This window comes from Lampetra planeri, chromosome 76 (genome assembly GCF_965212315.1).
Source record: "Lampetra planeri chromosome 76, kcLamPlan1.2.h2, whole genome shotgun sequence".
Lineage (NCBI taxonomy): Eukaryota > Metazoa > Chordata > Hyperoartia > Petromyzontiformes > Petromyzontidae > Lampetra > Lampetra planeri.
In genome coordinates, this window is record NC_136181.1 from 1,627,562 (window position 1) to 1,744,305 (window position 116,744).

General features: G+C 45.1%; 2 protein-coding genes across 5 annotated transcripts; both read right to left on the bottom strand.

Moving 5' to 3' along the window:
- Window positions 1-6,692: 6,692 nt before the first annotated feature.
- On the bottom strand, window positions 6,693-51,010 carry LOC144737978 (UDP-glucuronosyltransferase 2A2-like). Of its 4 annotated transcripts, none has more exons than XM_078620894.1 (9): window positions 50,863-51,010; window positions 38,779-38,906; window positions 36,500-36,732; window positions 31,579-31,932; window positions 30,703-30,851; window positions 27,450-27,581; window positions 26,908-26,995; window positions 11,602-11,821; window positions 6,693-8,824 (listed from the first exon to the last, which is right to left on the bottom strand). In XM_078620894.1, the coding sequence occupies exons 1-9, from the start codon at window positions 50,875-50,877 to the stop codon at window positions 8,536-8,538; spliced, it is 1,608 nt and encodes a 535-aa protein (XP_078477020.1). In that variant the 5' UTR covers window positions 50,878-51,010; the 3' UTR covers window positions 6,693-8,535. The 4 variants fall into 4 exon arrangements, with proteins under 4 accessions (XP_078477020.1, XP_078477022.1, XP_078477021.1 ...); XM_078620896.1 differs by lacking the exon at window positions 50,863-51,010 and adding an exon at window positions 49,288-49,746; XM_078620895.1 differs by lacking the exon at window positions 50,863-51,010 and adding an exon at window positions 46,163-46,284.
- Window positions 51,011-54,244: 3,234 nt separating this feature from the next.
- Window positions 54,245-99,637, bottom strand: LOC144737971 (UDP-glucuronosyltransferase 2C1-like). The gene is made up of 9 exons (XM_078620886.1): window positions 99,551-99,637; window positions 91,457-91,584; window positions 88,946-89,178; window positions 83,161-83,523; window positions 82,758-82,900; window positions 62,256-62,387; window positions 59,850-59,937; window positions 57,594-57,813; window positions 54,245-55,652 (listed from the first exon to the last, which is right to left on the bottom strand). Exons 1-9 carry the CDS (start codon window positions 99,635-99,637, stop codon window positions 55,364-55,366), a joined length of 1,683 nt encoding a protein of 560 aa, XP_078477012.1. The 3' UTR covers window positions 54,245-55,363.
- Window positions 99,638-116,744: the final 17,107 nt, after the last annotated feature.

Below are 116,744 nucleotides of genomic sequence, written 5' to 3' on the forward strand. Positions count from 1 at the left end.
TCCTTTAACAATGATATAACTCATGAAATTGTCTTTTCCGAGACCAAGGTACTCTGCAAACCTCCTGGCTACCATCAAAGGTTTGTACACGAAGCCATCCAAATATACAAACACAGACATAATTTCAACCGTGATGATGGGTACAAACTTAGTAATCATTGGAAAGATGTTATTAACCATGCAAAAAATATTTAACTACACATATTTGGACCATCTTATTTGACAGGCACTATTCTTCAGTTACCGTATAGTTTATTCTTCTTTTTTCACACACTGGTTTCCTGCTTTAAGTTTTACCACACATATTTGGCAAATCTAGAATTAATCCCAGCAACGTTGCAAAGGGCTGTTTCATCTACATAACAAAGGCTCAGTCCCATTTACAGCAGCCACACCGTTACAGCAGCCGCACCTTATCAACTCTTGGAACCTCCCAGTTCAACCAGTCTACACAGCAAAGGCTCATTCCTAGCAGCGGTTTCAGCCGCACCAACCTTTACATAACAAAGGCTCAGTCCCATTTACAGCAGCTGCACCTTTACATCAGCCGCACCTTAACAACTCTTGGAACCTCCCAGTTCAACCAGTCTACACAACAAAGGCTCATTCCTAGCACCGGCTTTAGCCGCACCAACCTCATAATAATAATAATATCCAGGGGCCTGCCTTGGCTCCTCCCACCCTCAACCAGTATACTGTATATACAGTGGGGGGAAAAAGTATTTGATCCCCTGCTGATTTTGTACGTTTGCCCACTGACAAAGAAATTATCAGTCTATAATTTTAATGGTAGGTTTATTTGAACAGTGAGAGACAGAATAACAACAAAATCCAGAAAAACGCATGTCAAAAATGTTATAAATTGATTTGCATTTTAATGAGGGAAATAAGTATTTGACCCCTCTGCAAAACATGACTTAGTACTTGGTGGCAAAACCCTTGTTGGCAATCACAGAGGTCAGACGTTTCTTGTAGTTGGCCACCAGGTTTGCACACATCTCAGGAGGGATTTTGTCCCACTCCTCTTTGCAGATCTTCTCCAAGTCATTAAGGTTTCGAGGCTGACGTTTGGAAACTCAAACCTTCAGCTCCTTCCACAGATTTTCTATGGGATTAAGGTATGGAGACTGGCTAGGCCACTCCAGGACCTTAATGTGCTTATTCTTGAGCCACTCCTTTGTTGCCTTGGCCGTGTGTTTTGCGTCATTGTCATGCTGGAATACCCATCCACGACCCATTTTCAATGCCCTGGCTGAAGGAAGTAGGTTCTCTCCCAAGATTTGACGGTACATGGCCCCGTCCATCGTCCCTTTGATGCGGTGAAGTTGTCCTGTCCCCTTAGCAGAAAAACACCCCCAAAGCATAATGTTTCCACCTCCATGTTTGACGGTGGGGATGGTGTTCTTGGGGTCATAGGCAGCATTTCTCCTCCTCCAAACACGGCGAGTTGAGTTGATGACAAAGAGCTCCATTTTGGTCTCATCTGACCACAACACTTTCACCCAGTTGTCCTCTGAATCATTCAGATGTTCATTGGCAAACTTCAGACGGGCATGTATATGTGCTTTCTTGAGCAGGGGGACCTTGCGGGCGCTGCAGGATTTAAGTCCTTCACGGCGTAGTGTGTTACCAACTGTTTTCTTGGTGACTATGGTCCCAGCTGCCTTGAGATAATTGACAAGATTCCTCACCGTTCGCATGATCATTGCAACTCCACGAGGCGAGATCTTGCATGGAGCCCCAGGCCGAGGGAGATTGACAGTTCTTTTGTGTTTCTTCCATTGCGAATAATCGCACCAACTGTTGTCACCTTCTCACCAAGCTGCTTGGCGATGGTCTTGTAGCCCATTCCAGCCTGGTGTAGGTCTACAATCTTGTCCCTGACATCCTTGGAGAGCTCTTTGGTCTTGGCCATGGTGGAGAGTTTGTAATCTGATTGATTGATTGCTTCTGTGAACAGGTGTCTTTTATACAGGTAACAAGCTGAGATTAGGAGCACTCCCTTTATGAGTGTGCTCCTTACCTGTATAAAAGACACCTGGGAGCCAAAAATCTTTCTGATTGAGAGGGGATCAAATACTTATTTCCCTCATTAAAATGCAAATCAATTTATAAAAATTTTGACATGCGTTTTTCTGGATTTTGTTGTTGTTATTCTGTCTCTCACTGTTCAAATAAACCTACCATTAAAATTATAGACTGATCATTTCTTTGTCAGTGGGCAAACGTACAAAATCATCAGGGGATCAAATACTTTTTTCCTTCACTATACAAGGACGGTTTTCTTGGAATTTATCTTACTTGATACAGCAATCGTGCTGTGACGGTCCCACCTGAAGACGGAAGCTTGTTTTGCCTCCGAAACGTCGTGATTATTATTTTATTTTTATTTTACTTTTATTAATTTTAATGTTTTACCTACGTGACTTTACCGAAAAAACCTAAGAATATGAATCCTTGCAGTCACGAAAGCTTCAAATCTAGAAATGATCGAACTCGTTGCTGGCTGAGTATGAATACCACAAACACACATGTTACATAATGTTGTACTATAACACTCGGACTCACCGGGAGGGTGGTCTCACATGAAACTCCCCCCTTGAGTGTCCAGGAACTACACAGTTTTGTTCATACTAGAGCAGGGGTCCTAAAACTTTTTAAACAGGGGGCCAGTTCACTGTCCCTCAGACCGTTGGAGGGCAAGACTATAGTTAAAACAAACTATGAACAAATTTTTATGCACACTGCATATATCTTATTTTGAAGTGAAGAAACAAAACGGGAACAAATACAATATTTAAAATGAAAAACAAGTAAAGTAAAATAAACAAACTTGCCAGTATTTCAATGGGAACTATGGGCCTGCTTTTGGCTAATGAGATGGTCAATGTCCGGTTCCATATTTGTCACTGCTAGTCGTAACAAGTGATGCAAGTGTGCATCCGTTAGTCTAGATCTGGTTGGAGATTTGAAATGTTTCATTCTGGAAAAAGTCTGTTCACAGACGTAAGTGCTGCCAAAGATGGTTGCCTTTTTGAGTGCATGGTTCCTGAGATGAGGATATGTCTCAGAGGGGAGAGATGCATAGAAATTATGAAGGCTGCTTGACTTGAATGCATCTTTCAGAGAGTCACAATTCTGCAGTTCAGCCAGTTCCATTTGGTAAATTGTATCCACATTTTCAATGTCAATAGAACATGGGCTACGGAAAAGCTGTATGTCCTGTTCATGGAGATGAAGCTCTTTAAATCTAAATTGGAACTCCTTTTGCCATTTTTTCAGTGAATCCACACATGTTTTGTTTGGGAATGCAACCAATGTTTTTTCCGCTAACAGATTTTGAGTTGTGGGGAGATGGCAGCAGTTTGCCACCTTTACTTGTTTGATGAGGAGGCCTAATTTTACTTCAAATGCTTTGACATGTGATTGCATATCACAGATGAGCTTCCCCTTTCCTTGAAGTCGCACATTGAAACTGTTGAGTAGCTCTGTTACATCTGTCAGAAAGGCAAGGTGCCATTTCCATTCTGCATCATTGAGCTCTGGTACTTCTTTGTTTTTTGAAAGCAGAAAAGCTGTAATCTGTGGAAGTAAGTGATAGAAACGTTTCAAAACTCTCCCTCGACTCAGCCAACGGACTTCTGTGTGGTACAGAACATCTTCATTGTCAACATTTAGCTCAGACAGAATTTCCTGAAATTGTCTGTGGTTTAGTGCATGAGCTCTAATGAAGTTAACACAAGATACCACAATTTTCATAACAGAGTCCCACTTCAGTGATTTACTACACAGCGCTTGTTGGTGGATGAGGCAGTGTATGGCTATTGAATGAGTATGGTTATGTTTGTCCATCTCTTGGTTAATGCGAGCAATTACTCCTTTCTTAGACCCCACCATGCTAGGAGCACCATCAGTTGTCACACTGGCTAGTTTAGCCCAGTTACGCTCCAAACGATTCACAGTTTGGCAAACCTTTTCATAGATATCCTCTCCTGTAGTTGTTCCTTTGATGCTTTGCAGTGCAGCAAGCTCTTCTGTGACTTCGAAATAGTCATTCGTCCCAAGAATAAAAATTAGAAGTTGTGCAGAATCACGAACATCATTGCTTTCGTCGAGTGCCAAGGAAACATAGGAAAGTTTTTTTGTGGAGTTTTGCAAATGCTGATGCAAATTGTCTCACATTTCTTCGATCCTCCGTGTAATTGTAGGTCCTGAAAGACTCACTGTACTAAATAAATCGGCCTTCTCTGGACATATCTCTTTGGCAACAGAAAGAAGGCATTCTTTAACAAATTCTCCCTCCACGAATGGTCTGCCAGTGCACGCTCTTAGCTTGGCAACTTGAAAACTTGCTCGCAGTGATGAAATATTTAGCTGCTTCTGCTTCACAAAAGTATTTTGCTGAGTTGTTAATGCATTTTTCAGTTTGAATATTTTATCTTTTCTCACTTCTCCGACCAAACAATCATATTTATCTTCATGTTGAGTTTCATAGTGTCGACGTAAATTTTATTCTTTGAACACAGACACTATATTCTGGCATATTAGACACACAGCTCTTTCCTTGTACTGCATGAAAAAGTAATCATAAGTCCACTGTTCTTTGAATTTCCTACACTCCGAGTCAATTTTTCTCTTTCTTGACATCATTGTTTCCTAGGGAGTCAAAATTGCTATTAGTAAAATATCAATATATATACAGCGCTACAAAAACAATATACCAGCAATAACTTGCCCGCACAGAGACATACAGACTGCACTGCCCATCAATGCAGTCTGATTGGGGGAACTCCACTTTTACCCCAGGCTCACACTGGTGCGGGTGCCATTAAAAAGTTAATTACACCTGCAGTTTTGTTCACAGATCGCAGTGCGATCTGCGAACTCGCATAGGAATCTGATCGTATGGGGGAGAAGACCCATGCGATCCGAATCCACTGCAGGAAAAAAGAAGGCACATGTGCCTTTTTTCTTCCGAATCTAATGCAAGTTCAACCATACAAGCATATGGCTGAACTCGCACTGCTCAGAGATCATAAACAGTATGAACCGGGGCTTAAACAACATACAACATATAACCTCATACAACTGAATAGCAATCAGAATATAAATGCACTTACTGTCATTTAAATTGGGTTTCCTACTCCTCGGCTGTCTGTCACTGACCAGCACGGGAAGACAGCAGGCAGCCCCTCCAGAGATCAGAGATCACTCTGTTATTACCCCTCTATCATTTACTCAGCGGTGCGTGTGCTGGGGATCTACATCCCCAGCACACAGGAATATCACTGGGAGTGGAGCCGAGGGGCAAGTGAGGGAGCTGAGGGAGGGAGAGCCAGTCAAGCGCAGCCAGGGGAGGGCTGGCAGCCTTAGGCCTGGGGGGCAAGTCCAGTCAATTGGCCCATTGAACCATTCACCAGCGCAGCCCAATGAGTGCCCCACCGCCGCAGCTCAATCAGTGCCCACCGCCGCAGCTCAATCAGTGCTCACCAGCGCAGCCAAATCAGTGCTCGCCACCGCAGCCCAATCAGTGCCCACCACCGCAGCCCAATGAGTACTCACCAGCGCAGCCCAATTAGTGCTCACCAGCGCAACCCAATTAGTGCTCACAAGCGCAGCCCAATTAGTGACCATGGGCCGGATAAATGTCCTCGTTTGGCCGCATGTGGCCCGCGGGCCGTAGTTTGAGGACCCCTGTACTAGAGTATGCCAATTAATCCCCAAATAGGAAACCAATTGCAAGATTTCATGCTTCGATGCTGGGATTAAAACCTCAATGAGGGAGATCTATTGTGAGCGCTGATTCTGTGATGAAAACAAAAACCATGGAATCCCCCTCCTCCGTGTGCTGCGAAAGGTCCTGGAAATGATTATTCAACATCGCCTTGTCAGACATGCTGAGGAAAGGCTTTTGGAACACTAATGTGGTTTCAGACGGGGCGGTCTTGTATGGACACTTTTTTCTGTCCGTCTGCTACAGCAGAGATGTAGTGATCGTCAACAGCACCTACATTTGTGGCAAGCACTTTGTGTGTAATGTGTGCGACATTATCATGTATTCGTTCAGCAATTGGAAGCCAATGCAGCTCAGTGAGCACTGGACGGAGTCGGATCTTGCAGAACGTGTCACGACAAGTGCCGGTAACATTTCAGTGCATGGCCTTGTATGGATTTCTGGTGGGAATGAGACCAGAAAAAGGACAGAAGGCTGCCTCATTTAAACCGAATACTGTTCAGCTGGTAGACTGAATCAACATCTTACCTTCGCTTACACGTGTAGTGACATAGAATCGGTCACGTAGCAGCATAGCGCTGACTGCTCATGGGGAAGAGGATCTGCAGCTTACAGAAGCCCTGACTGACAGCAGGTCACGTGATAGACCAGAGGGGAAAGGTTGTGGAAGGAGCACATCGAGAACCCACGAGTAGGTTCCAGAAGGGGGGCATGGCCGGGGCGGAGCCAGGCCACGCTGACAGTATAAGAGGGGCCCCGGGAGGGGACCTCGGGGCTGTCGTTTGGAGTGGGATCCCCGTCATGCTGCTGGAGTCTTCACCATCGTCACCGTCTTCACCATCTCGGCGTTGCCAGTCAGGCAGTTTACCAGCTGTCCTGACTGGGAACCGTAGTTGCGAAGTGTCGCCGAGTCAGTCACTACACATGTATAGCTTTATTATTGAGTGCTAGACAAACATTATCCCTTTTTTTGTTTAATTTTATTTTAGTTTCATATGTGTACCTCACATTATATTTCTCAGTCTCAGAAATGTAAGGTCAGTTAAATTCCTCGGATTGAAATAATTGAGATCAGAAACGCATTGCTAAGTGGAGTGTGCCTTTTCGTTCACAGGAGCATATTATTCCACAACGCTAAGTGCCTGAAACATTTAATAACTTGCTCTTGATATATGTGTATTTAGAAAAATCATGAACAAATGCAACATTCAGGTTCGATTTAACACAGTACATAAAATTCGTGATCTGATCCCATCTGTGAAGGATGTGAACCCTGACATGCAAAACCCCGGCGTCTACAAACTAAGCTGTTTCTGCGGCAGTAGTTACATTGGGGAAACTAAGCAACATGTCTCGGACTGTGAACATGAGGCAGATCTGAAACACGGAAGGACCAATACCTCAGTCATGGCTGATCATTGTTTTAATGCAGTGGACTCACACGAAATTGATTTCTCCAAGAAGAAGGTACTTTGCAAACCCACTGGCTATCAACAAAGATTCGTTCATGAAGCCATCCATATGTTTAGACACAGACACAATTTCAACCGAGAAGATGGGTACAACTGAGCAATCACTGGAAGGACGTTATTAACCAGTTTAAGTCATAACTGTCTGTGATGTTTCCACCCTACCTTCCGATGTTGGTTGTTATTTTCGGCTCTCTGATTTTACATTTTCATTAACAGGTTAAATTTATCACACTAACACAGCCACCTCACGCGCCGACACAGCAGCGGCTCTGCGATCTTACATTAACATGCTAATCTCTCACATTAACATAGCCACCTTCGCGCCTTCCATCGTAGACGTCGTCCTCCGATCTTACATTAACATGCTAATTTTTCACATTAAAATCACTAGCCCCGCCCATTTTGTTTATGGCCCTTGGGCTAAACCCATTCTAAACCTTTAAAACAGTCTGCCTCAGCAGCTTTACTCTTTTTTCCTCCTGATGACGATCGCTTGTGTTGTGATCGAAACGTCGTAGTGTTTTGTTATTTTCTTTCAACCTATCTACGTGACTTTACCGAAAGACCCAAAGAATATTTAGAAATAGTTGTTTTTATTATTATACATAATAGCCACTACTAGGTAAGTATGCATATGCAATTTTTTAAAACTGGTAGTTAGAATATATAAAACATTTAATTTGTATTAAGCCTATTTTTATCCCCTTTATATCTCTGGCCTCTCTGTGCTATCAAGAAGATCTCTTCCCCAAAACATTGGATTTTATACATGTTCTTTTAAATATTGTTTTCAACAAATGTAGTATGCTTTCAGCAAATCCGAAGTTATCTTCGAAAAGAGCCTGACATTTGTATTACAAGCGGAGATGGTTATGTTAATGTTAGAAATTAACATTAATGTAAAATTGGGGAGTCAAGAAAAGGTTATACTTGAGTCCTGGAGGTCCCATCTTTAGTAAACTAAAACTAACATCGGAAGGTGACAAATTGGAAACATCACAGCCAGTTACGACTTTACGGCACTTGTGCCCCACCCACTTCATTTTGACACTTAGGCTACGCCCATTTTAAACCTTTAAAACAACTTGCCTTGAGTAGCTTTCCTTCATTTTTTCCTCCTCATAACAGTTGCTTGTGTTGCGATCAAAACGTCGTAGTTTTTTTGTTTTATTATTTTGAACATACCTACATGACTTTACTGAAAGACCCAAAGAATACCTATTATTGTGTTTTCATTGACAAAAGCAACAGCTGTGTTGCTTTTGTCAATTCATTCAATTCTGTCCAAGGAAATAACTGATTTTCATATAAGAGTGATCCCAGCTCCCCTCACTCCTTCTTGCTCTTCTTTCCTGCCACTTTGGCCGCCCTCCTGTGGTGGCAGCACAGGCGGCAGAGGAGGACAGGCAGCGTGAGGGCGAACCCTGCAGCAGCACCCAGGAAGGCCACCACGTCCAGGCAGTGCAGCTGATACCAGGCGAGTTGATGAGCCGCTGTGCGCAGGTGGCGCGCGTGGCCGTGATGCATCACGAACTCCAGCGCGTGCACCGCGCGGTCTATCGGTCGCTCGGGCTGGTCGTGGTGGAGGCGCGAGAGGTGCTCAATGCTCTCCTGGTAGCTGTGGACATCATGCATCAGAGCACAGGGCCAACAGGCAGACAATTTACGCAAAACCAAAGTTTTTTTTGTATTTAAAGTTTCTTGTTACATATCTCCCTGCAAGCATGTGTTTTTTCAAGGGTTATTGCAAACAACATTCACATTTATATCGTTTGAAGTAAAACGAATTTAATTGTGATGATACGGCCATTCCCTACTCAATGGTGGCAACATCACCACGGCTCATATTTCAGTCTAGGTGGACTGAGGCCACGTGACACGTTGAAAGCTTGCTGCCCTGAGATCATGCGACAGACCCAGGTGCCATGGATTTACTCACTAAGATAGCTTACAGATGAAACCACCTGTACTTCCTACTACGCAAACTTGCTGCGTTTTAGTCACATGGCACTCACTCATTTTGAATTGTTGTTGCAGTGCAGCTGCATTCAGCTGCCCGGTATCATCCTTCAGAGCTTCCTTTATAGAGGACAATCTTGACACAGCTGGTACCAGCGATTGGTAAGCCCAATTGGCTCCACATCCATATATACCACATCAGTCCATCTCTCTACCCTAGCCCATTATACGCTTATTTAGCTGCCTGTATCCAGCCAAACAGAAGTGGCTTAGGCATGCAGTGGATGAGCATACAGGCTACATGACTGAGGCAATGCAGCCTCACCTGCCAGAGAGGCTCAATGATGGGACTGTGCCCTGATATTTTAATGATCTATGAGCTCACACAATCCAGTCTGGTTAAACCCATGGTAAATCAAAGGAAGGCCAACCTGAATGTTTCAAACCGGCACAGATGTTTTGCAATAAAAAATACTAAACACAGTCTGTTCTCCTATAATGCGTAGTTTTCATAGCGTGAATTGTATGAAACACGATTAATGTATTATGGAACACTTTTTTATAACGCGGATGCGAATGGGAGATTGAGTGAAGAGAACTACATCACGCGAGTTGGAATAAGCGGTCGTACGGCTGCCTTGGCATAGCATTACACAATGCGGTATGCTGTTGAATGCTTCTAGATGCTACCCACGAACCTCAGTTTTTGTTCAGCCTGCGTATGCATCTCGCGTATTATCGCGGACTGTGCTGTACCTAAAATATTATATCATTAATTTATTATAACGCGAATATTCCATAACGCGGTGTTTTTCAGGAACGCAGCTACCACCACATTATAGGAGAATATATTATATGTGCGCGTGCCTGGTGGCCCAGTGAGTGAGTAGATTTGAAAAGGGTAGCCATGTGTGGCCAAGACGTGGCGGGCATAAGCACCACGTCGGTTTAGTTATTCATAGCAGCGACTAGCTAGCACAGCCTAGCGGAGGCTCCATAACTTGAGTATTGCCAACCCCCATAATGGATCACATAGTACTCAGGAAACAGAGGAGGTAGGAGCGTCTATTCTGAATAAAACAAAAACTATAATAGACATTTTGTCGGGACAGTGTGTGGAGCCTCTGAATCGCATTGATATAACATACTTTGCTACGGATTTTATGGGGGACATTTCTGGGGAATAAAGGCATCGTGGGAATAATGTATTAGAGGAAGGTACATGGTACATCGCGTTGGTGGGACGCAATAGTTAATTAATCTTGCCAATGCGTTAAATGATCATTTTGCAGGCGCCACCATCTGCCACTCTTAAACTCGTAGTCAGGGTGATCTGTGGTTTTTCTAAGCTGTATCAGTGTCGAAATACGCGATGAAGGCTTCTGGATAATACCTGGGTAGGATGAGCCTAGTGAGGGAGTAATGGCGAGAGAGGGCATGGTGCGGGTCACCTCAAGGTCATACCGGTATCAATGTTGTTGTCGGGGTGGCTGCATTGAATCACGGGCAAGGGTGCGATGCATTGTGGGTAGACACGTTGTTCTATGTGGGTAAACTGCAGTGCATTATTGGCCAAAGCCTTTGTTATGGTTGCTGGGCAAAGTGTGGTATATTTTTCAAATGCAGAGGACCAATGCCCCAATGCTAACAGCAGGTTAAACCAGTGGTTCTCAGCTGGGGGTACATGGACCACTGGGAGTATATGGCAATGTCCCCGGGTGTATGTGAGGTATTTTATAAATGTGCGAAATATCATACAATGGGGCCATTGGTGAATAATAATATAGGAATTTACCAATGTTAAATAACTACAATAAAATGTAAATCCACATGGTAACCTAGAACAATATAAAGATCTTTCTAAACTAATTGATCGTAAACAATGTGGTTTCCAAGAGTAACCAGTGAGCGTGAATACATTTTGTCACGCATGGTGAGCGTCCGTGTATTTTTTTGTTATTTGCTTGCAATTACTAACTAGTTAGGATGCCTCACAAATTGGGCAATTGGTTATTAATACATTTATTTCTCAGAACCATGTTGGATCAGGCAAAGGGGTACTCGGTTGAAGCGAAATTCAATCATGGGTACAGGTGCAAAAAGAAGTTTGAGAACCACTGGGCTAGACCATTCATGCCCCTGACACTAGTGTCTTGAGCTAATATAACTGCTGCTACTTTAGCATTCGTTCACCACTGCTCAGAGCTGGCAGAACTAGAGTTTCCAGACCCCCAGAGGAACACTCACATCAACCCCGAGCAATGTGAGAACCATCTCTTTACATTCATGTTGCCGTATTTAATGTAGGTTAATTGATATAGGATTGACGTTATATCATCCCACATGTCAACTCCTTTGTGTTAATTAATTGTTGCTGTCTATAATGAACTGGAAAGGATGGTACACGTACAAGTAATGCCGTTGCTGTGCACGCACCTGCTGTTGTTGATGAGCAAGCCGACTGCATCTCGGATCTCCTGGGCAGTGACCGTGTTGATGTCCAGCACGATAGCAACCCCACGCGTCTGCACTCTCAGGAGGTTGTCCTTTTGGTCGCCAAAAAGCGGGAAGCCGAGCATGGGGACGCCATGGTATATTGCCTCGTAGACGCCGTTAGTCCCGCCGTGCGTAATGAAGGCACGGGTCTTCGGGTGGCCTTTAAAAGCAAAAAAAAACATCATTGTTAAAGTCAACACCAGTCGCGGTAATTAATTGGTTTGCTGATTTAGCTTCATCCAGCTTGTGCCACCACAATCATTATACAATATGATACAGTTTAACATGTTTCCCTTGGAACATATATTGCCTGCCTTTAAAGAAGTATATTATCTTATATTCAAACTCGATTTGAAGCTTTCGTGACTGCAGGAATCCATACTCTTTGTTTTTTTCGGTAAAGTCACGTAGGTAGAAAAAAATAATAGATCACGACAGGCTGCTGAAACACGTCCTTATATATAGAGCCGAGAAGGGGGAAGAGGGTGGTTGCCGCATCGGGCAAGAGGGTGGGGCTCGAGATTGTGCCTAAGCGAGTGGGAAATCCAAAGATGGGAACCGATATATGGGGGAAGGGGGGGTTGTGGTTGATGCGAGAGCTGCGAGAGCTGAGGAGGTGGCCATTGTATTGTGAGAGATTAGCATGTCAATGTAAACGAACCAACGGCAACAGTAGCTGTACTAGTAAGACATCCAGGTCGTTGGACAAACAAACGACACCACATCGAGGGAAGGAGAGAGAGACACACCGAGAGGCACACCCACGCAGAGAGAGACACAAACACAGAGAGACATTAACAAAACCACTTCGAATGCACCCCATCTCATAAGATTCTGGATGCTAAACATAGGTGTCCAGATACGAATGTGTTACATCGGGCAGCCACAACTTAAAACAACTAAATTGCAAATAATGTTTACAGCATCAGAAAAAAATGGCTAAATGCTTTCAAGCTATTAATTCCAGTTAAGTGATTATGCTCTATTACTATAGTACTATACTGCCTTCAACTTTTAAATGAACGATTGGGTGTTTAAGGTTAGCTATTTGTCGTATTATCTGGCTGTATAGCAAATAAAAACAATAACTTTACTATGCAAGTAAAAAATCGTGTTAAAAAAAAATCATATTTCCGAGTTTTTATTTTATTTTGGGCCCCTTTATAATACAGGGTGTTTTAAAATTATAGACCAAATTTCAAAGCAGTATATTTCTCGATGGCAACATGTTACAATTACATAAACAGTTACAAACGGTTTAATGAGTAATCAAGTTTTGCTAACCATTTTATAAATGCTCTATGTGCCCTCCACCTGCTGTACGGACAACATCGAGACAATAGTTGAATTCGTCCCAAACGCCTCTCAAAATGTCTTGCACTGAAGTCACCACTGCCGTGATTCTGTTTTTGAGGTCATCCAGATTAGTCGCTAATGGTGGCACAAAAACACGGTCTTTGACGTATCCCCACAAGAAAAGGTTACAGGGTGTGATGTCTGGGGATCTTTGGGGCCAAGAGTTTAGCGCCAAGTCTTGGGTTCCCGTGCGACCTCTCCAACGTTGAGACAGTGTGTCTTGCGAATGACTGAGGCTAGGCGCTGTTTGTGGGCTGGGAGAGGCATCTAGCGATAATCATTTGAAATTCTATGCCCCGCCCTTTCAAGGGGTAAGAGTTTCATTCATGGGCGGTTCGTGGTTGCAGAGATATAGCGATTTCAAATTGGGTTAATCTCTGTTAAACACCCTGTATATACTACAGACCCCGCACTAGCTTAATCCGGCACTGGTTGCAGTGTCGCAGTGAATGGGTGGGAGAGAGATTTGTGACAGCATGGGTAGCCAGGGTGTTGGGGTCAACTTGAGGGTTCCAGTAATACACCACATTGCAGTGTTCACTTGGACATCAACAAGTCGAGTGTGACTACTTCTGGTCAATACTGGTGCAGAGTACATGGCTACAGAGTACACAAGGGCCATCATTGATGTCCGTAGCACTGGGTGCTGTTGATCCCCAGCTTGTGCTTGCCAGTTTATGGACAAGGATAACCCTTGATTTGGACTTGGCGGTTATATTTTTCAAGTGGTCATGGCAGGTCCAGCTTCACTCCAAAAGAAGTTGGAGAGATGTCGTGTTGCACAGAGTTTCTGAAGAAGGTAACTTTCAGAGTGTGTGCTTGACGCTCCTATTGTCAAGATTAAATGCAGTGACTGTTGTTGTGTGGGGATTTAGCTTGAGCTTCCATTTCTAGAAATATTCCCCCATGGCAGTGATCTTCACTGATTTTCAGAGGGGGGCCACTTTCACTAATAAGACATCATCAGTGTGAGGGCTGCCACACACGTGAAACCTTTGCGGTGTGACAGTAGCACGATGATGATGGGGATTGTCTTCACATTTGTGTATTGTCGAGGGATCCCACATCAAGGGCCGCACTAAAGGACAGCAGGGGCTGCCAGTGACCCGCCGGCCTTGCAATAAAGAACCCTGCCCCATAGTGTGTAGGTTTCGCTTCAGAGTGAATTTTACGTCGTTGACAGTGGCTGCTTGGATTGCCAGGGCAAGGTTATATACCAAATGCAGGTCATACTCTTTGGGTTTTTTGGTAAAGTCACATAGATAGAAAAAATACTTAAAAAATCACGACATTTCGATCGCAATGCAAGCAATCGTATTCAGGTGAAAAAATTGTACAGCAGGCGAACTGCTGAGGCAGGAGAAATATAGCGAGAGAACTACTGTAGCAAAAGGTTATATAGGTTTGAGATGGATATAACCCAAGGGTAAGTGGGCGGGGCTAGAGATGGAATTTACAAGTAATATACCTCGGATGTTTTAATCGTAATGAGACCAGATGGCTCATTGGGATACTGTCTACAGGAAAGCCACCCACACGGATGCCTATCTAAAACCTGACTCCCACCACCATCTAGCCCAACTGTCACCCCAACCGTTGGGAGAGAACCACCTGAGGACCCAATCAAAACCATCACATTGCCATACATAGCAGGGGTCACCAAAACATTTCCAAAATCATGAGCAAACACAAGATCCAGGTTCGATTCAACACAGTACATATGTAATGTAGTAACTCGTCGGGAGACGACTTCACGGGTAGCACACTCTTTTATTTGAACCAACTATATTTACACGGGTGACCAACACCCACTTAGCTACACGGGTGACCAACACCCACTTAGCTACTCGGGTGACCAACACCCACTTAGTTACTCGGGTGACCAACACCCACTCAGTTAATCGGGTGGCTAACACCAGCCTAACCCTACACAGTCCTCCTGGCTACACCAACACGGGCTCTTACGCCCCGTAGCCTCTCGGAACACACCCAGCCGGGGTGTCCGTCTCGACTCTGGGTCCCACAGTCCCGACCCACATGGGCGTCGGACCACGGGTCCCACAGTCTCGCCTTCGAGCCACACAGGGCCCCGGTCCCGATAAGGACGGCGGGACTAGGGGTCTCGGGCTCTACTCCTTCAACTCCGTCTTCAATCTTCAACTGGTTAACAACCACGAGTGCTCTCGCGCGTCACCCTTTATACCCCTCCTGCGGACGTCGCTGAGAGAACCTATCCCAATTGACCAATCACCGGGCGCTGGCTACGATCCTCTTTTCCCACCTCGTGTCAGCGCGCCTCACCACCCACGCCGCGCCGCCCGTAATCCCTCACTCCCGGCGGCGGCCCGAACACCTTAGCCATTAGGTGTAGCGCGGCCTGGAGCGTTGAGCGGGACGACCTTGTAGCAGATGTGAAGGCTGCAAGCGCGTCGTCGTCGAGCATCGCTGGCAGCGCGCGCAGGGCAGTGGTGTCGGACCACCCCGACATTTCTTGATGTGCGAGGAACCTTCGTTGGAAGGCTCCCCAGTCGCCCCCATCCGCCTTGAACGCCGACAGCGCGGGCAATCTTTGCTGAAGGACCCGATCGTCATCGATGTCGGAGCGATTTTCCCGCGCGCCGCTGTGGTTGTGGAAAATGTCGGCTCCGTCTGCAGGCGCAAAATGGAGAGCTCCGGCGCGCGCTGATGACGCGGGCTGCGCTGAGTGGAGATCTCCGGCCACGTGGTGTCCGCGCTTCCCGCCAATCGATGGCGGACCCTCAAAAACGGCGCCAACTTCAAAACTTTTGGCGCGAAGCGGCTTCTGGCGGGATCCCTCCAGCCTCGCTCCCTCCTCCAACCCCGCAGCCGTCCCTCCGCCCGCTGGAACGGAGATTTCCGCCAAAATTGCAGCGGCGGCGAGCAGCAACTCCGCCAGGCGGGAGTGTGCGTCCTGTAGGCTGGTGTCGGAGGCGAGCGGAGCGTCGGCCATCGCCGCGAAGTGCTGCATCGGCGGCAACTCCTCGTCCTCTCCTCCCGAGGTTGGTGTCTCCGGCACGCCGTCGTCCTCCCGACCTCGCTCGTGGGTACGGGTAGTCTTCCTAGTGTCCATTCTTCTTGAAGACAGGTTTACTTCTGACGCCAGTTGTAGTGTAGTAACTCGGCGGGAGACGACTTCACGGGTAGCACACTCTTTTATTTGAACCAACTATATTTACACGGGTGACCAACACCCACTTAGCTACACGGGTGACCAACACCCACTTAGCTACTCGGGTGACCAACACCCACTTAGTTACTCGGGTGACCAACACCCACTCAGTTAATCGGGTGGCTAACACCAGCCTAACCCTACACAGTCCTCCTGGCTACACCAACACGGGCTCTTACGCCCCGTAGCCTCTCGGAACACACCCAGCCGGGGTGTCCGTCTCGACTCTGGGTCCCACAGTCCCGACCCACATGGGCGTCGGACCACGGGTCCCACAGTCTCGCCTTCGAGCCACACAGGGCCCCGGTCCCGATAAGGACGGCGGGACTAGGGGTCTCGGGCTCTACTCCTTCAACTCCGTCTTCAATCTTCAACTGGTTAACAACCACGAGTGCTCTCGCGCGTCACCCTTTATACCCCTCCTGCGGACGTCGCTGAGAGAACCTATCCCAATTGACCAATCACCGGGCGCTGGCTACGATCCTCTTTTCCCACCTCGTGTCAGCGCGCCTCACCACCCACGCCGCGCCGCCCGTAATCCCTCACTCCCGGCGGCGGCCCGAACACCTTAGCCATTAGGTGTAGCGCGGCCTGGAGCGTTGAGCGGGACGACCTTGTAGCAGATGTGAAGGCTGCAAGCGCGTCGTCGTCGAGCATCGCTGGCAGCGCGCGCAGGGCAGTGGTGTCGAACCACCCCGACATTTCTTGATGTGCGAGGAACCTTCGTTGGAAGGCTCCCCAGTCGCCCCCATCCGCCTTGAACGCCGACAGCGCGGGCAATCTTTGCTGAAGGACCCGATCGTCGTCGATGTCGGAGCGATTTTCCCGCACGCCGCTGTGGTTGTGGAAAATGTCGGCTCCGTCTGCAGGCGCAAAATGGAGAGCTCCGGCGCGCGCTGATGACGCGGGCTGCGCTGAGTGGAGATCTCCGGCCACGTGGTGTCCGCGCTTCCCGCCAATCGATGGCGGACCCTCAAAAACGGCGCCAACTTCAAAACTTTTGGCGCGAAGCGCCTTCTGGCGGGATCCCTCCAGCCTCGCTCCCTCCTCCAACCCCGCAGCCGTCCCTCCGCCCGCTGGAACGGAGATTTCCGCCAAAATTGCAGCGGCGGCGAGCAGCAACTCCGCCAGGCGGGAGTGTGCGTCCTGTAGGCTGGTGTCGGAGGCGAGCGGAGCGTCGGCCATCGCCGCGAAGTGCTGCATCGGCGGCAACTCCTCGTCCTCTCCTCCCGAGGTTGGTGTCTCCGGCACGCCGTCGTCCTCCCGACCTCGCTCGTGGGTACGGGTAGTCTTCCTAGTGTCCATTCTTCTTGAAGACAGGTTTACTTCTGACGCCAGTTGTAATGTAGTAACTCGGCGGGAGACGACTTCACGGGTAGCACACTCTTTTATTTGAACCACCTATATTTACACGGGTGACCAACACCCACTTAGCTACACGGGTGACCAACACCCACTTAGCTACTCGGGTGACCAACACCCACTTAGTTACTCGGGTGACCAACACCCACTCAGTTACTCGGGTGGCTAACACCAGCCTAACCCTACACAGTCCTCCTGGCTACACCAACACGGGCTCTCGGAACACACCCAGCCGGGGTGTCCGTCTCGACTCTGGGTCCCACAGTCCCGACCCACATGGGCGTCGGACCACGGGTCCCACAGTCTCGCCTTCGAGCCACACAGGGCCCCGGTCCCGATAAGGACGGCGGGACTAAGGGTCTCGGGCTCTACTCCTTCAACTCTGTCTTCAATCTTCAACTGGTTAACAACCACGAGTGCTCTCACGCGTCACCCTTTATACCCCTCCTGCGGACGTCGCTGAGAGCACCTATCCCATTTGACCAATCACCGGGCGCTGGCTACGATCCTCTTTTCCCACCTCGTGTCAGCGCGCCTCACCACCCACGCCGCGCCGCCCGTAATCCCTCACTCCCGGCGCGCGCTTCCACACCACGCCCACATCGCGTGCCCAACCCCGCACCCCGTGCCGCCCCGTGATCCATCACTGTCGGCGCACGTCAACACCACCACTACACATACAATTGGTGATCTGATTCCATCTGTGAGGGATGTGATCCGTAACAGCAATGCCCCGGTGTCTACAAACTCATTTGTTTTAAATTTCGATTTAAAGCTTTCGTGACTGCAGGGGTTCATCTTCTTGATTCTTTAGGTAAAGTCACGTAGAAGGGAAATAATATGTTTTCTTTTTATTATTTTATTATTTCCCTTCTACATGACTTTACCGAAAGAACCAAGAAGATGAAACTAATTTGTGTCTGCGGCAGCAGTTACATTGGAGAAACCAAGCGATATGTCTCAGACCATGCTTGTGAACACAGGGCGGATCTGAAACACGGTAAGACTGATACTTCGGCCATGGCTGATCATTGTTTTAATGCTGTGGTCACACATGATATTGATTTCTCCAAGACGAATGTACTATGCAAACCCACTGGCTATCAACAAAGATTTGTTCATGAATCCATCTAGATATATAAACACATTTCAAACGAAAATATGGGTACAAACTGAGCAATCATTGAAAGGATGTAATTAACCTGGTAAAGTCGTAACTGGCTGTATTGCTTCCATCCTACCTGCCGATGTTCACAGTTATTTCTGACTCTTTGAGTCACATTACCTTGTTAAATTTATTTACATTTACAGACTAAATGTCTCACTAACATAGCCGCTGCTTCCCTTTTTCCTCAATCTGGTGGTGGCTCTCGTTGTTTAATAGACTGAATGTGTCTCATTAACACTGCCGCTGCTTCCCTTTTTCCTCAATCTGGTGGTGGCTCTCGTTGTTTATTAGACTGAATGTGTCTCATTAACACTGCCGCTGCTGCGGGAGCCATCTCACATTGACATGCTAATCTCTAATCTCTGGCAATACAATACAATGGCTTCTTCGGCACCGTAGTCGTGGGATTACAGTAACAGATTGACATGCTAATCTCTAAATTCCATCTCTACCCCCGCCCACTTACCCTTGGGTTGTACCTATCTAAAACCTATATAACCTCTTGCTGCAGTAGTTCTCTCGCTCTATTTCACCTGCCTTAGCAGTTAGACTGCTGTAAAAAAAAATTCACCTGAAGACGATTGCTTGTGTTGCGATCGAAACTTCGATATTTTTTTTTTATATATGCGTGACTTTACCGAAAGACCCAAAGAGTATGAATTCCTGCAGTCACGAAAGCTTTAAGTCAAAATGTAGGTTAGTGAAGATCAAATCAATGCTAATGATCATTTATACTTGTGTAGTGGTGATACGCGCTGGGGTGGGGATCGTGTGCCAGCGCGTAGTGATTGGCTGTGTGTGTTGGTGACGTGCGCTGACGGTGAGGGATCAGGGGTCAGCGCGGGGTCGGGGGTTATGTGGTAGTGATTGGCTGTGTGCCGGTGACGCGCTTGAGAGGGAGTGATCATGTGGAGGTCGTGCGGGTTGCACGCCCCCAGTGCGTTCAAATAAAATGGGGAAAGCGCCGTTGGTACGTCCACCCCTCCCGACTGAAACCGTTCTCGCCTCCATATGGCCTCCCTTTGTGTCGTGAGGGCCGAGCATGTGACGTGACCGACGACCCAAGGGGGGAAATGTCTCTGCCTGATCCTCACATGTCTCCGCCTGATCCGCTCCCAGGTGTCTCGGAACTGACAGCTGCCGACCACCGGCGGCCGGATCTTCGCGGCGCGGCCGGTCCTTCCAGACCCGATCCGCGCCGTCCAGAGCAGCCGGAGCCACCGGACGGTCGTCAGCGTCCCGTCCCATACGACGGACCGGCCAGGCGGACTCGCGCTAGGTCGCGCTACTTTTCATGATCTACCGAATGAGGAGTCGAGGCGGCCGGAGCGCCTCGTCACTGCCTTTGGTCGCAGAGACACTGGACACGTTCATTTTCCGGAATTCGCTTTTATTGTGTTGTTCGTCGGGCTGTACATAGCTTCTTATCTAGGTGTTGTGTGTGTTGTTGTTGACTTTTATTGTGTTGGTTGTCGATTTGTACATAGGTTGTTGTTGTTGTTGTGTTGTTGTTGTTGCGGTACGGGGCACACTGGGGGGGGGGGGGGGGGTTTCTGTTGTGTTGACGTTGTGTTGTGTTGTTGTTTAGCAGCCGGGCCGGCTGCGAGCTATGTGGGAGGGGGTGATGTAGTGGTGATATGCGCTGGGGTGGGGATCGTGTGCCAGCGCGTAGTGATTGGCTGTGTGTGTTGGTGACGCGCGCTGACGGTGAGGGATCAGGGGTCAGCGCGGGGTCGGGGGTTATGTGGTAGTGATTGGCTGTGTGCCGGTGTGTAGTGGAAACACGCGCTGGGGAAAACGGATCGTAGGAACAGCGCGTCGTGATTGGTTAACTAAGGAGCGATGCTCACGTCGAGGTCCGCATACGCTCTGTCTCCCGTGAGCGGGGACTATATAAGGGGATGCGCACAGGCGCACGGGGAGCGAGTAACCAGCGAAGACTGAAGACGGGGGATGAAGAGCTAGAGCCCTGCGGTACCTAGTCCCGCTGTCCTGTAGGGACCGGGACTCTGTGTGACCCAGCGGCGGAACCCTGGGACCCGGGGCCGAACGTCCGTGAGAGGGCCGGCTCGTGGGACTCAGAGGTTGTGGCCCACGCCCAAGCTGGGGTGGGCTGGTAGGCTCCACGGACGTTACGAGTCAAGTACAGTGTGTAGTTGGAGGAATAGAATCTACACGAGTCAAGTACAGTGTGTAGTTGGAGGAATAGAATCTACACGAGTCAAGTACAGTGTGTAGTTGGAGGAATAGAATCTACACGAGTCAAGTGCAGTGTGTGTAGCCAGAGGAATAGAGTCTACACGTGTCGAGTGAAGTGTGTGCGTAGTCTGAGGAATAGAGACCACACGTTGTATAGTGACAAGTCAAGATGTAATAAAAAGTGTGTTACCCGTCAAGGAGTTTCCTGCCGTCATTCCAATACTTCACTTGTAATGTGCATTTTATCTGTAGACCCCAATGCACTCCGTGTATCGAAAGCAGGAAATAAACAGAACCAGGATAAACGCCCAGAAGTAGGGGGTAAATATAGCTTACAATTCTGATTTTCTTATTGGCAAAGGCAAAACATTACAAGACTTTCCAGCGGCAGAGGAAATGAGCTTTGATCTTAGAGTAATTAGAAGAAGAAGGCGATCCGAAGGGCTCAGCCACCACGTTGGTCCATAATGATGGATCAGTTTCTGTATATATTGCGGGGATAATCCAATGGGTGTCTTGTAAGTCAGCAGCAGGATCTTATAGTCCACTCGACTGGTAGCCAATGTAAACCCAAGAAAGCAGGTGTGTGATGCGCTCGCCACTGATGGTTTTCAGGTTTATGGGACAGTGCATTAACCAATGTTCCACTGCTCCATTCGCACATGGATAAACACATCCACTTTATAGCATGCATGCGATAGCTCAGAGAAAAGGAGTTGTGATGAATGTGGAGTGTAGTAGTAGCACAGCACTGAGAGTGAAATAATGATAAAGGTGCAATTTCTTGTTCAGGCCACTGCTCGCGAAAGAAGGTGGGAGTTCTCACACTTTGCCCTAACACATGCAACCTGCTGTTGTACCGAACTGGTGTACCTATTTATGTAGCTTGGAGGACAGAAGCGGGGGGGGGGGGGGGTTCACGTAACAAATTGCTTCAACTGCCTCCCAAGGAGATCAAATCAGACCGGCCATCCCTGGATTGCAAGTGCAGTGTGCTAACTGCTACACTACCGCAGCCAACTGATATTATGTATATACATACAGTAGTCCCGCAGTTAACAGTGACTTCGGTTAACGGTTTTACGGTTAACGTTTTGCCTCCCATGGGACCTCATGGTTTACACCAGGGGTCCTCAAACTACGGCCCGCGGGCCACATGCGGCCCGCCGAGGACATTTATCCGGCCTGCAGGGTGTTTTTTCCGCCACTGCCTGTCTGTTACTTATTTTCTACATGAGAAGGACGGTCATTGGTGGAAGAGGGAGAGGGGCGGCCGCTGCCGATTGGCTGGCCGGCTGAAGCGCTGGATCATGGGAATTGTAGTCCGGCCGCAATCAAGCTTCAGGCGGTGGGAGGAACCGAACAGCGCAGCCGGACTACTACTCCACCTCCCAGGACTCAGAGGAAGCCAGGGCATGTGGGAGGGGCCGGCTGCGCTGTGAACAAAACTGCAAGTGTAATTAAATTTTTAATGGCACCCGCACCAGTGTGAGCCTGGGGTAAAAGCGGAGTTCCCCCAATCAGACTGCATTGATGGGCAGTGCAGTCTGTATGTCTCTGTGTGGGCAAAGTTATTGCTGGTATATTGTTTTTGTGGCGCTGTATATATATTGGTATTTTACTAATAGCAATTTTGACTCCATAGGAAACAATGATGTCAAGAAAGAGAAAAATTGACTCTGAGTGTAAGATATTCAAAGAACAGTGGACTTATGATTACTTTTTCATGCAGTACAAGGAAAGAGCTGTGTGTCTGATATGCCAAAATATAGTGTCTGTGTTCAAAGAATATAATTTACGTCGACACTATGAAACTCAACATAAAGATAAATATGATTGTTTGGTCGGAGAAGTGAGAAAAGATAAAATATTAAAACTGAAAAATACATTAACTCAGCAAAATACTTTTGTGAAGCAGAAGCAGCTAAATATTTCATCACTGCGAGCAAGTTTTCAAGTTGCCAAGCTAATAGCGTGCACTGACAGACCATTCGTGGAGGGAGAATTTGTTAAAGAATGCCTTCTTTCTGTTGCCAAAGAGATGTGTCCAGAGAAGGCCGATTGATTTAGTACAGTGAGTCTTTCAGGACCTACAATTACACGGAGAATTGAAGAAATGGGAGACAATTTGCATCAGCATTTGAAAAACTCCACAAAAAACTTTACTATTTTTCCTTGGCACTCGACAAAAGCAATGATGTTCGTGATTCTGCACAACTTCTAATTTTTATTCGTGGGACGAATGACTATTTCAAAGTCACAGAAGAGCTTGCTGCACTGCAAAGCATCAAAGGGACAACTACAGGAGAGGATATCTATGAAAAGGTTTGCCAAACTATGAATGGTTTGGAGCTGAACTGGGCTAAACTTGCCAGTGTGACAACTGATGGTGCTCCTAGCATGGTGGGGTCTAAGAAAGGAGTAATTGCTCGCATTAACCAAGAGATGGACAAACATAACCATTTTCATCCAATAGCCATACACTGCCTCATCCACCAACAAGCGCTGTGTAGTAAATCACTGAAGTGGGACTCTGTTATGAAAATTGTGGTATCTTGTGCTAACTTTATTAGAGCTACGTAGAAAGAAAGTAATAAAATAATAAAAATAAAACATAATAAAAATAATTCTCACGACGTTTCGGCCACAACGCAAGCAGCCGTCCTCAGGTGAAAACCAGGTCTGTCGACGCGACAGCGTCTGAACGAAACAGCACACGAGCTTGGAGCATATATATAAGCTGGGCGCCTTGACAAAGGAATTTGCATATCAAGAGGAATTTAGCATATTTATGGGAAATGCAGGAATGTGATTAGTACTACATATGCCCGTGCATTATGCAGCACTAGCAGCATGAAAGGGAGGGGATATGGGAAATGAAGGTATGTGAATAGTACTAATTATGCCCGTGCATTATGCAGGATTAGCAGCATCAAAGGGAGGGGTAGCATTAATAAAGGGAAGGAGTATTAATGCTACCCCTCCCTTTGATGCTGCTAATCCTGCATACTAATTACATTCCTGCATTTCCCATAAATATGCTAAATTCCTCTTGATATGCAAATTATTTTGTCAAGGCGCCCTTTCCCCCCTCCCCTTCCAACCCAGCTTGTATATATGCTCCAAGCTCGTGTGCTGTTTCATTCAGACGCTGTCGTCTCGACAGACCTGGTTTTCACCTGAGGACGGCTGCTTGCGTTGTGGCCGAAACGTCGTGAGAATTATTTTATTATGTTTTATTTTTATTATTTTATTACTTCCCTTCTACGTGACTTTACCGAAAGCTTTAAATCGAAATTCATTAGAGCTCATGCACTAAACCACAGACAATTTCAGGAATTTCTGTCTGAGCTAAATTATGACTATGAAGATGTTCTGTACCACACAGAAGTCCGTTGGCTGAGTCGAGGGACAGTTTTGAAACGTTTCTATGACTTACTTCCACAGATTACAGCTTTTCTGCTTTCAAAAAACAAAGAAGTACCAGAGCTCAATGATACAGAATGGAAATGGCACCTTGCCTTTCTGACAGATGTAACAGAGCTACTCAAAAGTTTCAATTTGCAACTTCAAGGAAAGGGGAAGCTCATCTGTGATATGCAATCACATGTCAAAGCATTTGAAGTAAAATTAGGCCTCCTCATCAAACAAGTGAAGGAGGACAACTTCTGCCATCTCCCCACAACTCAAAATCTGTTAGCGTAAAAACCATTGGTTGCATTCCCAAACAAAACATGTGTGGATTCACTGGAAAAATTGCAAAAGGAGTTCCAATTTAGATTGAAAGAGCTTCATCTCCATGAACAGGACATACAGCTTTTCCGTAACCCATTTTCTATTGACATTGAAAATGTGGATACAATTTACCAAATGGAACTGGCTGAACTGCAGAATTGTGACTCTCTGAAAGACGCATTCAAGTCAAGCAGCCTTCATAATTTCTATGCATCTCTCTCCTCTGAGACATATCCTCATCTCAGAAACCATGCACTCAAAATGGCAACCATCTTTGGCAGCACTTATGTCTGTGAACAGACTTTTTCCAGAATGAAACATTTGAAATCTCCAACCAGATCTAGACTAACGGATGCACACTTGCATCACTTGTTACGACAAGCAGTGACAAATATGGAACCGGACATTGACCATCTCATTAGCCAAAAGCAGGCCCATAGTTCCCATTGAAATACTGGCAAGTTTGTTGATTTAACTTTACTTGTTCTTCATATTAAATATTGTATTTGTTCCCGTTTTGTTTTTTTACTTCAAAATAAGATATATGCAGTGTGCCTAGGAATTTGTTCATAGTTTTTTTTAAACTATAGTCCGGCCCTCCAACGGTCTGAGGGACAGTGAACTGGCCCCCTGTTTAAAAAGTTTGAGGACCCCTGGTTTACACTAATGTTAAAGGGTTGATTAACTGTATGTTTGCGTGATGCACACCGGTGCCAAATTCGGTCAATCCGAGTGCTTGTAAGTGTGCTGGGCATGCATCAGCCAATCAGCGATGCGCATTTATGAGAGTTTCGACCTCGAATTTTTTTAATGTTATGTTTTCTGTTTTGGCAGTGGAAACAGCTCTCTTGCAGAGTGGCCCAAAAGTCAACACACATAGGGTTATTATATACGCACAAAACACATGGGGTTATTTCTTTTTTTACTAATTACCAACTGAGTTCCATTCAAATACATTAATTGTCTTTTGAAATTGATTTGAGATTTTTTTTTTTAAGATTCAAGGTGTAATATTTTAACATTCATCAATTGTGTTTTGTCTCAATTAATTAAGGATTCTTGGTTAAGCTTTGTAGCTGACAGATCTGAAGTGAACCCACAAGAAGAAGAAAAACATTTATATTAACAATGATAATAGATAATATATTAACTTAAAGACTATACAATTACAATGTTCAATGCCAGTGTTAAATTAACGCTGGCATGACTTTTGGATAACTCTGTGTATACAAACAAAATATAAAATCAATGGCAAAAGAAATTTAGGAAAATTTACAATAATGATAATATGATGAATGTCGATTAAAAAAAAACACTTAATAATAATAAACACAAGCATCTGTTATTTACAGAGTCAACTGCTCTGATTAATTGCAGCCAACCATATCGGGGCAACTGGGGAATGGCTAACACATGTTGGTCCACCAGCAACACTCTCGCCCCAAAGAACATAGAAAACAAATACATAAACTACAATGCTTGCACTTATATAACATCAAAATTCACCAACACTGCATAAATAATTCGTGCATTTGGGATAGCTGCTATGGAGCATCCATTATTAATTTTACAAACATTTACATTTGTGATTACCAAAAATAGCATCATAAACTTCAATGCTTCTAAATAAGTTTTGACATTGATGACATTCTCAGGTATTGATCCAATATGAAAGTGATCTGTTACTAGATTCCCCTAATTACAGAGCATAAATGGGATTATAGCGCCACCTGGCCAGTTCTGATGTAAGTGTAGGGCAACTATATTCGGTCTATAGATGCTGTCATTTCATATCATTTGAGCAGTGGTTCTCAACCAGGGGTATGCGGATCCCTGGGGTTACGTATCAATGTCCCAAGGGGTACGTGAGCTGATGTATAAATATCGTACATGAGTCATTGGGGAATAATCATGCATGAATCTGGCAATCGAAAATAATTTATCGTAGACAATGCGGGTATTGAAGCGTAACCTGCGAGCGTGAACAATTTACGCCAAGCATGCAGAGCGTCCATTGATTTGTTTTATTCGCTTGCAGTTACTCGCTAGTTATGATGCCTCACAGAATGAACAATTGGTTAACATATTGATATTCATTATTCATACATTTATTTATCAGAATCATGTGAGGTCAGGCAAGGAGGTGCTTGGTTGAAACTAAATTAAACAAAGGGGGGGGGGGGGGACAGTAGTAGCCAAACAAGGTTGACAACCACTGCATGACAGTGCTACGTACCCAGCAAGTCGTTCTGTGGCAGCCAGGGCACCAGCTTAGTGTTGGAGCCCAGGGAAGACGGCTTCTCCCCCTCGTATCTCCACACCACCTACCAGCTCACAAGGCGTCGCGTCACACACTCCGGTTGAAGGGAAGAGGCAACCAGCACTCTTACACAGCTCTTACGTTGTAGACACGTTCCCAGACTGGTTGTCTTGAGCTGACAAAAGCCTGATCCTGACTTTAATGAAGATTACATTGACTTAAAGGTTGTGAACAGTGTGTCATCATAGCACAACGGTGACATTGTGGTGACGTTGATAAAACTATGTTTAACAAGTGGATGGTGGTATTTTAGTATGTTGCCATTGCTATAGCATTTCCTCCAGATAAACTTCATCCAGCTATATATATTGAACTTATTTTGCCCCATAAGTAGCCAACCATGCTCGTCGGAGCATGCAGGGAAAGACAACAAACTAAATACTTAAAGCAGTTATAAACAGCGAGACAATCCCCCTTTTTCCCCCACTGCTGTAGCCATAGATTTGTTTTTGTATTACCTTCTGTGGGAGCTGAGCCAGTGCAGAGGCGATCACTTCAGCCCTCTCGACAGGCATGTATTTGATCATGGATCCCAGAGAGAACACAATAAGGCCGTGCTCACCTGAGCTCTGCGCAAACTCTTCAAAGTCCTGAAATCAACAAAAGTAGAGAAAAAACGTGCACGGTTACATTGATCTGAAACACTATAGAAAGCAGGAAGCGTAGTTATGTATTTGACACGGGACGCTGTTATCCTTTCACTGCACCTCCGACAAGCGCGGTTGGCAACAGAGGTTCAACGTACATGCTTGATATCTGGAGGGCTCAGAGTGACACAGCCACACACAGATGGGATGAGGCAGATGCATGATAAGGATACTAATAACGCAATTATGTAATGCACACGGTGTATTACGAACATGAAAGACGAAAAACCTGAAAGCCAGGCGAAAGAGCCGGGCAAATGTGCAGAGGGTTGGGATTTCAGATTCGGGGCTGCCAGGGAGAAATGTCGCCTGGCAGTAACGATCCTGGTCCTTGGTGTAGAGAGGAAGTTGTACGTTGTGCTGTGGAGAGTTCCACAGTGTATGTGCTCGTATTCATGTGGAACTTCTTTTGCACCGTATGTAGCCAACCGTGCTAATCCGGGGTGAGCTGTTTTGAAGAATAATGTGGAGTCGAGATTGATGCGGACGGCTCTGACAATTGAATATTTGAGCCAGCGATGAACATGATGATCGGCTGTCTGATCACGGTAGCTTTAAATTTGGACGTGATTCAAGAAGAAACCATGGGCCCAGAATCGCTGGTCAAAGGTAGTGGGCACATTCTGATAGCCTTTTGTATCCAGCGACATCTTTGGAATCAATGTAGGTGCTGAGTAGGCTGTCACCTGTGTGGAAATAGACTTTGACAAAACAATTTCGATTTAAAGCTTTCGTGACTGCAGGGATTCATCTTCTTGGTTCTTCCGGTAAAGTCACGTAGAAGGGAAGTAACAAAATAATAAAAATAAAACATTATAAAATAATATAATAACATAATATAATAATATAATATAATTCTCACACATTATGTTTTATTTTTTATTATTTTGTTACTTCCCTTCTACGTGACTTTACCGAAAGAACCAAGAAGAGGTTTGACAAACCAAGTTATTAATTAGGTGGACCAATAGGAGTAGCAGGGCACCGAGGAAGAGAACCCAGAGGGACTCATTGTGGGTGAAGTTGTTTGCATCAAATCAAGTGTAACACTACAGAGGTGTTCTTCGTGTTCATTTATATTTCAGTTTTGCAATTAGTGCTTTTCTTTGAGTTATATATGCATATATGTAGTTGTTTAAATTATAATGAAATATCAGTTTTTTTAATAATTTTATTATAATCTCGATTTAAAGCTTTCGTGACTGCAGGGATTCATATTCTTGGTTCTTTTGGTAAAGTCACGTAGAGTGGAAATAATAAAATAATAAAAATAAAACATCATATAATAAAATTATCATGACGTGAAGAAACCTGAGGACGGCTGCTTGCGTTGTGGCCGAAGCGTCATAAGAATTGTATTATATTGTGTTTTATTTTTATTATTTTATTATTACCCTTCTACGTGACTCTACCGAAAGAACCAAGAATATAGATTATAATCGTTTGATTATTTTCTAGAATGGTATGTTTAAAATATTGTCAATGATCTAATATAATAATACAGAATATATCTTCATAATTGTAATATCGTTAAACTAATCATTGATGAAATATCATGCATATAAAAAAATTATGCAGTTGTTGTTTTTGCCCAATAAATAGTAATTCATGTTTGTGGAAAAAAAGACTGTCATTTTTTTTTATTATGGGATCATTAATGACCCCAATTGGTAACGTTATATGTGAAATATGTCGATCACTGTAAACAAATAAAATAAACTTATGTTATGTAAATGTATTTCACGATTGATTTAGAGGCGTTCGTGGCGTGTTCCCTGTTGTATGTCCGATGTGAGCATCATAGTGCACGTTAATATTTGGTAAGTACAGTGATATATTTTATGCTATTGATGTTTTATATTTGATGTTGCTATCTGATCGGTCATGTCATCAGTGGCATTGATGCTGGTGCTGAGTGCAGTAAACCCTCGCTATGCGTGAGTTCTCGATTCGCGAGTTTAGCATATTCGGGAGGCACTAAATGTACACTAATTCCCTATTCGCGACCCAGCCGGACTTCAGTATTCGCGAGTCTACGTAGTGCCTACGGACCACTGAAATCGTGGAGGTGTGCGCAGAACGTTACTACGTTTGAAACTGTCTGTGAAGATTATGCACGCCACTTCGGCTGTCCGTTAAGTCCTCAGTCTTGCAGTAATCCCGCTCTTAACTCGCTATTGTGCATGTTTTACTTCATGCAATACACACTTGCTAATTAACTGCCCCTAAAGGGCGGAAAAAAGTGATGAGGTTGAGTGAATAGGTATAAGTGTTTGGCTAGATACTGTTGAGAGTGGGTCTGTGGTAGGCCGACATTTTGGTATAAACGAGTCGACTGTGAGGTCCATTAAAAAGAACGCGAATTAAATGAGGGAGTGTGTTGCGGCTAGCACTCCCCCTCAGTAAGCATGACCTCCGAGGAGTCATGCTGCTGAATTGCTCACCTCCCTCGTCGTCAAATCATCAACATCAAAGGTAATACCAAAAAATAAACACATTGTTCTTTATAATTTACTAGCTTTACTACCCGGTTTCGCCCGGGACTTGGATTCTTGTATTTGGATTCTTGTATTTGGCCTACGCGGAGGGTGGGGGGGGATGCGTGACGTTAGCAGGCACACTGCGTAACGTAGCCGCATGCGGGTGACATCGCGGATGTGACGTCACCGCTCACTTGCCGTGCAATATATATGCCTTATTGCGCCCTCCCCCCCCAGAATACAAAGTCTATTTTTATACTTTTTGCATTGTGTACAGTCTGGAAGCTATCCTAATGCCACATTTCAAGTTTGTTGCATGTTTGGAAGTATGCTAAACATTTCGAACAGACACACATATTCACAAATTTCCCTTTTATATATGTAGATTATGCATTGTAGTAATTGTTATTAATAATTTTCCATTTACCCCCTGTAGTCACAAGGTTTCTGCATTCGCGATGGTTTTCAAGAACGTAACCCTCGCGGATTGAGAGGGTTTACCGTACATGTCATTTATGATGGCCATATTATTATTACCGTTGATGATAATTTTGTTGGTTAAGCTATCGCATTGCTTAACTTGCCTCGGGTAAGGGCTTTGCGGGTTTGCAGTGGAGCCCCCCGACGAAGACGAAGTTTGGGGGGAACGGGCGTGGGAAGTCAAGGTCCCAGTTGTTCCGGATGAGCCAGAACTCGGCGCCGCTCATCACTTGGCAGATTGTCGTTTCCTCTCCTGCGATGTCAGAGATGGCAGTGCAAGCAGGATGTATTTTGTATATAGCGTACAATTTCAATTTGTGAGAGAATCACTATAGAGCTCTTTCACATGCAATCACACATATCTAATATTTGTAAAAAAAAACAAGACATTTAGAAGTATTGGCGGTACACCGGTGCAGCATAACAACACAACAGTCCCCACTATTGACCCTTGAGCAGGCTGCAGACTCTCCATCAGCTGCTTCCCAATTCGAACGTGCGGTGATACCATGAGTCATAATCTTTTGATGCCACCATCCGCTCATAAATTATTCGGTAAATAAATCGAGCAACCGTCCGACCAAGTCATGGGGCAGGAGTCAAATATTGCCTTTGGAACACTGAGCCAGCCAATCGTCATCATGGCTGGGTGCTGCTATACAGCAACAGAATGTGAAGCTTCGTGTTCAGCTGCTCATAAACATTCGCCTTCCGACTGCTTCGAGATCACCAGAACTGATTTTGATGTACCAACCTGCAAGATTTTCTGACCTGGCTTGCGAATCGCAGGAAAATAAATTATTATTGTGAAAATTAAGCTTTTTTATTTACACTGCACACCACCAGTGCACCGCCAATACGTCATTTATCCACCACACCTTTCTGAAAAACAATACATTTAAACTCTTTTGCTCTGAAATTGTTTGCTTAAGTTAACTTTTTTTCCACAAAGTTTAAACGCTTGACACATATGCACTTACCTAGCACTTCACTGTATGCTCTGTTCAACTCTCTGGCCATGATGAAAGTCAGTACGTCAGTAAATGCGTACATCACGGTATTTCGCACTCGTTGCCAGAAGTGCATCTGGTCCGTGAGATCAGACATGGGCACAGGCACGTAGGATGGAGGCGCGGGCATCGCCCCGCAGTAGCGCTCAGCCACATAGCCCAGTGATAAGCGCAATGAGTAGACGTAGGGGATGCCCAGTGTTAGAGCCAGCGCATCACCACACACTGCGACTGGGTCGGCTAGGAGCACGTGGAAGTGTCCATCCCGCAGACGAGAGATTAGGTCCTTGTCGCGTGTCAATGCCATGCACATTTCCTTGGCGACTGCGTATGCAGATATGCATGCATGGGTTAGACACACAAAACGATAAGCAAATAAACAAGCAAATGTGATTTACAAGTGGGGAAAAGATAACGGGGTGGTAACATGGCTCAGCGGTCGCATGTTCGCTGCATGGTTAAGAGGTTCTTGGTTAAAATTTGTCCAGGCCACCACGGGTAATACGCGAGTTGTATTAACGGTAAATGTAAATGCCGTATCCGATTTCGAATCACACCATTTCCTTGCGGGTTTACTTGAAAAGTGGAGGCTGCCGTGTGCCAAGTGTCATGGTCCAAATTTTCGAAATAATCAACACAAGCAGGCGCAGAGAGCAGACCCATCATTAACCATACTCTTTCACCCATAACACGCGACCTAAGAATCCAGCCAATTGAGTTTGAATCAAATTAGTACATCAGTGCTCTAAGGTCCCTCAATGTCACACGCCTGCATACACCAGTGTGGTAAAATATGATCAAACAATATCAATGAGAAGGTATTGGGAGGCCTGTATCCAGTATTCATGTATTTATCTACTTAAGGAGCAACACGGTGCCGTGATGTTATCTTCCTCGTCTGGTATGCAAGAGGTCAGGGGTTCGTTTATTTGGAGTCTGCATGTCTCTCTCTCCATGGTCGCATGGATGTTTTTTTTTCTCTGGGTCCTCCTATTTTTCGCTCCACAGTTAGAATCAACATGTGTTTAGATTATTTAGATTATTTGACTGCTATAAATTTCCAAGTGATAAGTCACTTCGCTAAACTATCGTTTGTGGCCAGGTCGCTTACGAATTAATTCAGTGGGCTTTACCTGCTACAATATATATACATACGTTTTTGTGTGATTTGCTTTGCTTTCATATACTTTGCACTCCTATCGTGTTTTCGAATAGTTTGTTGCTGTCACGTTCTGACCCCGTGCATCTATACATACGAGCTTGATAGTTCATCGGATTCCTCCTTTATATAGAAAATATCCTGATTCTGTAAATTATTAGACATCATTGGCAAGAGACATCTCATAGTCCCATCTCATTGGGAGTATATAAATCTGCCCCTTCAACATCCCCTTTTAGATGGCATAATTAGCTTTTGCCATCCACCATCCATATGACATTCACCAGAGGCTATAGAATTATATATTTTTTGTATTTAGTTTGTTGTCCTTCCCTCGCATATCTGATTTTAATGGTTAACTACGTACAGTGTGAAAGGAGTTCATAACAGTGTATCGGGCTCGTCCTATTCCTCTGTTCCCATGACTTAAACAACAACATAATACGAGTTCAGAGGGCATGAGTGGTTACTCTGCGTTGCATTCTTCCCTCCTCTTGAAAATCGAGTGACTCCACCACCGAGGGACATCAGAGGGTTGTGGAATGGCAACTCTTCATTTCAAAGTGTTCTTAGGAGCATTCGTGCATTTGTGACTGACCAGATGAACACCTCACTGCTAAATCGCTGTACAGTGCCCGTCTGAATCTGAATAGGTTCCCTGTACCCTGAATTGATTCCTCCACTGGAGGGGCGTGGCCTAGTGTGCAGTCACGTGAGTCTTTGGGTCCAATACATGGTCATCATTAACTCCATTGAAGACACTGGTCTACATTTTTTTGGACGTTGTCTGCTTCAGAGATGAAGTGTGCTGTTTATTATGGATTTTGATGTGCTGAATTCTAATTTGAAAATTAAAACAAATGATTGGCTACTGTTCCCAAGATATTAAAGTTTTTTACAATTTACGTCTATGCATATTGTGTAGATAGTAGAGTTTTACTCATAAATTATAAACCTAGGTCTTGTGATGTGTTTATGGTTGCTTTACATGATAAAATGTCACCTGTCATGTTAATGTAATAGGTGTTTCCCCTTTTTTCTGACAACATTATGACCACAAGCATTGTGGTTAATGCAGACATGATTCCTTGTAAAAGGTTTCAGTTTGGTGTTTTAACATTTTAATACCTGTTTTGTTGCCAGAAAAAAAGGGAAAACCATATTACATTTTGGTAGTGGCAAAGGAGGTCCCATGATGTAGATGCTCAACCCGAGCTCGCATTACTCTGATAGTGCATTGTCTTTGGGTTGTACGCTGTTTGGCGTCCTCTGGTCTCACACCGTTTGAGACAAGGCTCAAAAGAAAGCTGTCTCTGGTGTGGACCAATCAGTTTCAAGGACAATGCATATATCATCAGAGTATGTTTTTTGTTTGCATTCTGACCACAAAAATTGTGGTTAATGCAGACATGATTCCTCGTAAAAGGTTTCAGTTTTTTAACATCTTACCACCTGTTTTGTTGCCAGAAAAAATGGGAAACCCCTATTATCATATTTTAGTACTGGCAAAGGAGGTCCCATTAACCAGTGTATGCTGAACACTTTCCTTCCGGGCTCCAATGACTGTCGGAGTGGCCAATCTATCTTGATGTAGTGGAATCTCTCACACGACTATCCCATTCACAGAGAAACCAGCAGTACTTTGTGTATCCAGTCTGCAGACCAAGCAAGAGAGCAACAACCTTCAAATCCACACAAAGCTGCCACTGATGTTGGTCATAGTTATGCACCTCAAAAGTTGTTTCATGTTGTCATAAGTTTCCTTCATATGGACTGCATAACCAACTGGAATTGAAGGCAAAACATTGCCATTATACAGCAAAACAGCCTTAAGACTCATCTTCGATTAATCAATGAACAGTATCCACTCATCTGGATCATGAACAATGTTGAGTGCTGCAATCAAACCATCGATGTTGTTGCAGGCTACAAGATCACCTTCAATGAATAAGAATGGGACAAGATCCTTTTGACGGTCAAAAAACATGGAAACCCTAACATCACCTACCAGGAGATTCCACTGCTGCAGTCTGGAGCCCATCAGCTCTGCCTTACTCTTGGGTAGTTTCAAATCCCTGACAAGGCCTTTCAGTTCACCTTTTGTTATGAGGTGTGGTTTAGTGGAGGAGGATGGGAGAAAATCTGGGTCATGTGACCTTGATGGTTCAGGACCAGAAGTTTCATCCTCTTCCTCATCTGCCTCAAGTGAGAATGACTCTGATGCATCAGGATCCAGCAGTCCTTCTCCATGGGGTACTGGGCATATAGCTGATGGAATGTTTGGAAAATGCAGTCCACTTTTTCTTCTTTGACAGACCTTTCCCAACTGGAGGCGCCATGCAGACGTAACAATTGGTGATATACTCTGTTGGCTCTCTGCAAACCATTGGAACTGCAAATGGCATAGATTTCCGTTTACTGTTCAACCACTGGCGAAGATTTGTTGCACAGGTGTTGCAACATATGTGTGGGGCCCACATCTTGTCCTGATTTCCAAATTTTCTGTCAAAATAAAGGTGATATGCCTTCTTAACCATAGCAATTATACTTCGCTTTTGTGATGCAAAAGTCACTTCAACACAAACATAGCAGAAGTTATCTGCTTTATTCACCTAAGTACGAGGCATCTTTGCTCACTTTGGCGGAAAAAAAGTGTCCCTTTGCAAAATCAAACACTGAGAAATAAGAGAGCACGACACAGCATGATTTATATAGCTGAAATAGGGCAATTTGGTCAGCAGAGGGATGTAAGCCTAGTTATGATTGCATCATCCATGACTTCTCGGAATAACATGATGCAATTCTTGACTTAAAGCTTTCGTGACTGCAGGAATTAATTCAGTATTTCTATCTACGTGGCTTTAACGACAGACCAAAATAATATGATGCAATTCATATAATGTATGATGCAATACCAGGTTCAGATTGCATCATTCATTTTTTTGCTCAAAAAACAAGTACTGTCCACACCCAGCCATAGATGTATTCATAGATCCAGTCAAAGATGTGTTTTAGTAATTTATCGTTTAAATTGAGATCCTCCACCATTCCCAAGTCAAGGGTAATATATACTGACTCAGTAGCATATCTTGAAAACTAGAGCCAATCAACAATTTTTTGCATCATTTTCGTTCTCAGTGGCCCAGAATAAGTAAAGTTGGACTACATTTATTTCGAAAGCATTTTGGCTGTAGACCAGTGTCATTATATGTGATGCATTACATTTACCCCATACCAGCTACACAAGCAAGAGATTGGTCATCTCCAAGAGTTTTATTTGGTCCTGATGAGGTTGTTGGTTTAACAGTTATTTCTTGGCAAACGCAATGAACATTGTAATTGATGTCTGTTACAGCAGTGCCATTGAAATAATCCTATCGGTTATGGATTATTATGTTTAATTAACGAAACTGATATTTCTTATTATGTACCCGTGTGAGTGGCACTCGTAAATTGGAACAAAGGTGCAGTTAACGTGTATAATTGTAAAAATGCATTACGAGTCACATTGAACTAATTCAAGACACAACTGAGATTATGAAGAAACGGTACAATTCTTTACATAAGCAGAATTGACCATAAATGTCAGGGCTTGCACACTCGTGAAAAATAACACTTTAGACTGAGTGATGCTTTTCTATATTTGTGAGAAGTTTTGTTTATTATTAATAGAGGCTCCACGGCTCTAAGTGTGGTCACTTTTTGGCAGGGCGACGTAACAAAACGACTTACTCCTTTGGTTTTCCACCATCACCGCAGAGTGCCGCTTGTAGATCTCCCAGTACGAGTGTTTGGAGAATTCGAAAATCCAAAACTGAAAGAACTCGTTCATAATGACCTCCTGCCCTTCCTTTGTGTAGTTGACTTTGAGGAGCTCGTGCTGCACGTGACCCAAGTCCTCGGTTTTCATGAACATTGCCCCAGTGGGGACAATCACGGTGACCTGGTGTCCGCGCTCAATGAGTCTGGCACAAAGAAAGTCAATTATATAGATCAAACAAACAAATACGTGGTGAAGTGGCCAAGTGGCTCAGAGATTGGAGTGGCGAGCCGGCACTGCTGAGATCCGGGCTTGAAATCCAGGTAGCTGCCTTTGACTTAATCACATTCTCAAGTATAGTCAGTTCTCCTATAACGTGGCAGTTACGTTCGCGAAGAACACCGCGTTGTGGAAAATAGCGTTCTAATCAATATAATATAATATAGCAGTGCACGATAACACGTGAGATGTGTACACAAACTGAACAAAGACTTAGGCGCATCCCAACTTGTGCGATGATGCTACGCCGAGGCAGTCGTACAATCACGTATTCCTACTCTTTCGATGTAGTTCCATTTACTCAATTTGCGTTATGAAAACACGTGTTATCAGAGAACAGACTGTATAGTGAGTTTATGGTCTAAGCCCTGTTATCAATTACAGAACGAAATACATCACGTTAAACGTAGTTCTCAATTCTAGCTCTGAAAATTCCAATATGAAAGGTTGAAGGAATTTGTATAAGTCAGAAATAGGTTGCACACAGAAAAAGACCTGATGCATGCAGGCAGTGATGAGAAGGAAACTGGCACCATTTGAACAGTTGTGGGATTGACAACAGCAGGAAAATTTAAAGTGTTGTTTGGAAAACGGAAGGAACCGGAAAGAGAGGAAGACCTAACAGAAAATGGCTTGACGACGACAAAGATGTGGCATTACTTGAGCATATTGGTACAAGCAGAGGAAATGGAAACAAATGACAAAATGTGCAGTGGACACCTATTCGTGACGATGACGATGATGTAAAGGAATTTACTTCCTTCATACAGTCCGTTATTACTAGTCAGTTAGCCAGTCACTCAGTAAATACAATATATTACGTTTACTAATTGATATTTTAGGTCATATTGCATAAGCAAAATTTTGTCGTAAACACTCCTCCTCCTGACACAGCCAATTAATAAATGAGTTACATCGACATATGTGCCAATATACTTCTGCTTCAGCACACCGGTATGCTGGAGAGCAACCCACACTGTTTAACACGTGTGTACAATGTTTCACTGGTAGTTAAAACTAGCATCATCAGGCAGTTACTAAATTGTAAAAATGTCCTCCAGTCTCGTGCCTTAAATAGGTGGTGTGATGTCAATAATGTGCACTCACAATGGAGCAGGAAGCGACTACAAGTGATACCTAGAAGTCATTTAATTCACATCAATTTTTATGTTATATTAGCTGATACTAAATTGATAGATAGGTTAATGTAAATACATAAATACCTACCTGGTGAAAAAGGTTAAATATTATTAAATGCTCTATAAAATACCGGTGTACTGAAGCAGTATCAACATTTGTTCACCTGCCAACTTTATTAATGGGCTGTGTTGGTTGGAGGAGGGTTTACAACAAACATTTTGCTTATTAAATCTGATCCAAAGCTTGTTACGAATTTTAATATTGGGTGCAAAAGACTACATTTTAAATTTGCAGTGCATCACTTAGCATAAAAGCAATCCATCAGAAGGTGCTTTTTTCCATCCGTGTAGATTCCACTCATTCTGTATTCGAAAGATGCCATATTTTTTAGGTGCAGAAACCATGACTTGATAGCATGTGTTACCCTACGTCTCCGATCTGATTAGAGACTGCTGCCATCGTTGCCCACGAAGCGGCAACGATGGACAGTTATGTTGGTTAGTAATGGTTGCCCTGACATATCCCTCGTGGCTCATGGCCTTAGGGAACATAGGCTAAGAATATGTACCGTACGTTCTGTAAAAAATCATTAACAAATCATGATCCGGTGTTCTCTCCACGTAAGTGTTCTTCACTAATTTTCAGAGGGGGGCCACTTTTGCTGATAAGACATCATCAGTGTGTGGGCCACCATACATTTGAAACCAATGGGGGTTGACAGCAGGATTATGATGGGAAATGTTTTCATAGTTGTGTACTGTCGAGGGGTCTGCACATCAGGGGCCCATAAAAAGCAACCAGTGGCGGCCAGTGGCCCCACGGGTCTACCTACTCGTCCATGATGACTCTGATGTTCAACCAGTGACTCGCCTCAGCTGGCCACACGAGAACATTCCCAGCATGTATGACTTGTGGAAAACCAGCGATGAAACAAAGGGATGTCCACACCAACAGCATTTTCTGCAGACAGAAATGTACATCAATACATTGTCATCAAACTTTATTTAAGGCTTTCGTGACTGCAGGAATGACTCTTTGGTTCCTTCGGTAAAGTCACGTAGAAAGAAAATCAATGAAATAATAAAATACGACGTTTCGATTGCAACACAAGCAGTCATCAGGTAGAACTAAATTTGAGAGAGAGACAAAACACAGACACGGAGACTCACATACAGACACATAAGCAGAGAGAGACAACACAGAGACACAGAGAGAGACACACATTTTCTAAAATTTACCAGGCTCTCATCGGTCTATTCGCTCTTTCTCTCCCCTGGCCACTTCGGGGTGGATTTCCACACAACTCTCTTTCTCTCCCCCTGCCGCCGAGTGGTGAATGTCCAAACAGCTCTCTCATTGACATGCAAATTTTTCTCCCCCGGCCGCTTCTGGGTGGATTTCCACACAACTCTCTCAAAAATGTACCAATCTTGCTGGGTCTTTCTCTTCCCCCTGCCGCCGCGGGGTGGATTTCCACACAGCTCTCTCATTGAAATGCTAATTTCTCTGCTCCAGCAGACCCACCTCTCTCTCTGCCCCACCCACCCTCTCTCTATTTAAGGCCACGACACAGAGGCATTGGGTCTCTGTGTGTCTATGTTGTGTGCCTCTCTCAAATTTAGTTCTACCTGATGACGACTGCTTGTGTTGCAATCGAAACATCGTATTCTAATATTCAATTAATTTATTTCTATGTGAGTTTAACACATAGGATTTCGCGACCAATATTATTCATAATCAACGTTTTGGGTTTAGATCGCGTTATTTATAAATGTGTCGTAACCCTCCACCACGGCCAATCAGTAAAACAGTGTCACGTTGATAAAAGACAAATATTTCACTGCTTTAGCCCACCGGTGTGTTGAAGCGTGAAACCACAACATTTACAATTTGAGTAAGCCGTTTAGCTGGTAATTGCATCCAGCATCATCGGGCAATTCGCCAGAATGGTGAGGCTCTCCTCTGTCTCCCATTCTTATATAGAGCAGCAGCAGGGTGACGTCATCATTAACTCATTAACTCATCAGGTGCAACGATTTGAGGGGGGGGGGTTATTGTAATTATATGCTAGATTAGTAATCAGGCAGTTGTTACGATGCGGGTTGTAGATTAGTAATCAGTTGGAATGTGTTTTATTGTGATTATGCTACGTTAGTAATCAGTTAGTGTTTGTTTCCCCTATAAGAAATTGTAATGCATCTTATTTAATAATACGCTTCCAGGCCGCACTAAGCCTGTAGCTGTCTGAGCGATTAAAGTTATTTCTGTTTATCTCAATTTCAATGGATTCTCTAATTAGTCTTTGCCAGTAGTAACTAGTTTTACACAACACTTCAACGTTGTCAAAATCAATTGAGTGTGCCTGTTGGCAAGCATGTTCTGCCACTGCTGACAGTTGTGTTTGCGATAGTTTAATATTTCTCTGGTGTTTTTTTAGTCTTACACTAATGTTACGCCCTGTCTGTCCAATTTAGCATCTGCCACAAACAATTAATCCGATATACACCTTCTGTTGATACTTTAGGTAATTCGTCTTTAGTGCAAGTTACTAGTTGTTGAATTTTATGTACTGTACCAAATCTTACTGTAATGTGTTGCTTTTGCAAAACACGGGCTAATTTGTCAGTTACTCCTGAGATAAATGGTATTTTTATTATTTTAATAATCTGATCGCTTTCAGCAGTGTTGCTTTGCGATCGTGATTTGGCATTTAGTGCTCTGCTAATTTGAGCATTATTGTAGCCATTCTGTCTTAGTGCTTCTTTAACATGTTTAATCTCTCTCACTAGACGTTCACCATCTGACACTGTTTTAGCCCGATGTATGAGCGTCTTGATAAGAGAGGATTTCTGAGCTGGGTGATGATGCGAATCTGCATTCAGATAGGCATCAGTGTGCATTTGCTTTCTGTAAACGCTGTGTGTTATTTTACCATTTAGGCCATGCCCAAGTAAAATATCCAGGAACGGGAGTGTGTTATTCACCTCCATTTCCATGGTGAACTGAATGGCCGGGTTTTGTGCATTGAGATGATTTAGAAAATCGTTAAGTGTATCTTTACCATGTGGCCAGACAACCAAAGTGTCATCCACATATCTAAACCAAAAGGATGCTTTTAATGTGCTCGAGGCAAGTGCTCTGGTTTCAAAGTTTTCCATGTACAAATTTGCTATAGCAGGAGATAAAGGAGAGCCCATTGCTGCTCCCTCCCTTTGTTTAAATAATTCGCCTCTCCATAAGAAGTAAGTGTTATTTCAACAATGGTCAGCGAGTTTCGGAATATCTTTTGGTAAACCTGTATTCTTTGCCAGTGTATCAAGTAATTTAAGCGACTCGCTCACTGGAACCTTAGTGAATAGCGAAATCACATCAAAACTTACCAAAATATCATTAGGGTTAAGTTTAATATCTTTGATCACATTCACAAGATGTTCTGAATTTCTTATGAATGAAGATGTCCTACCGATATAGGGCTTAATTTGTTTAGTTACATATTTTGCTAATTTATATGTGGCAGAGCCAATTGTACTGACTATGGGTCGTAATGGGATGCCGATTTTATGGATCTTTGGTAGCCCATACAGTCGATGTGGTTTTGAAGCCATTGGCTTAATTAGGAATTGATAATTTTTTGGGATTAATGAATTTGCAATGATTGCAGTAGTCTTACGTTCCAAATTATTAGTTGGATCTCGTTTAATTTTAATGTAGGTACTTTCCTCTAATAAATCTTTAATTTTATTATCATAATCGGCTCGTGACATCACTAAAGTAGTGCGGCCCTTATTAGCTACTAGGATTTGAATATCTTTATTTAGACGAAGCTCTCTTAAGGCTTTTGCCTCGTTCGAGCTAATATTTACTTTTGGTGCTTTACTATTCTCAATTATTTTGGCAACCTCGTGTCTAGTCATCCCTGCCTCATTATGTGGAAGGAGTCTTACTGTTGATTCTACCTCAGCAATTATTTCATTCACTGGAATTGTGCGTGGGGTAACGGCAAAGTTAAGGCCTTCGAATCTCTGCACCTTTTGAGGGCCGCACTACTGTAGTGATGTCACGAGCCGATCATGATAATAAAATTAAAGATTTATTAGAGGAAAGTACCTACATTAAAATTAAACGAGATCCAACTAATACTTTGGAACGTAAGACTACTGCAATCATTGCAAATTCATTAATCCCAAAAAATTAGCAATTCCTAATTAAGCCAAGGGCTTCAAAACCACATAGACTGTATGGGCTACCAAAGATCCATAAAATCGGCATCTCATTACGACCCATAGTCAGTACAATTGGCTCTGCCACATATAAATTAGCAAAATATGTAACTAAAAAATACAGCCCTACATCGGTATGACATCTTCATTCATAAGAAATTCAGAACATCTTGTGAATGTGATCAAAGATATTAAACTTAAACATAATGATATTTTGGTAAGTTTTGATGTGATTTCGCTATTCACTAAGGTTCCAGTGAGCGAGTCGCTTAAATTACTTAATACACTGGTAAAGAATACTGGTTTACCAAAAGATATTCCGAAACTCGTTGACCATTGTTTAAATAACTTACTTCTTATGGAGAGGCGAATTCTTTAAACAAAGGGAGGGAACAGTAATGTGCTCTCCCTTATCTCCTGCTATAGCAAATTTGTACATGGAAAATTTGAAATCAGAGCACTTGCCTCGAGCACATTAAAAGCATCCTTTTGGTTTAGATATGTGGATGACACTTTGGTTGTCTGGCCACATGGTAAAGATACACTTAACGATTTTCTAAATCATCTCAATGCACAAAACCCGGCCATTCAGTTCACCATGGAAATGGAGGTGAATAACTCACTCCCGTTCCTGGATATTTTACTTGGGCATGGCCTAAATGGTAAAAAAACACAGCGTTTACAGAAAGCAAACGCACACTGATGCCTATCTGAATGCAGATTCGCATCATCACTCAGCTCAGAAATCCTCTCTTATCAAGACGCTCACACATCGGGATAAAACAGTGTCAGATGGTGAAAGTCTAGTGAGAGAGATTAAACATGTTAAAGAAGCACTAAGACAGAATGGCTAAAATAATGCTCAAATTTACAGAGCACTAAATGCCAAATCACGATCGCAAAGCAACACTGCTGAAAGCGATCAGATTATTAAAACAATAAAAAAACATTTATCTCAGGAGTAACTGACAAATTAGCCCATGTTTTGCAAAAGCAAAACATTACAGTAAGCTTTGGTACAGTACACAAAATTCAACAACCAGTAACTTGCACTAAAGACGAATTACCTAAATTATCAACAGAATGTGTATATCGGATTAATTGTTTATGTGGCAGATGCTATATTGGACAGACAGGGCGTAACATTAGTGTAAGACTAAAAGAACACCAGAGAAATATTAAACCATCTCAAACACAACTGTCGGCAGTGGCAGAACATGCTTGCCAACAGAGACACTCAATTGATTTTGACAACGTTGAAGTGGTGTGTAAAACTAGTTACTACTAGCAAAGACTATTTAGAGAATCCATTGAAATTGAGAGAAACAGAAATAACTTTAATCGCTCAAACAGCTACAGGCTTAGTGCAGCCTGGAAGTGTATTATGAAATAAGATACATTACAATTCCTTATAGGGGAAACAAACACTAACGTAGCATGATCACAATAAAACACATTCCAACTGATTACTAATCAACAACTCGCATCGTAACAACTGCCTGATTACTAATCTAGCATATAATTACAATAACCCCCCCCCCCCTCAAATCGTTGCACCTGATGAGTTAATGAGTTAATGATGACATCACCCTGCTGCTGCTCTATATAAGAATGGGAGACAGAGGAGAGCCTCACCATTGTGGCAAATTGCCCGATGATGCTGGATGCAATTACCAGCGAAACGTCGTACTCAAATTGTAAATGTTGTGGATTCACGCTTCAACACACCGGTGGGCTAAAGCAGTGAACTATTTGTCTTTTGTCAACGTGACACTTTTTTACTGATTGGCCGTGTCGGGTGGTGGAGGGTTACGACACATTTATAAATAACGCGATCTAAACCCAAAAACGTTGATTATGAATATTTCTACGTGACTTTACCGAAAGAACCAACGAGTAATTCCTGCATTCACGAAAGCTTCAAATCAAGTTTGAACCACCTCTACAAGGAGGATTTAAGTTTGTTTTCTCTCTCTCTGTGTCTGTCAAATTTCACACTTAACTTCTAATTTAGCAATCTCTGGAGAACATAATCAACCCGACTATGCGTTAATTGTGTGTTAGCCAACTCTCTGCGATGCATTGCATTACATTTCCAAAAATTTGCTAAGTTTGTTTTCTCAAACTGCCCATTTCTCTCTCTAAAAGTTACCAGGCTCGCATAGGACCATTCAATCTTTCTCTCCAGCCGGCCACCGCGGGGTGGATTTCCACACAGCTCTCTCATTGACATGCTAATTTCTTTCCTCAGCAGACCCACCTCTCTCTCTGCCCCCTCTCCCCCCACGGTCGCATGGATTTGTATCTGGGTCCTCCGGGTTTTCCCTCCACACTTAAAATAAACATCACGCATGCAAAGTATTTGGCTGCTATTAATTCCCAAGTGATGATAATCCACTTCGTCGAGCTCTCATTTGTGATAGCCAGGTCCTTTCTGAAAAAGAGAAATATAGCTTCGTGGGCCTTACCTGGTATTTTTTTGTTATTAAATGTTGTGTGATATCCTTTCTAGGTATTTCCATGCCTGTTGCACAGTCAAACTTCCAGATCATTCACCGTTTAAATCGGGCGACCAATCAGACAGCCGTTGGCCAATCAGGCGTCGTTTGGCTATTCCCGTCAGCCAATTAGAGCAATCCCAGCTCGCCTCTAAACCAATGGGAGTTTCTCCACGTCGTATTCAAACAGAATACTCAGTGAGTTACAAGAGTAGTTCTCAACCTTGTTTGGCTACAACTGTTTCAACCGAGTACCTCCTTGCCTGACCCAACATGGTTCTGAGAAATACATGTGTAGTGACTGAACTCGGAGTCTCTAAGACTTGGAGGCACTTTTTTCTAACCGAGCACCCTTTGCACAATACACACCCTACGCTGATACACACTCTTCTGTCGCTCATTTATACACAACTCTACATGGGTTGTTAGACTATACACAACACTAGCTTTTAAATTTCGATGTAAAGCTTTCGTGACTGCAGGGATTCATCATCTTGGTTATTTCGGCAAAGTCACATAGAAGGGAAATAATAAAATAATAAAAATACAACATAATAAAATAATTCTCACGACGTTTCGGCCACAATGCAAGCAACCGTCCTCAGGTGAAGAACAGGTCTGTAGTGACTAATCCCATATCTGCATTTCCCATAAATATGCTAAATTCATCTTGATATGCAAATTCCTTTGTCAAGGCGCCCCTTCCCCCCTCCAGCCCAGCTTAAATATACGCTGCCAAGCCTGGTGGTGCCCATTCAGACGCTGTCTTTCTGACAGACCTGTTCTTCACCCGAGGACGGCTGCTTGCGTTTGTGGCCGAAATGTCGTGAGAATTATTTTATAACGTTTTATTTTTATTATTTCCCTTCTACATGACTTTACCGAAAGAACCAAGAAGACAACACTAGCAGTGCAATATCGAGTTAAGACAACAGCGATGATGGCGACGAGACGACAGCGACAATCTTCAACAGCACGACGGGGATCCCACTCCATACGACAGCCCCGAGATATTGCTCAGGGCCCCCTTTTATGCTCCCAGCGTGGCCTCGCTCCACCCCGGCCACGCCCCTTCTCTAGAACTTACTAGCGGGTTCCGGGGCTTCCCCCACGTGCCCGTTCTGTAACTTTTCCCCTAGATATCGCTTCTGGTGTATCACCTGGCCTGCTGATCTCAGGAATGCGGTAAGCCGCAGATCCCCTTCCCTGCCAGCAGCCAGCACTATGCTGCTACATAGCTGTCACTACACATGTGTAGTGGTGTATTCATACGGACACTGTCAGCTTTTCTCCTGTGTCACTTTATTATTTCGGATCCCGCGTGGATGCTCCTCACTCTTTACACAACGTACTCCTGCTCCTTACTCTCTCTCTTACTCTGCGAGCCTGTTACTGAATACTCCGCTAGCCTGTTACTAAACACTCCACTAGCCTGTTACTTAATACTCTGCTAGCTTGTTACTGAATACTCTGCTAGCTTGTCAGCCTTCTCACACACCTACAACCTCATCTGTGCCCCCAGCAGGGGATCAGCCAACACTGCTGGGGAGGACGAGGTATGAAGGGCGAGGTCCCAGGCTTCTTGTCTCCAGCTCTTGTTCTCTTCGTTCCTTCCGCTCCAACTTACTCAACCCCATGTTCTCCGCACACCCCTTTATATTCCCCTCCTCATTAACGGTCCTCAGTTGCTCCCTATTAAGCCGGCGCCTCGGCAGGCACCTCCTGCACATACTTTCCCTCCCTTATCATCTCCCATCTCTCCGGCGCCTTCTCTGTGTTTGCATGCTTGCACCTGCCTGTCCCCAAATGCACCCACCTAATTACTGCTTCTCCCCTTAATTGCTGGCGCCTCTCTGGCGGCTGTTGCATGTCCTAATGCTTGCACCTGCTCGCCCTGAAATTCACCCGCTGTTTGCAAACCCCACGTGTGAACGCATTCGCTGTTTGCAACCCTGCACGTGAATGCATCCGCTGTTTGCAACCCTATGTGTGTTACGCCACAAAACTTGTAATGACAGTACGGAGCGATAGAGGGACAGTATGGTTCCCCATGACCATGGTTACTAATGGACGTGCTAATGATGATTGATGGGACAAGCGTTTGACAGGGCAATGTGAGGGGGAGCACGGGATCCAATGGCGGGATAATGTAATAAGGGCGGAGATTGACAGAGCCAGGTGCGGTGAGGAAAATTCGAGAATATGGGCATGGCCGGATCGGGCGAGGCATAAGAGCCAGCGTGAACTGGACCTGGGGGCTATGGCTGTGGGGAATCGCCGTCGTTGCCGTCGCCTTGGAACGGGTCGTCTCCATCGTCTTCGAGTTGTCATGAGACTAGAAGCTATGTTGTCTCAGAATAGAGTCGTCTAACTACCCAAATGTATATAGTCACTCGCAGTTATTCGTTGAGTTGTCAGTGGACTTTATTCATAACAAATATATGGAAAAACAAGACGGTGTCTCTGGGAGCTACATTACACATGTATAAATAATTAACGTCAACATTTTAACCAATTGTCCATTTTGTGATGTATCCTAACACACTAGGAACTGCAAGCGAATAAGAAAATGTCAACGGATGCTCTGCATGCGTGACGTAACTTGTTCCCGCTCGCTGAGTTTAGAAAGGTATTTTATATCGTTTCAGGTTACCATATTATTTTATGTCGGTAGATGCATACGTGATTAGTCACCAATGACTCACGTATGATATAATTTCAAACATTTATAAATACCCCCTGGGAAATTCGCACATACCCCCAGTCGAGAACAACTGAGCTACACTGTGAGCGTCCCAACACTCCATATGCCAGGAGTATAGATACACGGCAGTGTCATTCATATCAATAAAATGCTCACCACCTGCAATAGTTATAGCAATTTGCGCCTTTGTACATATATAAAATACATATACATCGACATGTACTACGTACAGTTTAGAGTTCTTTGTGAAGCCACTGCTGGTTGAGGGCCACACCATACCATTGAAATATTGTGAAAGGCGCCTAATAAGTACAGATTATTATTACCATGTGGATAGTTTGTATATTTGTTTATCCATACTTCACCAGCACTGGTTGGTACGTAATTACCCTCGAGAGATTTATAGAATGTTGGTTTAACCGAGATATAGCATATCCGTTGAGGTAGGGGATTGTTGAGGAAGTGACAATGGATGGTTGGGTATATGTGATTATGTCGTGAGGGTGAGTATACTGTGTATGTGTGTGCACAGTGGAGAGCACAGGCTCGTGAATGACACTACTAAGCAATTGGAGGCAGTCGCCCTCCAACAACAACGGAGGGCAGAACAGCAACACTCACAGCAACGAGCAGAGTGCCGGCCGGCTAAAATGCAGCAAGTTATTATCCGATGAGCTATGAAGCTCTTTTTCACAGATGTCCAGTAGAAATTTAGAGCAACAAAACATTACAAAAACACGATAGGAGTGCAAATTATAGGAAAGGTAAGCAGATCATAGAAACATTTAAATAAACGTTTTTATTTAACCAGGTAAAGCCCACTATGCCATTAGCTTCTTTTTCAGAAGTGACCTGGCCACAAATGATAGCTCAACGAAATTGCTTATCACGTGGAAATATATAGCAGCTAAAGAATCTAAACGCGTGTTTCTATGGCAGAAATACAAAAAAGAGAACGTGGATGCGAGTACTGTGGCGTATTTTTTTTAGCAACTTATTATTAGCATTATTTATGTTTCATCGTGAAATTATATATTTCCCATCAAATACGTGATTTAAAAAGGGTTTCTGCATTGTTTTTGTTGTTATTTTTATTTGTTGTAATTGTTTTAGATATATTAAATAGTTTTAAAGATTTTCTGCATTTTTAAGTGTGATTTTATTGAGGTCTTGGAGCCGATTTTTTTGTTGTCCGTCGGAACGCATCTCCATTTAAATAATATTTAGAAATTCACTTTACGGACAACTTTTCATTAACTATCTGTTCTATATGTGGAACAATACCTGTACTAGCAAATAATTGTTCTTTCTGTGTCTAAGTCGCAGGGCTATTCCTTCCTCAACCTGCTTATCCCTTATCCATTTCGATGACATATGCGTACGTCTACGAAAAGCTAAGCTAAAATAACTTCATCGGTTCCGAGGCTCCCAAAGGGCGTGTGGCACAGTTTGTCATCAGCTAATGTAGAGTCCGGCGGTCGCGTCGCTACGGGGCTCTCGGTGAGTAACAATGTATTTAATAAGTAAAAAAAACATTTAAACACGCTTTCATTAAATGTACCGTACTAGTAATTTAAGAACTCCACGACTCCAGGAAGTGGCCCCGAAGCTTGCCATAACGTAAGGGACCGTGGCCAATTACAGCCAACGTCAGTTTACCGTGGACAATTAGAGCCAAGCCGAAACATAACATAAAAATAATGTTTTAAAATCTATGTTTTTTTATGATAGAATATAGTATTGTCATTAGTTTGACATAAGTATATCAAGTTTGCAGTCGATACCCCATTGGGAAGTGGGTAAAAATTGAGTTACAAGATTTGAGGATACAACAACAACAACAGACAGTGAGTTAATAAAAAGCGTGTAATAATTATTGAACCATGATGGTCCAGTTTCGCTGCTATCACAACACTCACGAGGGGATGGGGTGACCAGCACCACGCCCTGCCGCCTTTGTCTCCCCAGTGGCGATGTTTTTACATGCAACACCAGGTGCTCATTTGAATCTACCTAGGGGAGGCCCAGGACCGGTTTAGATAATCGTCACTGGTGTTGCGCTCAGTACAAACACACACAGACACTGGAGCATGGCTTAACTGCACCCCAATATCTCATTCAGGTTGATAAAATAGTTATCACTCCGTGGATGTCATAAATGGTCATTCTAGATAAGCTGGCCATGGCCATTGGTAGGCCTCAGCAAGGTAAGGTAATTTACCATTTTTACCGGGTAAATGGGTAAAGGTGTCGACATGCCAAGGGGTAAGGTAAAGGGTAGGGTAAAGGTAGCTCGGAAGAATTACCCAGTAGGGTAAAGGTAGCGCAAAATATTACCCGGTAAATACGGTGCCTTGTTTACCGCTAAAAGCTCCGTGGTGCAGTCCGTGGCCTCCATTAAATAAGTAATATTTTTTAAAACTTTTTTTTTAAACACGCTTTTATTAAATGTACTCGTAATGGCAGAACTCCACGACTCCAGGAAGTGGCCCCGAAGCTTGCCACAACGTCAGGGACCGTGGCCAATTACAGCCAACGTCAGTTGAGCGTCGACAATTAGACCCAAGCCGAAACATAACAAATAAAATAATGTTTAAAAAAATATATATATTTTATGATAGAATATAGTATTGTCATCAGTATGCCATAAGCAAACCAAGTGTGCAGTCGATACCACATTAGGAAGTGGGTTAAAATTGAGTTACAAGATTTGAGGATACGACAACGACGATAACAACAACGACAACAACAACGACAACAATGACAACAACGACAACAACAACGATGAAAACAAGCGTGTAAAATTGGAATAATCGAGAGTATTCTATATGAGTAAAGCGCTCTACCTAGCTTTTACCGTTATAAACCTTTGTCATGTGTAGTACCCCAGTAATTACCCTGTAATCGGGTAATTTGTATGGGGTAAGGGTAAAGGGTAGGGTAAAAGGAAGGCTCGTTGCTTTTTACCTTTTACCTTTTACCTTACCTGCTAAAGGGTAAAAGGTAGGGTAGAGTGGTTGTATTGTGGTAAGGTAAAAGGTAGGGTATAGGTAGGCTCGATGTTTTTACCTTTTAACTTTTACCTTACCTTGCGGAGGCCTAGCCATTGGTACGTTAAAACTTTCAACCATGGCTGCGGGGCATCAATGTAGGCATGCGCCAATCTACGCTCAAATTGACAAGGGGATGATTTGCCTTTGATGTTTAAAGTGTTTATCAAGATCGTAAAATTCACATTTGTTGTCCTTCCCTCGCACATCAGATTACCATGGTTGTCTACGTACAGTGCGAAAGAGGTGCAACGGACATACAGTACATACAAAGGTTTGACATTAACAGTTGAAAATTTATTTAATCCAGAAATGCATGTGCATTACTCTGCAAGCCAAAGCTCAAGCTCTCTACTTCCCCGTGCCACATCAGATACTGAACAAACATACAACTCAGAGTTTGCCAACAGTGAAAGTTCATTAAATTAACGTTATTTTCCTTACCAGAATCTTGCGCATGAAGCCAGTCACGCGAATATACAGAACAAATCCTGACCTACAATGTGGTCAGGAAAAAAACACATGTTTTCCGTGATAGGGTGCGGCCAGTGCAAAGTCTATCAGGGTAGGGACAAAGTAAATTTTGACTTTGCTCTCTGCTCGATGTGGACATGTTGACACACGCCTGTGGACTGGCGTCTTGGATGTGGGATTTGGTGGGTTATGCACTGATTATGGCTCATGAGGTTGTATATTTTAAATAGTTGAGCAGAGCAAGTTATCCATTTTTCCGTGCATATTTTTAATTCTCATCTATTTGTACAAATGTTAAATCCAGGAAATGCCAAACACTGGGATTTTGCAGACAGTTTCCTGGTCTGCATGGAGGAAATACTTATACAAAGTCTGGACATCAATCAATATGTTTTAAACTTAATTGAGGAATTTTGCGCCTCTTGTGAAGCGCAAATAATGAAGGCAATGCAGTGGTTGCTCAGATGAATTCCAACCACATAAACAAATTATAATGTAATTACCAACTATCTTAGATTGTGGATCAGGTGAGATTATTACATTGGGACCGATTTAAATTTCAAGGTAAAAACTATTGGTACTTGACAGGATGGTGCCGGAACTATTAAGTTGTTTATAGCAACACGTAACAGGAAATAACTGTTTTCTAGGAAGATCAATGTTTAAACACAATTGCTTCAAATCATCTTGTTTTATGGATGGTGTGAAGGAGAGAGCAGGAGATTTTGTTTTGAAAATAGATTGCAACTCCACCACTTGTTTTCAGCCAGTCCAACTTGAAGGGACCGGCTGAAAATTCGTTTACGAAGTTCAGATCATTCACATTTAATGTCAGAACGGCAGACAATATCGGAATACAAGTTGTTGAGTTTCACCTTGAAGAGCACAAATTTCTGTAAAACACCTCCGATATTGACTTTAACTATGTCAAGCCCTTTTCTATGAGAACGCTCTTGGAAGTTATACTAGTGTAATGAGCGACTTCCACGACATGTCGTATAGAGGGTACTTCTTTTTTATTACTCACACTGAGCACAACACAGGCCAACACTGTTCTTCCTCACACTGAGTATAACTCTAGGTAATAACACGTTCACTGGCTACACGCACAGCTGATCACTCAGCGTGATCCCCTCGCCCTCACTCGGCCATGCCGCTGGCTGGCGGCATGACGATGATGGCGATGGAAACTACGCAGGAGATCTTCCACATGGCCGAACGACGGAGAGAGATGTCGATGAACAGCGACACAGCCAGGACCCAAGACCCCACACACGAGCCCCGAGCTCTGGGTCCGCTCCCCCTTATATCCCCCCATGTGTGGCTAGGCCCCGCCTCCGGCTACACCCTCTCGTGGAACATTCGAGCAGTTTCCCAGAGTATCTCGGCTAACCCCACCTGTTACCTTTGCCCTAGATACACCTCCTTTCCTGATTGGTTGTTACTTCTGTGCCCGTACCCGTGAATGCCTTCCCAGGCCAGCAGGTGTCACCCTGTCATTATACTCGCAAACCATTAGGGAATCGGTGGACAATGCAAAATTACCTTAGTCATATTCGTATCCCTCCGAGGAGAAGAAATATGATTAAAAGCATCCTGTAATATTTTCTGAAAGGTATAAATGGCTTCATTTCCGACTATTTTAGGTCGACAACATCATGGGCAGTTCTGGCAAGGCAAATTTGATTGATAGAGTGATAGTACAGTGGGGTACGTGGACCGCTGGGAGTAAATGGGGGGTACGTGAGATAATTTATACATATGTAATGCGAGCAAGGACAGGGTGGGTGCTGCCTCCGCGCCACTCACACGGGCCGGAGTATTGCGGAGGCGGAGCCGGGTCGACGGGAGCGTGTGAGAGGAGCCACTGCTCACCTCGGCTCCAATGGGAGTCGGGGTCAGTGGGGGCGGAGACAGGGGCAGTACGGGAAGGAGGAGTCAGGGTCACGTGAGAAGGAGGATATAGGGTGAGAGCCGGAAGAGATCTGGGAGTTGGAAGAGAGTGGAAATAGGGGAGAGCCACGCTGGGTGGTGGCGGAGGAGTGGCGCCATTTGCCACGTGGTCGGAGTCACGGCACCATCGGCCAGTGGTGTACGTGGGGTAGCAGTAGCTAGCGGAGTGTGAGGAGCCAGTGGGGTGTGAGGAGTTAGAGGAGTGCGTGGGGCACACGGAGCAGCGGTGTGGCTGCGGAGTGTGCGGGGCACACGGAGTAGCGGTGTGGCTGCGGGGTATGCGGGGCACATGACAGAAGAGGCGCGGGTCCGAACGTGGACGCCGCGGGGTGCAAGACAAGAACCCAATAAAGGACAAACGGAGACCTACATCGCCTAAAGAGTCCTTTATTACACATGTGTGAAATTATATCATGTGAGAGTCATTGGAGAATAATCATGTTGTATGAATCTGCCAATATAAAATAACTATATGATAAAAAAAATATCCACATGGAAAAATAAAACGATGTAAAAGACCTTTCTAAACTAATTTTATTGTAAACAATGCGGGTTTCCAAGACTAATCAATGAGCACGAACAAATTACATCACGCATACAGGGCGTTCGTTGAATTTGTTTTTATTTGCTTGCAGTTATTAGCTAGTTATAGAATACCTCACAAAATTAATAATTGGTTAAAATAATCACGTTCATTGTTAATAAATGTATTTCTCAGAACCACTTTGGGTCAGAAAAGGTGGTACTCGGTTGAAACTAAACTCAACAATGGATGGGGAGGGGGTAGAGCAGGAGCCAAACAAGGTTGACAACCATTGCTCTTGGAGCAGTGCAGACCGCTCACGAGTTTAAAATTCCTGACGCATTTCCAGGGAATCGGATATTGCATCATCGGCAAGGTCCAGTCCGTCTGAGACCATGTCTCTCCCTGCCATATTAGCATTGCCCCCCCTCACCCTTCATCCTGCGGATGGTGGGCCCCCAGGACAGCACCACGTAGCCATTTCGGGCTGGGCCCCACCAGGTTACATGGGTCAACCGGCCACCAGGCGCTTGCCGGTGAACACCACCCCCAGGCTTGGCTCCAGCGGAGTGTCCTGGTATCCCTTGTCTTGGCGAGTCGAGGTGGTTCGGGTACCTGGTAAGGATGACCCTCCTACAGAGTCCCCCCTATAACACTACCAGGCACGTCCCACTGGGTAAAGACCCCTGGGCCAGCGGTGGCTGGCCGCTTGCGCACAATCGCTCCATTGTGTTGGCGTGTGCAGTAATTGGCCGCTTGCGCACAAGCGCTTCCACGTCCATCGCCCACCCTTTTGGCCTCGCCCCCCCTCCCTCCCGATACGTTCCTTTCATTGGCTACCATAGTCTGATGAGCTCCCCCCTCCCTCTCCCTCCCCCCTCAACTCGCTTTTAAGGGATTACATCTTGAATCATTGCCTCACTTGATACAGCTAATCTGGCTGTGACGGTCCCACCTGATGACGGAGACTTGTGTTGCCTCCGAAACGTCGTGATTTTTTGTTTTTATTTTATTTTACTTTCTACGTGACTTTACCGAAAAAACCTAAGAAGATGATTCCTTGCAGTCACGAAAGCTTCAAATCTAGGACTATGTCACCCAGCTGGCCTGGGAACTCGCCAGAAAGAGCTATAGTCTGTCGCCAAGGAAAGGGAGGTCTGGACCACCACTACTCAACATGCTGCCACCGTGACCCTCACCAGGACAAACGAACAGCCATTGCACATACGTTCACCACTGTTATACCAGATCCATTGCAAAAGTCATGATACTGCTACTACTGTTGCTGTGTAATTTTTTTCGAAATGTGGGTGAATATGTTCATATAAAAGCCTTCCCATGGTGCAAGACTGTAGATCTGTCGGGAGATTACAGCAGTAATCCGGTCCCATAACTATTAACCAATTAATGTGGGAAAAGCTAAATCAACTATAATTACGAAGCATAATGGTTATAGACTTATTTCATGTCATTTCTGGACCATATGGTGAGATGAATGTACATTGAAAGGTGAATTAAATTCAGAAACAGCCATTTTATGTCTGTATGTGCTGCATGCACGATATTACCACTTGCGTACCTTTCATGTTCGTGAAAGGTTATTACGAAGGTCTCCTGACCCGTTTATATTATGCATTTCAGGTTAACCTACATTTGCATTACCCCTTTTATCGATCAATATAGCAAGCAATAGTCGCTCAATGCTATTAAGGGACCCTGAGACAATTCAGAATCTGCATTTATACTACAGGAGGAATCCGATTATCTATAAAGCTCATTTTCACAATGTCTATTTGGGGCACGGGCTAAGAACGTTACAACATGATGGAATTACGAGACAATAAAATTTGGATTCAGGTAGCATTTACATGCAATCAAATGTAAAGACGATGTACAGAAACAGCTGTTTCGTAATTGTCAAGTCACACAACGCCGTCAAAAAGGACCGCAATCAATTTAATTTTACAAAAAAATTACACAGTGACCCGGCTCCCGTCACTCCTTCTTGTCCTTCTTGGCTGCCACTTTGGCCGCCCTCCTGCAGTGGCAGCACAGGCGGCAGAGGAGGATGGGCAGCGCGAGGGCAAGCCCTGCAGCAGCGCTCAGGAAGGCCACCACGTCCAGGCAGTGCAGCTGATACCAGGCCAGTCGATGCGCCGCTGGGCGCAGGTGGCGCGCGTGGCCGTGACGCATCACGAACTCCAGCGCGTGAACCGCACGGTCTATCGGTCGCTCGGGCTGGTCGTGGTGGAGGCGCGAGAGGCGCTCCATGCTCTGCTGGTAGCTGTGGACATCACGCGTTGGAGGACATAAGCAATATAAAACTATGAAATTATGAACTAAACACATTTTTATTTTAAGAGGTAAGGCCCCACTGAGCTGTTACATAGCCCTTTTTAGAAGCGACCTTGCCGCAAATAATAGCCCAATGAAGTGACTTATCACGTGGAAATTTGTAGCAGCCAAATACTCTTTAGGCACGTTGATCCATCCACAAGACAATGGGGAGAGAGACATGCAAACTCCAAATATACAGATATCAGGGTTGGGATCAAACCCAACACCTCCTGCATATCGGGCGACGCCACCATGGCAAACAGTTATGCAATAGACCGCGTAGTTATGGCTTTTTGGTTTTTATTTATTTTTTACAAAGTATATTTATATATGTTTACGAAGAATTATTGCAAAACTATTTTGCATTGTGCTTATTTTTTTAATATAATGTGATTATATGCTTTGGCCAAGAATCTGCCCGGAGGAAGGAACCAAAACACACATCTAGATTTAATCCTAACGAATTGCCCCGAACCATTAGACCTGATACCCTAGGGGTTTTTCCCAGGCAGTCTATTGGTAAGCTTCGGTGCGCGAGATGTTAACTACGTCGCCTGGTATGCAGGGGGTCGTGGGTTCGATTCCGACCCTAACGCCTGTATATTTGGAGCTTGTATGTCTCTCTCCCCGTGGTCATCTGGATTTTTCTCCGGGTCCTCCGGTTTTTCCCTCCACATTAAAAAATGCATTTATATTATTTTAATTATTTCCCTGCTATATATTTCCTTGCAATGAGTCACTTTGTTGAGCAATTATTATAAATGTATAATTGTGAGCTTTATCTGGTAAGATGAAAAAAATCTGTTTCATTTGTATATATTTTAAAGTTATTTGTGTACTTTTCCTATACTTTCCACTCCTATTGTGTTTCTTGTTGTAACGTTCTGACCCCGTGCCCCTTACTGGATATCTGTGAAAAATAACTTAATAGCTCATCGGATTCCTCCAGTATAAATACATATCTTGATTCTGATAAAGAAGCAGGGGAGAGGGAAATTGGCCCTTTTAACCCAGAACTCAGGGTCTTTATATCTCTATTATTTTCTCTTGTGCCTGATTTGGGTAAGCTGATGTGTGCTCTCTTACCTATCCATTCATATCCACAGGACCCGGCCGAGAGAAGTTTGCAATTTGAAATGCGATTTGAGCACATACATGCATACATACAGAATCCCGATGAAGTACAGAACAACATCAGGAAATGTCTTGTGTTGGTGGTGAATTGCATCAACATTCAAATTCCCTGAAATTAAGTGGTTGGAATTGTATTACAAAAATGTGTGCCTGGGTGGTGTTTCTGTGTTTTTATGTATTGATCTTGTTTCGCACCATACATAGCCCACCGTGCTAATTGGAGGTGTGTTCAGCAGCCTTGGGGTCGGTTGCTTAGTATGGCCAACGTGCAGCGGGCACATGCAACACGCCAGTTTGGTTCTTAACAGCAGCGAGTAACTAGGAGAACGTAGGGGCGCCTCTTCAAGCCGAGTTATGCTTAACTGTATCATAGGTTAGCGTGGTAATGTGTGTGTATTTTGGACATGTTACAATTCGTGTCTGACGTTTCGCCTATCGCCTGATGAGGCTGGTTGTAATTACCAGCAAAACGTCACGGTACTCGAATTGAAAATGTTGTAGATTTACTCTCCAACACACCGATGTGCTGAACTATAAACTAATTGGCACGTTATGTTTGCGTGACAAACCTTACTAATTGACTGTGTCGGGTGGTGGCGAGTTTAACGACGCATTTATATTTACGTGATCGAACCCAGAAAACCCCCTATAATGGCTAATATTGGTTGCGAAAGCCTCCATGTTAAACATTCAACGTAATGAGTGATACATGTTCTATCTTGATTTGATACATGTTCTGTTCTTGCGTATACACCTGCTGTTATTGATGAGCAAGCCGAGTGCGTCTTGGATCTCCGGGGCAGTGACCATGGTTATGTCCAGTATAATAGCAACCCCACGCGTCTGCACTCTCAGGAGGTTGTCCTTCTGGTCGCCAAAAAGCGGGAAGCCGAGCATGGGGACGCCATGGTAGATGGCCTCGTAGACTCCGTTAGTCCCGCCGTGCGTGATGAAGGCGCGGGTCTTCGGGTGGCCTTTCACAGCAAGGGAGTATCACTGTTAGCATTAATGCACTCGTAAGTGATTAATTGGTTTCGATGTTAGATTTTTGGAGCAACACCCTTCGTAGAGTCAGCCACAATACCTACTATAATCACCAAGGAATGTCTGTCCTTAACGCTCGTGAAGTCACTCCACATAGACCAGCCCCCTCATTAATATTCATCAGTTGGTGACGTCCTCCAAATGGACACCCACCGCCACCCCCCGCCCTCACTAATAATCATGAGTGGGTGACGTCCTCCAAATGGACACCACCCCCTATTATTATTACCTCCTATAATGAGCCAATAATGTCTGTGTGCAATGCTCGTGACGACACTCCACGTCGACCAACCCCCCTCAATAATCATGAGCAGGTGACTTCACTCCACATCAAACAGCCCCCCATTAATAATCATAAGTTGACGTCCTCCAAATGGACACCCCCCCCCCTCATAATAATTAGCGGCTGACGTCACTCCACATGGGGGGCCGAAGCGCCTCCTCCCCCCTCCTCGACGTCAACATACAACCCTTATGTTACGCGATCTCTGTAATGCTATTGAGACATCAAAGTAAAAAGGACGTCATGATGAACAAGGGATTATAACCATAAAATTAAATAGGTCTGTGTCACCGTGCCGTTACAAATTGCACATGCATCAATGCAATTAATATTACGTTGCGTTCTGCTTTTCGCTTGCAAGTTTCAGATTTACTGCAATACACCCTTCCTTGAACGAGCAAAAGGCGTAGTTTAACAAATTCACGTTAGAAGAGATAGTGCTTGCGTAAATAATACCAATTCACAGCCCCCTCCTGAAGAGAGGGGAGAGATGGTGCAAATGTCCTTCATGTTATTTTAAACACGTGGGCTTTCGTGACCACTATTATCCATATTAAAGGTTTTAATTTAGTTTTTAACCGTGTTTTCCTTTATGTTGTCTTTAACTGTGTGTTGCGGTCTGTGGCAAGTGAAGGTTCTGTTGAAATGCATTGTCTGCGTAGGTGTTGAGAACACTAACCCTACTAACCGTTCGTATGTCCCAGATGGTGGTAACCAACGTGTTGACATCAAGATAGTGACAATACACTCTTAAATATTTTGTTGGATTATTTTCATGATAAATAAATGATTCAGATGGCCATCGGGGAATAATATGCTGATTTGATCAGCTCTTATTTATATTAGGGCACATTCAGACTTGATGTAAGTACAATATTCAGTGGTCTTGGTTCCATTGCATTTGCGGGTTTAACTAGAGGTGTGATGCATGTAGCACCGCACCAGAATCTCCCTTAAAGTTGTTGAGAGTGGAAGATAAACCTCTTGAACTTTTAAAGTGTCTCAGTCTCGTGTTGTGTTATTGCCGTTGTGAGTACTTGTCACGACGTCACGCCATAAGTCATTCCCACGAAATAATTTGCAACGCCATTTGAGGACACACTCCGAGGTGTGTGTCCCCTTTCGTAAACATGTCACGTGAAAATTAACAAATGTAATAATTTATAGAGATTAAATATCCCCGCAAAATGTCAATACAGTATTAATTAACGTAATGCACAAAAGCATCTGCAGTTCACGGAATCGACTGCTTTGGTAAGATGCAGCGGACCACCTTCCTCAGGGCAACTAGGGATGGGCAATAAATGCTGGTCCACCTGCGAGACACACCCCAAAGAACAAGCACAAACGTAACATTTATGTCATAAAAACACAATAAGCCATCCGTACTACAATAGGAAGTGCACTATTCGTACATGTGGGATGGCTGATTTTGCATGAATTATGAATCTTCAAAATATGAATGTTCGTGATTTCCAAAGACAGCAACACGAATGGAAAATAACTAAGACTCATGTGCTTCTAAATATGTTTTGACATTGATGATACTGTCAGGCAACTAGAATTCCCGAATAAGGGCATAGATGGCATTACAGCACTACCTGGCCAGTTCTGATAAAAGTGTAGGACAACTATATACGGTCTATAGATGCTGTGATGTAATATCATGAGCGTTCTACGTACCCAGCAAGTCGTTCTGTGGCAGCCAAGGTACCAGTTTAGTGTTGGAGCCCAGGGAAGATGGCTTCTGCCCCTCGTATCTCCACACCACCTACCAGGTCACACGGCGTCACGTCACACACTCCGGTTGAAGAGAAAAGGCTAACAAAAGCCTAATGCTCACTTTAATGAAGATACATTTTCATTCTTGATTTGACTGCAGAAATCCATACTCTTTGGTTCTTTCGATAAAGCCACGTAGGTATAAATAAAATAAATCACGACGTTTCGGACGCTACACAAGCATCTATCATCAGGTGGCTTCCCCACCTGATGATGGACGCTTGTGTTACGCCGGAAACGTCGTGATTTATTTTATACCTACGTGACTTAATAGAAAGAATCAAAGAGTAAAGATACATTTTATTTAAAAGTTACGACCAGTGTGCCATAACAGCAGAACGGTGACATTGTGGTGACGTTGATAAAAACAATGTTTAAAACACGTTGGTGGTGACATTTTAGCATTGTGGCATTGGTTTAGAATTATCTGCAGATAAACGTGATCCAGCTATGTACGTAAGCATGTTAAACTTCTTTCGCAATGTATGTAGCCAACCGTGCTCATCAGAGTGTGCTGGGGGGAAGGTAAAACTAAACACGAAAAGTAGTTCCAAGCAGCTAGAGAATGCACCTTTTTATTACACACTTTCATTGAACTTGTCGTGTGGTCTGTTTGTATCATTTTAAATATTTGACGCTTAATATAAATATGCATATATTATCAAAGCATGCTTGTTTGCATGTTCACCACAAGTATGTGTGTATTGTGTAGACTTGATTCCTTCTAAAAGGTTTCCATTTGGAGTTTGCACATCTTAACACCTTTTTTCAATCAGAGCGAACGGCTGATGCTGGCCAGCGCTGTGCTTCCCTCTTCCTTCGCGTGAGACCAACAAGTACACAACACTAATTACTACGATTGCTATCCTTAACACAATGACATCCTTTGAATTGTTATGAATTGCGTTTCCATTTGCTTAGTAACGCCCCTTCTGACGGGCTGAGGGCAACATGTGTATGCTCAAGTTGCGCACGCAGGTGAGAGCCGTGATCACGATTCTATTTAAACATCGTCATGATATCGCCATTGGAATCGGCAAATTAGGACTGCTGATATAACTACTTTAAATTGAAGTGCCCTCTCTGTGCACGTTGAATACGCTGTCGCAATATATACACTGCAGTATGTATGTACGCATTGTTTTAACATTGCAGTCCATGTGTATTGCCGTCTCTCCTACACTGCAGTACCTAACGATCGCAAAGACGACAATTAAATGCGCTATACGTCTCGCCTTGCTCAAAATGTCATTTAATTCCACTGTCATATGGCAACGTGCACGCTTTCAATTGCTCGATGTTCAACTTCTCGCATAGGCTAGCCATCGTTGCCATCGATACATGTTCATAACAGGTTTCACTTCGTGCGCAATCGCCAGTGGTTGTTAAACATGGCCCCTGTCATTGGAATGTGAAATGCCCGTAAGAGCATATATATATTCTGTCATTCCACTGCTGGATGACGGCCACCACACGCCGCGCTGGTTGCGGAAGCCATTTGACCATACTTCACCCGCCACTGGTCAGTGCGGATCGCTAAAGGCGGGCATCATAGACGTATAGTACAACTGCATATAAAAAGTCTGCATAATACACACAACGTGCCCCCCGCAGCCCAATAACAACCTGCTTGTGCATGGTGGGCACCCCTCCAGCCACTGTCCCTGTTCAGATCTGCTTTACTTTCGAAGTCTCAACAGATCGACCACATTCCAAGTCAGGGTGATTCATTCATAGACCTCGAGGGTTACAGCCTTGCTGTTTTTCACAGTTAACATGCGGTGGCAAAGTATTTACAACCTTGCCTGGTATACAAGAGGTCCTGAGTTCCATCCTAACTTTGACGACTACATATTGGCCATTTGCATGTTCTCCCCCTGTAAATCGCATTTTTTATTTCATAAACTAGAGACGAATACTACTTCCATTTCTTTGCTGCACTTCATTTTTACATAAGCTTAGTGTATGCAAATGACCAGAATTTATGTTCAAGTGTTTACTAAATTCACCACTGTGGGATTAAAAACGTTAAACGAAAATTGGTAAAAAAAAAAGTTTACAATGCACGCACTTTTATTTTCACTCCAAAGTAGAAATTATATTTTTTTGACCTCAGAATTAATCAAATTTGATGTGCTGAATAAAAGTGGGTGGCTTGCATAAATCAAGTTAAACATATCGAAAGCAAGCCACCCATATTAATTCAGCACATCAAAGTTGACTAAATCTAGGGTTTGCGCATTCAAAAACTTGTTTTTGGCAAAAATAAATTCCCACTACTGTGGGTATGGATTATATTTGTATTGCCTTCTGTGGGAGCTGAGCCAGTGCAGAGGCGATCAATTCAGCCCTCTCCATAGGCATGTATTTGATCATGGAGCCCAGCGAGAACACAATGAGGCCGTGCTCACCCGAGCTCTGAGCAAACTCTTCAAGGTCCTGAAATCAGAGCAAAAACATGCAGAGTTACTTGATAGGAACCACTATAGAACGCATAATAAGTTGTTTGAGTTAGATCGCGTAAGTATAAATGTGTCGTAACCCGCGACCACCCGACACAGCCAACCAGTAAGGTTTGTCACGTAAACAAATGTGCCAATTAGTTAAGACTTCAGCCCATCGAGTACTGTGCTATTTCGCTAGTAATTACAATTTGTCAGAATTATGAAGAGAACCACCTGCTTCCGGTCTTGAATAGAGAGCAAGATGACTTCATCACTGTGAGTCAAACAGGCGTGGAGATCAGATGGGGGGATTATTGTAATTATATCACAACAGATTGTTAATCACAGTTAATTAGTACGTGATGCCTTTACAAGGCATGCCATTGTAAGGTGTATTACTTAATAATAATACGCTTCCAGGCCGCACTAAGCCTGTAGCTGTTAGAGCAGTTAAAGTTATTTGTATTTATCTCAATTTCAGTAGATTCTCGAATTAGTTTCAGCCATTAATAATTATCTATATGTAGGACCTGAAATACACGCGCCACGCGCTCTGTGGGTCTGTTGCTAGGCAAACAAGCACGATGTTGTTGTTGCTGAGGCATGAGAGGAGACGCGTTAAGTGGCGTAACAGGTGTTAAGGGCAACCGGGGACACAGGCCGGTGATTGGTTAAGAGGGTGAGTGATTAATGAGTGGCGCCGCTCTGGCGGCAATAACAAAGTCACGTGAGGCTGGGGGCCTGGGGGCCGAGGGGTAATCGGGGGGTGAGATAATTAATAGGGACTAATTGATGCGGGGATAAAAGGCACAGCGCAACAGAGAGACGAGAGCTTTTGGGGGAGTCTTGGTGGAAGTTGGAACCTTGGTGGGAGCTGGAGCGATGGTGCCCGGGGAAGAGAGGAGCAGGAGTAAGTAGGGAGATACGATAGGAGTCTTGGTCGGGGTCTTGGTGGAAGCTGGAGTCTTGGTTAGAGCTGGAGTCTGGAGAGGAGTTGGAGTGATGGTGCCCGGAATAGCGAAGAGCAGGAGTAAGAAGATACGATAATGGTAGCAGCGGATAGAGGAGACAGAGTGAGGGGTAGCAGTGCATCGGAGAGATACAGAGTAGAGTAGCAGCGGAGTGACATACTCTGGGAACGGAGAGACATAGAGCGCCATTGATGTCGTGGCGGCGCGAACGAGTAACCACCGAGCGGTGATGAGGAGAAGATGTGGACTTTAAGGAGCAAATAAACGGAACGAGAAAGACAACCCGAATACGAGTCCTACATATACACAACACTTCAACATCATGATAATCCTTGTTGGCAAGCATGTTCTGCAATTGTCGACAGTTGTGTTTGTGAGTATTTAATATTTATTTTCAGATTTTTTTTTTATTGTAATGTTTCGTCCCATCTGTCCAACATAGCATTTACCACACAAACAATTCATACGATACACACCTTCTGTTGATAACTTTGGCAATTCATCTTTAGGACAAGATACTAGTTTTTGCGTACCATGCCAAATCCCACTTTTTATTTTTTCAAATACTCTAGCTAGTTTGTCAGTTACTCCTGCAATGTATAGTATTTTTTTTTTATAACATTGCTTTAAGCATCATTGCTGTTCGGTCTGGGTTTGGCATTCAATGCTATTAATTTGAGCATGATTATAACCATTTGATTCTAGAGCTTTTTTTACTAACGTGTTTAATTTTGTTCCTCAGACTTTCACCATCTGGCATTGTTTTAGCCCAATGTATGAGCCCCTTGGTGAGAGATGATTTCTGTGTGGGGTGATTATGTGAATCTGCATTCAGATAGGTGTCGGTGTGCATTTCCTTTCGGAAAACATTTGTTATTTTACCGTTTGGGCCACGTCCAAGCAAAATATCCAGGAAAAGAAGAGTGCTATCCACCATGGTGAACTGAATGGCGGGTTATTTCGAATTGAGATGATTGATAAATTCAATACGTGTATATTTACCATGTGGCCAGATAACCAAAGTGTCATCCACATATATAAACCAAACAGAGGGTTTCGGTGTACTTGAAGCAAGTGCTCTTGCTTTAAAGTTTTCCAAATACAATTCTTCACTGGCAGGACACAAAGGGAGAGACCAATACTGCTCATTCCTCTTGTTTATAGAAATGACCTCCATAAGAAATAAGTGTTATTTAGACAATGCTCGGCTAATTGTGGAATATCTTTGGGTAAACTTGTCTTATTTAAACTAGATTCGAAGCTTTCGTGACTGCAGGAATTACTCTTTGCTTCTTTCGGTAAAGTCACGTAAAAAGAAATTAAGTTAAATAATAATAGAATACGACCTTTCGATTGCAACACAAGCAACCATTATCAGGTACAAATTAATGAGAAAACAAACATAGTAAACTTGGAAATATAATGCAATGCAACACAGAGTCGGCCAACAAAACAGTCAACACCCCACCTGGTTGATTACATTCTTCCAAAGATTGCTAAATTTGAGAGATAGATCAAACAGACATGGAGACGCACAGACAGACACACAAGTAGAGAAAGACTCGCACAGAGACAAAAAGAGAGACACACACATGTACCAGCGTATGGAGCAATTGAATCGATATCCGGAACTCTCGTGAACAGAGAAATTGCATGAAAGCTTACTAGAATATCATTAGGGTTAAGTTTAATATATTTAATCACATTCACAACATTTCTTATGAATGAAGAGGTCCTAATGATGTATGGCTGTGTTTGGTTTGTCACATACTGTGCTAATTTATGTGGCAGAGCCTATTGTATATACTATTGGTCTTAATGGGACACCAATTTTGTGAATCTTGATGACCTTTATAGTCCAGGTGTTTTTAGGCCCTGGTTTAATTTGGTATTGCTCAGCCTTGGGAATTAATGAATTTCCACTTATTGCAGTAGTCTTACCTTCCAATGTATTAGTTGAGTTATAAAGTCACAAACCTTATAAGTGCATGCTTTATAAAGGCATCACATACTAATGAACTGATTAACAATCTATTTTTATGTAATTATAATAATCCACCCTTCTGCTCTCCCCACCTGTTTGGCTCACAGTAATGACGCAATTTTACTCTATTTAAGACGTGAAGCAATCCACCTGCTTCTAGTAAATTTCCCAATGATGCTGGATATAATTACCAGCGAAATGTCGTACTCAAATTGTAAATGTTTTGGATTTACACTCCAACACACGGGTGGGCTGAAGTAGTAAATCATTGGCACATTTTGTTCACGTGACAAATCTTTCTGGTTGGCTGTGTCAGGTGGTGGCAGGTTACGACACATTTTTACTTACGCGATTTAACCTAAAAACCTTTAATATATATGATATGGGTCGCGAAAGGCTACGTGTCATACCGACAATAGAAAGCCTATATATTAGCATTTGTGGCTAGATCGCTTCTGAAAAATAGCTAAACAGTTCAGTGAGCCTTACCTGAGAAGTGAAATTCAACATGCTAAAGAAGCGCTCCAAATGAACGGTTACAATGATGCACAAATCAACAGGGCATTGAATTCGAAAACCAAATCAAATAAGTAATGAAAACGATCAAAATACTGTACATTGCGGGAGTAACTGATAAACTAGCCAGATGTTTGGAAAAACAAAACATCCGAATCAGATTTGGCACGGTACATAAAATACAGAAATTAATATCTGGTACAAAATATGTATTACCGAAGCTATCAACAGAAGGTGTGAACAGGATTAAATGCACGTGTGGTAAATGTTATGTTGGGCAAACAAGACGAATGATCAGCACGAGACTAAAAGAACATCAGAGAAATATTAAGTTCTCACAAATACAACTGTCAGCAGCAGCAGAACACGCGTGCCAACAAGGACACGCAATTGATTTTGATAATGTTGAAGTTTTGTGCAAAACTAACTACTACTGACAAAGACTAATTAGATAATTTATCGAAATTGAAAGAAATCAAAGTAACTTTAACCGTTCGGTTAGCTACCGATTTGTTTTGCGTGGAAACGAATAATAAAATAATACATTATTTAAATGCATGCCTACAAAAGGCAGTATACTTCAATAGGGCTATTTTAATAAACATAATAGACAGGGAGGACAAGTTCGAAGGGCTTGCATAATTCACATACATAATGTACGTTGTCGCAGTAATCCCCCCCCCCCCCCCCCAGCATTGTGCAAGAGTGCAGATGGGAAGTCAACACCTCTACGCCTCTACATAAAGAACGAAACAGTAAGACTTCTCCACAAATCTGTCTGTCGCCTGATGAAGCTAGTTGTAATTACTGGCAAAACGTCATACTCAGATTGTAAATGTTGTGGCTTGGCTCTCCAACACACCGGTGTGCTGTACGAGTGACGAATTGGCATGCTCCGTTTACGTGATAACCCTTACTAGTTGGCAGTTTCGGGTGGTGGCGGGTTTTAACGACACATTTATATCTAACTCAAAAACCTCTTATGGGCCTTACCTGGTAAAATAAAAATAGTTAAGTTTATGTCAGAATCAGAAACGGTTTTAATCGCCATGAAAGTTTGCTCATGGAATTTACTATGGCCGCAAGGTGCATACATTCAACATGTAGGAATCTTAACTTAAATAGGTGATGTACAGTCTAACTATACTAATGTCTTGCCTCACGGCATATGTGGAGCGTGTGTTCACAGGAAGTTCCTGTTTTTTTATGCTAATGTTGGTCACGTGACCAGGAAGTGACGATGTTAGATTTCCACTGTACCACGCGGGCGTCGGCCATTACACAGATAAGTCAAGATGGCGGCACGCATCGCATCTCAGTGAGATCACAGCTGCACTTGTCCATTGTGGGAGCTTAAGAAGCATTATCTGTAAGTTGTTTATATTCCTATAATATTGGAAATGCTGTTGTAATGTTGGAATGACCGTTATAGCAATGTAAATGCCTTTATGGTGCCGTTAAGTTGTTGTAGTAAATACGAGGCCTAGTTAGTAACGAAGCCTGTGACGTTCCTTATTGTGGATGTTACTTGTGATTTAGTAGGTCGAGTCAGACTTGTGCCTATGTTGCGATCCTGAGAGTGATGACGAAGTATCTCATCCACAGTTTAGTGTTAAGTGTAATGCTGTACATTTGGGGTGCAGTGGGATGACTACACTATGTGCCTGTATGCAACGCACCAGCTTGTGCCTTTGTCTAGTTGTACAGGGGTAATGTGGGGGCATGGTCCTTCCAGGATCTATTGTTATCTGAGACAATGTTCTGATGCTGTGGTGTTCATTGTGTGGGTGTTTCCGAATTATAACAGATGCTGTATCTGTGTTTTCTCACCAGTTTTACCTCTTACAATCAATAAATGACGATCGGAGTTGGACGGTCATCCTGGCTCCGAGGGTTTATTGAACACATGGTTATCTACTCGACTAGCGGTGCAACGCAGCGCACAGCGAGGCCGAGATAGTAAAAAGATATTATTCTTGAAGCTCCCAACCAGTGCTGCAGCCAGCTCTCTGCAGCCAAGTAAAAAGATATTATTCTTGAAGCTCCCAACAAGTGCTGCAGCCAGCTCTCTGCAGCCAAGTAAAAAGATACTCTTCTTAAAGTTCCCAAGAAGTCCTGCAGCCAGCTCTGTAGTCAGCTCTGCAGCCAGCCCTGCAACCAGCTCTGCAACCAGCTCTGCAGCCAGCTCTGCAGTCAGCCCTGCAGCCAGCCCTGCAGCCAGCGCTGCAGTCAGCTCTGCAGCCAGCTCTGCAGCCAGCCCTGCAGTCAGCCTGCAACAAGCAAGGAACTCTGCAACGAGTCTACATTAAAATCGTACTGCAAGCATCGCAGCATGGAAAGCCACAGTTCAGCAGGGAGAGATGCTGAAGAAGGTGAACCAATCAATCCAGGATCTCCCATCCTGCCTCAAGAGGACCAAGGGAGTTCAAGGCCCCAGAGGGAGGTCAGGTTGACGCAACGGGCCTTGGAAAGCTATGAGGCTGAGAAACAGGACCTTGATGCCAGGATACAACGGGCATGGAACCGGGTTGAAGCAGATTTATCTGAAGCTTCAAATGCCTCGGACACAGTGGCCTCAATTCAGCGGGCCATCCAGCGAGTGAATGTGAGCAGCTCAAGCTACAAGCTCCTGGCAAATAAATACATCTCGCTCCTGATGAAGGTGAAAACAGATGAGGGCATTGAGGGAGTGCGCAGACGAGCACTTCCTCGAACTGCTCGATGATAATGTGCAGGCAGTGATACAAGATGCAATGGACCGTGTGGAGGGCTTAAGAGAGACACGATCTCAGCACTCTGTCTCATCCAGGTCCACCACAAAATCTAAAGCCTCAGCACACTCAAAGACATCATCTACTAGTATGGCAGCAGCTCAGGCACGCGCAGCAGCAGAAGCAGCAAACGCCCGTATTGCCTACATGGCTGAAGAGGAAGCCATGCTAATTGAAAAGGCCCACATACAAGAAAAAGCAAGCATAGCAACTGCTGCCGCACGGAGGAAAGCAGAGCAAGAAAGTATATTAGCAACTGCTGCCGCACGAGAGCAAGAGAGTATATTAGTGGCTACCGCCACGCGGAAGAACATTGAGCTGGATGCTAAGTTAAACACCCTACAACTCGAAAGGGAAGCAGCTGCTGCAATGGCCCAGGCAGAGGTGCTCGAGGCAGCAGCTAACCTGGATAAGGAAGAGAATTGGAGTGAGTTTGGCACTCAGATACCTGTCAAGGACTTCGATCAACTCACCAGAAAAACTATTTTGGACTGGTCTGAACAATGCATCAATGCTCCTCCACCAAACCATACTGAACAAAGGGTGGACGTTCAGGCATTGCCATCTCCACTCCGAATGAACATGAATGCTGTCTACAGGAATGGTGGAAATGCATATCCTGCCCTGGCAGTTAGTCGCCAACTCAGCATCGCGCACGTGGGGTCAGACGTGGATGCACCAAGTCAGACCCACATTCCAGACAGTCATATAAGGGGATCCAGCCAACGTGATCGAAACCCTTTGGGCCCACAGTCCAACGCCATCGCAAATGACAGCATGCAAGGCAATGCAGCAAATAATAGCACCTCACAAGCGCCAATATGGACACACTCTGGATCAGCAGGACTAGGGGACTTTGCTAGGTACCTGGCTCACCGCGAACTAATCAACACAGGACTCGTTAAGTTTGATGACCACTCTGAGAACTATCGAGCCTGGAGATCTACCTTCAGGAATGCAATCCGAAATGCAGACATCTCTGCAAGTGAAGAACTCGACCTGTTGGTGAAATGGTTAGGAAATGAATCTTCAGAATACGCAAAGAGGATCCGGTCAGCAAACATTGACGACCCCGCCTCAAGCCTGCATGTGGTGTGGGAGAGGCTCGAAGAGTGCTATGGTAGCCCAGAAACCATTGAGAAGGCTCTCTTCAAGAAGTTGCAGAACTTTCCAAAATCTCTGGTCGAGACAATAAAAGGTTACGGGAGCTTGGAGATCTTTTGATGGAGCTTGAATCAGCCCAGGCTGATCCCTACTTACCAGGTCTCATTTTCTTGAATACCTACCATGGCGTGAACCCCATCGTAGAGAAATTGCCATTTGACGTGCAGGAAAAATGGAGAACAGCGGGTTCAAGATACAAGTCAGAGCATCAGGTTGCATTCCCCCCATTCTCTTTTTTCTCAAAGTTTATCCGCAACCTGGCTAAGACTAGAAATGACCCGAGTTTCATGTTTGGCACCACGGGGATTTCCAGTCCAGATCTCCCAAAAATGGAAAGGACAACGGCGAAACGAGGAACAGCGAGAGTGCCAATTTCCGTACACAAGACTGAGGTCTCTCCTGCGACATTCGCAAACTCCGTCCAGGCAACCACCACAAAGAAAAAGATAGAGGATCCAGAGAAGCAATGCCTATTGCATGATAAACCTCACTCCCTCCAGAAATGCCGTGAGTTCAGGAGGAAGCCATTGGAAGAGTGGAAGAACATGCTGAAAGAATTTGGAGTGTGCTTCAAATGCTGTGCTTCTACAAACCACCTTGCAAGGAATTGCAAGACAGATATCAAGTGCGAGAAATGTGGCAGCGACAAACACACAACTGCTCTGCACACATTTTACTCGAAACCCAGTAGCACTAAGGCTTCCGATCCCGAAGCAGAGCACGGCGGGGAGCAAGGCGAGACCGCCGCACTCACTTCGTCAATCACAACCAAATGCACAGAAGTCTGTGGAGAAGGCTTCAAAGGAAGGTCTTGCTCAAAGATATGCCTCGTCCGAGTCTATCCCAAAGGACATCCTGAAAGGGCAGTAAGGATGTACGCCATAATGGACGACCAGAGCAACAGGTCTTTGGCAAGGTCAGAGTTCTTTGATCAGCTAAGTGTAGGTGGGAATTCCTTTCCATACACGCTCAGAACATGCTCAGGACTGATGGAGACAGCGGGAAGAAGAGCGAGCGGCCTCATGGTGGAAACCATAGATAGCACCATGAAGCTAGCCCTTCCTACGGTGACAGAGTGCAACGAGATACCGGACGACAGGAGTGAGATTCCCACGCCCGAAGTTGCACGTCACCACCCACACCTGAAATCTATAGCAGAGTTCATCCCGCCATTGGATCACGCGGCACAGATTTTACTTCTGCTTGGCAGGGACATGCTGAGAGTCCACAAGGTTCGTAACCAACGCAATGAACCTCACGACGCTCCCTATGCCCAGAGACTCGACCTAGGATGGGTCATCGTAGGTGACGTTTGTCTGAAGGGAATACACAAACCAGACCACATTAGCACATTCAGAACGAGTGTGCTCACGAATGGACGCACGTCGCTCTTCAAACCGTGCCCCAACCACTTCACGCTGAAAGAGGAACTCGGCGAGAGAAGTCAAGGCTGTACCGTGCAGACTTACAAAGAAACCACCATGACTTCGCTTGTGCATCCACCGTCTTCGTTGGAGTTTGTTCCTCCATGTTTTTCCAAGCCAGTCCTGACTGACGGGAAGAAGACTAAGGTGAAGCCGCTGCTCGTCGCTCTGCTGGTGGCGGTGGTCGCTGTGACTGTGGCCTCTCCGTTCCTCGACTCGGAGCTATCGTCCGAGTGGGAATTCTGGAAGGAGTTCCACCGCAAGGCCCCACAACCGGAACATACCATCTCAAGGCTCGAGCTGTGTGGAGCGGTTCTTGTTACAGAGGTGGCGGAACTGATCTTAGACGAATTTGACGTCAAACTGGACCCGGTCAAGTTCTAAAAGGACAGTAAGGTCGTACTAGGCTACATAAACAACCAAACCAGAAGGTTCTACACCTACATCAGCAACCGGGTGGAGCGCATCAGGAGATCGACGCAGCCGGAGCAATGGAATTACGTTCCAACTGACCAGAATCCAGCAGATCTCGCAACTAGGTCCATCCCTGCATCTCTGCTGAATCAAACCATCTGGCTGACGGGTCCAGCGTTCCTGTTACGACGTGACGCTGGCCCATGTACTACCAAGGAGACCTTTGGACTCTTAGAGCCCGAGTCCGACAAGGAGATTCGTCCTCTAGTGACAACTTTCGTAACAAATGTGCGACCAAGAAGTCCACTGAGTCCACACCATTTTGAACATTTCTCGAAATGGACGACGGTCGTGCGAGCGATAGCACATTTAACGCATATTGCAGACTGCTTCCATCGCCCAATGAGAGGCACCACTGGTAGCTGCAATGGATGGCATCACTGCACAGTGCCACGCACTGAAGATGAGCTTTCCAGAGCAAGGGAATCAATCTTCCGCTGTGTGCAACAGGCAGCTTATGCAAGTGAGATCAAGGCCATCAACAAGGGAGAAGACCTTCCTAGGGTCAGCACCCTCAGGAAGCTAAACCCCGGGATGGACAAAGACGACTTGCTCAGGATCGGTGGTCGGCTAGGGAATGCAAAATTAGATGAGAATGAACGAAACCCCCTCATAATCCCAAGCCAGAGCCACATCGCAATCTTACTCGTGCGCCACTACCACGAGAAGGTCAAGCACCAAGGTCGGCACTTCACAGAAGGAGCAATCCGATCTGCAGGGCTGTGGATCGTTGGAGCAAAGAGGTGCATCGCCAGCACCATCCACAAGTGTATCCGGTGTCGCAAGCTACGTGGAAAACAGGAAGAACAGAAAATGGCAGACCTCCCAGCCGATCGACTCAGTGTGGAACCTCCCTTCACCTTTGTAGGGATTGACGTGTTCAGACCGTGGACAGTCATCTCCCGCCGCACCAGAGGAGGGCTCGCGAACAGCAAACGTTGGGCAGTGCTGTTCACCTGTGTAGTGGTGATACGCGCTGGGGTAGCGATCAGGTGCCAGTGCGTTGTGATTGGATGTGTGGGTGGTGACGCGCGCTGACGGTGAGGGATCAGGGGTCAGCGCGGGATCGTGGGTTGTGTGGTGTTGATTGGCTGGGTGCCGGTGACGTGCTGGTGTGGGAGTGATCGAGTGGCAGCACGGCGTGATTGGTTGGTGAGTGGAAACACGCGTTGGGGAAAAAGGATCGTACAGATAACGCGTTGTGATTGGTTCACTAACAAGCGATGCTCGCATCGAGGTCCGCATCCGCTCCGTCTCCCGGGAGGAACGACTATATAAGGGGATGCGCACAGGCGCACGGGGAGAGTGTAACCAGCGAAGACTGAAGACGGGAAGAAGAGCCAGGGCCCTGCGGTACCTAGTCCCGCTGTCCTGCGAGGACCGGGACTCTGTGTAACCCAGAGGCGGGGGTAGTGTGAGCATGCAGTGTCAGCATGCCGAGTGTGTAGCCGGGGCCTAGAGTCTACACGAGACGAGTGATATGGGTGTAGCCAGAGGCGTAGGGTCTACACGAGACGAGTCTACACAAGAAGAGTCTACCCGAGACGAGTGATGTGTGTGTAGCCAGAGGCATAGGGTCTACATGAGGCGAGTCTACACGAGACGAGTGAGGCGTGTGTAGCTAGAGGCTTGGAGTCTACACGAGTTCAGTACGGTGTGTTATAGGAAGAGAAGAGGTTACGAGTTGTACCGGTGTCTGGTGACCGTACGCGGAAGAATAGAGACTACACGTTGTATCGAGATAAGTGAAGATTTAATAAAAGAAGTGTGTTACCCGTCAAGGAGTTTCCTGCCGTCATTTCCAATACTTCACCTGTATGAGTACACGAGCAGTGCACATCGAAGTCATCGAGCCCATGGACTCTTCGAGCTTTATAAATGCACTCCGGAGATTCTTCGCCATCAGAGGGCCAGCCAAGCAACTCCGTTCTGATTGTGGAACCAATTTCATAGGAGCATGTAAAGAGCTTAAGATCAATACGGAGAATGTCGAAGATTATTCTGTCAGGAAATACCTTGGTGACCAAGGCTGCACATGGATCTTCAATCCTCCCCACTCTTCGCACATGGGTGGAGCCTGGGAACGCATGATCGGGATTGCTCGACGCATTCTCGACTCCATGCTATGTGATGTCGGGTCCACACGGCTCTCTCACGAGGTCTTGACCACTCTCATGGCCGAGGTCTCAGCCATAATTAACTCAAGACACCTGATCCCCGTCTCAACCGACCCGGAGTCACCATTCATCTTGACTCCTGCTACACTTCTTAGCCAGAAGACAGATGTGCTCACAGCACCTACCGAGGAGGCCAGCACTGCAGACCTCTACAGACGTCAATGGAGACAAGTGCAGAGCTTCGCGAACACGTTCTGGCGTCGCTGGAAAAACGAGTACCTTACGACACTCCAAGTGCGCAACAAGTGGCAGTCTAATAGACCAGACATCCAAGAAGGCGACCTCGTCCTACTGAAGGACAACCAAGCCAAACGGAATGAGTGGCCAATGGGCCGCATCCTCAAGTCGATTCCAAGTGCCGATGGAAAAGTTCGAAAGGTCGAGGTTATGATTGCGAAGCAAGGTGTCGCAAGAACTTTCATCAGGCACATAGTCGAGATAGTACTACTTCTCTCTCGCAAAGATATGGACAATAAGTCGACCCGTTGAAGTTGTTATACACTTGTTTATGAGATAGGAAATAAATGGTGGTATCTCCTAGATACCAGACAGGGAGTGTCTTGCCTCACGGCAGATGTGGAGCGTGTGTTCACAGGAAGTTCCTGTTTTTTTATGCTAATGTTGGTCACGTGACCAGGAAGTGACGATGTTAGATTTCCACTGTACCACGCGGGCGTCAGCCATTACACAGATAAGTCAAGATGGCGGCACGCATCGCATCTCAGTGAGATCACAGCTGCACTTGTCCATTGTGGGAGCTTAAGAAGCATTATCTGTAAGTTGTTTATATTCCTATAATATTGGAAATGCTGTTGTAATGTTGGAATGACCGTTATAGCAATGTAAATGCCTTTATGGTGCCGTTAAGTTGTTGTAGTAAATACGAGGCCTAGTTAGTAACGAAGCCTGTGACGTTCCTTATTGTGGATGTTACTTGTGATTTAGTAGGTCGAGTCAGACTTGTGCCTATGTTGCGATCCTGAGAGTGATGACGAAGTATCTCATCCACAGTTTAGTGTTAAGTGTAATGCTGTACATTTGGGGTGCAGTGGGATGACTACACTATGTGCCTGTATGCAACGCACCAGCTTGTGCCTTTGTCTAGTTGTACAGGGGTAATGTGGGGGCCTGGTCCTTCCAGGATCTATTGTTATCTGAGACAATGTTCTGATGCTGTGGTGTTCATTGTGTGGGTGTTTCCGAATTATAACAGATGCTGTATCTGTGTTTTCTCACCAGTTTTACCTGTTACAATCAACAAATGACGATCGGAGTTGGACGGTCATCCTGGCTCCGAGGGTTTATTTAACACATGGTTATCTACTCGACTAGCGGTGCAACGCAGCGCACAGCGAGGCCGAGATAACTAACGTTACAAAGTATAACTAATACTAACGGGCTAAAGTATGTAAAATTATGAATAAGTAGACCATATAAAATGTGAAATGTAAAATGTGAATTAGCCGTAATATACAATCTTAGAATACAAAAATACAAATAAGAAAACACGTAAGTATGACAAGGTGTAATTATGTAGAAAAATGTTATAGTAAGTGTAAAAGTAATTTTAAGTGTAAAAGTCATTTTAAGCCCTTGGCCTTGAGGAGGCCAACAGCGGATGGGAAGAAACTGTTTTTATGACGTGAGGTTTTGGTCCTGATGGACCGCAGCCTTCTGCTGGAGGGGAGTAGCTGGAACAGAGAGTATCCAGGGTGAGAGGAATCGTCCACAATCTTCCTCGCTCGCCTGAGGGTTCTCAAGGTGTGCGAGTCCTCAAGTGTTGGTAGATTACAGCCAATCACCTTCTCAGCAGTGCGGATGATACGCTGCAGTCTGCTCTTGTCCTTGGCAGTGGCATCAGTGTACCAGATGGTGATGGAGGAGGTGAGGATGGACTCAATGATGGCTGTATAGAAGCGCACCATCATTGTCTTTGGCAGATTAAATTTCTTCAGCTGCCGTAGGAAGTACATCCTCTGTTGAGCTCTCTTGATAAGGGAGCTGATGTTCAGTTCCCACTTGAGGTCCTGGGAAAGAATAGTGCCCAGGAAGCGGAAGGACTCCACATTGTTGACTGGGGAGTCGCACAGGGTGATGGGGGTGAGTGGGCCTGTATTCTTCCTGAACTCCACAACTATCTCCACGGTCTTAAGAGCATTAAGCTCCAGGTTGTTCTGGCTACACCAGGTCACCAGGTTGTCAGCTTCCCTCCTATAGTCAGACTCATCCCCATCAGAGATGAGCCCACTTAAAGTTTTCGTGACTGCAGGAATTCATATTTTTGGGTCTTTTGGTAAAGTCACGTAGATAGGTGCAAAGAAAATAACAAAATAACAAAAATCTACGACTTTTCGATTGCAACACAAGCAATCGTCATCAGGAGAAAAAAGTGTGTAGTTTAGTAAGAATAACAGTTTAGTTTATAGTATGACACTATCACTTCTTATTGAATTGTCCTCGGAAAGATAACATGCTCCCGCTATGTGTAGTGGCCTTTTTGACGACAGAGACGGTTGAACTTGAGGCAACACGTATTAATTAACTCTAAATATGTTACAGCTCTATACTTGAAGAGGTAACGGCCTCTTCAACAGTTCTCTCAAGGGAAGTATTCCCGAGCTAACTCCCCAAGCTAGCTCGCTTACTTCCCACCTGTATTTCACACTCTCACGAAGACTACCTGACCTGGCCCAGCCAAGCACAGGTCTCGACCACCAGCCACACGAATCCGGCCCTTACAAGGACATCGGGCTTCGCGGCTCTGGGGCCACACCACTGGCTTGCTCTTCCCGGCCCTTAGAAGGACAGCAGGTCAGAGGAGTCCCAGGGTTATAGCTAGCTGGACTTCGGGCTTCATTGGTTCTTCGTCTTCAGCTCGCTCCAACTCAACTCTCCGGCTCCCGCCATTTATACGATTCCCCACCAAGGGGCGGGGGTTCTGTGGGATCCTAGCACCACATCCCCCTCTCCTCGAGAGGGGCGGGTTTTGTGGGATCGTAGCACCACATCCCCCTCCCCTCGAGAGGGGTCCCGAATAGGGATGTATTACAACCGCCCCCCGCACAGGTAAGTCATGGCGTTAACCGTAGCTGGTGTTCGCGCCTGTTCCAATACCACCACCACATATGCAACACTAAGGGAAGGGGATGTCACCACGGCGCTTGTGCCAGGTTAGGTGCACCTTGAAGTCACTGCTTGTTGGCACTGTCACCCGACAGACCCAGGTTTTATGAGTTGACTGAGATGACTGGTAGATGCACTACCTGTTCTGTACTGTCAACTTGCAGCATTTTAGCCGCATAGCCCTCCGCTCCATGCTGTGGACGTCGTTATTCTGCCCTCCATCGTTGTTGAAGGGCACCCATCTCAAAATGCCCAGAAGGATCTTCCATAAGCCTCACCAACAGAGGCCAATCTTGATGGCACGAGTACCAGTCACTGGAAAATCTGCTCAGCTCCACGTCCTCCTATACTGCATCAGCCCATCCCCTCTCATGCCCGTGCCACACCGATTTAGCCCCCTTTTTGCATCGTAAGTAAAACTGTTTCCCAATGAATTTATCTTAGTTGTTTCCAGTGCATCAACTATTTATCTACCAAACATGTTCGAATGTTGTGGGTCATCTATAAACCTGGTCAAAAGGTCAAAAATTTGTTATTGCAATTAACATAAGCAATTTATTTCATCATACAATGCATTACTTTCCCCAAGTTTCAGTAAATCATAATTAACAGGCAAATAGAAAATATTTCTGAACCATAAGCTCTCAGTGTGGCCTCTTGCGACAGCATTCGCATAAACTGCTCTTGCTCCTATACACCGGGGTCTTGAGTGATTTGTTTGATCGACATCTCACGCGGGAGCCACAGGATGATGTCATTCCTTTGAGGGTCGCAGTCCACTTTGAACGTTAACTGACAACTGAAGCACGCAATTTGCTGCAGGGGTTTATGCATCCAAACAGGTGATGTGTTCAAAAAGTGACAGCTGTCTCCCTCGAACTGAGCTCTCGATTGCTAGGAGACCAGTCCTAGATGCAATGTTGAATTTTATAATGAAGTCTAATCATTGGATGCCAACAATACATATTTGGCATCACATGTGGAAGGACTGCAACTGATACAAATTAGCTTGAAGCAATGTCTAGGCCTCCACACCATGCAACAACACTGACAAAACACAGCACTGGTAGACTCTTAATTTGGTGCCCAGACGTACTTGTTTCTGGGACCAACTGCGGATCAGACCATTATTCTTGAGGCCAGGCCAATCCAGCGCATGACATCAGGTCTAGATTGTCCATCAGTGGTCTCTGCAAATCCCAGGTCGAGATATTCCTCCATTGGTTTGACAGTGTTGCCATTGATTACGCAGGGTACTTCTGAAGGTCCGCAGCCCAAGTTCTGGACTTTGGTTTTTCTTACATGAAACATTTAGTCCCATTGTTTTTCTCATGTTGTTGAAATGTTGATGGACTGCTGTGAACGTTTCAGACTTCTAAACAAACAAAACTGCATCACCGTAGTTGGGGTCAATGAAGTGGTGCCGGCCAATCCTGACTCCAAGGTCGCGGGTCATGTCAAATATCCATTTGATCACCCAACAAAACAGCAACCAGTGCGAGGATGCATCCTTGACACATCCCAGATATGGCTTCGACACAAACTCTTGCGTTTGTGCCTGCATTCTGATCTTTTACAAGGTCCGGCAGGATGCCAGGGATCCCAATGCCTCTCAAGGCAGACCAGAGATCGGATCAATCCACAGAGTAAAAAGCCACCTTCAATGGGCGGTCAGTGCAGTTCTGCAAGTAGGCAGAGTGCCAGCACACCATCCATCGTAGAACAACCAGCTTTGAATCCTGATTGCTGTGGGCGCTGGTGTTTTGTCAGGAGTGGTTGCAACCTGCCCAGAAGTACACGTGTAAAAACCTTTCCTGCTACTGGAGTATCTACGTATGTATGTTAAACTTTTTTTTACCTGGAGCATGCCACTGAGAGATGAGACCTTCACATCAGCCCAGTTTCACCACGACATGGATATTATGCTCATGACGTGCAGCAGCATTTTTTTTATTGGCTAAACAATGCTGTGTGGAAGCTTCCTGGATTATTACTGCATATGAAGTTTGTGGTCTTAGTGGATCCATATAAACCATTTATTTTCTATGCTTGTGAAAAGTAGACCTCCTTTTAAATTAAGAATTGCCCTGCCTATGAATTATCCTGAGTTTAACCAGACTATAATCTGTGAGGACCTCAGAAATCCTTGAAAGATCTGACAAAATCAATGGGCTCCTCTAACAGGTGAACCTGCATAGGCTGAGTCATGTGGCCCACATGCATAGCTACCACATACCCAAGCACGTTTCGTTTTTCCAAATATAGGGAGCCTAAATAGGTATGGTATCAGCTAGAGACGAGGTCGGCTGATATTGTAGAGAAAGCTATGGAGCTGATTAGATTTTCTGATGATTGTTACCAACAGGGTCAAAATGTATATACAGTATGTTGAACTTCTTTCGCATTGTGCATAGCCAACCGTGCTTATCAGAGGTGCTTAGGAAGGACAGAAAACTAAACACAAAAAGCAGTTGTAAAGAAATTAGTTTTCAAATGAGAAATTAGTTTTCAATTTAAAGATAGTGAGGATATATGTATATTATTACTACATGCCGTTACGGGAGCCTTTCCCTTTGTACAGATACATAATTATACTGTCTCTCCAATCAGCAGGTGCCTCTCTGGACATCCAGACCTTGATGAAGAGCTGATGTAAACCTCTGCTAATAAGATGCAGACCACCTTTCAACAGTTCTGGAGAAATACCATCTAGCCGAACTGCTTTATCATCATGAATCTTCATGATGGCATGCTGAACTTCCTCTGATGTAGAAGGGTTTGTGTTGGTTTCACAGTCGGAATCCGCATTGATTGCTGATGCAGTGTCTATGAATGGGGGACAAGCATCTGCTGGTGGGTGATTTAACACTGGTGCATGATGCTCAGTCCATTGTATACGGAATTCCTCCACCGATGACCATGCAGAGCCTTATAATTTGGTGATGGGAGCCATGGCAGTATGTCCACCCTTATGTCATTGTGTAACAGTCCCGACTCAACTCCATAAGCCAGTGAGTTCAGATACTTCTCTTGGTCAGCTTTTGCCCGAGCTCTGAAAAATTCCCTGAAGCCTGCGATGTTCCTTGGTGTTATCAGTCTGCCGTGCAGCTGCCTTTTGTTTTTAAACCTTTAAGGTGGAATCGGAGAACCAGGGTGTATGAATAGGCTTTTGAGGGCCTACCATAATTTAAGCAACCAATGTAATCGAGTCTCGTACATGGCACCAGGCACGTTATATATCAACGTCATCTGGTGAAAAAGTGGAGGCTGCCAAACGAGGCACATCTGCCCTGGAGAATGTATCAGCAGTATCGTGGCTGTCCCTGAGCCTTTGGACATCATTCTGCTTTATGGCTGAAGATTTTCTGGGTATTGATAGGTGGAGGTCAACTCGTATTACAGCCAGGCGGTGGTTGGTGTTAGCAGGTGCCTCCACTCCACAGCAAAACCAGGTACGACTCATAGATGGTTCTGTCCTTGGTCAGGATATTATCTATTTTTGTTTTATTATTTTGAGATATAAGTTTGGCTGTGGATGCTCAGTCTACGATACCATGAGTCGACAGCAGTGAGGTGCTCAGATGAGCAAAAGGACAACATCTGGCCGCGTTTTCATTGGCAATCCTGGAGCCAAAAGGCCCTATGACAGATTCTAAGCCACTGCGGTCATTGCCTGTAGCGACATTTAAATATCCAAGGATCACGATTGTGTCATGCTTTGGAATATAAAATGGCAAACCACTTAATTGATCATAGAAGTGGTTTAATTCATCAGTTGGTGCATATACAACAATGACCAACAGATGTCCATTTCGATGCTGCATTCTGGCCAGTCAAATTTGTGGTGAGACAGGTGTCCATGTTACAAGGGATTTGTTGAGAGGCGGCTCGATGATAAGTGCGACCCCCACAAACGTGATGTTGACTTCCAGAATGCAGGATAGTCGTGCCATTGACGGTGGCTTGATCACTTTCTATGAGTCTGGCCTCAGTGATATCGGCAATTATGATGTTATATTTTTCCAGTTGGTGTTCAATAGTGTACGATGGCCTCCTGGTATCATGTCCCATTCATGGTGAGACACCAATCCGGAATGTTTCTCGCAGGTTTGGCTTGACTTTCTTTGGTGTCCTTGCTGGCAAATCCATTGTGGCATAAACCTTACCCAGCGGTGGCTTTCAGCTCGACCAGTCATCCGAGCATTACCTGCTCGTTGTCTGCAATGGACACAGTTTAAAGTAGGGGCTGAAAACCTGGTACTGTAAGGTTGTTTTTGCATTTTTAAGTTGTTAGGTTACCCACAATGCTTTGTCCCCAATGGGTAAGAGCGCAGTAAAGAAAAAACAGCTTTTCTGTTGACCCAGACAGCAGCAAATTCTGCCCAAGATCATAGAGGCACTGCTGCTGCCCCATGTCCACAGCCATTGAGGATGCAAGTACCCACTTCTGCCTGTTCTTCAGTTGCCGGACATGTTGCAGAGCCCCGTCAACGAGGGTATTATCAGGGTTCCTAACAGGCCTTCACGGAGTCGAGACCTCACCGTACTTCACCCTGTTAGGCTGTCCCTTGGCAAGATGTTAACTACTTCCCCTGGTATGCAGGAGGTGTTGGATTTGATCCTGACCCTGATGCCTGCTGTATATTTGGAGTTTACATGTTCTCCCCGTGGTCGAGTGGATTTTTTCCCTCCATTCAGAATCAACGTGCATTTAATGTGTGTGGCTGCTATAAATATCCCATGTGGTAATAAGCCACTTTGTTGAGCTATCATTTGTGTGGCCAGGTCACTTCTGAAAAATATATTTATAACTCCGTGGGGCCTGGTATATATATATATAAATACGTGTATTGTCAACGATTCAGAGACAGTTTCTAGGAGGCACTTTCGTTATTAGCAACTTCCACGGTCTCGCCTGCACACTTTCCGCAGTAGCTTAGCCTAACCTGTACAGAACACGAGCTGTCTAACACTGACGGCACTGACTAAGATTACCAACTACTATCCTTCGTAACGCAATATCTATCAGACGTTTAGCGACGACGGCGACGAGATTACAGCAACGACGAGACGAGTCCATTCCCAGAACCGACAGCCCTGAGCCCCCACTCTCGGCTCCTTTTATACTACCAGCACAGCCTGACTCAGCCCTGACCGCGCCTCTCTTCTTGAACCTGATAGCGGGTTCCAGGGGCCTCCAGGTGGGGTCCTTCGTGACCCTTGCCCTAGTTTCTCTGCTCTGCCAAAACACCGTGCTCATGCTCACCGGCGTGTGTACTGTCTGTCCACCACAGCTGCCGCTGCTGTCCACCAGCTAGCGCTTTTACACTATACATGCATACCATTGCCCAGGTTCGACGATGTGGACAGGACGATGGACTTTTGGAACCCAACATTGAAAGCTAAGATACAGTTGCTGCCCTTCGCACTACGTCTGTTCGTTTCCTTGACGTCGCCAGCCACTCAACCCACAGCTTATTTCAGGTGCGAATGTCCTTGCTAAATATTCACAAAAGCATTCCACCATAACATGGTGTTGAATATTTCAATTATTTTTTGTGATGTGATTCTCGTGGTGCATCTGAATGTATTGGTATATGTAGTGGTGTTTCTTATTCAATTGGTGTTATGTATATGATTTTTGTTATCTAACTGGTGACATTATTAGTGCTCCCGATGTGGTGCTGAGTATGCTGTTGATAACCGTGGTGTTTTTTTGGTGATGTCGCTGTAGAATAAGCTATTGCTTCGCGTAACTTGCCTCGGGTAAGGGGTTTGCGGGCTTGCAGTGGAGCCCCCCGACAAAGACAAAATTTGGAGGGAATGGGCGTGGAAAGTCGAGGTCCCAGTTGTTCCGGATGAGCCAGAACTCGGCACCGCTCATCACCTCACAGATTGTTGTACCTTCTCCTGTGGGGTCAGAGTTGGCAATTAAAGCGGGTTGTCTTTTATACCATGAAATTCTAATTCAAGAAACAGCCATTTCAGCACTTTCTCACAGGTAATTACACGCAAGTGTCACGATCTCATGTTCGTAAAAACGTATTTACCTAAAATGATTTTCCGTAAAAATTTTAAATATTAACTCCTTCAGTATTTTAATCTTATATATCAATTTGGAAGTGTCCTTTTTCGACAACAATTTAAACGTTGGTTAAATAAACACTTACCAAGCAATTCAGCGTATATTCTGTTTGAATTGTTTCCATCCATCAATATATGCATCAAGTCACTGAGAAAATACATCACAGTGTTTTGCACTCGTTGCCAGAAGTGCATATGGTCCGGGAGATTAGACACTGGCATGGGCACGTAGGATGGAGGCGCGGGCATCGCCCCACAGTAGCGCTCGATAATGTAGCTCGGAGTGAAGCGCAGGGAGTAGACGTAGGGAATGCCCAGCATTAACGCCAGTGCATCACCACAGAAGGCGATGGGGTCAGAGAGGAGAACGTCGAACTGGCCGTCCCGCAGACGAGAGATCAGGCCCTTGTCCCGTTTCAACGCCATGCACGTGTCCTTGGTGTCTGTGTGAACGTGCGTGTGCAGATATGTAGCAGTTCTCGGGCTTGCGCGACGCATCCGGCGACCTGAGTTCGATTCCCGCTGGCGGCCAACAGTGACAATTATCTAAACCAGTCGTGGGCCTCCCCTAGGTTAACTCAGCCTAAAACAAGTACCTGGTGCAGTGGATAAACATCACCACTAGAGAGACAAAGATGGCCGTGCGTGGTGTTGGCCACCTACCCTCACGTGTGCTGTGGCAGCCTTTATAGGTGCTCGCTAGCAGCATTTGACCCAACAGCCTATTAAGGCTACAAGGGAATCCTTGCCTTTTTTTGTCTTTCTGCAGATATGCATACATGGTTTACGCTTAACAAGAGACTAATAATTATTAACTATTAACTTTATATTTTTTGTTGATTTTGAGAGACCCACATTTGCTATGTATTGTTATGCCGGGGAATATTGTTTGGGTCTTTCTCAGGACCCTTCTTATTGTCACTAAAGCTGAAGATTCACAAAAACAAACGTTAAGAATCTTAGCACACAAATCACCAACACCATTTCACCAAAGTGTTGGCAATATTGGTTTATGAAATATACATGTTTTTTATTGTAAATTATAACACAATTATAACACTTATCAAGTCACATTTTACAAAAAATAATCCGTGTCAACATGGGGCAACTGCATTGTGAATCCTATAACTTACCATTCACCATGGAGGTGAGACTGACCAAAAATCCACCAAAAATATTTCTAGCCGATTTCGGGAAAATATTTTATATGGGAAGCACAGCAGGCGAATAGCACCTTCATTGATCCGCGATGAATTCCCTGATTATAAACAAAAAAAATTCTCAGACCAAACTTGAGCCAATCTGCCACATGGGTCTACATTTGAAATATATGTATCAGTATAAAATCAACTAAAATGTGTGCAAATGACATAGGTGTATCTTTATGCAGCCCCACGTATCATTTTTGCTTGTCCTTCTGGAGCTCCGCTTGTCTCTCTAGATATATTTTCACATCTTTGTCAACATGCGTTAATTTTGTGGATCTGCAGCTCCATTTTTCTCCCTGTAGCTGTTTGTCTATCTGAAGCTCTGTGTCTCACTAAAGTGATGCCTCACAAAGCATTGTGGAACCAGAGAGAAAGGCGCAAGTGTGTAAGTATTTAGAACTTCTTTTGCACCGTACATAGCCAACCGTGCTTATCGGAGTTGTGGGTTAAGGACAACAAACTAAATGTAAAAAGCGGTTCTAAAGAAATAGCTCCAGTGGCTTCCTAATATAGGAAGGAAGAGCGTTCCAGACAACCGCAGAAGCGCATCTGAAAGTGCGCAATGCGGTGACCATCTTTGTTCGATGTGAAGACTTCAGCAGGAAAACCTTGAAACAAAGAAAGACGAGTCCGATACTGCCTGTGTGCAAGCCATTTCTGCACAGTACAGATGTCCTTAGCAGACGGTCCTCTTTGTGGTAATTTTAATCGCTATTTTAAACAGAAGAAAAACATATTATTTAACCTGCTTAGGCCCACTGAATTATATAACTCTTTTTCAGAAAAGACTTAGCCACAAGATAGGTTTATCATCATGTGAAAATTTACAGCATCCAAATACTCTTAAACGCATGTTTCTTCTAAATGTGGAGATAAAAGCCAGATGACCCGGAGAAAAATCCACGCGACCACGGGGAGAGAGAGAGACATGCAAACTCCAAATATACAGCAGGCATAATTCGGGTTGGAATCAGACCAATCAATGACCTCCTGCACACCAGGCAAGGTAGTTAACATCTTGCCACCACGGCATCCCAATTCAACGGCACAGGGAGTCTCTGATTGGTCAGTGGTGAGCCATATATCATAAATTCTAGCTGAACAATAGAAACCAATCAGAATTAATTGCCTGATATGGTGAGCCCTCCTGTGACTGGAAAAGGGTATTTGAAAGGGAAAACGTGGAAATATTTTAATTGAGTTGCAAATGGCTGAGTGAACCTTCGAGATGAGGGATCGAGGGTATTCAATGGAAAAGTGCAGCTAACTCCGGACTGATTAAAAAATGGCCTTTCCATTTCCGGAAAGAATACAGGAAGGTTTAAAGATGTTCAAGCATCAAACAGACACTTATAACAAGGAATCAAGTTTGCATTAACCACACGTGCTTGTGATAAAACATGCAAACAAACATGCTTTGATAATGCATGCATTTTCCTTGAAACGTATTGGCCTATGGCAGGAAGAGGGATGGTCTCAAATGGAGTAGACTATGGTGATGGACACAAGCTCTTGGGACGTAGAATGTCACGTCACTGGGGGGGAAGGAGCCAGAGCTGGAAAGATTGCGACTAAATATAGTTAGTATCATCTCAACACACAGTATTGGCACTGGAACTAAATTTCTTGATCGGGGATGGTCTCTCTCCTATTCTGGAGTGACCCCTGATAAGAGGCTCTGGACAGGTGTGGGGATACTCACAAACCGCCACCTGGGTGCTGTTCATTTGTAGTTTGTCCTAATGGATGAGAAAGTCGCCTCATTGAGACTTGAGGTCTCAGAAAGTAAAAACGTGACTGTTGTCTGTGCTTATGTACCAAACAGCAGTTTAGAGTATTCGGCCTTTTTGGAAATGGTGGGTGCAGTGCTCAACAAAATGCTTCCTACCGACTGTATAGTATTACTGGGTGACGTCAATGCTCACGTGGGAAACGATGGAGATACCTGGAGAGGTGTGATTTGGAGGAATGGCCCCTCTGATCTAAACCCGAATGATGAGATGTTATTATAATTCTGTGCTAGTCACGGAATGTCAATAACAAACACCATGTGTGAACACAAGGATGCCCGTAAGTATACTTGGTACCAGAGTAAATTGGGCTGAAGATCAATTATTGACTTGATAGTTGTATTATCGGATCTAAGGCTGTATGTTCTGGACACTCGAGTGTAGAGAGGGGCAGAGCTGTCAACTGATCACCATCTGGTGGTAAGTTGGATCCGACACTTGGGGCACCGACCAGATAGACGTGGAAAGCCCAAACGAATAGTGCGGGTTTTAAAGGAATGTCTGGTGGAAGACCCAGTGCAGAAATATTTCAACTTCCACCTCCGGGGAAACTTCTCCTGCACTCCAGGGCAGGTCGTGGACATTGAGTCTGAGTGAATGATGTTCAGGACCTCGATTGTGGATGCATCTGCGAAAAGCTGTGGCCTGAAGGCAGTTGGTTCTTGTCATGGCGGCAATCCTAGGACCTGCTGGTGGACACTAGTGGTGAGGGATACTGTCAAGTTGAAGAAGGAGGCTTTCTGAGCCATGCTCGGAAAAATAGTTTCCCAACTTGATTAAGAGATACCGGCTTGCCAAGATGGCAGCAGCTGCAGCAATCACTGAAGCCAAAGCCCGGGCGTGGGAGGAGTTTGGAGAGGACATGGAGAGGGACTACCAGGCAAACCTCAAATATGTTATGGCAAACCATCCAACACCTTAGGTGGGTTCGACGGGACGTGGCCCAGGCTCTTTTCAGTAAGGGTGATGTAACATTGACCTCAACTGAGGAGATAGTGGAGAGGTGTAAGTAATACTTTGAGGAGCTCCTCAACTAGGGGAACATGTCCTCGTTTTAGGAGGTAGCCAGATCTAATCACAGTTGCTGAAGTCGCTGTGGGGGTCGAGGGCCTTCATAGCGGCAAAGCTGCTGGGGTGGACGAGATTTGCCTAGAGTTGATGGAAGCGCTGGACAGTGTAGGAGTATTGTGGTTAACACGCCTCTTCAATGTTGCATGGAAGGAGAGTACAGTACCTCTGGACTAGCAAACTGAGGTCGTGGTTTCCAATAAAAAGGGGACCAGAGGATGTACTCCAACTACAGAGTAATTACACTCCTCAGCATCCCAAGTAAAGCTTATGGCAGAGTGCTGGAGAGGAGGCTACGCCCGGTGGTCAAACCGCAGATTTATAAGGATCAATGTGGATTCCGTCATGATCATGGAATAATGGACCAGCTCGTTTGCCTCTCACAGATATTTGAGGGATCATGGGAGTATGTTTTTCCAGTTTACGCCTGCTATCTAGACTTGGAGAAAGCATATGACCGTGTTCCCCGCAATGTCTTGTGGGAGGTGCTGCGGGAATATGCTGTACCGGTGCCGCCTTTGTGTGCTATTCGATCCGTGTATTCCCAGAGTGAGAGCTGTGTCCCTATTCTTGGTATTAAATCAAAGTCATTCACTGTTGGTCTTGGACTCCGCCAAGGGTGCGTCTTGTCTGTATGCCTGTTTGTTATTTTCATGGACATGATTTCAAGGTGCAACCGAGGTATGGAGATCATCCAGTACTGGGGCATGGAGGTGACATTGCTGCTTTTTGCAGATGACTTTGTCCTCTTTGCCTCGTCAGTCTGTGATCTCCAGCATGCACTTTAAAGGTTTGATGCCGAGTGTGAAGCGGCTGGGATGACGATCAGCACCTCCAAATCTGAGGTCATGGTTCACTCGCAGGAGATGGTGAATTGTTCTCTCCAGTTGAGGGGGGAACAGCTGCCCTTAGTGGAGGAGTTTAATTACCTCGAGGTCTCTTTCGCGAGTGATGATAAGTGGGAGCGGGAGATTGGCTGGCAGATTGGTGTGGTATCCGCAGTATTGTGGGCACTGAATCGTTCTGTGGTAGTGAAGTGGGAGCGGAGTTCTCGAACAAAGCTCTAGGTTTACAGGTTGATCTACCTTCCCACCCTCACGTATGGTCATGAGCTTTGGGTAATGACCGAAAGGATGAGATTGCGGGTACAAGGCACCGAAATTAGGTTTCTCCAAAGGTTTGCCAGGCTCACTCTCTGTGAACGAGTAAGGAGCTCGGTAATCCAGGAGAGCCTTAAAGTCAAGCTGCTGCTCCTCCAGATCAAGAGGAGCCAGTTGAGGTGGCACCTTGTAAGGATGCCCCCCGATAGTCCCCCTGGAACTATACCAGGCAACATGTCCCACTGGGCGAAGACTCCAGGGGCCGGTCCGCTCGTGGGAATGCTTGGGAATTTCTCAGGAAGAGCTAGAGTCTGTCGCCAGAAAAATGGAGGACTGGATCGTCCTGCTCAACATGTTGCCGCCGCGACCCTCACCAGAACAAGTGGATTGAGAAACGAACAAATTAACTATTTGGCCTACACCAGAGACAATACAACAAAAACAAAACAATACTCGCCGGCACATTATACTGCAGATTCCTTTGATTTGCATTTTTGGAGCATAGATTATTCGAGTCCAGCTGTAGTTATTTTACACGTGACATTGATTGTGAGGAAATGACGCAAAGTTGTATACCAGGAGGCATGGCTAGAAGAAGAATTGACCATAAATTCCAGAAAAGCACCGTGCTTCAAAAAAAAATGGAGACTCTGTGATGCTTTCCTAAATATGTGGCGTTATTTTTTTATTATGACTTACTTTTTTTAAATTCCACCATTATCGCAGAATGCCGCTTGTAGATCTCCCAGTACGAGTGAGTGGAGAACTCAAAAATCCAAAACTGAAAGAACTCGTTCATAATGACCTCCTGCCCTTCCTTTGTGTAGTTGACTTTGAGTAGCTCGTGCTGCACGTGACCCAAGTCCTCGGTTTTCATGAATATCGCCCCAGTGGGGACAATCACGGTGACCTGGTGTCCACGCTTAATGAGTCTGGCAGAAAGAAAGTAAATTATGTTATTTAAACAACAAAAAAAGACGTGGCGAGGTAGCTTGTATAGCTCGGAGATTACAGTGCCAAGCTGGCATTACTGAGAACTGGGTTCTAATCCAGACAGCCTCCAGTGATTAAACCATATTCTCAAGTTATAGTGAGATGATGGTCTCAGCTGCGGTCATTAATCACAAAAAAATGACAGTTAAACATGTCTAAATTCTATCTCTGACAATTCAGTGCTAAGAGTACATAATACGGAAGCGTGTGTGGGAAACGACTGCCCTCCGTGATGTGTACAAATGGTAACTTTAAGACAGTGGTTCTTCACCTGGGGTGCACGCAGCCCCTAGGGGTTCAAGACATGCCAGATTGTTGTAGAAGCACACATTAGGCACAGGCATGTATGTACAACTACTTTGTTTCATCAAACTTATGTATAAACATTATAATGGTTTAACCATTGAGATGATCATATGACAGCACTATACCCATCCGCACTGATTCTGAGATTATTTTGATAATTTTGCTACTATACATTTCCACTTGATAAGCCACTTTGTTGAGCAATCATTTGTGGCCAGGATGCTTCTGAAAAATAAGTTAATACCTCAGTGGGGTTTACCTGGTAGGATACAAAGTTTAGTTTTGTATATTTTAAAGTGATTTGTTAACCTTTCCTATACTTTGTCCTCGCGTGTTTTTGTATCCTTTGTTGTAACGTTCTGACCCGCCCTGACTGGACATCTGTGAATTAGAGCTTTATAGTTCATTTGATTCTTCCTGCAGTATAAATGAATATTCTGATTCTGAAACAAACACCCAGAACCCGCACAGCATAGGGAGTCATCATCCATTAGTGAGTGACACATATATGTAAATCATTTATATATGTTAAATAATGGACTATGTCCGTATACACACGCATTCCTCACCGCCGCCGCATGTTCCATGCATGCCATTATCCACTCGGGAAATTTCAAGACAATTATTGTCGGCAACCATCACTGGCAATGCATTAAGCATGAGCGATGGATTGGAACGACACGTTACTTTCTAGTCAATTAAAGCTAGCATGCTGAATAATGATTGGTCTACAGACTATAAATTAACCTGATGATTAAAGATGGATCAGACCTAGTCCTAGTCACTAGTTAGCTAACAGACATTATTTGCTGTAGTCCATTATTACGAGTCACTTTGCCAATAACTTAATTTATGCCAGTGGTTCTCAACCGGGAAATGAGAACTCCTGGGGGTAGGTGGCCATACGACATGATTGTAATCATCTTGTATGAATTTTCCAATGTTAAATAACCACAATAAAGATTAAATCCATATGGTAACCTAGAACGATATAAAATACCTTTATAAACTCATTCATAGTAAACAATTCGGGATTCCAATAGTAACCAAAGAGCGTGAACTAATTACGTCACACATGCAGAGCGTCCGTTGATTTGTTTGCAATCGCTTTCAGATAATAGCTAGTTAGGATACCTCAATGGACAATTGGTTAAAATATTGACGTTAATTATGAATAAATGTATTTCTGAGAACCATGTTGGTTCAGGCAAGGGGGGAACTCTGTTCAAACTAAATTCAACAAGGGGGGTACAATAGTAGCCAAAAAAGGTTGAGAACCACTGCTCTATGCAATGCTTTGATTTTCAGAAGAGCAAACAATTTTAAGGTGTTCTGCTCCATCCGTCTATATCCTCTCAATTTTATTTTCATGCTGTAGTGTCTGTCCCTGATACTATTAAAAGCTGCTGCCCCGATTGCCCACTTGGGGAAAGGGTATCTTGAAGCAAAATTGTTCACATTTGCGACAATGGCATGTGTACACTGGTATATTCTGCAGCAACCATTGCCTGTGATGATTGCCAGCAATGATCGCCTTGGAATTATCCGAGTGGATCGTGGACTTTAAGGCACACAGACAGGCTTCCACTATTAAACTTTTATTTTCCCAGGCAAGGCCCACTGAGCCTATATAGCCCTTTTTCAGACGCGACATGGCCACAAATGATAGCTCAACTAAGTCGTTTATCACGTATACATGTATAGCTGCCAAATACTCTAAATGCATGTTGATTATGAATGTGAAGGGAGAAACCGGAGGACCCGGAGAAAAATCCACTCCACCGCGGGGAGAACATGCAAACTTCAAATATACAGCAGGCGTCAGCTTCAGGATCAAACCCAACCTCCTCGCCACCTGCACGCATATTCTGTGTACATATTCTACTGATTAAAAAAAGGTTTTATACGTACTCGTCCATGATGACTCTGATGTTTAACCAGTGACTCGCCTCGGCTGGCCACACGAGAACGTTCCCAGCATGTGTGACTTGTGGAAAACCAGCGATGAGACAAAGGGATGCACATACCAACAGCATTGTCTGCAAACAGAAACAGAAAAAATCCATTGTCATCATCGCCTGCATAACCATTATACTCGAATGCCAGAAGCAAGGGCGCCGCAATGGCGAGATGTTAATGACCTCGTCTGGTATACAGGAGGTCGTGGGTTCGATCAGGACCCTGATCCCATATACTGTATTTGGAGGCTGCACGTTTTGCCCTAGGTCGCGTGGATTTTTATCCAGGTCATTCGAGTTTTCCCTACACATTTAGAAACGTGCATTTCAGAGTATTTGGCTGCTTAAAATTTCCACTTGATAAGCCATTTCATTGAGCTATCATTTGTGATAGCCAGGTCACTTCTAAAAACATATATACAGATCCGTAGATCTTACCTTGTACAATACAACAATTGACTTTAGTTGTATTTATATACGTATTATTTTACATGTAGAAACAACTATCGCTCAAGAAGCTTTACAAAGTTTTAAAGCGGTAACATAAACCAGGTGATTTAGATGGCGAGGGGCGTGCAAGGGCCGAGGAATGAGTCACTAACTGAGGGCACATGGGGATTAATTACAAAAATGCAGAGGAGGGAAGAGACGGATTGGAGGAGCGAGAGGAGGGAAGGGGAAGGGAATGGGCAATGGAGAAGAGGTGAGGCTTGAAGACAGGAACGGAAGGAGGTTAAGGAAGGGGAAGTGTGGAGTCAATGTCTAGTGTTGAGTTTATGGGCAGTGTTGAGTCTATGTGCAGTGTTGAGTCTATGGGCAGTGTTGAATTCATGGGCAGTGTTGAGTTTATGGGCAGTGTTGAATTTATGAGCAGTGTTGAGTCTATGTGCAGTGTTGAGTCTATGGGCAGTGTTGAATTCATGGGCAGTGTTGAGTTTATGGGCAGTGTTGAGTCTATGTGCAGTGTTGAGTCTATGGGCAGTGTTGAATTTATGGGCAGTGTTGAGTCTATGTGCAGTGTTGAGTCTATGGGCATACTTTTTGGTTTTTTCGGTAAAGTCACGTAGGTAAAAAATAAAAAAAATTAAAATGAAAACAAATTAAATCACGACGTTTCGGGCGCAACACAAGCGTCCGTCTTCAGGTGCGGACAAACACAGCGAAAAAACAACCGCTTAAATATGCCTCAGAGATGGGTGTGACGAGGAATTATATAGCTGCGGGGGGGAGGAGCCAGGTTGACTGTGGGGGCGAGGTGTGGGCTGAGATGTGCGCATAGAGTTCAACTAAAGCTTTATGATGCAATGGGCGGAAGTTGAGCTGGTTGATAAGAAAGCTAAGTTAAGCCGATTAATGACATTCTTTGTTATGCTGCAGGGGAGTAAATTAGAGTTGCTAGGGAGCTGACCTTGCACGCTCGAAACAATGCGCGGCAAATTTCCAAATGATGGGAGTAAGCAGGGCTTGGAATCAAATTTTTAAGTGATGGTAGTGTGTAAATCTGGGAGTGAAAGACTGGGAATATGGATATGAATATAAACTAGCTGCCTTGCAAAATAAAATTGCTTTCTTATCAACCAGCTCAACTTCCGCCCCCTGCATCATAAAGCTTTAGTTGAACTCCATGCGCACCTCCCAGCCCACACCCCGCCCCCACACTCAACCTGCACCCCCCCTCCCCCGCAGCTTTATAGTCCCGCGTCACAGCCATCTCTTAGGTATACTTAAGCGGTTGTTCTTTCGCTGTGTTTGTCCCCACCTGAAGACGGACGCTTGTGTTACGCCCGAAACGTCGTGATTTAATTTAGTTTTCATTTTAATTTATTTAATTTTTTACCTACGTGACTTTACCGAAAAAAAGAAATAAATTATGGATCCTTGCAGTCACGAAAACCTCAAATCTAGAGTCTATGGGCAGTGTTGAGTTTATGGGCAGTGTAGAGTCTATGGGCAGTGTTGAGTTCATGGGCAGTGTTGAGTTTATGGGCAGTGTTGTGTCTATGGGCAGTGTTGAATCTATGGGCAATGTTGTGACTGTGGGCAGTGTTGAGCCTATGGGCAGTGTTGAGTCTATGGGCAGTGTTGAGTCTAAGGGCACTGCTGCTAACTGTACAGCAGGGACGTACGGTCAGGGGAGGCAGGGGAAGCAGAGCCTCAGCTGTCATACTCTAATGAAAAATATCTGCTACGAAAAGTAAAAAAAAAGAATAATCAAATAAAATCAATATTACAATTTTCCACTGATCTGTGTTATAAATGTCATTTATGTACGACTACAATCATTTTAATAGTAAAAATCGCAAAAATTGCAGAGCTCTGCTGCAAATACATGAAGAGACGAGAGGTGAGGCAGGGACGAGCTCAGCCTCCCCTCTGGTTGCCCAACCCCTCAGTAACTGGATGGAGCGCAGGCAATAAGCGTGTGCCTGTTACTATCTCAGTATGTCACCAATGTAATGTTTGTAGACCCCTTAATTTCATGTCCTCGCCTTCCATACTCCAGGTAACTTATTTTACGTATGTGTATCAAGATATTTAGGCTCGCTGGTCTCGTCATGAAACTGCAATGAAAAAGCGCCAGGGGAGGCAGCTATCACATCTGCCTCCCTGAGGGAGACATGTCTAACACGCCCCCCTCAGTGAGGACACGCCCCCTCAGCGAGGCCACGCCCCCTCCGTGAGGCCACGCCCCCCTCCGTGTGTGAATCTGGCTCTGACACTAGCCATTGCCTCCCCAGCCATTGACCTCACAGCACGTCACTGCTGTACAGGGGAAGTTGATTTCAGTGGTGGGATGCAAGGAGGGAGAAATATTGAAAACGAGATTGGGCTCAGGGAGAAGGATGGACAGAGAGAGAGAAGATTGAAAATGAAGAGCATGAGGGGGACGTGTATGTACGTAGAACTTCTTTCGAACCGTACGTAGCCAACCATTATCATCGGAGGCTAAGGGGGAACGACAACAAACTCAACACAACAAGCAGTTATAAAGAAATTAGTTTTTCATCTAAAAAGAGAGTTTTCAATCAACTATTGCACATACCACCATCATACCAGTACTCGCACACTCCTAATATGCTCTGCTAGTCTTTATTCACGGTTTGTATCACACCGATATCCATGAAGCACATTCACGTGCACATGTCCAGCCCTTTCATCAATCCACTGCTGTGTGAAGGCACGTTGGTATTGTTGTACCACACTTTACCACTGAGACTAAGACGTGGGAGGCAAGGAAATCGAAATTTAATTAACACACTCCAACCGCCGTGCCTGGGCCCTACTAGAACACCTCGGTGCCTGCTAATGCAACAGTATACCGGACTGCAAGAGTCCTGCCAAACTCTATAGCCTTCAAACTAGTGTGGAACGCAAAAGGAGCGCTCGACAAAATAATCAAGCGAGAGATCCATCACCATTTACACCAGACTAGGCCCTCAATTTCTTCACAAGACTCCCCACAGCGATCAACACAGAGGAAGTGAGGGAGGGTCTTGCTGCAATGATTAAAGGTGATGTTTGCCGGCAGAGATGGTATCCCCCCTAAAATTCCTATAGAAACCATAAACTATGTTGGTTTATTTTACCAGATAATGCCCACTGAGTGATCTAGGTCTTTTTCAGAAGCGGCCTTGCCACACATGATAGCTCAACGAAGGGCATCCAAAAATGACAGCTCAACGAAGGGTCGGGATCGGACCCCACTACCTCATGGATACCAGGCTAGGGAGTTAACATCTCGTCATATAGAAATGTGAGGGGTGGGTTTGTTTGTTTGCTTACCGGTATCGGATCGCAGAGCCAGTCCTCTGAGTATTCAATAGACAACCCGACTTACAATGTGGGCAGAAATACCACCCGCTTTATGTAAGAGAGTGTGCACCCAATCAAAAACCTAATTAGGCTCGTAGACTTTGATACACGTTAGATGTGTGCCTGTTGACACACCCGTACGTATAGCTGTGTTTTCGAGATGCGGTTTTAATGGCTTTCATAAAATGTATTACCCACAAGGTCACGGGATGAGTTGCGATATGCTACATCCTCGCATGAGTAACACTCGCACCTGATAACAAGAGTCTCCTGGGTTCAAATCCAGACTCGGGTTCCTTTTTACGTGGAGTTGGTACTCTGGTTCTTGGTGTTTTCCAGTATCCTTCCATAGCAAAATATTGTTTATACAAAAAACCGAACGGATTTTTCAGTTTGTAGCTCATTTCCCAGCGTTATGAGTGGTTGGAGGTCACGCAGCAGACAGGAATAAGACTGTCGGCTCTGTAATTACTTACTACTGAAATAAAAAATTAACAAAGTCCAATAAACCAAAAGTACGCAGTTGCAAATGTGTATTTAAATGCGTACTTTGAACAGCAAATTAATGTTGTCTGGAACCAAGTTATTTTTAATTAAATTGTTAACACCGGATTGTGTTTGTGATCGGTGGTAGGTACAGTGAGGGAAAAAAGTATTTTATCCCCTGCTGATTTTGTACGTTTTCCCACTGACAAAGAAATTATCAGTCTATCATTTTAATGGTAGGTTTATTTGAACAGTGAGAGACAGAATAACAACAAAAAAATCCAGAAAAACGCATGTCAAAAATGTTATAAAGTGATTTGTATTTTAATGAGGGAAATAAGTACTTGACCCCTCTGCAAAACATGACTTAGTACTTGGTGGCAAAACCCTTGTTGGCAATCACAGAGGTCAGACGTTTCTTGTAGTTGGCCACCAGGTTTGCACACATCTCAGGAGGGATTTTGTCCCATTCCTCTTTGCAGATCTTCTCTAAGTCATTAAGGTTTCGAGGCTGACGTTTGGCAACTCGAACCTTCAGCTCCCTCCACAGATTTTCTATTGGATTAAGGTCTGGAGACTGGCTAGGCCACTCCAGGACCTTAATGTGCTTCTTCTTCAGCCACTCCTTTGCTGCCTTGGCCGTGTGTTTTGGGTCATTGTCATGCTGGAATACCCATCCACGACCCATTTTCAATGCCCTGGCTGCGGGAAGGAGGTTCTCACCCAAGATTTGACGGTAAATGGCCCCGTCCATCGTCCCTTTGATGCGGTGAAGTTGTCCTGTACCCTTAGCAGAAAAACACCCCCAAAGCATAATGTTCCACCTCCATGTTTGACGGTGGGGATGGTGTTCTTGGGGTCATAGGCAGCATTCCTCCTCCTCCAAACACGGCGAGTTGAGTTGATGCCAAAGAGCTCCATTTTGGTCTCATCTGACCACAACACTTTCACCCAGTTGTCCTCTGAATCATTCAGATGTTCATTGGCAAACTTAAGATGGGCATGTTTATGTGCTTTCTTGAGCAGGGGGACCTTGCGGGCGCCGCGGGATTTTAGTCCTTCACGGCGTAGTGTGTTACCAACTGTTTTCTTGGTGACTATGGTCCCAGCTGCCTTGAGATCATTGACAAGATTTTCCCGTGTAGTTCTGGGCTGATTCCTCACCGTTCTCATGATCATTGCAACTCCACGAGGTGAGATCTTGCATGGAGCCCCAGGCCGAGGGAGATTGACAGTTCTTTTGTGTTTCTTCCATTTGCGAATAATTGCACCAACTGTTGTCACCTTCTCGCCAAGCTGCTTGGCGATGGTCTTGTAGCCCATTCCAGCCTTGTGTAGGTCTACAATCTTGTCCCTGACATCCTTGGAGAGCTCTTTGGTCGTGGCCATGGTGGAGAGTTTGGAATCTGATTGATTTCTCCTGTGAACAGGTGTCTTTTATACAGGTAACAAGCTGAGATTAGGAGCACTCCCTTTAAGAGCGTGCTCTTAATCTCAGCTCGTTACCTGTATAAAAGACACCTGGGAGCCAGAAATCTTTATGATTGAGAGGGGGTCAAATACTTATTTCCCTCATGAAAATTCAAATCAATTTATAACATTTTTGACATGCGTTTTTCTGGATTTTTGTTGTTGTTATTCTGTCTCTCACTGTTCAAATAAACCTACCATTAAAATTATAGACTGATCATTTCTTCGTCAGTGGGCAAACGTACAAAATCAGCAGGGGATCAAATACTTTTTTTCCTCACTGTATGTAAGCGCCATACCTGTCAACCCCGGACCAATTCAGACCATTTTTTTCACCCCGTGTCCATATACATTTCTATGTTCATCCTGCATAGTCCCATCACAAGGGAGAAACACAAACAAATAGACGACAATTGTATTTGTTTGCCCGTATTGAAACGTATATATACCGTATTGACCTGAAAACTCAATTTCCCTATACAGGAATACGGGTAAACTGTATGGGTTGACAGGTATGTAGTACGCTGAACTTATTTCACACCATACATGGATAATCTGAGGTGCGGTGGCAGATCGATCCACTGCTGTATGAAGGTCTCTGCACGTTGGTATTGTTGTACCACACTTCACCAAATGAGACTGAGACGTGGGAGGCAAGGAAACCGAGCGAAACAGCGATTTCCCAGGTCATGTAAAATGTGCATTGACTCCAGTATACTATTCTACTTTGAACCTAAATCCAGCTGAATGCTGAATAAGAAATTTGGCCTCAATCCAGCTGTTCCCTGATTACAACGCTGACTGAGACCACTATGAGGAGGCTGTAGCAGGAGTGGCAAGTCGAATTCCCGTGGTGCCGGAATGCCATCACCGTTTTGTTTGCCTTCTCACTGCAGCCACCAAGAAGAGCATCCCCTGAGGCTTCCGGTAAGAATCCACTCCGTGCTGGACAAAAGAGATCCAGGATCGGCTCCAACAAGTACAACGAGTCGGGCAGCCCGCAGGCTGCAAAAGGCCCTGCTGGACTCGTTAGACTTAGTCAGACGTCAGCGGTGGATTGAGTAAGTTGAAGGCCCTGGATATAACATACTCCAGCCGCCGTGCCTGGGCCCTACTAGAACACCTTGGTGCCTGCTAATGCAACAGCATACCGGACTGCAAGAGTCCTGCCAAACTCTATAGCCTCCAAACTAGTGGAGGACACAAAAGGAGCACTCGACAAAATTAGCAAGCGAGAGATCTATCGCCAATTACACCAGACTATGCCCTCAATTTATGCACAAAACTCCCCACAGCGATCAACACAGAGGAAGTGAGGGAGGATCGTGCTGCAATTATTAAAGGCGAGGCTGCCGGCAGAGATGGTATCCCCCCTAGAGTTCTTATAAAAACCATGAACAATTTTTTTGTTTACCAAGTTAGGCCCACTGAGTTATATAGGTCTTTTTCAGAAGCGACCTTGCTACAAATGATAGCTCAACGAGGGGTCGGAATCGGACCCCACTACCTCATGGATACCAGGCTAAGGAGTTAACATCTCGTCATATAGAAATGTGAGGGGTGGGTTTGTTTGTTTGCTTACCGGTATCGGATCGCAGAGCCAGTCCTCTGAGTATTCAATAGACAACCCGACTTACAATGTGGGCAGAAATACCACCCGCTTTATGTAAGAGAGTGCGCACCCAATCAAAAACCTAATTAGGCTCGTAGACTTTGATCCACGCTAGATGTGAGCCTGTTGACACACACCCATACGGACAGCTGGGTTTTCGAGATGCGGTTTTAATGGGTTACATAAAGTTTATTACCCACAAGGTCCCGGGATGAGTTGCTATATGCTACATCCAGTGAGTTCAACTCAGTCGCAAATGTATACTTGGAGGCAACACATTTATTTAACTCCAATACACGGGGTAACTTCCCCTTAACAGAATAACAACCTATGGTGGTGACCACCAGGCCAACTACACTAATTACAATGTAACTAGCTGCCATGGACCGGGACCACAGCTCGGGTCCAGGTCCACGTGTTGGAGACTTGTTTGACGGAGAACGTAGAATGTTGACGAAGGTTTCTTCAGGATGAACAACAACGCTGGTCCCTCTTGGGACCCGGCTTATATTCTCTGCGGCATGGCTAGCTCCGTCCTTGGCCATGACCACCTTTCAGAATCCTCGGGAAGGATCTGGATGCTAACCACGGGACCACCCCGAGCCCCCACTTGGGCCCCTTTGTAGACTTAACTGGTCACGTGTCCTCTCGGGTCAACCAGAATACCATGGCCTTCAGAAACCTCATTCCTACGGCCAGCACTCCCACACCTTGTCCTGTAGGGCTGGCAGTGCACGCCAAGCGTGGTGCCATCTACCGCTATCCATCAGTACTCACCGGGCCCCTCTAGGGCCGGTACTACACCCACACCATTGTGGTGTCCGCAATGTCGTTACACCATATTCCATGCCTCTCTAGGGCTGGCACTGCACAGTGACATCCCGCGATGTCACACCATCACCCCCCTCCCCCCCCTTCATAGCACTCAGCCCTCCTGGCTGTGGACAATCCCTTCAACAAAAGTATAAAACAAACAACCCCTTTGTGTGCCTCAAAAAATAAATACCCCAACCCATCTATACAATATGTACACTATATACAGAATATACAGTAACTAACAAGGAAAAAAGACGAAAGTACATAACAACAATAGGCTAAAACAAAGGAAGAGAGAGAAGGGAAGAGAGATTTTTAAAAAAAGCAGTAACACGCAAAACCTCGGGACCCCCTCCAGCACCAGCATCTCTCACTCTCACTGTGTAACAACACCCACAAGCACAATAAAGGCCAGGTTCAGCCAATAACCAATACGGCCTGCCAAGTGAGACAACCAACTGACGGTGTGGGAGCATGTGTCCATGGAGATCACGAAAACCAAAGAGTCTTTGATCGAGTCCTTGTGGCCGGGCCCCCAGGGTAGGTGGGCTTACTCTCCCTGCGGGTTCCAGGGGGAATTTGAAAATGTCCCGTCGAACCCAGCTACTCACGAAGAGCAGTCGGCCGGGCAGACGGGCTTTCCTCTCCCGAATCTTGTGGAGACGGCGCAGGTGGCAGCTTTGGTGACGTTAAACGCGCGGCACCTGAGGACGGGATCACATGACACCCTTGAGGACCAACCTCAGCGGGTACACAACTCAGCTCACCGGACACATCTGACACTCGGCCCCTGCGTAGTAGAGATGGGATGAATTCACATGGTGCGATGAAAGGCTTGAGGCGAGAGGGATGTACAAACCAACTCCGCCGAGCCCAGCAAATTTGAACACGCTGGGGCCAAATGACCTGAATCACATCAATCGGCCCCCTCCAGGGTTTAAACAATTTGGGTGACATACCCACCGGTACCTGGGGACAGTGCATCCAAGCTCTGTCAAATGGAGCCCACTCATGTGCAGAAAGACGGAGACCCCTCAGCTGCTCATTTTCCAATTGGCACGAATTGGATTTTTCTCTGGAAGCCTCACGCGCTTCCAAAATCCTCTAAAGGGTAAAGCGCATGGACTTCGAAATTTTTGGTTTTGGCTCAGCTCGTAATTAGACATCAATCGGGGGGTCATGTTCTCTTCCGTACATTAAAAAAATGTTAAGTAGCCAGTGGACGCGTGAGGGGCCATTCTATAGGCAGCCAGGACCCCGGGAACATGCAAGTCCTAGTCAAGCTGGGACTCGCTGACCTGATGGCTCAACATGGAAATCAGAGTCCTGTGCAAGCACTCCACCATTCCATCCGTCTGTGGGTGGTATGGCGACGTACGTACTTTCTTTGTTCCTAACAAGTCACACACCTGCTGCAGCAATTTCGAAAAAAATGATTACCCATGATCGGTCAGAAGACGCTCAGGGGCTCCCTTGTCCATCACATAGCCATCGATGAATGCCTCGGTAATGGCTGCCGCTGACTAGTTGGGAAGTTGCCAGGCCATCGGCCAGCGCAAAAAATATTTGACGCCCACTCGGAAATACTTATTCCCATGCGGGGTATTAGGAAATAGACCAAGGATATCAAGAGCGACTAGCTCATTTACGCGGGAGACCTGTATGGATTGCAACGGTGGACAACAGGGTTTAGAAGGGGGTTTCCGCACACACCCCTTCGATAAATTATTGACATTTTCCGCCATGCCAGGCCAGAAGTCGAGCTTAAGTGTGGCTAGCATCTTATGCACATCTAGGTGCATCAGTCGCTCGTGCACCACCCAGTTGACTTTACCCCATAGGGCAGTAGGCACGACAATGTTGTAACGGCGCAACCCTCCGTCCCAATGCATGAGCAATCCGTCTATGAGGATGACAGAGGCTACACCCCGTCGATCCCCACCCCCCTCCACCTCCTTGACATGGCGTCGTAAATTGAACAGGGAAGCATCTTCAACCTCGAGGTGCCCCCACTCAGCATGGTCCAAGTCAATAACGGTGTCACGCGCCACAGGACCGTCGGCTTCCTCAGAGGTTTCAACCTCAGCCAAGAGGATGTTGTTGTATATATTAGGTCTTGAAAATAATAAAAATCTAATGAAAATTGACCAATTCGTAATTGTACGAAATTATGTTAGTTTATGTAATTATGTTAATTATGCCTTCATGCTAATTATTATCTGCTTCTTTGTCTAGGGGTATTACCAATTGTGATACTAAAATGAAGGTGCAATTGTATGACGTTATGCAAGTGTATCTAATTAGGCTCGGCTTCATTGTCTAGGGGTGTATTACCAATCCTGATAATACAATCATTCTCGCTTAACTTACTGATTATGTTTTAGTGTGTTTTATGTCAGGTCTCAAAATTCAGATCTCACCGCAGGATAGAGTTCTTATTATTAAGATTATTATGCATGAATTTAGGAAGACACCACTCAGACTCTTCTGTGTTCGGCAACTTTAATATATAAAAACACTCTAACATTCGAACACTTATGCCCATAATTGTCAAGACAGTATGTCCTACTAATTGATCAGTACAAATAACCCTCAATGGTTACGTTTGTTAAACTAAGCATAACAAATCGGCTAATTCCTCAGAGTAGAGCGAGCATACACGGCGATAGGAAACATTCCTTTAAAAAAATAATGTGACAATATTCATACGAACAGTGATAAAGAAACAGGTGCCCAATGGCGAAAGTAGACATCAATGAAATCATTGGTGGGGTTATGTAATTAAAGAATATCCCGAAACAATATTATACTTACGCAATTAACGAAAACGAATAACTAAAACACTTCTAAACGACCATATTCATGCAGCTCAATGGACCGAACAGTGTTTGTCACGATCAGCTAATAGTTAACGCACCATCTTAGGATGATCCTTTTCGAAACAAGATAACTCTTGGAGCATTCTTATTAGTCCTGATATGCGCGTTATGTGTGTGTGTGTCTTCTTGCTTCTTGTTGAATTAACGGCTTACGCAATACAGCGTTCCTTGTGTAATAAAAGACTCGGACGCTTCTCTCTGTCCTGTGTCCTTTATTTGGGTTCGATCTCTTTTCCCTCACGGTACTCCCCTATATACTCTCCACTCTGCAGCAAGCGACTCAAAACATGAGGCTAGATGTAGAATAAAACTTTCAGCGATACTCTGTCGGTCCATGCCGAACTCGACTCTTCACAATACATCGCCCCTTTTCTCTGCGAGACACGACACCCATGGTTCATCTCGAGGCCATGCCCCAGAGCCTGCCACTCACAGGGAAGCGGGGGGGGGGGGGTCCTTTTCTCTTTTGTTGGAGTGCGTTCCCCCATTATCTTCCCTCACGGTTGGACGTGTTACATTTTTCTTGTTGTCTCTCACAAAGAGGGGCGCCGTCTTTTGAAGTGTTCTCTTGTCACCATGTTTTCCGTTCAATCTTATGGGCTGCAAGTTGAGAGAAAAAATAAATATGATTTTCCACCCCTTATCCCTTTGCGCGGTTTTGACTCTGTAAGTGACTCAAGGTATATTTTGAGCAGTGTTTACAGCACTTCCGTCGTAGTTTGGAATTTTTTCATGGTGTTTGATATATCAGGGGGAGGCACCCTCCCTGCATATGTAATTTATTGCTACCATGTGCTGCTTCAAGACAAAGGCGGTTGGGGAGGCTCTGATTCTATGGAATACTTATTGTCTTGGTCGTGTGTGATTTACCTATTTCGCCTTGTATCTCTTCTGAATGACCCTAGGTCTAATACTTTATAATTATTATTTGGTTTATATTTAACCAAGATTTGTGATCTACCAAAGTTCGTACCACAGGTATTCCGAGGGTTTTATTAACCTATCTTCTCCGTATGTATCACCAAGGACCCGTGACCCTTTGCCATCAAGGCGTGGAGAGGTTTGGCGATAGTGGTGAACCCGGCGACAAAAGAGTAAAATGGCTTAAATAAGACGCAAAACCAATGAAACTGCACACCTCCCCCACTGACGTGGGGGTCGGCCAAGAATGCACACACGTGGCTTTGTCCGGGTCTGTTGCTATCCCTGATTTACTGACTATGTGGCCAAGATACCGAGTAGATTTTTGGAGCAAGTGACACTTCTGCAGTTAAATTTGAGATTCGCCGCACGCATTTTAAGAAAGACAGCACGTAACCGTTCCAGATGTTCTTTAAACATACGGCTAAAACGATAACATTGTCGAGATATATCAGGCACGAGTCCCACTGGAGGTCAGCCAGAACCAGTTCCATCAATCGCCTTTTGGCATCCTCTGGTCCAACACCATTTTGAGACTAGTCTCAAAAGAAAGCTCTCTCTGGTGTGGACCAATCAGTTTCAAAGACAATGCATATATTATCTGAGTATGTTTTTTGTTTGCATTCTGACCACAAGTATTGTGGTTAATGCAGACATGATTCCTTGTAAAAGGTTTCAGTTTGGTGTTTTAACATCTTAACACCTGATTGTTGCTAGAAAAAAGGGGAAAACGTATTGTTCATCCCCCTTGCACTATGCCATCCCCCCGCCAGCCTCCGCCTTGGATTGAAGCGCAGGCTTGGACGGGCTCCACATATTCGGGTGTATCACGTGCCTCACGGGGCGCGGTACACGCCACCAACCCCTTACGTCGTTGCAAGAGCAGGTGCGCCTCAATGCATCTTTCAACCTTGAGAGAAGACAAGTTGTCTTTGTCCTTTGCCAAGATCAACAATCTCCAGAGGACCAGCGAATTGACTCCGTCGTGGTTCATCTTCAGGAAGCCAGCCTTTGCTAGCTCCCCTCTCCTCCGTGCAGTGAACTTTTGGCGAACATTTGATGGCAGTTCGTAGATTGCCGCCATTTGAGCAAAGGCTTGTTGTAGCCCTCTCCGACGGCGGGATGGTGAAAAACGCCGCTAAGGCGTCGTCGTCAAGCGCAGCGGGCAGCGCTCTCAGCGCCTCCCCCTCTGTCCACCCCACCAAGTCGCAGTTTGTCTGGAACCGGTGCTTGAAGGCCACCCAGTCACCTTCGGTGGCTGAAAATTCTTCAACAAAGGGTAGTCGTCGCCTGAGGGATGGAATGTCCACAGGCAAACTCGACGCAGTCTCAGATTTGGCGGGCTCTTTGCACCGCTCCGGTAATTCGAGGAGTTCAGCGAGGCGGGTGCGGAATGAGCAGCGCTCTCTCCCCAACGTTGGTGAACTGTCGCAGAGATGGTGGTCGGGCCGGTACTACACCCACACCATTGTGGTCTCCGCGATGTCGTTACACCACACGCCGTGCTTCTCTAGGGCCGGCACTGCACAGTGACACCCCACAATTCCCTACACCGGTATCGGATCGTGGGGCCAGTCCTCTGAGCATGCAGTAGACAACCCGACTTACAATGTGGGAAGAAATATCACCCACTTTATGTAGGAGAGTGCGCACTCAATCAAAAACCTAATTAGGCTCGTAGACTTTGATATATGTTAGATGTAAGCCTGTTGACACTCATACATACAGCTGGGTTTTTGAGATGCGGTTTTCATGGGTTATGTAAAGTTTGTTACCCATAAGGTCACGGGATGAGTTGCTATATCACCCCGTGCCCTTATACATGTCTACGTTCATCCTCTATAGTCCCATCACAAGGGATAAACACAAGCAAATAGACGATAATTGAGGTTTTTTTGCCCGTATTGAAACGGATATATACCGTATGAAACTGAAAAGTAAATTTCCCTGTACAAGAAGGTAAATTGTATGGGTTGACAGGTATGAAATACGCTGAATTTATTTCACACCGTACGTGGCTAATCTGAGGTGCGGTGGTATGTATCCAACACGATGTGTGCCCCGCCATCGTGAAGTATGGTGGCGGACAATGCACAGCACAGCACAAACGAGGTTTCAACTAACCATGGTCAAGGTACCCGTGATTTTTCTTCCCCTGCACCTGCGATTAGCACGGTTGTCTATGTACGATGTGAAAGAAGTTCAACATATATGTAGTGAGTTCAGGGAGACGACGACGGAGTTGAGGCACACTCTATTTATTAACTCAGGGACAGACACAATAGTTGAAGGGGTAACGGCCTCTTCACTCGTACTAGCTGGGAAACCACCCCTAGTACTAAGTCCCCTGTCCTGTTCCCAGTCCTCCTCTAATAGGCTACGGGAGGCTGTCTGATCTGGCCCTGGTAAGCACAGATCCCGGCACCCAGCTAAGCCGACCTTGCTCTTACAAGAGCAGAGGTCCGGAAGCTCTTGGGCCGCGCCGCTGGCTTACCCAGCTCGGCCCTGACAAGGGCAGCGAGACAGGGGAGTCCCAGGGCCTAATCTGCCGGTCTTCAGACTTCACTGGTCAGCTTCTTGTTCAACTGGCCCCGAGCTCTCTGGCTCCCCGCGTTTTATAGGGATCCCCTCGGAGGGGCGGGGTTATGGGGGATCACAGAGCCCCCATGGCCCCCAGTGGTTAACGGATGCGGACGTCGGTGCAGACACCCGTGTGTGTGGGTGCAGACACCCCTGTGTTTCCCGTCCGCTTTTTCTCCCGTAATAACCCCTACATATACATAGATAGACGTATGTTATCGGGATATAAAATATGCCATACTGCCGATAAATGCTTGAAATTCCCATCGCACGCACGCAAAATCCCAAGTTCAAATAGTTGTAATTATTATGCAGATGAACCATTAATCATCTCATTGGCTCACACCATACAGGGCCGTGCAATACACCTCCCACTTTATAATTCCCGAAGTTCACTTTACACCATGCAAGTATGAGACTCACTTCTCACAATACATCATACTAAACTTTTTTTTTACTCGGTAAAGCCCACTGAGCTCTATAGCTCTTTTCAGAAGAGACCTGGACACAAATAATAGCACCACGTAGTGGCTTGTCATCACGTGGAAATGTATAGCAATAGCTAAATATTATAAGCCCATGTCGACATGTGGAGAGAAAAAACCCGAGGACCGGGAGAGAGAAAGATAACACGCAGACTCCACATATAGAGCAGTATCAGGGTCGGGATAAAGCCCACGACCTACTTTATACCAAGCGAGGCAGTTAAAATCTTGGCACCATGGCGCTCCTTCGCACTTCGTGTCAAGCCAATGGAAGCCCCTGCTCTCACGCATGACACGAGAGGTATCGCACGCACCAAACACTTTGTTGACTCACACAGTCATAGTAAACACAGACGTAATTCCATCCCCTGTGAAATCACTGAATCAACCACAATTATGCTTATTCATCCGAAGTGCAGTTACGTTATCACACACCTTCAATAATGCAGGGTCACTCTGCTTATTACCATGACAAACTCAGTCATAAATTCACAACAGTTTAGCACTAGTCAATTTGCATGTAAAATAACTTACCCCATCCCCACATCTGGTCATCCAGACTCTTAAGTGTAGTTAATCATTAGAGTTTGCATTATGCACAGAGCACGGTGTGACATACGTTGTTGCATTTTACAGACATTAAAAAAAATGGTGTTGCAATTCTTCGTCCAGATAACTGTTATTTTGGTGCCATTTTAGAAGAAATCCCTCATCAAAACACTACACCATAGGGCCCATTGCATCTCCGACCAGCCCCACCTAGCAAGTCAGTTGGAGCACTACACCAAGCCCTCAGGATGAACGGATACTCGGACCGTACAATCTGCAAGGCTGCCTCCCCAGCTATGGGGAGACAACCTTCTGAGAATCCAACCAAAACCATAACTTTGCCATACATAGCAGGGGTTACCAAAAAGATGTCCAAAATGTTAAACAAACACATGATCTAGGTTCGTTTCAACACAGTACACAAAATCCGTGATTTAATCCCATCTGTAAAGGATGTGATTCCTGACATGCAATACCCTGGTGTCTACAAACTGAGTTGTGGTTGTGGCAGCAGTTACATTGGGGAAACGAAACAACATGTCTCGGACCGCGTTCGTGAACACAAGGCAGATCTGAAACACGGTAGGACCAATACATTTGCCGTTGCCGATCATTGCTTTAACGCTGTGGACTCCCACGAAATTTATTTTTCCAAGGCGGAGGTAATCTGCAAACCTACCGGCTACCTTCCGAGATTTGTTCATGAAGCCATCCAGATATATAAACACAGACACAACTTCAACCGAGAGGATGAGTACAAACTGAGCAATCATTGGAAGAACGTTATTAACCAGGTAAAGTCTTAACTGACTGTGATGTTTCCATCCTACCTGCCTATGTCAGCTGTTATTTCATGCTAATCTCTCACATTAACATAGCCACTTCAGTGCCCTCGTCGAGGAGGACGCTCTCCTCCTATCTTACAGTTACATGCTAATTTCTCACATTCACATCACTAGCCCCGGCCACTTCTTTATGACCCTTGGGCTACACCCATTTCAAATTTTAAAACAGTCTGCCTCAGCAGCAGACCATCCTTTCCCACCTAATTACGGACGCTTGTGTTGCGCCCAAAACGTCGTGATTTATTTTATTTAATACCTACGTGACTTTACCGAAAGAACCAAAGAGTTTCGTGCATGGTGGGGGGGTTTCATTTGCTTAGTAGTGGCTATTAATGGGATTTTGACGTTATATATAATGAATGTACAACGTTGTGGGATGAAATTAGCTTAAATAACCCTACATAAAATGAAAGTATTATCATTATTAAGGCCAGAATTGTTTTACAAGCAAACAACTCCTTATGCATTATGCAACAATTCACCTCCGAATCAGAATATTAATTTAGACTGCAGGAGGAATCCGATCTTTTTCACAGATGTCCAATATGGGTCGGTCAGTGAGTTACATCAGAAAACAATAGAACTGCACAATAGGATAGCAAAATAGAGAAAATGGTAAGCAAGTCAAGAAATATAAAATCATACAATATTACATTCTTATTACGTTTTTTTCCGATAAAGATTGTGCAAGGCAGCAATAACAACGTCACAACAATCCCATACCACACCAATATAACACCACAGAGTAGTAGTCTCTGAAAAAATGACACATTATCAAACTTACAAATCATATTTGCAAATGTGGCTTTATATCCAGCACAAATCTTCTTCTTCAGGATATTATTTAAAAGAACATTTACGACGTTAAGGGAGGAAACATGGTTTTTGCAAAATGTTGGTGGTGCTGCAACGATAACGACTTTGTCACCTACATACCTGTCAACCGATGCGGTTTACCCGTATTCTTGTACTGTACAGGGATATTTCGTTTTCAGGTCCATACCGTTTCAATACGGGCAAAACAACTTTTGTCTATCTGTTTGTGTTTCTCCCTTGTGATGCGACTTTGCAGTATGAACGTTGAGATGTATAAGGGTACGGGATGACAAAATACGCTCTGAATTGGTCTGTAATAAGGGAGGCACTGGTAAGGTATTGACAGGTTTGCACCTACAGTATTCCAATTATTGTACAATGAATGTTTAATAGGCAATTAGATGGACGCTTTAGGTTTTGACAATAGGGATGATGAATTAGCCACAATAGTGCAGATTTTCCAATAAAGGATGTAATGGATGAACAGGGTCTATTATTATGACATACGTAGTGTACCCATATTACGGTAGTGTGCTCAACTGGCATATGTGACTACACGCTCAGTAGCATCTCTTTTCCAAATAGAAAACAGCACCAAACTATACTGATTGGCATGAGTATCTACATGCAGTCTGCTCTCCGATTACGCATTCCTGAAAAACACCGTGTTGTGGAAAAAATCGCGTTCTATTAAATAATTACTACTATAATGAGCCAAGAATGTCTGTTTGTGTGTCTCACACGTAACGTCACTCCACGTCATTAATATTCATGAGTGAGTGGATTTTTACACTCACGCAGAAGATCTAGTGGAAATACTTTTTTTGTTCGCAAATTCGCTTTAAATTTGACGTTTCTTTATTGAAAGTGAATCTAATAAATTATTATACGCAGCAACAAAGTGGATTTGGTGCCTTTATTTATTTCTTCAGTAAGTCTAATTTATGCTTCTACATTATGGTAAAATCGACATTTCTCGGTGATTTTCCAGATATTGTATCGATTTCCAATTTATTTCAACCCCAGCGACTTAAAGACGAAGAGAATAAAGTATCAGAGCAGTGAAATTAAACAAATTGAAGGTCAGTTGTATACAGTGCTACAGTCACATGGAGTGAGGTGTTTTATGACGTAGTTTTGTGCAAGAATCACTGCCATTAATACAATGTTACAGTGAACTGGAGTGAAGTGTTTTATGACTTTGTTTTGTGCCAGATTCACTGCCATTAATGCATCGCTACAGTGAAATGCAGTGAAGTGTTTGATGACATACTTTCGTGCAAGATTCACTGCCATTTAATTACACAAAATACAATTATACTTTGCCCATTTTTTTCGTAAACATTACAGCTTCCGTCCTAGGACGGGCAAAGCAGCTTGTATATAATATAGGATAAAGCACAGTCCATGATAGCACGTGAGATGCGTACGCAGGCCAAACAAAGACTGGGGCACGTGGGTAGCATCTAGAAGCATCCAGCAGCATTCCAACTTGAGTGATGCTACGCCAAGGCAGCCGCACAACCGCTTATTCCAACTCATGCGAAGTAGTACCGTTCACTCGATCGTGTTATATCTGTAGTGGTGGTATTGACGTGCGCCGACTGTGACAGTGATGGATCACGGGGCGGCGCGGGGTGCGGGGTTGGGCACGCGTTGTGGGCGTGGTGTGGACGCGCGCGCCGGGAGTGACAGATGACGAGGCGGCGCGGAGTGAGTGGTGAGGCACGATGAGATGTGGGAAAAGAGGATCGTAGCCAGCACCCGGCGATTGGTCGAATAAGTGGGTGCTCGCAGCGACGTCCGCAGGTGGGGTATAAAGGGGGACGCGCGAGAGCACTCGGGGAGAGTTACCCAGTTGAAGACCCGAAGACGGAGCTGAAGACCTAGTGAAGCCGAATAGCTCAGTGGCGTTAGTCGCCGAGTAGCTAAGTGGATGTTGGTCATCCGAGTAGCTCAGTGGCGTTAGTCGCCGAGTAGCTAAGTGGATGTTGGTCATCCGAGTAGCTCAGTGGGCGTTAGTCGCCAAGTAGCTAAGTGGGTGTTGTCACCCGAGTACTAAGTGGATGTTGGTCATCCGAGTAGCTCAGTGGCGTTAGTCGCCAAGTAGCTAAGAGGATGTTGGTCATCCGAGTAGCTCAGTGGGCGTTAGTCGCCAAGTAGCTAAGTGGGTGTTTGTCACCCGAGTACTAAGTGGATGTTGGTCATCCGAGTAACTCAGTGGGCGTTAGTCGCCAAGTAGCTAAGTGGGTGTTTGTCACCCGAGTACTAAGTGGATGTTGGTCATCCGAGTAACTCAGTGGGCGTTAGTCGCCAAGTAGCGAAGTGGGTGTTTGTCACCCGAGATACAAAGTAGGTGTTAGTCACCTGTAACCAAGTTTGATAAAATAAAGAGTGTGTTACCCGTGAAGTCGTCTCCCGTGGAGTTACTACATTACAACTGGCGTCAGAAGTAAACCTGTCTTCAAGAAGTATGGACACAAGGAAGACTACCCGTACCCACGAGCGAGGTCGGGATGACGACTGCGTACCGGGGACACCGACCTCGGGAGTAGAGGACGAGGAGTTGCCGCCGATGCAGCACTTCGCGGTGATGGCCGACGCTCCGCTTGCCTCCGACACCGGCCTCCAGGACGCGCACGCCCCCTTGGCGGAGTTGCTACTCGCCGCCGCCGCTGTCTTGGCCGACATCTCCGTTCCGGCGAGCGGAAAAACGGCTGCGGGGGTCGTGGAGGAAGCGACGGTGGAGGATTCCCGCCAAAGGGCGCTTCGCGCCAAAAGCCTGGAAGTTGCCGCCGTTTTTGGGGGGCCGCCACCGATTGGCGGGAAAGACGGACGCCACGTGGCCGGACACCTCCGCGCAGCGCAGCCCACGTCATCGGCGCGCGCCGGAGCCCTCCATTTTGCGCCTGACAACCGAGCCGACATTTTACACAACTCCAGCGGAGCGCGGGAAAATCTCTCCGACGTCGACGACGATCGGGTCCTCCAGCAAAGATTGCCCGCGCTGTCGGCGTTCAAGGCGGATGGGGGCGACTGGGGAGCCTTCCAACGAAGGTTCCTCGCTCATCAGGAGATGTCGGGGTGGTCCGACACCACTGCCCTGCGTGCGTTGCCAGCGATGCTTGACGACGACGCGCTTGCAGCCTTCACATCTGCTGCAAGGTCGTCCCGCTCTACGCTCCAGGCCGCACTACACCTGATGGCGAAGGTGTTCGGGCCGCCCTCCACGTGCCGCCACCAGTTCTACGATCGGCGGAAGGTGGCTGGGGAAACGACGCTAGCCTACCGCACGGCACTGCTCGCCTTGGCGGACGCGGCTTTTCCCCGCATGGATAAGGAGGGGAAGGACGCCATGGTGACGGAGCAGCTGCTGGTGTTGGCCCACGAGTTGGGGGTCCCCATCAACGTGGCAGACGAGATGGAGATCTGCTCCCTGGCGATCGCCACGAGCATTCACGCGTACGAGGTCCTCAAACGCAAGCCGGGGGTCGTCTGCAAATGGCCGGGGAATGCGGCACTGGCCGCCACGATCGCCGAACCTCAGCCAGCTGCGGTGCAGGAGCGGGCCTTCGCTGCACCGTGTCCGGGGGAGTGGAGAACGGGAGGTCGTTCGCCCACACGTTCGCCCCGCAAGCTGGAGCAACCGAAACCTACGACGTCCGTCATCTGCTACAACTGCGGCCTTCGGGGTCACGTCGCAGCCGGGTGCCGGGCCCCGCGTCCGCGCACCGCAGGACCACGTCGGGACGACGACCAGGGCCACAAGTCATCCCAACAAAACCCGGTGCCTCGGGCTTGACGGCTGCTGACCATCGAGAGCCTGAACCCCGGGGCACGCACGAGTCCTCGATGCCTGGCCGATGTCTTCCTGAACCGCCGGCACCACCGGACGTTCAACCGCGTCTGGTGCCGTACGACGGACCGGCAAGGCGGACTCGGGCTAGGTCTCAACAATTTTCATGAGGACGGGGTTTTTTTGTGCTCTACACCGAGCTCGCCCGGTGTTCCCCTCTGCCGGGATAATGTCCCGTTGTAGGGACGCTCGGAAGAAAAGGGGACACTGCACGAGTCGAAAAAAAAAAAAATTTCCATTTTTTTTTTTTTGTATACACATTGCTATTGTCACTCGCCGGTTTGTATATATTGTTCTGTTGTCGCGGTGGCATTGGTTGAGGGTTGCGGATGGTGGTGTTCGCGTCGTGTTGTGTTGTTAGCTTAGTTGTTGTTCTTGTTCTTGTGTTGTGTTACGGGGCACACAGGGAGGGTTTGTAATTTTTGTAGCAGCCGGGGCGGCTGCGAGCTATGTGGTAGGGGGTGATGTAGTGGTGGTATTGACGTGCGCCGACTGTGACAGTGATGGATCACGGGGCGGCGCGGGGTGCGGGGTTGGGCACGCGTTGTGGGCGTGGTGTGGACGCGCGCGCCGGGAGTGACAGATGACGAGGCGGCGCGGAGTGAGTGGTGAGGCACGATGAGATGTGGGAAAAGAGGATCGTAGCCAGCACCCGGCGATTGGTCGAATAAGTGGGTGCTCGCAGCGACGTCCGCAGGTGGGGTATAAAGGGGGACGCGCGAGAGCACTCGGGGAGAGTTACCCAGTTGAAGACCCGAAGACGGAGCTGAAGACCTAGTGAAGCCGAATAGCTCAGTGGCGTTAGTCGCCGAGTAGCTAAGTGGATGTTGGTCATCCGAGTAGCTCAGTGGCGTTAGTCGCCGAGTAGCTAAGTGGATGTTGGTCATCCGAGTAGCTCAGTGGGCGTTAGTCGCCAAGTAGCTAAGTGGGTGTTGTCACCCGAGTACTAAGTGGATGTTGGTCATCCGAGTAGCTCAGTGGCGTTAGTCGCCAAGTAGCTAAGAGGATGTTGGTCATCCGAGTAGCTCAGTGGGCGTTAGTCGCCAAGTAGCTAAGTGGGTGTTTGTCACCCGAGTACTAAGTGGATGTTGGTCATCCGAGTAACTCAGTGGGCGTTAGTCGCCAAGTAGCTAAGTGGGTGTTTGTCACCCGAGTACTAAGTGGATGTTGGTCATCCGAGTAACTCAGTGGGCGTTAGTCGCCAAGTAGCGAAGTGGGTGTTTGTCACCCGAGATACAAAGTAGGTGTTAGTCACCTGTAACCAAGTTTGATAAAATAAAGAGTGTGTTACCCGTGAAGTCGTCTCCCGTGGAGTTACTACATTACATATCCAATTCACATCCGCGTTATAAACAAAAATGTGTTCCATAATACATTCGTCGCGTTATATTCACTTCGTGTTATGAAACCATGCGTTGTAGGAGAACAGACTGTATATTCGACAATTAAGATCAGAATGTGCCAAGATTCGGCCTTGGGTTCAAATGGCATTTAAGTTCTTGAAAATGTCCCTGGCAAGCACGACACCAGATGAGACGCGAGCACTTACTGCAAGTGCATTTTGACCATCTCATTGGTTCAGATGTGTGGACATCACATTTGTTTCTTGGCTACATGGGAGGTATAACCTGAAATACATTTTTATAACCTTTATTTTTTTTTAAACACAGAAGTCTATGAGGGTAAACACCCTCCGCTTCCTGGATGATCTGCTTGGACATAATACACATGGAAAAAAAATTGAGCTTTATTTTTGTAAAACATACTGATCCCTATGTAAAGTATAAATCAGACCACAATCTGATACAAATATTCTCCCTCATCCAGAGGCTCATTCACCTGGCCAATACTGTGATAAATTGCTGAGCACTGAATAGGTTAATCACAGCATGTCCAGTGTAACGGGTATAGAACATATGATATGTAATGAACCTTAAGGCACAGCAAAAATAAAATAGCCCACATTACAAAGAGACTGTAACCGTTAAAACATTTAAATGAGCCTTTGTGAGCAGTATGGCCAATCGTATTGCTAAGTTTATAAATTGTTTATAAATTGTCACCGTAAATAAAATACAACATGTTAACACCGATTATATGTAGACAACCTGATTTGGCATCTGAGGGGTGTATATTAGATGAGGTGGTTGTTTTCATCTCAGTCAGTCAACCCATGGCCGTGACAAACCCAGGTGCCATGGGTCCCGTGACCTCCTGCCAGCGAGCCTCCGATTAGCACGGTTGACTACGTACGGTGCGAAAGAGGTCACCACCGCTTAGTGGCAACTGGCAGTTGTTGTTGCTATATCACAGAAGGTGCAATTTGGCTAGTATTACATTGTTCAAACAGGATAAAGGATGAGCACTCACATCACAGTGTAACGTAGCGACTTCAGACACGGACTGTAGAGGGCTTCCCATTTATTTCTCGTCGGCATACAGTTACGACTTTAATGACACAGTCACTAACTCGTATCTCTGACTGACTATATAACTGGCTGACTATACAGCGACAACGGCGATGGCTGACTATACAGCTGGTTGACTATATAGTGACGACAATGTTTAACTATATAGTGAGACAGCCACATAGCAACGACGACGACGAAGAGACAGCAGCGACGACGATGATGACCCCGAACTCCCCGCGCGCCCAGAACTCCGTTCTCTCTCCCTTATATCCCCCCTCGCGCGGCCATGCCCCGCCCCTGGCCACGCTCCTCTTCGCGAAGTCTCTCGCGGGTTCTGGGAGCATCCTGATAGACCCCCTCCTCTTTGACCCTTGGCCTTGTTCTTCCATCTCTTGTGCTCACTCCCATATGCTTAGGCTGTATGCTGTTTTGCCACTCGTGATTAGTCCTCACGGCTGCCAGTCGGCGCACAGCATCAGAGATGCATTAAATATTCAGACCAGCGTATCTGTCCATGGCAGAACATGGAAGTATTATGCAAAACGAAATTATATTGCAGAGGGGAATTTGGAAAGCCAATAAAATAAAGACAAAAACCCACGACGAAACCCACGACTAAATGTCGTGGGTTTTTTGCTTTAATATTTTTTATTTGATTAAAAGTATTTTTTTTTATCTATGTGACTTTACCGAAAGAACCAAAGAATAAGAAAAACGATCTTCATTTCAGCTGATAGCTATACATGAAGTGCGGTTTGAAAGTATATTAAAAGGTTTAGTTTATTTCTCTCATGGATACTATCACACTTTCAGCACTTTTTAAAATAATATGTCCATTTTGCTACAGGCTAGCATATTCATGAGCAGCTATAACGGATGAAGCACATAATCTTAACCATTGGCAAACATGCATCATAATAACATGATAATCAATTCATGTTCATGGTTAATACCGACTTTAAATTTGATTGATTGTTCTTGTGAGGTCGTGTCATCTCTTTCAGGAAGCCATTTCAGGTGACTTCTTGATTTTAACTTTCCTGGATTTTTAATCTCTTTTCCAGATGTTGTCATGAGGATGTTTGAGGTAGCCTCAAATTAAATATCATATCTAATTGAGATTTTCATCCTTGTTTCGTTTTAAATGGGTGTTAACCTGCAAGAGTGCAGTTTTTCTGCTGGGAGTTTTATTTTTATTTTTTTACATTAAATAGTTTATGGTCTAAATCAGGGATCGGCAACTTGCGGCTCCGAAGCCGCATGCAGCTCTTTAAATTGCTGCTTCGTGACGTAATTCACTATGCATTGCAGCTCTTGAAACACATTCCTGCAAAGGGAGCTGGTAGGAACGTTGGGTTGCTCGGTCAATGGCCAGGGTCAACGGCGGCGTGGTGTATCCCGCAAATATGGCCGACTATGAGGGCGGGCACAAGCCGGCGTGAGTAGGCTAAACGTTGAGTTTTATAAGGGCACCACGGGGTGACCAGCCCCTCCCCACCCAGCCCCACCCCTCCCACCCCTCACCCAGCCCCACCCTCCCCACCCAGCCGCTCCCAACCCTCCCCTCTCCACCCAGCCCCACCCCTCCCATTTTTGAATGCACGACGGACGGACGGACACAATAATCCTCTGTGGGCTGGTGTAACCAGGTAATATTTAGTTTACATACCGAATTCATACCTGTCAACCCATACGGTCTTCC

What these genes read in the sequence shown, in the direction of transcription:
- LOC144737978 (XM_078620894.1), bottom strand. An exon ending in CCGCAAAGCCCTTACCCGAG is followed by an intron (nt 27,582 to 30,702) that starts GCAAGTTAAGCA and finishes TGTTGATTTCAG; the next exon opens with GACTTTGAAGAGTTTGCGCA. An exon ending in TTGCTCATCAACAACAGCAG is followed by an intron (nt 8,825 to 11,601) that starts GTGCGTGCACAG and finishes TGATGTCCACAG; the next exon opens with CTACCAGGAGAGCATTGAGC.
- LOC144737971 (XM_078620886.1), bottom strand. Translation starts at nt 99,637, where the DNA reads ATGGCACCACGCTTGGCGTGCACTGCCAGCCCTACAGGACAAGGTGTG. An exon ending in TGAGGTTTCTGAAGGCCATG is followed by an intron (nt 91,585 to 99,550) that starts GTATTCTGGTTG and finishes TTCTGTTTGCAG; the next exon opens with ACAATGCTGTTGGTATGTGC. An exon ending in TTGCTCATCAATAACAGCAG is followed by an intron (nt 55,653 to 57,593) that starts GTGTATACGCAA and finishes TGATGTCCACAG; the next exon opens with CTACCAGCAGAGCATGGAGC.